The sequence below is a fragment of the Argopecten irradians genome, chromosome 6 (genome assembly GCF_041381155.1).
Source record: "Argopecten irradians isolate NY chromosome 6, Ai_NY, whole genome shotgun sequence".
Lineage (NCBI taxonomy): Eukaryota > Metazoa > Mollusca > Bivalvia > Pectinida > Pectinidae > Argopecten > Argopecten irradians.
The window spans coordinates 46,017,766-46,146,675 of NC_091139.1; the positions used below are offsets into that span (position 1 = coordinate 46,017,766).

Sequence of the window (128,910 nt, forward strand, 5' to 3'; positions counted from 1 at the left end):
GTCCTAAGGGAAATAATGTTCCTATCTGCCAATTATTGTGCTACAGATGGAAATTAATATAATTATATGTACAGTATTTGACTTAATAACGAAGCACACGTACCACTCTATATTAAACATTGATAAAATCACCTCTCCTGTTGCATAAATACTGATTTAAATTCAAAGCACCAAGGTCAATGAAGGCATTTCTAGGGATATGGGCTCTTATTGGGTTAAATTTGGTACCAGCTGATCATGTGAACAAAGTGTGCAATTCATTTTATATGGGGCCAATTTTTTTCTGGATTTAACTTACCATATTTGACCCAATAACTGCCCATATCCCTATAAGCTTCCCTCCACTTTTTACGGCCTCATTTTCACTTATACATTTTACTTCTAATTAAATGTGGTATGAAAACTGTGTATTTTTTTTTGTTTGTTTGTTCTTTTTGCAATTTGATCCATGGCTTACTTTCTGCAATAATTTCATGAAAGGATTATTCAAATTTAGTTCTTTTATTATTTCAATCTTTTAAGCACCTTGGACACTTATTGGGTCGAATACACTATACTCTTTTACACTTTTCATTTTAGAGATAAATTTTCAACATTGTAAAGTCTGTGACTTGTTAATAAAGAGGAATATAAATTCATCTCTTGTTTCAAGTAGGCTATATATTACCTGTGTAACACCTTTAAGGGTATTCTAAATATTTTCCACATTCAGAACATTTTGTTATCATAATAATCTGCTTCTTTGAAGTCTTTTTAAACAAAAAACAAAATTGTCAATCTTAATTTTGTATCATTTTATTTCTGTACAAAAATATTCTGTAGTCGAAATAGAAGCTTTGAGTCAGTGAATCTAATGATATTGTCAATAAATATAATTAATCAAAAGCACTTTATAATCCTTACAGCAACAAAATGTATGTTGAAAATACAAATTGTGCATAGGTGATGGTCATTCTGATGATAAAGATTACGTACAACAATTAAAAAATATATATCATTTTACATCCATAATCACAACAGATGTCAGTTTAAATATAAAAACTAGATACATTTGCTTTGTTATATTTGACACTAGGTGTAAAATTAAAATATAAGAAAACATCAGAAAATAACATGATATATAGGTGAACATTAACATGTGTACATAACAACAAACATCATTGTGTATTCACACGGGGAATCTAATTATATATACAGGACACTACAACTTCTAGTTTGGATATTCTCGTTACCGTTTTACCATAATATGGCACTTTTCTCTATCATTTGATCAGTATTGGATCCTTTGCTCAATTAATCATCCTATTGATAAAAACAAAGTGCAATAACTCTCCTAATACCATATATACATATTGGTATCACAACGTGAAAATGGAATGTTTAAGGATGATACATTTGGAGATATCTTGATATAATGCAAGAGTTAATTCCCCTTGTGAGTAGATATAAAATATAACATTATTGATTTATGAGCAATTACCGGTACATTGTTTCCTCTGAAAAATATGATGTAACAATTACAAATAGACTACGAAATAATAAAAAATTAATACCTACTGACAAGGGTAGATAACTCTGTTAAGTACAAACATAGAATTACAACTCTCATTTGCAGATTTATGCAATGTCAAAAGACAATTGCATGAGTGTGCAATATGATGTTTTGTCACTTCTCCAGGTACAATATTAAAACAACAGTTAATCAGATGTATACCAATCAATATATGACATTGATAATGTGATAAAACAAATTCTTAAGAAATCATTTATGATTGCTATAATGCTCAAATGCATAGTTCATCTCTTCAAAAGCAGGATATACAAAATAAATAATATATGTAATACCTCCTAATTAATGTGACTAAGATACATGTGTATCACATCATTGGTAACAGTACAGTACATTTATCATTGATCTTATAAAAACGGAAATATAAATGATATTGTCAGTAAGTTACCAGGATAATAATTATTTAAATCAAGTACTAAATCTAAACAGTAAGAAAAACTATGATAATAATAATGTCCCAATTTATTGATTACTAGCACACACAAAAATGATTGATCAATAATTTTTTTTAAAAATATTTTAAGTTTCAGTTTCAATCCCCTAGGGATATTACCTTACTAAATTACTCTCTGATTTCTACCTTCCCCAGGCACTTATGGGTTCAAATATAGATTTACTTCAGTCTTCACCTACTAATACTGTCTGACCATGGCAAATCATTAAATACTTCTCTAACAGTAAAATCTAGTTAAAAAATTAACAAAACAATCACAGATGTTGGCAAACTTAATCTACAACTAAAACCAAAGCACTTAACATCTTAATGAGATTATTTTTCCTCTTGCATTCATTATCATTATAAGAATGGTGATATATCATAACTAAATAAAACCATAGTGTACAAGATTTAGTTTTTATACATTGTATGATATTAGTCATTAATTACAGTTTCACCATGTTAAATTTTTTATAAAATTTTTACAACCACATGAGTGACCCTCAAAATTGTGAAAATACTGTACATGTATATGGTTGTCTATACAGTTCCTATGTTGATATTTTACACACAAAAATGCAAAAGTCAGATTGAAAATGCTCCACCACTCACAATGGTATTTTTTCTCTATCAAAAACAGGAGCAGACGAATTAGTATTTTTCTTCAGTTACAAAAGTCACTTACATTACACCATTACCACCATTGAAAAGTTTGATCTTCTAATTTTAAGTCAAGATAAAAATGTTAAAAATAATCAATTGTGTCCTGAAAAAAATCCATGTCGCTTTGTCCATTATGTAATGAGTACTGATTGTACAAAAGCAAAATAAATTATTTTATGTTTTTTTTGTGTACTAATTTGATACATATACATATACAGTGGAACTTGGTTGATACAACAAACTCGGATAATTCGACAACCCGGTTTAATACGAAGTGCTGTGACGGTCCAGGCCAAATTCCCTCTTTATCTTTGTTTAAAGAACTCGGATAATTCCAATTCGGAAAACTCGAAGAACTTGGATAATACGAAATAAATTTTGGTCCGAATGACAATAATCATACATAAAATGTTCTTCTAACTCGAAATGAGATTTTTTGGATAACGAGATCTCCGAAAATGCTAATAGCTTTTTTATAAATCTGCTGTAGAGAGGCATTTCAAAATATATATATATAGGTTTTCTTGTTATAAAATTTGCAACTACCATCGGCTATTTTGACACCTGCCTTATTCACATCGTTTTACGACATGGAACAAGTCTATTTTACCAAGTAAAGAGATTGTCAGTAGACATGAGAACTCGCTTATTTCGAACACTCGGATAACTCGAAGTTTGATCTCGGTCCCTTCGAGTTCGTATTAACCGAGTTCCATTTATATTATTATTAAAATTAAACATCAGTTATTGTTCAAATGATAACATTGTTTATGCTCTATCAGCAGTGGAACACCTTTAAAAAATCAAGCAGAAAAAATTATTAAATATAATAATTAACAAAGTTATAATATGATTTCAATTATTCTTTTAAAGGCAATTAATGCCATTTTAAATTCCAACATTAATCTACATGTATATTATCATACATGGTAAAGTCAAGCCCTCAGCATGACACATTAATGGTAACATCATTTATTCTTGGTTTCATTCTGACATTTTACATAGAACCATTACAAAAATTAAAAGTCAACAAAAAATTCATCAGGTTATAATCAGTATAATATACGTATTGAAATATAAAAATTTGATTTTATCTTGCATAGTTTAATCAAAGGCCTTTAAAGTTTGGGAATTCCTCCAAATCAACATAAAAAATAATAAAATCAATATAAAGATGCTTAAAGGCCCACTACCTTATTGAAACGGCTTTTCATTTTCAAAATGGAAAGGTTAAACGAGATTGATGATCTTGTAGAGTCGCAAAAGTTATTAACTTACCGTTAATACTACACGTATCATCACCTTTGAATAATTTGATTAAAATAAATAAAATGTCAATTTTCATAACACCTAAGTCTTACGTTTCCCGCTGTTGTCCTAAATACTGCGTGGAAGTTGACTATAACTACATCAGATGGCAAAATATTGAAATGACTCCACTGTTATCATATATTAAGGAGGAAATCTTGCATATGTTTGGTGTTATAACCTCATCTTAGGCCTTCCTTATATATTTTCTGATGTTACTAATGTTTCTTAAGAAATCTTTATGTTTTGCTCCATAAAGGTAGTGGGCCTTTAATTAACAAATGGTAAATTGATTTTGTGGTTCCTCGGTTCTCACACAGACAACCAATATTTCTGAAAGATTTTCTGTACCTACAATATATATGTCTGTCAAAATGGCAATATCTGGTAAAAGGGCCAGAGTTTCTCTGACTTAGAATTGATTGTTATGTAATAAGTCTGTGATGTAACAATCAATGCCTCAGTTAAAAAAAAGACACCTCTGTTTTAGAAAAAAAAAATGAAAGCGATACTATACACAAAACTGATTTGGTTAGATATACTAGGCCAGTATAATACACCAATCAAACCACTGTACAGTGATGGCCATGAAACCATTCATACAAAAATAACAAGGATTCATCTCCATTTTAGAATAACAAACATTTCTGTGAATATGATGCAAGTGCAGTCAAACCTCGTTATCAGTTGACAGGACTATGGATGGAATAGAGTGGAATCTGCTGAGAGTGATTTCATGTTACATTTATCAGATGAATATGTGATATAAAGTGGAACATGATATAAAGTGGAATGTGATATTAAGTGGAATCTGATATAATGTGATATAAAGTGGAATGTGATGTAAAGTGGAATGTGATATTAAGTGGAATGTGATATAATGCGGAACATGATATAAAGCGGAATATGATATTAAGTGGCATGTGATATAAAGTGGAACATGATATAAAGTGGAATGTGATATTAAGTGGAAATAAACAGTTGAACTAAGTTTACTTTACTTTATAGTGAATATTGTAGTAGACATTAACAAAATACTTATAAAAGGGTCTTTGAGATTTATGAGTTTGAGTAAATGATGTTTGACTGTTTTCGAAGACGAAAAGTTGCATCAGACTAGATACTCTGTGGTAAGTACATAGTGGCTGTCTCACTAATTCTACAATTAGACAAATGATAAACATTTATTAAATGTTTGTCTGGAAAATCAACATATATCAATAAACATTAAAAAGAAAAAGTTGTGAAACAAAAAATTAATCCTTTAAAAGCAAATTAAAGTGAAGCTGTCCATGACCTACATCACGATTAATTTACGTTTTATACAGAATATTTAAGAAAGAGATTGTTAGCTACCTTCCTGAAATTTAACTGATTTTTCAACATATGTACTACTTTTGTCAGTAGGAACAACAATGGCTCCCTTTAAAAGGGAGGTAATCTGATCGATCTGTGAGTCCCTATAGGCAGTCTCTCGTTTCGTGGCACCACGATGGCCGTTTTCTGTTACAATCCCATTCTCTCTCTGACTAGTCCAGGGAGAATTCACAGTCGAGTCCATATCGCGGTCAGCCTCCGCTGTGGGAATACTGATAGCCAAACCTGTACTTCCTGGGCTGGTGGTGCGCAGGTCCGGTTGTGGGGTTGGGGGAGGTGGTTCCATTTCCTCCTCCTGTTTAGGTAGATCTGGAATATCCGGAGTAGATGCTGGGGCTGGCTGCTGGTTTTCCTCGGTCACAGGTATGTTTTGTTGTACGACCTGCCTAATGGCATCGTCGGTATAGGACTGAGCTAAATAGGATTCCTTCAGTGGACTCGAGTGAGGCACTGGTGGAGGGGGGTTAGGGTTACGGATCTGAGATGTAATCTGAATAAACTCCGTCTCCCCACGAGTGCCGTATACATTAAACGAGGATGGTGAATTAAATGTGTGGAGAGGTTTTGGCGGGGTCGGCCTACTATGGTATTTAGCACTGCCTCGTTCACTCCCTGCTCGACTTGATCTACTAGTAGAGGACGCAGATTTTACACGTCCTGCTAAATTTCCTGATGATGGCCCTACCACTAAATCTGATGGTACATTCTTAGAGACGTATGGAGGTGACAGTGGCTTAGATTTGGGTGTAGTGATCCTCAGAGGCTCAGAATTTAAGGTCGATTGGGACATGTTACTTTTGGCTGTATTGCGTGCCATATCCTCCGACGGTGTACGACCCCCTGTCCTCGGGCTGTCCTGTAATGTACTGATATCCATATCACTTACACTGTCAGTAGGGGCCTTGCTACCGTTCAGTTTGTTTTTGAGCACATCATCAACAGAAAGTCCTTGAAGTTTATTTTCGTCCAGTGAAGTTTTCTGATCAATCGTGATCACCATGATCTTTTCGTCCTCCTGCCCCTCAATGTTCTGTCGCGCCTTCTTTCTGTGCTTGATCTTGAATCCCTCTGGAGGCTTTGGAGGGCCTTGTTTTGGAGATTTTTTGGTCAGATTGGGGCGTCGCAATTCATTTTTCTCATGTGTATAAAACACAGGATGAGTTTCACTTATCACCTACAAAACAGAATTGTCTTATTTACAGATTTGGTAGATACACGGCAGTAATAATTAACAAATATCTTATTGTGATTCACAAGGAAACAACAAAACCCTGTCTAAATATATGTATATAATATGTCTAAATACAGATTATTCAATGCAATATGCTTATGTAAGCTATGTTAAAAGCAGTGTACTAGTAAACAACAAAAAAGAACAATTATTGCAATTAAATAAAGTCCAGTAAAATATATGCAACAGACTGATTTAGAAGGAAACCATTGATGGGGTAAAATGGATAATCGGGTGGTAAAGTGGTTAAGCCACTTGCCTTTCACGTAGCCGGCTAGGGTTAGATCCAAGGCACGGACGTGAAAAGGTTAGGGGTCACCTGCCCGATCATGTGGATTTTCTCTGGACACTCCGGATTCCTCCCACACTAAGATCCCTCACACACTTACATCCAGGTCATAGAGAGTGATTTGCAAAAGTTGAATAACTTGTTTCGTAAAGTTTATATTACGGTAAATAACACCTCACGTCTACTTACAGGTTTAGGACCATCATCCTTTTGTTCGCGGGGAGATATCACTTTCGATGTTGTCAGCTCATCCTCCCAACAAAGGGGGATAACTGTCTTTTCCATGTTTTCTTTATCAGCTTTCTCAAATTCAGTTGACCTGTCAACACCACATCTTTTATTAGATTTGTCAAACACAAAAACATACTGTATGATGACTTCTAAATATGGAAGTATTAATTTCCTATAATGTTTATTGACGTAGCATTATAGCACTTTATGGTCGTTATTCACCTGTTTGCTATGTAAATGGCTACTTACTGCCTACTGAGACAACTCTCTTGCCGTTTTACTTTCAGATCTTCAGATTGGATGCGACCATTTATGCCAACTCGAATTTTGTCTCCTTTTTGTAACTGTTGTGCAACACGACTTCCAACTTTCCCTTCAATATTGTAGTATTCTTCATCATCTCTTAATTCTGAAATCAGAACAGACAGTGTGAAATACAATAGCTTTTGATTTCATTAGTTTTGGCTTTATTGTGTTTTCCATCTTGTTAACAGGATGTGGGTTTTTTTCTTTAATATTAAATATCATGAAAAGTTTACTAATATCTTTTTAAAAGTTACAGTATTGAGACTAATGATATTTCATTTAAAGTGTGTACTAGTATTGACATATGTTTGTTTATTACACTATTTTCTTTAGGATGCATGCCTGGTAAAACAAAAGTTCACCACACAAACAGGTCATAGTGCATGTAGCAGGCTACACAAGTGATATAATTATTCAAATATTCATTTGCTAGCGTATATTGTCACACTTTTGGGAAACAACAGTAACTAGTGAGTACAAAACAAAAAATTTTGAAATGGGTTTTTGAACATATCGTTTTTAATCATATTAACATTCATTTTCCAAGTCCCTGGACCAATTGTTATCTTATCTATATTGATTTTTAATGTAATCATATTGTGGTCACTACAGGATGTGTTTTTTGGTTATGAAGGAAATCAAGACTTCTCAGTCAAAAAATCACAAACCTCCAACCAATACATGTTGCCTGCTACAAGGACATTGAGAGTGCAGTCATGAAGTAGAGAATTATAAGTAAGAGAAAACACACTCTGCTTCAGCAGCCCCCTTACATATAGAAATCAAATCTCTGACTGACTCAAAGGTATCAAGGTTATCTCCATGTAATCTTAAGCTTCTAAGATCATTTGATGCTCTTTAAAAAAATTGCTGAACTCTGACAAAACTTACGAGCAAAAGCATCTATAACCCCGGAGGTCTCTTCGCTGTTCACACCTCCGAATGTGAGCCAGCCAGCTTCAAGACTAGGGGGAGCGTCTGGCTTCTGTTGTCCTCGTACAAATGTTCCAGTGTTTAGATCGTGGTTCCCAGGCTCCCAATGTTCATGGATCTTTTCCGTCAACTTCTTGTGTTCACGACTTGTCTCCAAATACTCAGCATTTGTGTTTCTCTTGATACTTAAATCTTGAGAGAGGAAGGAGACTTTCTTATGACTTCCTGAAAAGGGAAAATAATTTAGAGTAAATATTTACATATTTGACAAGTAATGTTTTCTGTTTTTTGCTGAGGATGCAGAAAGCTAAAATAGATTATAAAATTAAGTGACAATACAAAACGTCATTTATCCTAGTACCTGATGTATGTATAACAGGCAAAGTCAAGATAGAACATAACATTTCACTATAAATGAACTCAAATCTGCCACAACGCTCTTATCTTATCAAGGGTTGTCAAATGCAGGATTACATAACATCAAGTCAATGTTATTTATGTAGATATCTATAAAGGTATTGACAGGTGTGCCAAAACCTACCTGTAGTTTTAGGGCGACGTGTTGAGGAATGGGCCCGATTTATATGTTGTAACGAAGATTGAGACTGTGAGGTCAAAGGTCGACCATGAACCTCAACTGCAGGAGAGAAAATAAATCAAATAGGAAATACAATCAGTTAAATCAGATTATAAAATTTCTCATTTATGTTCCTGGTATAATCTATGGTACTATTTTTAAATCAGGTTTTTTAACTGAATCACACATATAACAGAATGATATTATTTCTCTTTATCCTTAAAATAGTTCAGATCAAACTAATTCAGAAAATGGTCACTCAAAGTTGTACGTACCATATCAGTAAAAAAACAAAACAAAGCAAAACTTTTCAAGTTATTTTGAAATATTTTGAAGAAGTAATCACCAATTCACAAAAAGAAATTTATCCAAACATCATTTTTTCTGAGGGCTACAATAATGGAATGTCAAGGGCAGATGTGACAGACTTACTGTTAATTTTCTGTCGTCTAGCAAAATCATCATCTGTCCTTGAGTTTCCAGTACTTCTCCTGTTAGGGGCTGATGTTATATTCCGACTGAAATCATAGATCAAGAATACTGATTTTTCAACAAGATTGTTTGTATATTTGCTCTCTCAAAACTACATAAATAATCTACTTTGCTATTCTGTCTTTGTCTTTCTTACTAGCTTCAAACTATCCTTGTCTTCCTTTGCCAATCTCTAATTCTCTCTGTCAGTGCAATCTGGCATTTTTCTTCATATTGCAAAATCATTTATAATACCAATGTAACTTTCACCAGTGCAAATACTAAATTTGCACAATGTATCATATTTTTCTCTTTATTCAAATAGTCTATCCTACGACTTCAACTGTATATATATATTTGTGTCTATTGTGTATTATCATTGGATTATGTGTAATTTTACCTCTCACTTGCAAATAAACAATCGTATCATATACTGTGTGTTAATTGTGCCCAGCTAATTTCTTCTATCATCACTCACTCACTCATTCCATCTCTATTCATCCCTATCTTTCCATCATCACTCCTTCATTCCATCTTTATTAATCCTTATCTTTCTTTCATCACTCACTCATTCCATCTCCATTCATCCTTATCTTTCTATCATCATCACTCATTCACTCATTATCATCTCTATTTTCCATTATCTTTCTATCTCTCACTCTCATTCCATCTCTATTCATCCTTATCTTTCTATCATCACTCACTCATTCCATCTCTATTTATCATTATCTTTCTATCATCACTCACTCATTCCATCTCTATCCATCCTTATCTTTCTCATCACTCACTCATTCCATCTCTATTTATCCTTATATTTCTATCATCACTCACTAATTCCATCTCTATTTATCCTTATCTTTCTATCATCACTCACTCATTCCATCTCTATTTATCCTTATATTTCTATCATCACTCACTCATTCCATCTCTTATCCTCAATTTCTATATCCTTATCTTTCATCCTTATCTTTCTTTCTCTTTCTATCATCATCTTCTACTCATCACTCACTCATTCCATCTTTATTAATCCTTATCTTTCTATCATCACTCACTCATTCCATCTCTATTTATCCTTATCTTTCCATCATCACTCACTCATTCCATCTCTATTTATCCTTATCTTTCCATCATCACTCACTCATTCCACATTTATTTATCCTTCTCTTTTTATTATCACCCAATCCTATCATCCCCTCTCGATTTCTACTCTTAAATGAATATAGATACATAAGTGGAAACCTCTAAAAAATGTTGATGTTGTCATTTTTGTGGGAAAAAATTGTCAACAACATGTAAAATATTGGCCTGATGTTTCAAATACTATCCCTATATTTCCTTTTTATTACAGAGGTCAACATTAATAAAGAACAGTTTCCTAAGACTACATGTATACCAGCAAATTAAATGTATTTGTTGATCACAACACCAAGCTAAAGATTCATTTATTGCCCATTTTATATCTTGTTATCTTGTGAATGTAACGGAAAACTATTTCAATACAAATTGAAATTCTACTTTTAAGTGGTTCCAGATATTAAATACAAACTTATTCTGGAGTATGACACCTGAAGTAACTATAAATATCTGTACAATAACTGTCCTCACCTCACTATGGGACAGGATGGGATAGGCAGGTGATGGCTAGGTTCAATAAATCATTTAAACTTAACCTTAACTTCACAAATGCAACAAAGTGTCCCATATACTGACCTGGTCCTAGTGTACAGGTTGTGGATAAGTTTATGCTGCTCTGTGATGATATCTGTCGTGGATCTTGACCGATATGTCCGAGTTCCGCTCACATCAATATCCACGGTACGGCATGACAACACGGGTTGAGCAGGCGTGTACCTCAATCTGCTCTCAAGTTCCCCGAGGGGGCGTTTCTGTAAAAACAGTCATATAGGGTTTAAACACCTGTTGAAACATATGTGTAAATAACTTTATTAAATCCCAAACATAATATAAAATACACGCTTCAATAACTTAATGTCCTCATATATTAATTTCCTTCGCAAACATCACAGAAAAAAGTATGCTGTCAAGATGATTCGTCCATATGACTGACTACTGTTATCTTGGCCTTAAGATAAAATGGTTAAATGTTGATGATCTTTTAAGGCCTGTTCAGTATCTTAACGTAGCTGATCTATAGTTTAATATGTAGGAAGGGTTGGCAACTTTATTAAATTTTCCCCAATAAGATATTAGATTTCATCAACTCACTGTAGGATACACATGGAGACCTCATCTATCGGTATATCAGTAGAAATACTGTGAGAAAAACATTATTAGATATTCACTTTGGTATTAGCCCTGCTCAATTTCAATGGCTGGTCTCCATGAAAGCAGACCTTATCATTTTTTGAAACTGAAGTTGTTTTAGGTTGCTTCAAGGTCATACAGTAGTAGCTTGTAGCTAGTGTCAATCTGTCAATTGATCTAAGATACAGTTTTGTGTGTGATGAACACATAGAGTTTAGTATTGAGAACAAACAAACGATGTTAGGGTTAATCAGGTTAACTGTTTTACTTAATTTCCCAATTGTCATATAATTGACCGGTTATACTACATTTTCAGAGTGAAATACATGTATAAGGTTTTATGGTGAAAATATATTTGGTATTTATCTTCACCCGAACGAAAATATCAGTTTCTATGTTTTCACTTGATATTGACCAAACAGAACACAGCATTTACAGTGAAAATTCTGTTTTGGCAGAATACCTTTGGGAAAACTAAAAATATAATATAACGTTCATATTTCATTTTTAATTGTTGGATGGGAGGGATGGGACAGGATGGGATGGGACAGGATGGGATGGGATGGGACAGGATGGGATGGGACAGGATGGAATGGGACAGGATGGGATGGGACAGGATGGGATGGGGCAGGATGGGATGGGACAGGATGGGATGGGGACAGGATGGGGGGATGGGGGACAGGATGGGATGGGACAGGATGGGATGGGACAGGATGGGATGGGACAGGATGGGATGGGACAGGATGGGATGGGACAGGATGGGAGGATGGGATGGGACAGGATGGGATGGGACAGGATGGGATGGGATGGGGGACAGGACTTGGGATGGGACAGGATGGGGACAGGATGGGATGGGGCAGGATGGGATGGGACAGGATGGGAATGGGACACAGGATGGGATGGGACAGGATGGGATGGGACAGGATGGGATGGGACAGGATGGAATGGGACAGGAGGATGGGACAGGATGGGATGGGACAGGATGGGATGGGACAGGATGGATGGGACAGGATGGGATGGGACAGGATGGGATGGGACAGGATGGGAAGGGACGGGGACAGGATGGGATGGGACAGGATGGGATGGGACAGGGATGGGATGGGACAGGATGGGATGGGACAGGATGGGATGGGACAGGATGGGATGGGACAGGATGGGATGGGACAGGATGGGATGGGACAGGATGGAATGGGACAGGATGGAGGAAGGAGGGGACAGGATGGGATGGGACAGGATGGGATGGGACAGGATGGGATGGGACAGGATGGATGGGACAGGATGGGATGGGGACAGGGATGGGGGGGATGGGACAGGATGGGATGGGACAGGATGGGATGGGACAGGATGGGAATGGGACAGGATGGGATGGGACAGGATGGAATGGGACAGGATGGGATGGGACAGGATGGGATGGGACAGGATGGATGGGACAGGATGGATGGGACAGGATGGGAATGGGACAGGATGGGATGGGACAGGATGGGATGGGACAGGATGGATGGGACAGGATGGGATGGGACAGGATGGGATGGGACAGGATGGGATGGGACAGGATGGGATGGGGCAGGATGGGATGGGACAGGATGGATGGGACAGGATGGGATGGGACAGGATGGGATGGGACAGGATGGGATGGGACAGGATGGGATGGGACAGGATGGGATGGGACAGGATGGGATGGGACAGGATGGGATGGGACAGGATGGGATGGGACAGGATGGGATGGGACAGGATGGGATGGGACAGGATGGAATGGGACAGGATGGGATGGGACAGGATGGGATGGGACAGGATGGAATGGGACAGGATGGGATGGGACAGGATGGGATGGGACAGGATGGGATGGGACAGGATGGGATGGGACAGGATGGGATGGGACAGGATGGAAAGGACAGGATGGGACAGGATGGGATGGGACAGGATGGGATGGGACAGGATGGGATGGGACAGGATGGGATGGGACAGGATGGGATGGGACAGGATGGGGATGGGACAGGATGGGATGGGACAGGATGGGATGGGACAGGATGGGATGGGACAGGATGGATGGGACAGGATGGGATGGGACAGGATGGGATGGGACAGGATGGAATGGGACAGGATGGGAGGATGGATGGGACAGGATGGGATGGGACAGGATGGGATGGGGACAGGATGGGATGGGACAGGATGGGATGGGACAGGATGGGATGGGACAGGATGGGATGGGACAGGATGGAATGGGACAGGATGGATGGGACAGGATGGGACAGGATGGGATGGGACAGGATGGGATGGGACAGGATGGGATGGGACAGGATGGGATGGGACAGGATGGGATGGGACAGGATGGGATGGGACAGGATGGGATGGGACAGGATGGGATGGGACAGGATGGGATGGGACAGGATGGGATGGGGCAGGATGGATGGGACAGGATGGGACAGGATGGGATGGACAGGATGGGATGGGACAGGATGGGATGGGACAGGATGGGATGGGACAGGATGGGATGGGACAGGATGGGATGGGGCAGGATGGAGGGACAGGATGGGATGGGGCAGGATGGGATGGGACAGGATGGGATGGGACAGGATGGGATGGGACAGGAGGATGGGACAGGATGGAATGGGACAGGATGGGATGGGACAGGATGGAATGGGACAGGAGGATGGGGATGGAATGGGACAGGATGGGATGGGGCAGTGATGGCTAGGTTCAATAAATCATTTAAACTTAACCTTAACTTCACAAATGCAACAAAGTGTCCCATATACTGACCTGGTCCTAGTGTACAGGTTGTGGATAAGTTTATGCTGCTCTGTGATGATATCTGTCGTGGATCTTGACCGATATGTCCGAGTTCCGCTCACATCAATATCCACGGTACGGCATGACAACACGGGTTGAGCAGGCGTGTACCTCAATCTGCTCTCAAGTTCCCCGAGGGGGCGTTTCTGTAAAAACAGTCATATAGGGTTTAAACACCTGTTGAACATATGTGTAAATAACTTTATTAAATCCCAAACATAATATAAAATACACGCTTCAATAACTTAATGTCCTCATATATTAATTTCCTTCGCAAACATCACAGAAAAAAGTATGCTGTCAAGATGATTCGTCCATATGACTGACTACTGTTATCTTGGCCTTAAGATAAAATGGTTAAATGTTGATGATCTTTTAAGGCCCGTTCAGTATCTTAACGTAGCTGATCTATAGTTTTATATGTAGGAAGGGTTGGCAACTTTATTAAATTTTCCCCAATAAGATATTAGATTTCATCAACTCACTGTAGGATACACATGGAGACCTCATCTATCGGTATATCAGTAGAAATACTGTGAGAAAAACATTATTAGATATTCACTTTGGTATTAGCCCTGCTCAATTTCAATGGCTGGTCTCCATGAAGCAGACCTTATCATTTTTTGAAACTGAAGTTGTTTTAGGTTGCTTCAAGGTCATACAGTAGTAGCTTTTAGGTTGCTTCAAGGTCATACAGTAGTAGCTTGTAGCTAGTGTCAATCTGTCAATTGATCTAAGATACAGTTTTGTGTGTGATGAACACATAGAGTTTAGTATTGAGAACAAACAAACGATGTTAGGGTTAATCAGGTTAACTGTTTTACTTAATTTCCCAATTGTCATATAATTGACCGGTTATACTACATTTTCAGAGTGAAATACATGTATAAGGTTTTATGGTGAAAATATATTTGGTATTTATCACCCGAACGAAAATATCAGTTTCTATGTTTTCACTTGATATTGACCAAACAGAACACAGCATTTACAGTGAAAATTCTGTTTTGGCAGAATACCTTTGGGAAAACTAAAAATATAATATAACGTTCATATTTCATTTTTAATTGTTGGAGCATAAATGTGTTGCATTAGATTATCTTATGTTATTTCTCCTCAAAAGTGCCCCATGTGTGGAACTTAATTAGTAAGCGGGAAAATCAGGGCTGATTAAAATACAAATGTACTGGTATCAGTTGGTCAAAAAAAGGTCACCATAAACAGAGCAGTACCTCAACATTCATAGATCGTCAGCCCTCAGAATGGACAGGTTTTTCCCTGTAAAATTTTTTAAATCTTTGGATCCTCTATCAATGTAATTTGTGCACCCCCAACTTCAAATTTTATTTTTGCACAGAAAAAGTGTGCAAATTACACAAGTTATTACGGTAGTTTAGACCTAGAATAGAGATGTAAAAAATGTAACAATTCGCACTCATGAAAAATATCAAAGTTTCCACCTCATTCAATTAAGTATAACTGTTTATTAATGGATATCCTCTATTTCTTACTGAACACCATATTTGGAATTTCAAAACATTCATCTTTCAAACCTGGCTAACCATTCCTGTTGCCTTTTACCATGCCTTTTACTGTACTTGAAAGTTTTGTATGATATTTCATGAAAATTCAATAAATATTTTATTCCTTTGACCAGCTTAGATGTGTAAAAAAACAATAGTTCACAGAGAATCAATAAATATCCTACATTTTAACATGTTTGATCTCTGTAACCAAAGCCACATATTTTATCTGTAGTAAGGAATTTACCTGTAAATGTTTTATGTTGAATTCAGTCAGATGTTGACAATAAATCACATGATCAATCACAAAACTACAATGGCTGCCAGACAAAAAATGTCATCAAACTGATTGCTCAAATTGAATCAGTTTAAACCACATTGGGATCAATGTCAAAACTGTCTATAACTAGGTTTACTACCACCTAAACAAGTACCTGTTGAAATTGACCATCTGGGACACCAAGAAAGTGGTTTTATTAGCAGATGGTCTTTATATAGCTGGTTTCCATGTTAACTGTACATAATATGATATGAAGCTAACACATTGATATGTTTACAAATATCTTTTTTGATAATATAAAATTATAAAAAGGGCATAAAAACAACTGTAGTGACAATGAGAGCATAAAAACAACTGTAGTAGCAATTACAGCAGTGGAAAAACAACTGTAGTGGCAATTACAGTGGAAAAACAACTGTAGTGGCAATTACAGTGGAAAAACAACTGTAGTAGCAATTTAGAGCATTTCATTTTAGTAGATTTTTCAAATATATAAAAACACCATCATAAAGTGATCAAAAGTAGAAAATGAATCAATATATTTAAACTAAGAATTAATGTCTGTCATTACCTGTCCAAAGTTGATATGTACATCCAATTAATAACTCAATTATCTAACAATGAGGGACAACAATGTCTTTAGGCCACACCTATACAGCTATGTAGGATTTCACTCAGCACTAACTGTTATGTACATAGGTACAAAGACCATTCCCATGTTTTCATGCAGGTCTGGTAGCATGTCCAAAACAAGTTGTTTTGAGGAAAACAAACACACTATTTGTTTACTACATAGAATACTTTCCTCAGCTCCTACACATTACAGTCGAACAAATCCCTCCGTTCACACTAGCTTCAATAAAGAAAGTGGTAGACTATCAGAATGGTTTAGGGTAAATATCTATTAAGAATCACATACCTGTAACAAATTAAAATATTTGTTTGACTTCCAAAGCCATTGATGAAACATTATGAAGGTTTTTGATATAGGGGCTAGTGTCTGTTGTTATAACTTGATATAGGGGGCTAGTGTCTGTTGTTATAACTTTAATGGACCTGGATTATCCTCTATAGTACTTGCTGTAATAACTTCTTCAGCGATAAACATAAATAACGAGCCCCGAGAAATCCCTAAATACATCAAAATCTTTGTCCACCGTGAATGGAAGTACCTGTATACGACTCTTTTTGCCTGTTCCAATTGATCAACAATCTACTTAAATGAAAACTGCTTTAATGCCTTCTGAAATGAAATTTAATTAAAATCAATTAGTTCTGCTTTTTTCATATGCCTTTAGATCATGTCTCAACAACTCTACTTCTGATCAATTAACGACCTTTGATTTGAGTCTTTGGATGAAAGCTTTTAGGTGTGATCTGTTTTACAGAGTTTTGAAATAGTCATTAAATACTATCTCAGGTGCTATAAAATGTACGTAATAGTCCATAACTACCATAGGGTACTAGGAACACAGAACATCCTTAATAGGGCTAGTTTTACAATACACTATCAGCTTACAAAATGTCATTCTATTCAAAATTTTATGATTTTAACACTTTAAGAATACCATCCAAAAGTGACAAATATTGTCATCTTCAATATAATTGCTCTTGCCTTTTTATATCAAATCAGCTTATATACCAACTTTACTAGTTTTCCACATGTCTCCATGCTTTTTCAAAGCACAACCTGAAGATCTGAAAACGTCACATAAAGTTGACTATACATAGAGTGACTTGTCTCCCAAATCGTTATGTAATTACTCTCTGGCTCACTACGATTGGAAATACATTACACTGTCAGCTATAGGTTAATGTAGAATTGTATGTGAGTTTCTGACAATGTTAAGCCCCATTACTCTAATAAGCTTACACGACTCCCGTCAGTAATAATCCCATACATTGATCACTTTAAATGCCAATTAAGCTTTGACCTACATTCAGTCAGCATAATTTACCTAATAACTTCCATTCAAGCTAGATTTATACTATTTCAATCTAATTCCTTATATATCATACATTAAACATTCAAACCAGTGTCACTAAAGCTAAAAATTAAATTTGGGGAGATTGAAATCGTCTCTTCCTAATACACATCAGTCTATATTATACATTTGCATTTCCTTTTGCATTACACAGACTTCAAAGATTTGTAATAACAAACTTATTTAAGGATTAACTTGAATAGATTTTTTATGTTAAAATCAATTCAAATTAATCCTTATAATTCAATTTAATAAAGATAATCTCTTCAATGTTTAAAATTCATTTTGGGACTCTTTTGCCTATGAAATTATTACGCCGTCATCTTAGCCAATCAGAAGCGACGTTACAAACGGCGACGCCATTTTTCCTTTATGACTAATAAAGTAAATTTTTAAGCCAATGGAAATGCTCGTAACAAGCAAAATTGAATTATAACAGAAAACAGCAAAAAAAAACCCGCTATATTTGTAATAATGAATACCAATCACCTGAGCTACTTTTCTGATGCTGAAGATATTAAAACAACATTTAAAATACACATATTTGAATAAAGTTTTCAAAGAAGTGGCAGTGATTCACTTTTCACTTAAGTAATGAAGGTATTATGATATTCTAAATATAATTTTCAATTACTGATACCCCAGTAAAAATGACTTGTTCATCCAACTTGACAAAACTACCAAAGCAGTCCATTCAGTTCCTATCAGTCTATTTGAAAACAAAGACTTTTCAACAAAGGAGACATTATATGTTTCAGAGAAAACAACATAATTTTGTAATGACGAAACAATAAATGCCTACCACATGAGCAGATAACTCTGTCATACGATGGAATATCTATACAAGGTGGATATATTGGATAACAATGTAAGCTCTATGGTAGAGGACATGAATGTATATTGGATGACAATGTAAGCTCTATGGTAGAGGACATGAATGTATATTGGATGACAATGTAAGCTCTATAGTAGAGGACATGAATGTATATTGGATGACAATGCAAGCTCTATGGTGGAGGACATGAATGTATGTTGGATGACAATGTAAGCTCTATGGTGGAGGACATGAATGCATATTGGATGACAATGTAAGCTCTATGGTGGAGGACATGAATGTATATTGGATGACAATGTAAGCTCTATGGTGGAGGACATGAATGTATATTGGATGACAATGTAAGCTCTATAGTAGAGGACATGAATGTATATTAGATGACAATGTAAGCTCTATGGTGGAGGACATGAATGTATATTGGATGACAATGTAAGCTCTATGGTGGAGGACATGAATGTATATTGGATGACAATGTAAGCTCTATGGTGGAGGACATGAATGTATATTGGATGACAATGTAAGCTCTATGGTGGAGGACATGAATGTATATTGGATGACAATGTAAGCTCTATGGTAGAGGACATGAATGTATATTGGATGACAATGTAAGCTCTATGGTGGAGGACATGAATGTATATTGGATGACAATGTAAGCTCTATGGTGGAGGACATGAATGTATATTGGATGACAATGTAAGCTCTATGGTGGAGGACATGAATGTATATTGGATGACAATGTAAGCTCTATGGTGGAGGACATGAATGTATATTGGATGACAATGTAAGCTCTATGGTGGAGGACATGAATGTATATTGGATGACAATGTAAGCTCTATGGTGGAGGACATGAATGTATATTGGATGACAATGTAAGCTCTATGGTGGAGGACATGAATGTATATTGGATGACAATGTAAGCTCTATGGTAGAGGACATGAATGTATATTGGATGACAATGTAAGCTCTATGGTGGAGGACATGAATGTATATTGGATGACAATGTAAGCTCTATGGTGGAGGACATGAATGTATATTGGATGACAATGTAAGCTCTATGGTAGAGGACATGAATGTATATTGGATGACAATGTAAGCTCTATGGTGGAGGACATGAATGTATATATTGGATGACAATGTAAGCTCTATGGTAGAGGACATGAATGTATATTGGATGACAATGTAAGCTCTATGGTGGAGGACATGAATGTATATTGGATGACAATGTAAGCTCTATGGTGGAGGACATGATGGTATATTGGATGACAATGTAAGCTCTATGGTAGAGGGCCTGACTCTATATTGGATGACAAGGTAAGCTCTATGGTAGAGGACCTGACTCTATATTGGATGACAATGAAAGCTCTATGGTGGAGGACATGATGGTATATTGGATGACAATGTAAGCTCTATGGTAGAGGGCCTGACTCTATATTGGATGACAATGTAAGCTCTATGGTAGAGGACCTGACTGTATATTGGATGACAATGTAAGCTCTATGGTAGAGGACCTGACTGTATATTGGATGACAATGAAAGCTCTATGGTAGAGGACCTGACTCTATATTGGATGACAATGTTAGCTCTATGGTAGAGCACCTGACTGTATATTGGATGACAATATTAGCTCTATGGTAGAGGACCTGACTGTATATTGGATGACAATGTTAGCTCTATGGTAGAGGACCTGACTGTATATTGGATGACAATATTAGCTCTATGGTAGAGGACCTGACTGTATATTGGATGACAATGTTAGCTCTATGGTAGAGGACCTGACTGTATATTGGATGACAATATTAGCTCTATGGTAGAGGACCTGACTGTATATTGGATGACAATGTTAGCTCTATGGTAGAGGGCCTGACTGTATATTGGATGACAATGTTAGCTCTATGTTGAGGACCTGAATGTATATTGAATGACAATGTTAGCTCTATGTTGAGGACCTGAATGTATATTGAATGACAATGTAAGCTCTATGGTAGAGGACATGAATGTATATTGAATGACAATGTAAGCTCTATGGTAGAGGACCTGACTGTATATTGGATGACAATATTAGCTCTATGGTAGAGGACCTGACTGTATATTGGATGACAATGTAAGCTCTATGGTGGAGGACATGAATGTATATTGGATGACAATGTAAGCTCTATGGTAGAGGACCTGACTGTATATTGGATGACAATGTTAGCTCTATGGTAGAGGACCTGACTGTATATTGGATGACAATGTTAGCTCTATGGTAGAGGACATGAATGTATATTGGATGACAATGTTAGCTCTATGGTAGAGGGCCTGACTGTATATTGGATGACAATGTAAGCTCTATGGTAGAGGACATGAATGTATATTGAATGACAATGTAAGCTCTATGGTGGAGGACATGACTGTATATTGGATGACAATGTTAGCTCTATGGTAGAGGACCTGACTGTATATTGGATGACAATGTTAGCTCTATGGTAGAGGACCTGACTGTATATTGGATGACAATGTAAGCTCTATGGTAGAGGACCTGACTGTATATTGGATGACAATATTAGCTCTATGGTAGAGGACCTGACTGTATATTGGATGACAATATTAGCTCTATGGTAGAGGACCTGACTGTATATTGGATGACAATATTAGCTCTATGGTAGAGGGCCTGACTGTATATTGGATGACAATATTAGCTCTATGGTAGAGGACCTGACTGTATATTGGATGACAATGTTAGCTCTATGGTAGAGGGCCTGACTGTATATTGGATGACAATATTAGCTCTATGGTAGAGGACCTGACTGTATATTGGATGACAATATTAGCTCTATGGTAGAGGACCTGACTGTATATTGGATGACAATGTTAGCTCTATGGTAGAGGGCCTGACTGTATATTGGATGACACTGTAAGCTCTATGGTGGAGGACATGAATGTATATTGGATGACAATGTAAGCTCTATGGTAGAGGACATGAATGTATATTGGATGACAATGTTAGCTCTATGGTAGAGGACCTGACTGTATATTGGATGACAATGTTAGCTCTATGGTAGAGGGCCTGACTGTATATTGGATGACAATGTAAGCTCTATGGTGGAGGACATGAATGTATATTGGATGACAATGTAAGCTCTATGGTGGAGGACATGAATGTATATTGGATGACAATGTAAGCTCTATGGTGGAGGACATGAATGTATATTGGATGACAATGTAAGCTCTATGGTAGAGGACATGAATGTATATTGGATGACAATGTAAGCTCTATGGTGGAGGACATGAATGTATTTTGGATGACAATGTAAGCTCTATGGTGGAGGACATGAATGTATATTAGATGACAATGTAAGCTCTATGGTAGAGGACATGAATGTATATTAGATGACAATGTAAGCTCTATGGTGGAGGACACAACTTTTTATTTGATGACAATGTAAGCTATATGGTGGAGGACATGAATGTATATTTGATGACAATGTAAGCTCTATGGTGAAGGACATGAATGTATATTGGATGACAATGTAAGCTCTATGGTGGAGGACATGAATGTATATTGGATGACAATGTAAGCTCTATGGTGGAGGACATGAATGTATATTGGATGACAATGTAAGCTCTATGGTGGAGGACATGAATGTATATTGGATGACAATGTAAGCTCTATGGTGGAGGACATGAATGTATATTGGATGACAATGTAAGCTCTATGGTAGAGGGCCTGACTGTATATTGGATGACAATGTAAGCTCTATGGTAGAGGACATGAATGTATATTGGATGACAATGTAAGCTCTATGGTGGAGGACATGAATGTATATTGGATGACAATGTAAGCTCTATGGTGGAGGACATGAATGTATATTGGATGACAATGTAAGCTCTATGGTAGAGGGCCTGACTGTATATTGGATGACAATGTAAGCTCTATGGTGGAGGACATGAATGTATATTGGATGACAATGTAAGCTCTATGGTGGAGGACATTAATGTATATTGGATGACAATGTAAGCTCTATGGTGGAGGACATCAATGTATATTGGATGACAATGTAAGCTCTATGGTAGAGGGCCTGACTGTATATTGGATGACAATGTAAGCTCTATGGTGGAGGACATGAATGTATATTGGATGACAATGTAAGCTCTATGGTGGAGGACATGAATGTATATTGGATGACAATGTAAGCTCTATGGTAGAGGGCCTGACTGTATATTGGATGACAATGTAAGCTCTATGGTAGAGGACATGAATGTATATTGGATGACAATGTAAGCTCTATGGTGGAGGACATGAATGTATATTGGATGACAATGTAAGCTCTATGGTGGAGGACATGAATGTATATTGGATGACAATGTAAGCTCTATGGTGGAGGACATGAATGTATATTGGATGACAATGTAAGCTCTATGGTAGAGGACATGAATGTATATTGGATGACAATGTAAGCTCTATGGTGGAGGACATGAATGTATATTGGATAACAATTTAAGCTCTATGGTGGAGGACATGAATGTATATTGGATGACAATGTAAGCTCTATGGTAGAGGGCCTGACTGTATATTGGATGACAATGTAAGCTCTATGGTGGAGGACATGAATGTATATTGGATGACAATGTAAGCTCTATGGTGGAGGACATGAATGTATATTGGATGACAATGTAAGCTCTATGGTGGAGGACATGACTGTATATTGGATGACAATGTAAGCTCTATGGTGGAGGACATGAATGTATATTGGATGACAATGTAAGCTCTATGGTGGAGGACATGAATGTATATTGGATGACAATGTAAGCTCTATGGTAGAGGACATGAATGTATATTGGATGACAATGTAAGCTCTATGGTGGAGGACATGAATGTATATTGGATGACAATGTAAGCTCTATGGTGGAGGACATGAATGTATATTGGATGACAATGTAAGCTCTATGGTGGAGGACATGAATGTATATTGGATGACAATGTAAGCTCTATGGTGGAGGACATGAATGTATATTGGATGACAATGTAAGCTCTATGGTGGAGGACATGAATGTATATTGGATGACAATGTAAGCTCTATGGTGGAGGACATGAATGTATATTGGATGACAATGTAAGCTCTATGGTGGACATGATGTATATTGGATGACATGTAAGCTCTATGGTGAGGCATACTGTATATTGGATGACAATGTAAGCTCTATGGTAGAGGACATGAATGTATATTGGATGACAATGTAAGCTCTATGGTGGAGGACATGAATGTATATTGATGACAATGTAAGCTCTATGGTGGAGGACATGAATGTATATTGGATGACAATGTAAGCTCTATGGTGGAGGGACTGACTGTATATTGGATGACAATGTAAGCTCTATGGTAGAGGACCTGAATGTATATTGGATGACAATGTAAGCTCTATGGTGAGGACATGAATGTATATTGGATGACAATGTAAGCTCTATGGTGAGGACATGAATGTATATTGGATGACAATGTAAGCTCTATGGTAGAGGACATGAATGTATATTGGATGACAATGTAAGCTCTATGGTAGAGAGGACATGAATGTATATTGGATGACAATGTAAGCTCTATGGTGGAGGACATGAATGTATATTGGATGACAATGTAAGCTCTATGGTGGAGGACATGAATGTATATTGGATGACAATGTAAGCTCTATGGTGGAGGACATGAATGTATATTGGATGACAATTAAGCTCTATGGTAGAGGACATGAATGTATATTGGATGACAATGTAAGCTCTATGGTGGAGGACATGAATGTATATTGGATGACAATGTAAGCTCTATGGTAGAGGACATGAATGTATATTGGATGACAATGTAAGCTCTATGGTGGAGGACATGAATGTATATTGGATGACAATGTAAGCTCTATGGTAGAGGACATGAATGTATATTGGATGACAATGTAAGCTCTATGGTGGAGGACATGAATGTATATTGGATGACAATGTAAGCTCTATGGTGGAGGACATGAATGTATATTGATGACAATGTAAGCTCTATGGTGAGGACATGAATGTATATTGGATGACAATGTAAGCTCTATGGTAGAGGACATGAATGTATATTGGATGACAATGTAAGCTCTATGGTGGAGGACATGAATGTATATTGGATGACAATGTAAGCTCTATGGTAGAGGACATGAATGTATATTGGATGACAATGTAAGCTCTATGGTGAGGATGGACATGAATGTATATATTGGATGACAATGTAAGCTCTATGGTGAGGCATGAATGGATGACAAGTAGCTCTATGGTGAGGCTGACTGTATATTGGATGACAATGTAAGCTCTATGGTAGAGGACATGAATGTATATTAGATGACAATGTAAGCTCTATGGTGGAGGACATGAATGTATATTGGATGACAATGTAAGCTCTATGGTAGAGGACATGAATGTATATTGGATGACAATGTAAGCTCTATGGTGGAGGACATGAATGTATATTGGATGACAATGTAAGCTCTATGGTGGAGGACATGAATGTATATTTGATGACAATGTAAGCTCTATGGTAGAGGACATGACTGTATATTGGATGACAATGTAAGCTCTATGGTAGAGGACATGAATGTATATTAGATGACAATGTAAGCTCTATGGTAGAGGACATGAATGTATATTGGATGACAATGTAAGCTCTATGGTAGAGGACATGAATGTATATTGGATGACAATGTAAGCTCTATGGTAGAGGACATGAATGTATATTGGATGACAATGTAAGCTCTATGGTGGAGGACATGAATGTATATTGGATGACAATGTAAGCTCTATGGTGGAGGACATGAATGTATATTGGATGACAATGTAAGCTCTATGGTAGAGGACATGAATGTATATTGGATGACAATGTAAGCTCTATGGTGGAGGACATGAATGTATATTGGATGACAATGTAAGCTCTATGGTAGAGGACATGAATGTATATTGGATGACAATGTAAGCTCTATGGTAGAGGACATGAATGTATATTGGATGACAATGTAAGCTCTATGGTAGAGGACATGAATGTATATTGGATGACAATGTAAGCTCTATGGTAGAGGACATGAATGTATATTGGATGACAATGTAAGCTCTATGGTAGAGGACATGAATGTATATTGGATGACAATGTAAGCTCTATGGTAGAGGACATGAATGTATATTGGATGACAATGTTAGCTCTATGGTGGAGGACATGAATGTATATTTGATGACAATGTAAGCTCTATGGAAGAGGGCCTGACTGTTTATTGGATGACAATGTAAGCTCTATGGTAGAGGACATGAATGTATATTGGATGACAATGTAAGCTCTATGGTGGAGGACATGAATGTATATTGGATGACAATGTAAGCTCTATGGTGGAGGACATGAATGTATATTGGATGACAATTTAGAGCTCTTATGTGGAGGACATGAATGTATATTGGATGACAATGTAAGCTCTATGGTGGAGGACATGATGTATATTGGATGACAATGTAAGCTCTATGGTGGAGGACATGAATGTATATTGGATGACAATGTAAGCTCTATGGTGGAGGACATGAATGTATATTGGATGACAATGTAAGCTCTATGGTGGAGGACATGAATGTATATTGGATGACAATGTAAGCTCTATGGTGGAGGACATGAATGTATATTGGATGACAATGTAAGCTCTATGGTAGAGGACATGAATGTATATTGGATGACAATGTAAGCTCTATGGTGGAGGACATGAATGTATATTGGATGACAATGTAAGCTCTATGGTGGAGGACATGAATGTATATTGGATGACAATGTAAGCTCTATGGTAGAGGACATGAATGTATATTGGATGACAATGTAAGCTCTATGGTAGAGGACATGAATGTATATTGGATGACAATGTAAGCTCTATGGTGGAGGACATGAATGTATATTGGATGACAATGTAAGCTCTATGGTGGAGGACATGAATGTATATTGGATGACAATGTAAGCTCTATGGTAGAGGACATGAATGTATATTGGATGACAATGTAAGCTCTATGGTAGAGGACATGAATGTATATTGGATGACAATGTAAGCTCTATGGTAGAGGACATGAATGTATATTGGATGACAATGTAAGCTCTATGGTGGAGGACATGAATGTATATTGGATGACAATGTAAGCTCTATGGTGGAGGACATGAATGTATATTAGATGACAATGTAAGCTCTATGGTGGAGGACATGACTGTATATTGGATGACAATGTAAGCTCTATGGTGGAGGACATGAATGTATATTGGATGACAATGTAAGCTCTATGGTAGAGGACATGAATGTATATTGGATGACAATGTAAGCTCTATGGTGGAGGACATGAATGTATATTAGTTGACAATGTAAGCTCTATGGTGGAGCTCATGACTGTATATTGGATGACAATGTAAGCTCTATAGTAGAGGACCTGAATGTATATTGGATGACAATGTAAGCTCTATGGTAGAGGGCCTGACTGTATATTGGATGACAATGTAAGCTCTATGGTGGAGGACATGAATGTATATTAGATGACAATGTAAGCTCTATAGTGGAGGACATGAATGTATATTGGATGACAATGTAAGCTCTATGGTAGAGGACATGACTGTATATTGGATGACAATGTAAGCTCTATGGTGGAGGACATGAATGTATATTGGATGACAATGTAAGCTCTATGGTGGAGGACATGAATGTATATTGGATGACAATGTAAGCTCTATGGAAGAGGACCTGACTGTATATTGGATGACAATGTAAGCTCTATGGTGTAGGACATGACTGGGAAGAGAGAGCTAGCAGGTGGACATCTGATGTACAGCACATTTACCAAAAAGAAACATTCCGAAGTCAACTGAAGCTACCAATCACAACAAAGATTATTGTCAAAAACCAATGTAGTTATCGGCCAATCAGCTCAGGCATGAGCAAGTCCTTGTGGTTATCAGCCAATCAGGTTTGGCGCGAGCCAGAGTTTCCAAACATTCATGACAGTGTTGATTGACGTCGCTCTATCAGGTTTTTTTTTTAACAGGTAACCCTAGGCAAAGTGAATGAGACAAATGAGCATTACATTAGACTAAAGACAAACAGATAAAGGTAACAAACCACTAGGCAAAGTGAATGAGACAAATGAGCATTACATTAGACTAAAGACAAACAGATAAGTGTTATTATTGAACCTATTATTGATACATTAGGACCTTTATTGTCCACAATAGGCAAACCATTAGTGTGTACTGGGCAAGGCAGCAATAACATAATTTTGTCATTATCAGCCAATTCTCTGTATTCAAAATATGTTATTTAGATGGAGAAGTTTCAAAGTAAATGCTTTTTAAGACTGATTGATTTAACATCCTATTACCAGCCAAGGTCACTTATGATGTGTCAGGTTAAGGAGGTAGAGGAAAGCCAGAGTACCCAGAGAAAAACCACCTGCTTATGGTCAGTACCAGGTAATTAACTGCCCACCATGGGATTTGAACTCGCATCCCAGGAGTGGAGGGCTTGTAATAAAAACTTGAGGCATCTTAACCACTCTACCACTATTCTGAAAGAAAGTTTTCTGATGGGTTCTTGAAAAGATGGTGTCAATGAAATAGGGATTGAATCAATTCTTTGATGGAGTTTTTTGGGTGAAGGGTTTTCAAATCAAATTTTTAAGGGTTTTGGATGAAAAAAATACAATAGAACATTTTGAAGAATATTTTTAAGCTAAACATTATTCTGAGAAAATGCTTTATAAGGAATTTTGCAAAAGAAATCTTTGAATGAGGCTTATCTATGAAGGCAGTTTCTAAAATCTAGACCTAAACAAAGGATACTTGGAAGGACATTGTACGAAGTCTTGTGGTACACAATATTTCAGACATGGCTCTCTTGTATACAGGGGTATTGGCAAAACTCTTGAAATAAAGAACTAAAGTCTCTTGAAAAGGAATAAAGAACTAAAGTTGCTAGAAAATATACAGGTGTTGGCAAAACTTTAGGAATAAAGAACAAAAGTCCTTAGGAGGAATATTTTAAATAGCAATTCTTTGGAGAAAGATTAGTAAAAAAATAATCCCTGTGAGAAAATCATTGTTTTGGAAGGAAGATGAAAACAAAACATAATAATGTACTGGTTTAATAAATGTATGATGGGAGAAAATTTTAACAACGCTTTGGAAGACTGGTAAGTTCTAGTTGCATGGAATGGGATTTCTTTTGCAAAAATCTAAAAAAAATAAACGTTTTCAAAAAAGCTATGAGAATTCAGTATAAAGAAGAAAACTTGTTGAACAAATAATATTACCATAAAGAATCACTAGTATTGACTAACATAACATTTAAACACTTTAATAAAAGTTATCAATAAATCATTTCCTTATTACCATCTCCTTACCATCTCCTTATCATCTCCTTATCATCTCCTTACCATCTCCTTATCATCTCCTTACCATCTCCTTACCATCTCCTTACCATCTCCTTACCATCTCCTTACCATCTCCTTATCATCTCCTTACCATCTCCTTACCATCTCCTTACCATCTCCTTATCATCTCCTTATCATCTCCTTACCATCTCCTTACCATCTCCTTACCATCTCCTTATCATCTCCTTATCATCTCCTTACCATCTCCTTACCATCTCCTTACCATCTCCTTACCATCTCCTTATCATCTCCTTACCATCTCCTTACCATCTCCTTATCATCTCCTTACCATCTCCTTACCATCTTCATCTCCTTATCATCTCCTTACCATCTCTACCATCTCTTCATCTCCTTACCATCTCCTTATCATCTCCTTACCATCTCCTTACCATCTCCTTACCATCTCCTTATCATCTCCTTACCATCTCCTTACCATCTCCTTACCATCTCCTTATCATCTCCTTACCATCTCCTTATCATCTCCTTACCATCTCCTTATCATCTCCTTACCATCTCCTTAACATCTCCTTACCATCTCCTTATCATCTCCTTATCATCTCCTTACCATCTCCTTACCATCTCCTTACCATCTCCTTACCATCTCCTTATCATCTCCTTACCATCTCCTTACCATCTCCTTACCATCTCCTTACCATCTCCTTATCATCTCCTTACCATCTCCTTACCATCTCCTTACAGTCTAGTGAGGAACACTTACCTTGATATAAGCAATTTTGCTTTAGTTGTGCAGCACACTTCAATATACCAGATATCTTAACTCCAAAATGTTGTTAACTCTCACCACACACATGTGTGTCATTATATCTCCACACAAACAAAAAATGATAACTAGAAATGGCCAAGGTAAATCCTACGTAGGAATTCGTAAAACTGCAGCCTGTTTTCTTTTCTTTATCCGGTAGCACTAAAACTACTCTGACTATGAGAGGTAAATCCTACGTAGGAATTCGTAAAACTGCAGCCTGTTTTCTTTTCTTTATCCGGTAGCATTAAAACTACTCTGACTAAAAAGCCTTTGAGATTTTTTTGTGGTTGGAAATATTCATGAAAAGTTTAGCAAACATAAGTAATCCTGATAAGTTGGATCGTGAAGATTTAAAGTGTCCCATCCACACTAATGACCATTGTTGGGTACAGACAGATTGTATATTGTGGTGTGTACATACCTGTCCTAATCTCGTTTAACATCGTAATGGTATAATGGTACCTAGGTGTTGTGAATACACACAATGCCAAGTGTTAAATGTTATCTGTAGACCCAACCCCAACACCCATACACTAAAGTCTGTGAAACAATACCTAATTATTTTAGATGCCAACTGACATACGATTGCTTATCTACGTTTCTGGTTTTCAGTAGAACAAAGCATTACCATTGGGTTTGGTTTACATTGTTTGACTTAGTACTGTAAATAAACTTATTTTGGTGTACGATTTATTTTCCTATATATTTCATGAACGATAAGAAATCATGAAAACCAATCACTGCCAAATTGTTCTCATTTTAGGTAAAGTAGAATCAAATTACTCTAAATTGCCGAAATTAAATCATTGTGAAAAAGTTGTTGGGCATAAAAACACTAATTAAGTTGCAGGGAAATTGAGTTGGTTAACAGTAAGACCCAGGGTATTTAAAACAGTGCCAGTCATAGAAGATAGAGGAATTAACATATTATAAATTAGCATGGTCTACCTTTCCTACAATTTAAATAAAGAAATGCATAAGAAAACATTTTAACCATTTTACGATTACTACTACAGTGTATTTTGTACGTTTTAACCATTTAACGTTTACTATTACAGTGTATTTTGTATGTTTTAACCATTTTACTATTACTACTACAGTGTATTTTGTATGTTTTAACCATTTTACTATTACTACTACAGTGTATTTTGTACGTTTTAACCATTTTACGATTACTATTACAGTGTATTTTGTATGTTTTAACCATTTTACTTTTACTACTACAGTGTATTTTGTACGTTTTAACCATTTTACTATTACTATTACAGTGTATTTTGTACGTTTTAACCATTTTACTATTACTACTACAGTGTATTTGGTATGTTTTAACCATTTTACAATTATTACTACAGTGTATTTGGTATGTTTTAACCATTTTACTATTACTACTACAGTGTATTTTGTACGTTTTAACTATTTTACAATTACTACTACAGTGTATTTTGTACGTTTTAACCATTTTACTATTACTACTACAGTGTATTTTGTACGTTTTAACCATTTTACAATTACTACTACAGTGTATTTTGTACGTTTTAACCATTTTACTATTACTACTACAGTGTATTTTGTATGTTTTAACCATTTTACTATTACTACTACAGTGTATTTTGTTTGTTTTAATCATTTTACTATTACAACTACAGTGTATTTTGTACGTTTTAACCATTTTACTATTACTACTACAGTGTATTTTGTACGTTTTAACCATTTTACTATTACTACTACAGTGTATTTTGTATGTTTTAACCATTTTACTATTACTACTACAGTGTATTTTGTACGTTTTAACCATTTTACTATTACTACTACAGTGTATTTTGTATGTTTTAACCATTTTACTTTTACTACTACAGTGTATTTTGTACGTTTTAACCATTTTACTATTACTACTACAGTGTATTTTGTACGTTTTAACCATTTTACTATTACTATTACAGTGTATTTTGTTTGTTTTAACCATTTTACTATTACTATTACAGTGTATTTTGTACGTTTTAACCATTTTACGATTACTATTACAGTGTATTTTGTACGTTTTAACCATTTTACAATTACTACTACAGTGTATTTTGTATGTTTTAACCATTTTACTATTACTACTACAGTGTATTTTGTTTTTTTAGTGTATTTTGTTTGTTTTAACCATTTTACTATTACTACTACAGTGTATTTTGTACGTTTTAACCATTTTACGATTACTACTACAGTGTATTTTGTATGTTTTAACCATTTTACTATTACTACTACAGTGTATTTTGTACGTTTTAACCATTTTACTATTACTACTACAGTGTATTTTGTATGTTTTAACCATTTTACTTTTACTACTACAGTGTATTTTGTACGTTTTAACCATTTTACTATTACTACTACAGTGTATTTTGTACGTTTTAACCATTTTACTATTACTATTACAGTGTATTTTGTTTGTTTTAACCATTTTACTATTACTATTACAGTGTATTTTGTACGTTTTAACCATTTTACGATTACTATTACAGTGTATTTTGTACGTTTTAACCATTTTACAATTACTATTACAGTGTATTTTGTACGTTTTAACCATTTTACGATTACTATTACAGTGTATTTTGTACGTTTTAACCATTATACGATTACTATTACAGTGCATTTTGTACGTTTTAACTATTTTACGATTACTATTACAGTTTATTTTGTATGTTTTAACCATTTTACGATTACTACTACAGTGTATTTTGTACGTTTTAACTATTTTAAGATTACTACTACAGTGTATTTTGTACGTTTTAACTATTTTACGATTACTATTACAGTGTATTTTGTATGTTTTAACCATTTTATGATTACTATTACAGTGTATTTTGTACGTTTTAACCATTTTACGATTACTATTACAGTGTATTTTGTAGGTTTTAACCATTTTACTATTACTACTACAGTGTATTTTGTACGTTTAAACCATTTAACGATTACTATTACAGTGTATTTTGTACGTTTTAACCATTTTACAATTACTATTACAGTGTATTTTGTACGTTTTAACTATCTTACTATTACTATTACAGTGTATTTTGTACGTTTTAACCATTTTACAATTACTATTACAGTGTATGTTGTACGTTTTAACCATTTTACGATTACTACTACAGTGTATTTTGTACGTTGTAACCATTTTACGATTACTATTACAGTGTAGTTTGTACGTTTTAACCATTTTAAGATTTCTATTACAGTGTATTTTGTACGTTTTAACCATTTTACAATTACTATTACAGTGTATTTTGTACGTTTTAACCAATTTACGATTACTATACTGCAGTGTATTTTGTACGTTTTAACCATTTTACCATTACTATTACAGTGTATTTTGTATGATTTAACCATTTTACCATTACTACTACAGTGTATTTTGTACATTTTAACCATTTTACGATTACTATACTGCAGTGTATTTTGTACGTTTTAACCATTTTACCATTACTACTACAGTTGTAGTAACCATTTTACGATTACTTACAGTGTATTTTGTTTTAACCTATTTACTACTACTTTTAACATTTTACTACAGTGTATTTTGTACGTTTTAAACCATTTAACGATTACTATTACAGTGTATTTTGTACGTTTAAACCATTTTTAACGATTACTATTTACAGTGTATTTTGTAACGTTTTAACAGTGTATTGTAGTTTTTTACGATTACTATTACAGTGTATTTTGTACGTTTTAACCATTTTACTATTACAACTACAGTGTATTTTGTACGTTTTAACCATTTTACTATTACTACTACAGTGTATTTTGTACGTTTTAATCATTTTACTATTACAACTACAGTGTATTTTGTACGTTTTAACCATTTTACTATTACTACTACAGTGTATTTTGTACTACCGATATGCTCTTATATATGCTCTTATGTTAGGTAGAATAAAGCATGGTTTTCTTTTTTTTACAATAAAATAAGACAAGCAACTGTATAAAAAAGACATGGCAGTAAAAACCAATAAATTTTGTGACAGTAACACATTGGTATTAGTCACTTTCTCTCGTATCACATGACTGTGGGGTGATGACAATTTCAACAGACAGATGCAAAGTTATTCCTAATGCATTAAAATTGAGCTAAATTGAATTATTGACAAATTCTGGATGATACAGCGAGGCTTCAAAGGAAACAGGTCACAGTAGCAGCCAAGAACATGGGTGTGAGACATCCCATTTGACAGATATTTTGGTACAACAACACGCTGACTCAAATGTATGACACAGATCTGGATACTGGTACCCCTAAGGCCATGACGAATAACCAAAAAGTGTGAAAAATGCAGAGACACTAATCTAAGACCAATATTGGTGTTTGATATTGAGGATATTTATGGCAGACAACCATTAATGGTTAGTAACCATGACAATCTTAAATTGTTTTGTCATGCAGATCTCCAATGCAAAGCAGTAGGTCGTGTTTAACCAAATCCTCTTGCTATCTGTCAGCATTGTAGGAAATTGTTCTTCACATTACACAACATCTAAACATCTTTTATCTGACAAAATTCCACATTAAGTACAAAGTAAAGAAAGAAATACCTTTAAACTAACATAAAATTTCCCCTTGTCCATTTACAAAGTATTTACATATAAATGTTTATGTGACTAAAAATCGCTACATTGTCCTTTTGGAGCAAAATGCTTTTGATGAAAAATAGATAACTGCAGGGAGCATTAAAATTTACTATAGGAAATTTCAATGTGTTTTTAAAAACATGCAGAGAGCCTTCATTAGTATGATTTATAAGTCTGTTCTATGTTTGCTAACTTTCAGAAAGCTTAAAGTATACGCTTTAGAAATAGAAATGTGAATTTCAATCGACTGAAATAGATTCCCAGGTAAACACTGCCAGAATGTATCAGGCTAACCTAACCGAGAACATTCCAAACTACTGAGATTAGCTCTACACAGACATAACAAGAGGTCCAATTGGTCGTTATAGTCACCAACATTATAAAACATATATTATGGTATTATGACAATTCTAACCTATTCTTACAATCCTTCTTGTAATAGACAATCAGCTGATTAGAATTTCTGAAGTATTTAAGTCAAGAAAATTTGCCAATGTAACTCATTTCAATAAAATTTTCATCCACTTCGGCATGTTGCTGGCCCAATAATGACGATTCTGAGCCTCACAGTTATTGAGAATAGGTTTAAAAATGTAAATTGCTTACAAAAAGAAAATGTAATGATACAGAAAATCAACAATTGGGAAAGAGGACAATAGGTATACTAAGAAATACCATATATGGATAACCTAAGAAATGGAATACATCAGAATAATTATCTGAATTTGGTCTCATTAATAATTAAGCACCTATCAAATTTCTCAATTTTATTAGTGCCCAGATGGTTATTGGGTCTCATATGGTATATGTAGGTGAGGACCATATTTCACATATAATTTGATATTGGCATACCTTGGCATGCTTCTTTAAGATTCGTTTGGCGTTTATATCAGCATAGTCAAGAGCGTTGATGTATCTGGACGTCATGTTGCCCCTGCCCTGTGATACAAACAAAGGTCCCTAGGGATCTCTGCCCTGTGATCTCAAATTCCTAGGGAGTTACACCCAGCTTCATCTGTAAACAATAAACATCATTATAATACACATGACATATACCATTTAAAACTGAGATAGCATTACAAACCACCTCTATATAAAGACCACCTGTTTAATAAGACCATTGCCTTAGGATCTAAAATGGCTAACATTAACAATTAATATGCCATTGTATAAATACCAGCAGACTATATATAAGTTATAGACAGGTTTGACTGTAAATATGTATGTACTCATACCTACACAATAATTCATACAAAATAAAGTAAATGTTTTTAACAAGAAGCCAATAGAGTTGTGTGATCTGTGTCATGGTAGAAGTTGGATATAGATCCAGTAACGCAAGGGATTTATGTGTTCAACAGTAAGCCATTCATAAGAAATGGAATTTCTGACATGAAATATGATTGCTTATAGGTAAATTTTCATTTGGAAAAACTGGATTTTCTCAACAGAAATTTGGTACTCGTGCATTAAATTGTTTAGTAAATTCGTATAATTCTGTTCACGTTGATTACACACAAAGCATACATAAGTTTTAATGCTCAGAAAGTATTTGGCAGAAATGGAATCCAATCTTTTTTTTTCAAAATAAATATTCCTACACATCTACCAAACTTCTATTTAACATATACGTGTATTATAGTTATTTGATATTCCAGTTGGTAAAACAGGACTGGTACATGTATTTACAACAGGTGGATGGGAGATAACTCTTGCATAGCTATATCCTGATTAGCAGCTAAAAAGAGGAGGTCCAAAGGACCTGTATCTCTGGGCCATGTATTAAGTAAATACATGATAACATCATCTGCCTCCATTCATTAACTTTATATGATAGCACTTATGCATGCAATTAGCATGATACAGATAATAATGTCTCATTCAAAAGAAAATCTAAAACAAATCCAAAGTTAACAGAAACTATAAATCAATAGATCAAAGTTGAATCACTTTGACCCAGTCCCATAGACGTTGAAATAAGAGCAATGTTTATGTCTTGATAATAAAGATGAATTTGTATAAATATCCATTAGGCTGATTTGACCACTTAAGGTCCCATTTTCTGTCCCCTGGTAGGTCAGCCCTATGATGTGTTCAATTAGAATACCACCCTTTAGGGCTACTACTACAAGTCAGATATGAATAATATGATTATCCGTTCATTAGTTTCAGAGAAGAAGTTGTTTGTATGGATATACAGTCATATTGATCCCATTTGACCCAGCTCTTTAGGCGTTATGGGGTAGTAAAACCATTTGTACATTTTTTAACCCTTGCCCAATAGGTATGCTGCTAGTCTGATTTTGATAACTAGTGATTAACAGTTATGATAAGGAAGTCCATTTTGTCAGTTGTTGACACACATGGACAGGTGCTTTACTAATGCGTAAGCTCACCCGGGAGCGACGTGAGCTAATCATTCGGATCAGAATAAATATCATTTTCCAACTTTTTTTATACAGTCTTTTACAGTGGTACCATCAAATTAATTACTGATGCATATTAACAAAAGAGACAAAAAAAAAATTATATTTTCAGAACTTAACATAATGTTATCTAAACTCATTTACTATAAAGGTGTATTGGCAACTCATTTACTGTAAAGGTGTATTGGCTAGCTGCTAGAACGTTGGAATCAGAATCCCCATATACAATTCACCATTGATTCAAACAATAATCAATTAGGGCTTTGGTTATTTGGACTTGTAACAAATCATACTTGAACACATGACAATGACATAAAACCCAGTTAAGAGAAAATCAATGTTAGTTCTCAGGCAACACAGCTGAATATTGATATATATTTACCACACTAGAATTACAAAGATCAAAGTTTAAGGGGATTTTACAGATATCACTTTTCATTAGATACATGAGCATTCAGCTGACATGAGGCATTATAACTCATCAAGGACAACTCCAAACAATAGATGTTCAGTATGGTAGAGTCACAGGAGCATTGGTTCACTGGTTCATTATGGTAAGGTCACAGGACCATTGGTTACTGGTTCATTATGGTAAAGTCACAGGACCATTGGTTAACTGGTTCATTATGGTAAGGTCACAGGACCATTGGTTAACTTGTTCATTATGTGGTCACAGGACCAGTTACTGGTCATTAAGGTCACAGGACCATTGGTTCACTGGTTCATTATGGTAAGGTCACAGGACCATTGGTTCACTGGTTCATTATAGTAAGGTCACAGGACCATTGGTTCACTGGTTCATTATGGTAAGGTCACAGGACCATTGGTTAACTGGTTCATTATGGTAAGGTCACAGGACCATTGGTTAACTTGTTCATTATGGTAAGGTCACAGGACCATTGGTTAACTTGTTCATTATAGTAAGGTCACAGGACCATTGGTTAACTGGTTCATTATGGTAAGGTCACAGGACCATTGGTTAACTGTTCATTATGGTAAGGTCACAGGACCATTGGTTAACTTGTTCATTATAGTAAGGTCATAGGACCATTGGTTAACTGGTTCATTATAGTAAGGTCACAGGACCATTGGTTCACTGGTTCATTATGGTAAGGTCACAGGACCATTGGTTAACATGTAAGGTCACAGGACCATTGGTTAACTTGTTCATTATGGTAAAGTCATAGGACCATTGGTTAACTGGTTCATTATAGTAAGGTCACAGGACCATTGGTTAACTTGTTCATTATGGTAAAGTCACAGGACCATTGGTTAACTTGTTCATTATGGTAAGGTCATAGGACCATTGGTTTACTGGTTCATTATAGTAAGGTCATAGGACCATTGGTTCACTAGTTCATTATGGTAAGGTCACAGGACCATTGGTTAACTGGTTCATTATGGTAAGGTCACAGGACCATTGGTTAACTGGTTCATTTATGGTAGTCAAGGACATTGGTTACATGGTCAGGACCATTGGTTAACTGGTTCATTATGGTAAGGTCATAGGACCATTGGTTCACTGGTTCATTATGGTAAAGTCAAGGACATTGGTTACTGTTCATTATGTAAGGACCATTGGTTCACTGGTTCATTATGGTAAGGTCACAGGACCATTGGTTAACATGTTCATTATGTAAGGTCACAGGACCATTGGTTAACTTGGTTCATTATGGTAAGGTCATAGGACCATTGGTTACTGGTTCATTATGGTAAGGTCACAGGACCATTGGTTAACTGGTTCATTATGGTAAGGTCATTGGTTAACTTAAGGTCACAGGACCATTGGTTAACTGGTTCATTATGGTAAGGTCACAGGACCATTGGTTAACTTGTTCATTATGGTAAGGTCACAGGACCATTGGTTAACTTGTTCATTATGGTAAGGTCACAGGACCATTGGTTAACTGGTTCATTATAGTAAGGTCACAGGACCATTGGTTCACTGGTTCATTATAGTAAGGTCACAGGACCATTGGTTCACTGGTTCATTATGGTAAGGTCACAGGACCATTGGTTAACTGGTTCATTATGGTAAGGTCACAGGACCATTGGTTAACTGGTTCATTATGGTAAGGTCACAGGACCATTGGTTAACTGGTTCATTATGGTAAGGTCACAGGACCATTGGTTCACTGGTTCATTATAGTAAGGTCACAGGACCATTGGTTAACTTGTTCTTTATAGTAAGGTCACAGGACCATTGGTTAACTGGTTCATTATGGTAAGGTCACAGGACCATTGGTTCACTGGTTCATTATAGTAAGGTCACAGGACCATTGGTTAACTGGTTCATTATGGTAAGGTCACAGGACCATTGGTTAACTGGTTCATTATAGTAAGGTCACAGGACCATTGGTTAACTGGTTCATTATAGTAAGGTCACAGGACCATTGGTTAACTGGTTCATTATGGTAAGGTCACAGGACCATTGGTTAATGCTATGTAAGGTCACAGGACCATTGGTTCACTGGTTCATTATAGTAAGGTCACAGGACCATTGGTTAACTGGTTCATTATAGTAAGGTCACAGGACCATTGGTTAACTTGTTCATTATGGTAAGGTCACAGGACCATTGGTTCACTGGTTCATTATAGTAAGGTCACAGGACCATTGGTTAACTGTTCATTATGTAAGGTCAAGACCATGGTTAAGGTCACAGGACCATTGGTTAACTTGTTCATTATAGTAAGGTCACAGGACCATTGGTTAACTTGTTCATTATAGTAAGGTCATAGGACCATTGGTTAACTTGTTCATTATAGTAAGGTCACAGGACCATTGGTTAACTGGTTCATTATAGTAAGGTCACAGGACCATTGGTTAACTGGTTCATTATGGTAAGGTCACAGGACCATTGGTTCACTGGTTCATTATGGTAAGGTCACAGGACCATTGGTTAACTTGTTCATTATGGTAAGGTCACAGGACCATTGGTTAACTTGTTCATTATGGTAAGGTCACAGGACCATTGGTTAACTTGTTCATTATAGTAAGGTCACAGGACCATTGGTTAACTTGTTCATTATAGTAAGGTCACAGGACCATTGGTTAACTTGTTCATTATAGTAAGGTCACAGGACCATTGGTTAACTGGTTCATTATGGTAAGGTCACAGGACCATTGGTTAACTTGTTCATTATAGTAAGGTCACAGGACCATTGGTTAACTGGTTCATTATAGTAAGGTCACAGGACCATTGGTTAACTGGTTCATTATGGTAAGGTCATAGGACCATTGGTTAACTTGTTCATTATAGTAAGGTCACAGGACCATTGGTTCACTGGTTCATTATGGTAAGGTCACAGGACCATTGGTTAACTTGTAAGGTCACAGGACCATTGGTTAACTTGTTCATTATAGTAAGGTCACAGGACCATTGGTTCACTGGTTCATTATAGTAAGGTCACAGGACCATTGGTTCACTGGTTCATTATGGTAAGGTCACAGGACCATTGGTTAACTGGTTCATTATAGTAAGGTCACAGGACCATTGGTTCACTGGTTCATTATGGTAAGGTCACAGGACCATTGGTTAACTGGTTCATTATAGTAAGGTCACAGGACCATTGGTTCACTGGTTCATTATGGTAAGGTCACAGGACCATTGGTTCACTGGTTCATTATAGTAAGGTCACAGGACCATTGGTTAACTTGTTCATTATGGTAAGGTCACAGGACCATTGGTTAACTTGTTCATTTATAGTAAGGGTCAAGGACCATTGGTTAACTTGTTCAATTATGGTAAGGTCACAGGACCATTGGTTAACTTGTTCATTATAGTAAGGTCACAGGACCATTGGTTAACTTGTTCATTATAGTAAGGTCACAGGACCATTGGTTCACTGGTTCATTATAGTAAGGTCACAGGACCATTGGTTCACTGGTTCATTATAGTAAGGTCACAGGACCATTGGTTAACTGGTTCATTATAGTAAGGTCACAGGACCATTGGTTAACTTGTTCATTATGGTAAGGTCACAGGACCATTGGTTAACTTGTTCATTATGGTAAGGTCACAGGACCATTGGTTAACTTGTTCATTATAGTAAGGTCACAGGACCATTGGTTAACTTGTTCATTATAGTAAGGTCACAGGACCATTGGTTCACTGGTTCATTATAGAGTAAGGTCACAGGACCATTGGTTAACTTGTTCATTATAGTAAGGTCACAGGACCATTGGTTCACTGGTTCATTATAGTTCTTATGTTAAGGTCACAGGACCATTGGTTAACTTGTTCATTATAGTAAGGTCACAGGACCATTGGTTAACTTGTTCATTATGGTAAGGTCACAGGACCATTGGTTAACTGGTTCATTATAGTAAGGTCACAGGACCATTGGTTAACTTGTTCATTATGTAAGGTCATAGGACCATTGGTTAACTGTTCATTATGGTAAGGTCACAGGACCATTGGTTAACTTGGTTCATTATAGTAAGGTCACAGGACCATTGGTTAACTTGTTCATTATAGTAAGGTCACAGGACCATTGGTTAACTGGTTCATTATGGTAAGGTCACAGGACCATTGGTTCACTGGTTCATTATAGTAAGGTCACAGGACCATTGGTTAACATTGTTCATTATGGTAAGGTCACAGGACCATTGGTTAACTTGTTCATTATAGTAAGGTCACAGGACCATTGGTTAACTTGTTCATTATAGTAAGGTCACAGGACCATTGGTTAACTGGTTCATTATGGTAAGGTCACAGGACCATTGGTTAACTTGTTCATTATAGTAAGGTCACAGGACCATTGGTTTAACTTGTTCATTATAGTAAGGTCACAGGACCATTGGTTAACTTGTTCATTATAGTAAGGTCACAGGACCATTGGTTAACTTGTTCATTATAGTAAGGTCACAGGACCATTGGTTAACTTGTTCATTATGGTAAGGTCACAGGACCATTGGTTAACTTGTTCATTATAGTAAGGTCACAGGACCATTGGTTAACTTGTTCATTATGGTAAGGTCACAGGACCATTGGTTAACTTGTTCATTATGGTAAGGTCACAGGACCATTGGTTAACTTGTTCATTTATAGTAAGGTCACAGGACCATTGGTTAACATTGGTTCATTATGGTAAGGTCACAGGACCATTGGTTAACTTGTTCATTATAGTAAGGTCACAGGACCATTGGTTAACTTGTTCATTATGGTAAGGTCACAGGACCATTGGTTCACTGGTTCATTATAGTAAGGTCACAGGACCATTGGTTAACTTGGTTCATTATAGTAAGGTCACAGGACCATTGGTTAACTCTGGTTATTATGGTAAGGTCACAGGACCATTGGTTAACTTGTTCATTATATGTAAGGTCACAGGACCATTGGTTAACTTGTTCATTATGGTAAGGTCACAGGACCATTGGTTAACTTGTTCATTATAGTAAGGTCACAGGACCATTGGTTAACTGGTTCATTATAGTAAGGTCACAGGACCATTGGTTAACTGGTTCATTATAGTAAGGTCACAGGACCATTGGTTAACTTGTTCATTATAGTAAGGTCACAGGACCATTGGTTAACTTGTTCATTATAGTAAGGTCACAGGACCATTGGTTAACTTGTTCATTATAGTAAGGTCACAGGACCATTGGTTAACTTGTTCATTATAGTAAGGTCACAGGACCATTGGTTAACTGGTTCATTATGGTAAGGTCCACAGGGACCATTGGTTAACTGGTTCATTTGTAAGGTCATAGGACCATTGGTTTAACTGGTTCATTATGGTAAGGTCACAGGACCATTGGTTAACTTGTTCATTATGGTAAGGTCACAGGACCATTGGTTAACTGGTTCATTATAGTAAGGTCACAGGACCATTGGTTAACTTGTTCATTATGGTAAGGTCACAGGACCATTGGTTAACATGTAAGGTCACAGGACCATTGGTTAACTTGTTCATTATGGTAAAGTCATAGGACCATTGGTTACTGGTTCATTATGGTAAGGTCACAGGACCATTGGTTCACTGGTTCATTATGGTAAGGTCATAGGACCATTGGTTAACTTGTTCATTATAGTAAGGTCACAGGACCATTGGTTAACTTGTTCATTATGGTAAGGTCATAGGACCATTGGTTACTGGTTCATTATGGTAAGGTCACAGGACCATTGGTTAACTGGTTCATTATGGTAAGGTCATAGGACCATTGGTTAACTGGTTCATTATGGTAAGGTCCAGGACCATGGTTAAACTGGGTTCATTATAGTAAGGTCATAGGACCATTGGTTAACTGGTTCATTATGGTAAGGTCACAGGACCATTGGTTCACTGGTTCATTATAGTAAGGTCACAGGACCATTGGTTCACTGGTTCATTATGGTAAGGTCATAGGACCATTGGTTAACTGGTTCATTATGGTAAGGTCACACAGGACCATTGGTTAACTTGTTCATTATAGTAAGGTCACAGGACCATTGGTTCACTGGTTCATTATAGTAAGGTCACAGGACCATTGGTTAAACTTGGTTCATTATGGTAAGGTCACAGGACCATTGGTTAACTTGTTCATTATAGTAAGGTCACAGGACCATTGGTTAACTTGTTCATTATAGTAAGGTCACAGGACCATTGGTTAACTTGTTCATTATAGTAAGGTCACAGGACCATTGGTTAACTGGTTCATTATAGTAAGGTCACAGGACCATTGGTTAACTGGTTCATTATGGTAAGGTCACAGGACCATTGGTTAACTGTTCATTATAGTAAGGTCACAGGACCATTGGTTTACACTGGTTCATTATATGTAAGGTCACAGGACCATTGGTTCACTTGTTCATTATAGTAAGGTCACAGGACCATTGGTTCACTGGTTCATTATGGTAAGGTCACAGGACCATTGGTTAACTGGTTCATTATAGTAAGGTCACAGGACCATTGGTTCACTGGTTCATTATGGTAAGGTCACAGGACCATTGGTTAACTTGTTCATTATAGTAAGGTCACAGGACCATTGGTTAACTTGTTCATTATAGTAAGGTCACAGGACCATTGGTTAACTTGTTCATTATGGTAAGGTCACAGGACCATTGGTTAACTTGTTCATTATGGTAAGGTCACAGGACCATTTGGTTAACTTGTTCATTATAGTAAGGTCACAGGACCATTGGTTAACATGTTCATTATGGTAAGGTCACAGGACCATTGGTTAACTTGTTCATTATAGTAAGGTCACAGGACCATTGGTTAACTTGTTCATTATAGTAAGGTCACAGGACCATTGGTTAACTGGTTCATTATGGTAAGGTACTGTTCATTATGGTAAGGTTAGGACCATTGGTTCACTGGTTCATTATGGTAAGGTCACAGGACCATTGGTTAACTTGTTCATTATGGTAAGGTCATAGGACCATTGGTTACTGGTTCATTATGGTAAGGTCACAGGACCATTGGTTAACTGGTTCATTATAGTAAGGTCACAGGACCATTGGTTAACTGGTTCATTATGGTAAGGTCACAGGACCATTGGTTAACTGGTTCATTATGGTAAGGTCACAGGACCATTGGTTAACTTGTTCATTATGGTAAGGTCACAGGACCATTGGTTAACTTGTTCATTATGGTAAGGTCACAGGACCATTGGTTAACTGGTTCATTATGGTAAGGTCACAGGACCATTGGTTAACTGGTTCATTATGGTAAGGTCACAGGACCATTGGTTAACTTGTAAGGTCACAGGACCATTGGTTCACTTGTTCATTATAGTAAGGTCACAGGACCATTGGTTAACTGGTTCATTATGGTAAGGTCACAGGACCATTGGTTAACTGGTTCATTATGGTAAGGTCATAGGACCATTGGTTAACTGGTTCATTATGGTAAGGTCATAGGACCATTGGTTACTGGTTCATTATGGTAAGGTCACAGGACCATTGGTTACTGGTTCATTATGGTAAGGTCACAGGACCATTGGTTAACTTGTTCATTATGGTAAGGTCACAGGACCATTGGTTAACTTGTTCTTTATGGTAAGGTCACAGGACCATTGGTTCACTTGGTTCATTTATGGTAAGGTCACAGGACCATTGGTTCACTGGTTCATTATGGTAAGGTCACAGACCATTGGTCACATGTAAGGTCACAGGACCATTGGTTCACTTGTTCATTATGGTAAGGTCACAGGACCATTGGTTTACTGGTTCATTATAGTAAGGTCACAGGACCATTGGTTCACTGGTTCATTATGGTAAGGTCATAGGACCATTGGTTCACTGGTTCATTATGGTAAGGTCACAGGACCATTGGTTAACATGTAAGGTAAGGTCACAGGACCATTGGTTAACTGGTTCATTATGGTAAGGTCATAGGACCATTGGTTCACTGGTTCATTATGGTAAGGTCACAGGACCATTTGGGTAAGGTCACAGGACCATTGGTTAACTGGTTCATTATGGTAAGGTCATAGGACCATTGGTTTACTGGTTCATTATGGTAAGGTCATAGGACCATTGGTTCACTGGTACATTATGGTAAGGTCACAGGACCATTGGTTCACTGGTTCATTATGGTAAGGTCACAGGACCATTGGTTCACTGGTTCATTATAGTAAGGTCATAGGACCATTGGTTCACTGGTTCATTATGGTAAGGTCACAGGACCATTGGTTCACTGGTTCATTATGGTAAGGTCACAGGACCATTGGTTCACTGGTTCATTATGGTAAGGTCACATGACCATTGGTTCACTTGTTCATTATGGTAAGGTCACATGACCATTGGTTAACTGGTTCATTATGGTAAGGTCACAGGCACATTGATTAACTTGTTCATTATAGAGAAATGCTTCCTTGGTTTAGCTAGAAGGTTTTCTACCTATATGACAGTTTATTGCCAATATTCTGTACAAATCTTGTGGAATCAGCTCATATCCATGACCAATATATTTTGTGTCAGCCATGCTTTTTTTAAGTTTCATATCACTAACTCTCTTCCTTTGGGCTTCATGGTTAAGTTGTCAGACATTCTGTATTACCTATTTCTGTGCCATTTATACGTTTTCACTACATCGTAATTAACTGAAGTTTGATCCTTACCTTGGCAACAATACCCATGTAATATACTAATCCACACTTGTTCTAAAGCTGAATAGTTACCAATTTTTCACTGTCATACACTTAATTTAAACGGCAAGTTGATGAAGTCTATTGACAAGTTATGTAAACAAAAGCAAACACCAGACTGAAACAAACTGATAACAAAAGTACAACTCTTGATATTTTACACTAGATGTGGTATTCATTAGCCATTTCTATCCCGTTTCCGTGGGCCACGTGAGCGCTCTGTTACGTCGATCAGAGTATACAAGGATTGTCGGCCATATAACAAATCACTATCATTGATCACTAAGTTTCTAAACAAACCACTGTGTGGTATAGGTACTGTCCTCATTCTGTCAGTTACAGCTTCAGTGTGGATCACTTATACCAAGAGGTTGGTCGAATAATGACTGAAACCTTAACTATGCACTTAGAGCAGAAATTGAGGCAAACTGGTAAAACTGGAGGGTTGGGTGGTAGAATGTCAGACACATTTACCATGCACTTAGAGCAGAAATTGAGGCAGACTGGTCAAACTGGAGGGTTGATGGTAGAATGTCATACACATTAACCATGCACTTAGAGCAGAAATGGAGGGTTGGTGGTAGAATGTCAGACACATTTACCATGCACTTAGAGCAGAAATTGAGGCAGACTGGTCAAACTGGAGGGTTGATGGTAGAATGTCATACACATTAACCATGCACTTAGAGCAGAAATGGAGACAGACTGGTCAAACTGGAAAATTGGTGGTAGAATGTCAGAATGTCGACACATTTAACCATGCACTTAGAGCAGAAATGAGGCAGATGGTCAAACTGGAGGTTGGTGGTAGAATGTCAGACATGCACTTAGAGCAGAAATAGAGGCAGATGTCAAACTGGAGGTTGGTGGTAGAAGTCAGACACATTACCATGCACTTAGAGCAGAAATAGAGGCAGACTGGTCAAACTGGAGGGTTGGTGGTAGAATGTCAGACACATTTACCATGCACTTAGAGCAGAAATAGAGGCAGACTGGTCAAACTGGAGGGTTGGTGGTAGAATGTCAGACACATTAACCATGCACTTAGAGCAGAAATGAAGGCAGACTGGTCAAACTGGAAGAACGGTTGTGGTAGAATGTCAGACACATTTACCATGCACTTAGAGCAGAAATGAGAGGCAGACTGGTCAAACTGGAGGGTTGGTGGTAGAATGTCAGACACATTAACCATGCACTTAGAGCAGAAATAGAGGCAGACTGGTCAAACTGGAGGGTTGGTGGTAGAATGTCAGACACATTAACCATGCACTTAGAGCAGAAATAGAGGCAGACTGGTCAAACTGGAGGGTTGGTGGTAGAATGTCAGACACATTAACCATGCACTTAGAGCAGAAATGAGGCAGATGGTCAAACTGGAGGGTTGGTGGTAGAATGTCAGACACATTAACCATGCACTTAGAGCAGAAAATACGCAGACTGGTCAAACTGGAGGGTTGGTGGTAGAATGTCAGACACATTAACCATGCACTTAGAGCAGAAATGGAGGCAGACTGGTCAAACTGGAGGGTTGGTGGTAGAATGTCAGACACATTAACCATGCACTTAGAGCAGAAATAGAGGCAGACTGGTCAAACTGGAGGGTTGGTGGTAGAATGTCAGACACATTTAACCATGCACTTAGAGCAGAAATAGAGGCAGACTGGTCAAAATGGAGGGTTGATGGTAGAATGTCAGACACATTTACCATGCACTTAGAGCAGAAATGAGGCAGACTGGTCAAACTGGAGGGTTGGTGGTAGAATGTCAGACACATTAACCATGCACTTAGAGCAGAAATGGAGGCAGACTGGTCAAACTGGAGGGTTGGTGGTAGAATGTCAGACACATTAACCATGCACTTAGAGCAGAAATAGAGGCAGACTGGTCAAACTGGAAGATTGGTGGTAGAATGTCAGACACATTTACCATGCACTTAGAGCAGAAATGAAGGCAGACTGGTCAAACTGGAAATGTGGTGGTAGAATGTCAGACACATTAACCATGCACTTAGAGCAGAAATAGAGGCAGACTGGTCAAACTGGAGGGTTGGTGGTAGAATGTCAGACACATTTACCATGCACTTAGAGCAGAAATAGAGGCAGACTGGTCAAACTGGAGGGTTGGTGGTAGAATGTCAGACACATTAACCATGCACTTAGAGCAGAAATGGAGGCAGACTGGTCAAACTGGAGGGTTGGTGGTAGAATGTCAGACACCTTAACCATGCACTTAGAGCAGAAATAGAGGCAGACTGGTCAAACTGGAGGGTTGGTGGTAGAATGTCAGACACATTAACCATGCACTTAGAGCAGAAATAGAGGCAGACTGGTCAAACTGGAGGGTTGGTGGTAGAATGTCAGACACATTAACCATGCACTTAGAGCAGAAATAGAGGCAGACTGGTCAAACTGGAGGGTTGGTGGTAGAATGTCAGACACATTAACCATGCACTTAGAGCAGAAATGGAGGCAGACTGGTCAAAGGGTTGGTGGTAGAATGTCAGACACATTAACCATGCACTTAGAGCAGAAATAGAGGCAGACTGGTCAAACTGGAGGGTTGGTGGTAGAATGTCAGACACATTAACCATGCACTTAGAGCAGAAATAGAGGCAGACTGGTCAAACTGAATGGTGGTAGAATGTCAGACACATTAACCATGCACTTAGAGCAGAAAATGAGGCAGACTGGTCAAACTGGAGGGTTGGTGGTAGAATGTCAGACACATTAACCATGCACTTAGAGCAGAAATAGAGGCAGACTGGTCAAACTGGAGGGTTGGTGGTAGAATGTCAGACACATTTACCATGCACTTAGACAGATGTCAAATTGAGAATGCACACTTACCATGCACTTAGAAATAAGAGGGCAGACTGGTCAAAGTGGAGGGTTGGTGGTAGAATGTCAGACATATTAATAATGCACTTAGAGCAGAAATGGAGGCAGACTGGTCAAACTGGAAAATTGGTGGTAGAATGTCAGACACATTAACCATGCACTTAGAGCAGAAATAGAGGCAGGCTGGTCAAGCTGGAAGATTGGTGGTAGAATGTCAGACACATTAACCATGCACTTAGAGCAGAAATTGAGGCAGACTGGTCAAACTGGAGGGTCGGTGGTAGAATTGGTTTGTTTATTTTTACGTCCTATTAACAGCCAGGGTCATGTAAGGACGTGCCAGGTTTGTTGGTGGAGGAAAGCCGGAGTACCCGGAGAAAAACCACCGACCAGCGGTCAGTTCCTGGCAACTGCCCCACATGGGATTCGAACCCTCATCCCAGAGGTGGAGGGCTTGTGGTAATATGTCGGGACATCTTAACCACTCGGCCACCGCGGCCCGGTGGTAGAATGTCAGACACATTAACAATGCACTTTGAGCAGAAATAGGTTACGGGGGTTACACATGATCGGCTTACACTGATACTAGGGTTGACACTGTTGTTTCCGAGGGTAGTAAGATGTAAGACAAAACCAAACAATACGTAGAGTAATGTAGGCACTAAACGTCTCACAAATACAAATAGGTAGAGTTATGTAGATACTAAACCAGTCACAAAAACAAATAGGTAGAGTTATGTAGATACTAAACCAGTCACAAATACAAATAGGTAGAGTCATGTAGATACTAAACCAGTCACAAATACAAATAGGTAGATTTATGTAGGCACTAAACCAGTCACAAATACAAATAGGTAGAGTTATGTAGACACTAAACCAGTCACAAATACAAATAGGTAGAGAGTTATGTAGATACTAAACCAGTCACAAATACAAATAGGTAGAGTCATGTAGATACTAAACCAGTCACAAATACAAATAGGTAGAGTCATGTAGATACTAAACCAGTCACAAATACAAATAGGTAGAGTCATGTAGTAGATACTAAACCAGTCACAAATACAAATAGGTAGAGTTATGTAGATACTAAACCAGTCACAAATACAAATAGGTAGAGTCATGTAGATACTAAACCAGTCACAACTCCAAATAGGTAGAGTTATGTAGATACTAAACCAGTCACAAATACAAATAGGTAGATTTATGTAGACACTAAACCAGTCACAAATACAAATAGGTAGAGTTATGTAGATACTAAACCAGTCACAAATACAAATAGGTAGAGTTATGTAGATACTAAACCAGTCACAAATACAAATAGGTAGAGTTATGTAGATACTAAACCAGTCACAAATACAAATAGGTAGAGTCATGTAGATACTAAACCAGTCACAAATACAAATAGGTAGAGTTATGTAGATACTAAACCAGTCACAAATACAAATAGGTAGAGTTATGTAGATACTAAACCAGTCACAAATACAAATAGGTAGAGTTATGTAGATACTAAACCAGTCACAAATACAAATAGGTAGAGTTATGTAGATACTAAACCAGTCACAAATACAAATAGGTAGAGTTATGTAGGCACTCAAACCAGTCACAAATCACAACTCCAAATAGGTAGAGTTATGTAGACACTAAACCAGTCACAAATACAAAAAGGTAGAGTTATGTAGATACTAAACCAGTCACAACTCCAAATAGGTAGAGTTATGTAGATACTAAACCAGTCACAAATACAAATAGGTAGATTTATGTAGGCACTAAACCAGTCACAAATACAAATAGGTAGAGTCATATAGATACTAAACCAGTCACAAATACAAATAGGTAGAGTTATGTAGATGCTAAACCAGTCACAAATACAAATAGGTAGAGTTATGTAGATACTAAACCAGTCACAACTCCAAATAGGTAGAGTTATGTAGACACTAAACCAGTCACAAATACAAATAGGTAGAGTTATGTAGATACTAAATCAGTCACAAATACAAATAGGTAGAGTAATGTAGGCACTAAACCAGTCACAAATACAAATAGGTACATTTATGTAGACACTAAACCAGTCACAAATACAAATAGGTAGAGTTATGTAGATACTAAACCAGTCACAAATACAAATAGGTAGAGTTATGTAGATACTAAACCAGTCACAAATACAAAAAGAATTATCTAAACATGAACAGTAGATACTTTTTATAAACTCAATATTTACATTCTAATTTACCAGTTCAACTACAAATCCCCATCACTATACTTGTATTGGATTCAAGAATATGATAATTTTCCTGGTAAAGAATTATACATACAGATAGGTAAGAATTAATATCAATCATGGAAACACAACATTGAAAATTAATACCAATAAATTGTTAAACTAAACCTAATGGTGTTATATAGGAGGCTGAGGACCACCCTTGGTCGGTATTACACCATATGCCAGTCTACCTGGCCATAGGTCGACTTTGATCAATGTATCATTACCTACTGTCACTACCTCTCCTATTTACCTTTCCTATGACAACAAATAGAAGGTGTTTCTTCTCACAACAAAATACCAATATTGTAGAGCCATTGTTTGGGAGAACTGTGGAGGCCACATTTACACAAGCTTGTCCAGGATTTGTACAGTACTCAGCCCAATGTTTGTCTGTAGGCACACGCTTTGTTCATTAGGTAGATTCCACAAAACTCATTCACTTTCCATGGATTTTTACCTCTAATCAGGTGAAACATTTCCAAAGAATAAATTATTAGCTGCCGGAATTCGGCAAACCTTGGACATACAAAGCTTGAACTATATACATTAATTGTATATATGTATACATAGATTGTACCCCTGCACCGTTACAATCATGTACAGTTACAGTAGATTTTAGATTTTTGAATGATGAAAAAAATAAAGATTCATTTTATTTTATTTCTGAATTATTAACAAATAAACACATCTAAACTCGAGCTCTTCTTCTTTAAGGCTGAAAAATTTTGTTACAAATTTCAGGGTTTTACAGCTTTTGGAACATAAAGTTCTCCCAAGTTACTATGTTTTTTTTCTCATCATGTATTACACAAAATCTCATTGATAAGACATTTGCTTACCTTTTGTCATTATGTTCTTCAGTTTAATCATTCTAATGAAATCTTCAGGACATTTACCGTACAACAGACCAAGGATTGAAATGTCTAACCAACGCCATGACCTTACCAAATTTTTTATCTCTAGTGATTCATGGGTTACCAAATTTTTTATCTCTATTGATTCATGGGTTACTAAATTTTTTATCTCTATTGATTCGTGGGTTACTAAATTTTGTATCTCTATTGATTCGTGGGTTACTAAATTTTTTATCTCTATTGATTCATGGGTTACTAAATTTTTTATCTCTATTGATTCGTGGGTTACTAAATTTTGTATCTATTGATTCATGGGTTACCAAATTTTTTATCTCTATTGATTCGTGGGTTACCAAATTTTGTATCTCTAGTGATTCATGGGTTACAAATTTTTTATCTCTATTGATTCGTGGGTTACTAAATTTTTATCTATGATTCATGGGTTACCAAATTTTTTATCACTATTGATTCATGGGTTACTAAATTTTTTATCTCTATTGATTCGTGGGTTACTAAATTTTGTATCTATTGATTCATGGGTTACCAAATTTTTTATCTCTATTGATTCGTGGGTTACCAAATTTTGTATCTCTAGTGATTCATGGGTTACCAAATTTTTTATCTCTATTGATTCATGGGTTACTAAATTTTTTATCACTATTGATTCATGGGTTACTAAATTTTTTATCTCTATTGATTCGTGGGTTACTAAATTTTGTATCTCTATTGATTCATGGGTTACCAAATTTTTTATCTCTATTGATTCGTGGGTTACCAAATTTTGTATCTCTAGTGATTCATGGGTTACCAAATTTTTTATCTCTATTGATTCATGGGTTACTAAATTTTTTATCTCTATTGACTCATGGGTTACTAAATTTTGTATCTCTAGTGATTCATGGGTTACCAAATATTTTATCTCTAGTGATTCATGGGTTACTAAATTTTTTATCACTATTGATTCATGGGTTACTAAATTTTTTATCACTATTGATTCATGGGTTACTAAATTTTTTATCTCTATTGATTCATGGGTTACCAAATTTTTTATCACTAGTGATTCATGGGTTACTAAATTTTTTATCTCTATTGACTCATGGGTTACTAAATTTTGTATCTCTATTGATTCGTGGGTTACTAAATTTTTTATCTCTATTGACTCATGGGTTACTAAATTTTGTATCTCTATTGACTCATGGGTTACTAAATTTTGTATCTCTATTGATTCGTGGGTTACTAAATTTTGTATCTCTATTGATTCGTGGGAGGAATCTCATGTAGTAAGGAAAAAGTAAATAATGGAAAACATTAATCTAACATATACAGATACAAAGACACCACACCACGGTCTAATCCATACTGTACATTCAGTTAGGAATAGGGATCAAAAGTCAAAACATACCCAGGTGAAATGTCTGTTATTATACCCTCTGATATTCCTTTGTCCAACAATCCAATCTTCTTACGATTTTCCCCTGACGGAGAAATCCGAAGAGATCTGGCAATGGCTAAGAGATTGGAGTAGGAATGAGTTGTAACAAAATACCGTATGGAATACGACACACTTACACAGCGCTTTCTATTCACAAAGTGTATTGTATAATTGATTGATTTGATGAAGGTAGTTGAGTGTATGGGTATTATATAACCTATAATAGAGCATTACCACACCATACTAATGTGACAATTGTAAAGTAAATCACTTGGCATTCCCACAAGAAAAGTTGACTGACCACCAGGTTCATATTGACAATATAATGTCTATATTAATAACCTGAAGTTATTTATATTCTCTATTCATTGTTTATCTCCACTTAATTATATATTTACAAAATATTTCAAAAATGCTTGCTTGTGGTGATCTACCAGGTATTTGTTCCTACAATTTTTTAACATGCACTGGTCATTTCCTTCTGAATCAAGAGTTTGATGCCCACATGTATGGGCACAGAGCAGTTGTTGGGGACTTTATTCTGTGAACTCTGACTATCAACTCCTAAAACCTAGCCTTCAATTCTGAAATAGCCATATATATGTCCATAGAAGATGGAACAAGAAATACTTGTCAGATATAAGTCCACTGCTCTGTAGGAATGGGTACTGGAGGACAAAATATGGACATGGGTAATACTATGTGCCCCCCCCCCCCCCCACACACACATATATTTTATGGTAAGGGTATAACTAAGTCCATAACATATTAATATATATCAAAAATAAGAACAACAATTAGTTTTTATTAGTTTAATGTCCTATTAACAGCCAGGGTCATGTTAGGATGTGCCAGGTTTATTGGTGGAGGAAAGCTGGATTACCCAAAGAAAAACCAACAACCAGCGGAGAGTACCTGGCAACCATGCCATATGGGATTCAAACTCGCAACCCAGAGGTGGAGGGCTTGTAGTAATATGCCGAGACATCTTAACGACTTGGCCACCGCGGCCCAGAGGTGGAGGTCTTGTAGCAATATGTCGAGACATCTTAACCACTCGGCCACCACGGCCCAGAACAACAATTACACCTTACAGACCTCTAAAACGTTTTTAAAATGACATAATAATGAACAAAGATTTGTACTTTTATGGTTTGAGTTTCCTTAATTAATAGATTTATTCGTGCAATGGTATGTTAGTAGTCATACAATTACCAAGTTAACGATAAATGTACTAATCACACAGAATTTAATTGAATTAGATTGAATTTAAAGAGAACTTTACTTCATTTATTAAACCTATCAGTTAAAAAAGACTTTTAGCTTTTAATATTATACTAAAACTGATGTTTTTCGCACAGACATTTAACAGATTATTCTCTAATTACATCTATATATACATTAGGAAGAATTAAAACGTCTTAAAGTATACTATTTATACTGAGAATTTAAGACCAGAAAGCACCAATAAAATCTAGCATGAATTTGTAATACAATCATATTTTGTACAATAAGTAATTTACTTTTTGGCAATTTGTATTTACTCATGAGATATAACCTTTTACATGTGTTTGGTTTTGTTTTAGGTTAAACTTGCTATTTATTATCAGAAAAAAAAAATAAAAAGAGTTAGATAGGTTGTTACAACTTGTAAAACATTCTTTTCTATTTTGTACCTGGTGCATCTAATTCAAATTCACTGTCTAATATTGGTAGAATGTTAGACACCTTACCACTTATAGCCACCAGAGGGTATTCTGTGTGATATACATGTACCCAGGTATATGTTACATGCATGTACCCGGGTATATGGTACATGAGATTATACCATATACATGTATATGTTAACACATTTCTCTGTACGGTTCATGACATTATTCATCTGAATGATTTATGACATGACATATATATATATATATGATGTATCTGTAAAAGATGACAATGACATTACAGAAGTAAGATGTAGTTATAATGTACATGCATGTAAACATACAATTAGTGAATATTTCATTATATATCTAACAAAATTTACAGTACCTGTCCATTGAGTGGGCACACAGATATCCAAAGCACCAGACTTTAAAAACAGCAATTCTAACAACTGACGGTGTAGTTAGACATTAGCCAGCCTTGCAGGTGTACACATTTCTGATTGGATTAAACTGCAATCGCAAACATATAATTCCGACTTCTTTGTGTACAAGTAGGCTTAATTTGGGTGTGATTGGTTGATTGAAAGTCCACAAAGCCAGTTATAATATGTATATTATGTGTCAATGTAATGGGTGCTCAAGTAAGAAACTGACCTCTTTTCAAGCTTCCGAAGGTGTGAAGTAAAGATATTGAAAATGTGGAGTATTCAATCCTAACGCTAATCATTAATCCTTGATGAAATTGAAATAGTTTATCAAAATTCCATCTACAAGATGAATGTATATAGGGTCATTGATATGAAATACTGTATGTAAAACTCAATTATGAAATGTGAACATCTATATGTACATGTTATATACACTAGGTATTACAATAGAGGTACATCAGCTGTCGGTACTTTAGTCTGTATATATAGTGAATATAAGCACCCTGGGAGAAATCCGTTCTGACAGTATACACAAACATTATGGCATTATATTCCATTGTAAAGGGAATAACATACCCTAGATCAATCAAAATATCGATGGCTACATACAGCAATGGTTAAACGCTATACTGTATACATCGCCGACTTGTAAACAAAAATTATATAAGAAGATTAGATATCTTTGTACATTTATCATATTGGAAAGATTACATTGGAAATTGGAGGACAAGCATCACAGAATACAGAGCACAAACACAGGTACTCAATGTAGTTTGAGTTTGATATTGGACAGAAACAGGTTTTCTATCTATACCATATTTTCCGGAGTACAAGCCGCGACTTTTTTCCCTGAAAATCGGGAGTGCGGCTTATACACCAGTGCGGCTTATCCGTGGACGAAAACCAAAATCTGACAATGTTTTTGCATTATTACGTCGTGATTCACATGTGAAAATCGTAAGTTTTACTCCCCAGTTTTGTTAAGTTATACATCAAAAAAGTAACTGTAAAAGTGTTTAAAAGATAAAATTTGCAATGGAAATATATTTAAGATGAAAATAATTACGTATCTGATGCATGTTCATTCGTAAAAATGTGGTAACACTGCCTTACCATCTGAAGAGCACTACCAATGGTCCACCCAAGGGAACTAAAGCTTTTCTTATTTTGGCGACCTTGTTATTGATCTTTACTTTAGTTTAGGCCTTACAATTAAGCTTTTATCAGGCATCAAACACAAATAAAAGTGAACCCACACAATACAGGTACTAGAGATATGATAGTGTCATCAAGGTGGCTATCACTGAACATGGAAGTCAATATCTCTCTCTATAGAATGTACAGTAATAGATTTGTGTAAATATACCAATGCTGTAAGATGACATTAGACCTGTATAAGGAACACACCAGCACGTGATTGATCGTCACAATAACCTTGACAAGATCTCCGATCACATTACATCATTATCTCACCTTGGTCCTTGGACTCCTTTTTGCAAAGGTTTTGTTTAATGGAAGTATACACTATATAAAGACACTCTTCAAATATTGATGTCCATTTTTTTAAAGTTAAAGGTAGGTTTCACCCAATGAAATATGAAGTTTACGAAATTGAAATTCATCCTGTTCATATATATAATCTTCAGCTCATTTTTGATGCATACAGCGAACAATATGGGTGGTCAGTTGCTTAGCTTGACCAGGAAAATACTCCTCTAAAATTAGATCGAAGTCAAGCTTTACATAGAACATGACTTTTTTTTTTTCCAAAAGAGGCCGCATCATCAAACGGAAGCATGCAACAAGCATGCTGCAGCACTGTCAGATAGAAGTGACAGTCTTGCCAAGGCATGTTTAGTTAAAAATCAACGACAACAAATCGAAGTACGATGGATTGTTTATACCCTACATGTCATATAATCACTTCAAATTACTGACATACGCTCACTAGCTTAGTACACCAAACATATATGTAGTTAGTCTGCTGCTTTATATGCGCTGGCATATGTGTTGAAATTTAACTCACTACGTGCAACACGACCCAACAGAATACGGACGAGTTCAGCTTGAGATGTGGCTTCTGTTTCTTAACTATTGCTACATGCCATCTCTGAGTTTCATTCCATAGAGATATCCTAGGGTGCTACCGATTCCATTCTAATTTCCTACTCTTTGATGCCGATTCTGATACATGTTTTTTTTCTCACATGCTTTCGTTCAGCCATTTTGTTTACTTTTAGTGCGTAACAATGTGCATGCGCGAAATTTCGACAACACAATCCATCGCAGCTTCATTTGCATAAAATCCTGTCAGCCTGATGATCGTAATAAATCAAGGATTTCCTTTAATTTTGTATTCAAGACACATTTGTTTAATCTCATATACATTAAGAAATTAAATTGAGGTATTTTTAATAGGGTTTTTCCACCTTTTCTTCCGTTTATCGGATTTTACAAAATAAAAATTTATTTGGTTGGGCGAAACCTACCTTTAAGATATTCTGAAGGTTTATACAACATATATTATAAACATTTACAAGCAACATAAGATAGAGCTTGAATGAGGACTTACAGTTTGAACAGTAGCAGGTCATTTACATTAAACAACTCCCCCACAACAAAGAAAATGATAAAATCAGACTTAAAAGTTTAACAAACAAGATTATACAAAACTAATGATAAAAACACATGGAGCCTTCCTATAAGATTCCACGATGAAACATATGCAAAACTTTGACAATAAATGAAATGGTCAATGGAACTGCAGACGTACCTGTTATAGCTGTTGATATGTGGCGGCGTGTAATGTCTATAACTTAATCTCAAGGTTTGGACAAGTTTATAAATGATCTCTCACAAGCTGAGTTTAATTAAGAAGTGTAGTACCCAGTACACTGTGGGCACAGATAGCATTATATCCCCTGTGTAGATCTGATAGACTCCACGACTCGACACATCTATCATAACTTGGTCGGAAACTCAAATGCAACACTGACAGACCACCAATCAAATTAACCTAACATTATTTAATATGTTGACACAAGTATCAAAAGAAAAAATTTAATTGGCCTTTAAATCTAATATGATCTACAAGTCAATATGGTACATGAAATGTTTGTCGGAATGTGTTACAGTCGACTAAGGTCTGGTTGTGTTTACAATGGTCTCTCAGCAGAACTCTTATCAACTTCTCTATACAATCAGAATTAAATCTCATATCAGTAATGTGGAGATAAAAGACTTGAGTAAATATGGTTCCAGCAATCCTGACGGCTGTAGTGTGCACAGAGTAGCCAATGTGGGGAGTATTGTACACACCTTTTGTTACATAGATACGTCTAAACCCTACTTACCTGTATAATCATCTCTCCACCAATCCACTCCCCATATGATTGCTCCGTTGGGGATCATGACAACTCAATATGATTTACAAATCAAGATCTATTATGTGAATCACACACAAGCTATATTTATTCTTGTCTTTCCCAGTTTAAGTAGTTGAATAGAGGGACTAGGAGATTTCATAACTTTTGATCATTTAAAAAAATAGAATTCTAAAACACACGTTATACCAATTCTTTTTCATTCTTCTTAGCTTATTTCTAGCTAACTTATGTACAAGGTCCTTTTTAAAGTGAGCAGAGGAGTTTAATTTGTATACAGAAGCCACCACCTTCCTTACAACAAAATAAATGTGAAACAACCACCTTCTTTACAAACTAACTGTGAAACATTCACCTTCCTAACAAACTCCCTGTGAAACAACCACCTTCTTTACAAACTAACTGTGAAACATTCACCTACCCAACAAACTCCCTGTGAAACAACCACCTTCTTTACAAACTAACTGTGAAACATTCACCTTCCTAACAAACTAACTGTGAAACATTCACCTACCCAACAAACTCCCTGTGAAACAACCACTTCTTACAAACTCCTGTGAAACACACCTTCCTTTACAAACTAACTTAAACTCACCTTCCTAACAAACTAACTGTGAAACAACCACCTTCTTTACAAACTAACTGTGAAACAACCACCTTCCTAACAAACTCCCTGTGAAACAACCACCTTCCTAACAAACTAACTGTGAAACATTCACCTACCCAACAAACTCCCTGTGAAACAACCACCTTCCTTACAAACTAACTATGAAACAACCACCTCCCTTACAAACTAACTGTGAAACATTCACCTTCATTACAAACTAACTGTGAAACAACCACCTTCCTTACAAACTAACTGTGAAACAACCACCTTCCTCCACCTTCCTCAGGGATTATTTTGGCTGAAAAAATGCATGGGTCAACATTATTTTCAAGAATTTGACCATTTTTAAGAGGCGTTTAACAAAGAAATATACAGAAATTAACCCAAACAAAGGCCAGAGGGGTCATCTTCAAAATTTAGAGACCAAAGTAACCACCACTTTCCTGTCAAACTGACAGTAAAGAAACAATTTTCCTTCGAAAAGAAATAATTATATTAATTATACCAACTGAAATAAGTATATGAATTATACCAACTGAAATAATTATATGAATTATACCAACTGAAATAATTATATGAATTATACCAACTGAAATAATTATATGAATTATACCAACTGACATAATTATATAAATTATACCAACTGAAATAATTATATGAATTATACCAACTGACATAATTATATAAATTATACCACCTGAAATAATTATAAGAATTATACCAACTGAAATAATTATATGAATTATACCAACTGACATAAATATACCACCTGAACTAATTATAAGAATTATACCAACTGAAATAATTATATGAATTATACCAACTGAAATAATTATATAAATTATACCAACTGAAATAATTATATGAATTGTACCAACTGAAATAATTATATGAATTATACCAACTGAAATAATTATATGAATTATACCAACTGAAATAAGTATATGAATTATACCAACTGAAATAATTATAAGAATTATACCAACTGAAATAATTTAGAGTTACCTAGAACTTGTAGTAAGTTGTACAGGAAATTGAATATAACCAATTACTAAATGACTAATATTCATACAAAAGTAAAGGTAGCTTTAAATCAGATTAGACATTATTTTAAGTTAAGCATACATTTTTAATTATTTAGTACTTGTTAGTATGCAGAAAATCACCAAGATTACTTACAAGCAGTATATTCTTAATCTTCTTAAAGACTTTAAAATCCTTTGTATGGTATTTCCTTGTTCTAGTATCACAGGTGAATGTATTGTGTAATTAGCTAGTTTGGTACTATCTATCCTTTAATTATCTTATTTACCTTATTGCCTTAGCCACACACACAGCTTTTATTTTGATGCTCATTAAATTTGCATGGAGACTAGCTGTACACTGGAAGGCATGCATATACTTTTGTTATTTGTGTTAAAGTGTTTTCTGGATGATGCTGGCCCGGTCAGTCAGACATATTAATAAATATCTTACCCTGCAATTTATTAATTTTTTCTATCTCTATCAAAATTATACTCTTGAACTCAAATCATGAAAAGCCATTTTTTTTCATAATGATTATCCTAAATATCCCACATAAGTCATCAGAAAGTTGTCACCCTTCCACTAATTTACTTTAGCATAAGAAGCAGCTAGTCATGTGAACCATTTTTCCAGAGCTCTTCAATAGAATGGATTTGACTACTATTAATATGAGGACCTACAACACACATATACCCTACATTCCACCAAAGCCAAGGTCAACATTTCACAAACACTGGAACTTCCACAGACAAAGCTGTCTCTAATCCCATGTAATTTGGCACTCAAACAATCACTATTAATATGCGCATGCAAAATAGAGAACTACAGTGGAACTTCCCAAAACCGAACCTTCTCAAAACCGATGACCTCGAGAAACCGAACATGGATGTCATGTACGGAATGAATTCCTCTTTATTAATAGTATATAAAACTTCCCAAAACCGATCCCTCCCAATTCCAAATACCGGACCGATTTTGAGATCGGAATAGTCAAATGTAACTAAAATACACTTATGAAAACCGGCCTTACCTGAGCGACACCGATAGATTGCATTGAGGTCTGATCAACCGACTGTGAAATACACACGTACCTGTACCATAGTTGTCCCATGCTATGTCCTGGGGCATTTATACAGATGTGAAGGTTATAGGTACACGGTAATTATACCCGAGATGGTGGTGTAATTATTTAATCATGTCTATTGTTTAGATATTTAACAAAGGTCTACCACGTGCACGCCGTTTGTTTACTGTAGGAAAACAAGCAGAGCTAGTAATAAAGAGAAGTTTCGTATTCAAATCACACGGATTTTTTATTTACATATGTAGTTGTCGGATAATGTAAATTATCTGTATGAAGAAGCCGAAGCCACGTATAGTTTTAGAAAATGACTATGTCATATAATGACCGGCATCGACTGATCATCGTGTAATTAGACCATATAATTTGATTCTTGACGTAACCGAAAGCGATCGTAGTGTAGGTTAGTGCAGACGAAAACATCCTCAAGAACATTCATACAACTGACTAACTAAACTATGTTTATAAGCGGTAACAAAGTCAAGATTGTTGTAAAACGTTCCTTTTTAAACGTATGATTCTCTCTTTTGTGATAACATTCACATTAACAATCAATATCAGCCGGTTTTAACGAACACTAGCCATACATGCGGTACACTAGTGTAAAAAAAGACTTCCGATCGATTAAATCCGGATCGTAATGATTGGTATTCGGTTCACTTCTACAAACTGAACCCTCTCTAAACCGGCCGAAATTATGTGCACCGACCATGGTCGGTTTCGGGAGGTTCCACTGTATTATCTATATAAAAAAAAAACCTAAAATTATTGAACAATTAATTATCAACGTTAAATGAAGAGATGTGAAATATAATATCTGTATACTTTAATTTATAGTCAATATACTGTCCTTGAATTTTTTTTAATATACATTTGTATATGATATTAGTAATCATTTGCAACAAAATATCATATTTTCATTTGTGGTGCTAGACAACTTTTGTTGAAAAAAAAAACCCATCACGTTTTTTAATTTCAAGGAAAAACATGTTAGCATATGAAAATGTAATTCTAGATAGTGTACTATTTTTCTATATTTTCTATTGTGTTTTTCTATATTCTGTAGTATTTGTCTATACATCATTATTTAGTGCTTTTCTATAGCGCATTTATCTGTTGACAGCTGGTAATTAGATGAGGGGACAGGCTGGACCCTTAACCTGTGAAGTAATTAATTATCTACGGCCGTGGCACTTATCGTCTGCGGGGCTCCCTCAATTTTATTGCCCCCCTATTTGAGAGGTATTAATCGCCTCCCATCCCCATTATCTATAACAAATGGCTACATCGGTCTGGAAAATCTGCCAGTGTCCACATCTATATTACACACGGTCAACATTTACTTGTGGCTAATCGTTTTTCTAAGTGTTATGTTTTAGTGTTATTGTCAATTTTGGTAACCAGCGCCCACCGCTCCTGCAAAGGAGCGGGGTGCTCCTGCAGCGCTCCTGCGCTCCTGCAGGGCTCCTGCAGCGCTCCTGCATGTTTGGTATAAAAGGGGCACGAAACTGAAGCTCGGGGAGTTCAGGTGTTAGCTGGTTTGAATAACGGAGTTCAGGTGTTAGCTGGGTTAAATAACGGAGTTCAAGTGTTAGCTAGTTTGGATTATTGTTGAAGTGCACGTTTCTATGCTAGAGAGAGCGGAGTGGTTATCCTGTGAACTGTAACTGTAAATGCTATTGTTGCTGAATACACGTGGAACTTTATTACGGCGTTGAATTGTGTTTTACTCGACGACCCACTCTATCTTAATCAAAACTCGGGTATTGTGGCGGGTGCCTGACGTTACCCTAGAAGGCATCTACCGAGGGCTGCGGGCTTGGAATACGTAATTATATAACTCCCGCAGTTTTTCGCTACAATTGGTGGCAGCGGTGGGATCAGCTCGCAGTTTTTCGCTACAATTGGTGGCAGCGGTGGGATCAGCTCGCAGTTTTTCGCTACAATTGGTGGCAGCGGTGGGATTAGTCTGAGATTATTCGCGTCAATTTGTTATGGAACAGGATAAATCACCTCTAGTGGATTCAGGACTCGACGTATCGCCGTTAAGTCCGCGTGAAACCAGCACACCCAGATGTATGATGGCGGCTAGAACTCCCCTAAACAGGAGCCGTCAAGATGAAAGCTTCAACGTCCTTCACAGATCCGATCCAGAAAACGCGACAAGATTGTGCTGTTCGCTGTTGATGTGCACATTGTCCTTAATGATTGTGCAATCTGGATTAGCTATTTGGTTGATGTACTGGAGCCATGATAACGTTCCCAGTTACATGCAACAATATACAAAGCTAGGAATGCCCTGTGGACTCTTTGTTTTATTCCTACTCATCATGACAGTGTGGAATACTTTTAAATTCAACAGGAGTAAGGACCATGCCAATGCAAGTGAGGCAAATGTGTGCCGAAATTGCAATAACTTTCCGTTCCAAAAACCATGTCAGTTTGAATACAAAGTACAAAGAACTTTCAGTGGAAAACGCACAGATATATGGCCAGAGTTCATCGATTATTTTGAAAACATTGCCGACCTTAATTTGTGGAACGAGGAAAAGAAAAGACGAGTGCTATTAACCACTCTACGCGGTCAGGCTTCAACATATGTATATGGTCTACAACCGTCATACAAAGGCAGCTATAATCATTTGCTGCGGAAAATGGACGAACGATTTGGATTCAAAGCCATGAAAGAAACCTATGTAAAAGAAGCCAGATTACGACGACGGAACAAAGGAGAGCCACTTAGAGATTTTGCCCAAGCCTTGGATGATTTGTACAGGCGTGCCTATCAGGACAAACCTGATTTAGCAAGAGAACATTCCCTTCAGGCATTTCTAAATAAGTGTGGTGATACTGAGGATTTTCGTCTCGCGGTAAAGAGAACGAAACCGAGGAACATTTCAGAGGCAGTGTCCAATGCTATTCATGAGGAATATTTACGCATTGGAGAACGAGAACTACAGAGAGAAAACATGTCAAATATGAGACGGGGTTTTCGAAGTTTTGATGAAGAGACGAGATATATGAACAATGTTCAAAGAAGAAACCGTATGTGTAAGGGAAACACACATGATGGCATGTCTCATCAGAGTAATTGGAGCTCTGAAAAGAACCCGACAAGAGGCTATGATCGCCCAGGTCATGTAAGTGGACTAACTCAACATGACAATCGGGCAAACACGACTAAGGGGATAGGGGATAAACGGGTAACCGATTGTACCAGGGAAAATCTCCGAGCCTCTTGTCGGGAAACGGGATATAAACTCAGGTACAAAAGGTCGACCAGAACACCCCATAAACACCCAAGTCGTGAAAAACTCGTAGTCAATGACAGGTCCGGATCCACTTCTTCCGACGAACGGAACCTGTGTCAGAAGCCATATAAGGCTCGGAACAACATTGGAAGAGGTGAACCAGAAGTGTCAACTACAGCCGATAGTGAGCAAGAGTATCGAAAGTCAATAGAAGAATTCACTTCAAATGGTTTGAAGTCATACAAAGGAGTTGACGAAGAAACTTATTCCGTGGGGATAAATGTAAAACCTATATCGGAGGATCCAGAGTCAGGAAGTGAAAGTGGCTATGAAACACTGACAAGCGTGAAACGAGAAATGAGGAAGAAACCATACAAATGTAAATTTACCCACGCGATTAAAAGCGAAAAGGGACTGAAACGATAAATTCACTTTCACAATTTAAGAAACGCAGAAGACGCAGAGCAGTTATAACGACTTTAAAAAAATGTATTATTACTGAAGCTGAACTGTGACATTCCTGTGGATTATTACTAAAGCTGAACTGTGACATTCCTGTGGATTATTACTAAAGCTGAACTGTGACATTCCTGTGGATTATTACTAAAGCTGAACTGTGACATTCTTTTGGATTATTACTAAAGCTGAACTGTGAAATTCCTATGAATTATTACTGAAGCTGAACTGTGACATTCTTTTGGATTAATCGAAAGATAGAATTGTGACATTCATTTTGGATTACATATTAACGCGGAACTGTAAATTCTATTTGGATTATTATAATAGTAAGGCAGTGACATTTATTTGATCAATTTTAATACTACACGTTTTGAACGTACTCGTCAGATTACGTTGCCTCCATTATAATTATGCATGTATGATATATAATTATGTGACTGAAAGTGTGTGAGTATCGTTATGTCATCATTCGAGATTTTGTTCTAGGAATTTCTTAGAATTTAAGCTTTGGATTGATTATGTAAAATTGAACTTCCGGTCGACGAGCTACTATTTGTTTCACGAGTTACTATTTGTTTCATGAGTTACTATTTGTTTCATGAGTTACTATTTGTTTCACGAGTTTGTTTTATGAGTTGTTACAAGTTAAGTTGATAACTCCCGATTATTCAGGCCGATTAATTAGATGATCATGAGTTAACATTGTTAACGTAGACGGGTAATTCCAGTATAGTATTGGTATTGCTACAGTAGTGTACATGGAACAAATGATTGTAGTTAACATTTGATTTTACTGGTATACATAAAAAGTGTAATGTTAGTTTAGTAGGGACGAGGTAATGTCTCAGTAGTTTTTGGACATCGATGATTATCATGCCTAATAGGCGTGAGATGTTGTTAGATGCTATTTAGTTTTGGTATGTGTTGTAAATAATGATTTTTTTGTATTCATATTCATAATCTTTATAAGGATAAGGAGTGTTAAGACGGCAAGCGTTTAGCTGAACAGTGGAAGTTCAGTGTTTCAAAGGAGGGGGAAGTGTACTATTTTTCTATATTTTCTATTGTGTTTTTCTATATTCTGTAGTATTTGTCTATACATCATTATTTAGTGCTTTTCTATAGCGCATTTATCTGTTGACAGCTGGTAATTAGATGAGGGGACAGGCTGGACCCTTAACCTGTGAAGTAATTAATTATCTACGGCCGTGGCACTTATCGTCTGCGGGGCTCCCTCAATTTTATTGCCCCCCTATTTGAGAGGTATTAATCGCCTCCCATCCCCATTATCTATAACAAATGGCTACATCGGTCTGGAAAATCTGCCAGTGTCCACATCTATATTACACACGGTCAACATTTACTTGTGGCTAATCGTTTTTCTAAGTGTTATGTTTTAGTGTTATTGTCAATTTTGGTAACCAGCGCCCACCGCTCCTGCAAAGGAGCGGGGTGCTCCTGCAGCGCTCCTGCGCTCCTGCAGGGCTCCTGCAGCGCTCCTGCATGTTTGGTATAAAAGGGGCACGAAACTGAAGCTCGGGGAGTTCAGGTGTTAGCTGGTTTGAATAACGGAGTTCAGGTGTTAGCTGGGTTAAATAACGGAGTTCAAGTGTTAGCTAGTTTGGATTATTGTTGAAGTGCACGTTTCTATGCTAGAGAGAGCGGAGTGGTTATCCTGTGAACTGTAACTGTAAATGCTATTGTTGCTGAATACACGTGGAACTTTATTACGGCGTTGAATTGTGTTTTACTCGACGACCCACTCTATCTTAATCAAAACTCGGGTATTGTGGCGGGTGCCTGACGTTACCCTAGAAGGCATCTACCGAGGGCTGCGGGCTTGGAATACGTAATTATATAACTCCCGCAGTTTTTCGCTACAATTGGTGGCAGCGGTGGGATCAGCTCGCAGTTTTTCGCTACAATTGGTGGCAGCGGTGGGATCAGCTCGCAGTTTTTCGCTACAATACAATATATCTTCTCTTTCTCTCGGTCAGTTGAGTGTTTGACTTGTAAACCAGAGTTTGATCCTTAACAGAGTCAGTGATTAAATTTTTGTAAAATCATTCAGTGTCACATACATTTTTTAAAGTCACTAAAATGGTAAAATTCTGTAAATATGAAAAAAGGTATCAGTCAATTTACTCTCAGTACTAACAAATGATTTGTCTCACAATATATTAAATAAAAAGAGAAAATTTCATTCTTATAAGACAATATCAGATACATAAACAAATAGCTTTACAGTATATATCTGTATAAGTGTATTCTTTGTAATCTGAGGCTCGTAATCAACATGTCAGCATGTAGCCCTACTGTCCAGTAGCTGTGTTACACTGTTTAGTAGGTAAGAATTTCCAACTATTTTTTTCCTCTGTGACTTTTTAGAAAGCGTTATTACATAAGCATTTTGAAGAGAACTGATGAATATACGGATGGATTGTCAAGTGAAGTAAAGATAATGTTTTACATACCTGTAGGCAGTGTGGTCACAACTCACACGTGTAGACACTTTCCTACCCGCCGCTGTGTTGTCAACAACAACTATTCCTGGTTGGTAAATATAATTATACAAAAGAAAACAAACGAAATAAAATGACTTGATTTTGTTTTTAAATGGGCATTAGTATCTCACGTGAAGATGTATAGAACAAAATTTGTAAAAAAATAAAAATACTGAGCAAAAACAAGAATCAAAGAAAAACTTAAGAAAAACTTAAGCAGGTTTCATTAGGATACGGTTTCATATATTAGTTCCATATTTTTTCGCAGTTAATTGTAAATTTTTAACGACCACGCACTTGTTTTATTCCGTGTTAATAAAATGCTTGTAATATACTTGCCACACAAACGTTCCTTTAACCTTTAATTTGGTCTTTAAAACGTTTTACTTCAATGCATCTGTAGTACAGAAACTTAACACACAAAGACGAACCAGGAAAACATTCTGCGCAAATGACATCAGAAGCAATTTTGGGTTTAAAACAACTGTCGCGGGAATATATGGGTTTTCCTTACCGGAAACTGCGTCTAACAACAATTACTCCAAACAAACTGTAAGCAAATACCACAGGAGATAAAATGGCCACTGCGAAGAGAAGGAGTCTAAACATGGACCCGATTCGTTTTGATGTGCACAAAATTCGCAAGGTAAACAAACGATGAGTGAGAGCATGACGACAGTTAGGCATCGTGCATTTTGACATAACTGATGAAACCAATGATTGATAAAAAGGATCCAAATACTGATGAATGTGAGAATCTTCTGGAAGTGCCAGTTCCATCGTCAGATGGAAAAGATGTAGAGCTACAGCTACCAACTATAAGGAGAGGTCCAAGTGTTGAGACTAATCAAAACTTCCTTGGACCTCATAAATGGCGAGAAAAGCTGAAGCCAGTGCAATCGCCAATTCGCAAGGACGGTAATTCTGACGATGGGGATAAAACGTCAAGTTCCAGGTAGGTACACATGTACATGGTGCTATTAGAATTTTGAGTTTGAAAAAAAAGTTTTGCTATGCACAGATTTGGTCATTAACAGTTAGCCTACAATACTACACACTATCATCACCCGTTCAATTTCTTTACATTTGCGAACTTTGCACGCATTGGCAAAATTTGAAGAAAAAAAAAACATTTTTGAAATTAATTTTTTAACACATTTGTCTTTGAATTTGATAACAAACTTCTTTTAATGGGAGGTAAAGATTTTTAATGAAACGCCTTACAATATTATAATTCTACCTATTAGGCCAGAAGACAAAACCACAATGTGTTATATAATATATATGCTAATGCAAATGCATGCATATGGATAATGCATAAAGTGCATGTCATACAAACTTTGCATTTAATATCAGGTTTTCACACATTGAGTTTTAACTTTAATAAAAAGTAACAAGGTACCTGATGCCCATAATAGATGGATATTAATTTGAAAACAATATACAAATTAATGCAAACCTGCATGAATTCTGAATTATCTTACTCTAACATCAGAAAGGTTTTTTAAATCATCATAATGAAAGTTTGTGGACTGTGTGATCAGCTAACAGTATAACTTATATACCATATTCATCATAATGAAAGTTTGTGGACTCAACTAACAGTATAATTTATATACCATATTCATCATAATGAAAGTTTGTGGACTGTGTGATCAGCTAACAGTATAATTTATATACCATATTCATCATAATGAAAGTTTGTGGACTGTGTGATCAGCTAACAGTATAATTTATATACCATATTCATCATAATGAAAGTTTGTGGACTGTGTGATCAGCTAACAGTATAATTTATATACCATATTCATCATAATGAAAGTTTGTGGACTGTGTGATCAGCTAACAGTATAATTTATATACCATATTCATCATAATGAAAGTTTGTGGACTGTGTGATCAGCTAACAGTATAATTTATATACCATATTCATCATAATGAAAGTTTGTGGACTCAACTAACAGTATAATTTATATACCATATTCATCATAATGAAAGTTTGTGGACTGTGTGATCAGCTAACAGTATAATTTATATACCATATTCATCATAATGAAAGTTTGTGGACTGTGTGATCAGCTAACAGTATAATTTATATACCATATTCATCATAATGAAAGTTTGTGGACTGTGGTGATCAGCTAACAGTATAATTTTATACCATATTCATCATAATGAAAGTTTGTGGACTGTGTGATCAGCTAACAGTATAATTTATATACCATATTCAACCAATAAGTTTGTGGACTGTGTGATCAGCTAACAGTATAATTTATATACCATATTCACCATAATGAAAGTTTGTGGACTGTGTGATCAGCTAACAGTATAATTTATATACCATATTCACCCAATGAAAGTTTGTGGACTGTGTGATCAGCTAACAGTATAATTTATATACCATATTCACCATAAGTTTGTGGACTGTGTGATCAGCTAACAGTATAATTTTACCATATTCATCATAATGAAAGTTTGTGGACTGTGTGATCAGCTAACAGTATAATTTATATACCATATTCATCATAATGAAAGTTTGTGGACTGTGTGATCAGCTAACAGTATAATTTATATACCATATTCAACCCAATAAGTTTGTGGACTGTGTGATCAGCTAACAGTATAATTTATATACCATATTCGACCCAATAAGTTTGTGGACTGTGTGATCAGCTAACAGTATAATTTACCATATTCAACCCAATAAGTTTGTGGACTGTGTGATCAGCTAACAGTATAATTTTATATACCATATTCGACCCAATAAGTTTGTGGACTGTGTGATCAGCTAACAGTATAATTTATATACCATATTCAACCCAATAAGTTTGTGGACTGTGTGATCAGCTAACAGTATAATTTATATACCATATTCGACCCAATGAGTTTGTGGACTGTGTGATCAGCTAACAGTATAATTTTACCATATTCAACCCAATAAGTTTGTGGACTGTGTGATCAGCTAACAGTATAATTTATATACCATATTCGACCCAATAAGTTTGTGGACTGTGTGATCAGCTAACAGTATAATTTATATACCATATTCAACCAATAAGTTTGTGGACTGTGTGATCAGCTAACAGTATAATTTATATACCATATTCGACCCAATAAGTTTGTGGACTGTGTGATCAGCTAACAGTATAATTTACCATATTCAACCCAATAAGTTTGTGGACTGTGTGATCAGCTAACAGTATAATTTATATACCATATTCAACCCAATAAGTTTGTGGACTGTGTGATCAGCTAACAGTATAATTTATATACCATATTCGACCCAATAAGTTTGTGGACTGTGTGATCAGCTAACAGTATAATTTACCATATTCAACCCAATAAGTTTGTGGACTGTGTGATCAGCTAACAGTATAATTTATATACCATATTCGACCCAATAAGTTTGTGGACTGTGTGATCAGCTAACAGTATAATTTACCATATTCAACCCAATAAGCACCCATGGGATTTTAGAAAAATCATTAATAGAGCAATTTAACTTAATTCATACAAAATTATTTCTGAAAGTAAACCAGAAATCAATTTACAAAACAAAAATGCCTGAATTGTGTTCATATTGTTATTCTGCATTTTAAAAAAAATCTTTAAGATACTGTTAGTGAATTTGAGGTCTTGAGCACTATTTGCGTTGGATATTGCACTTGCCTTTTACCAAGACTGCTATCTAGGTGGACTGATTCACCATTCAGATATAAATGTAATCATTTGTTTTAAATTAGTTGTGTATCTTTCAGTCAATTTATAATTATTCATATTTACAATAAAATAATGATTATTTATAATTTTAATTAACTGTTGTAAAATTTTTAATCATGAAGCAAAACTGATTAATTATACATAAAAAAATACAAAGCGTTAAGTTATTTTCTTTCTTATTGAAACCACCATTAATAATTGACAATAATGGCACTGGATCCAAATCTGAATCTGAAAACAAATATGGTTGTCTATCATTGCACAATAAAAAAAATGCATAAATATTTGATACTGCTACATTATAATATAATTGATCAATTTGTATTCAAACTTCAATCAAGGTAACTTAAGTAACCGAGAGAGATTTAGTGTAGTACAAATGTACACAGCTAGAGGTTATTGTCAGCCTAAATGAGCTGTCCAGTAAATTGGTCCCGATGTTTGTTGTCTTCTTCTTTATGTAAAAGTCTGTTTATATATTATCATGTGGATTTTGTACCAGAACGGTTATCACCATGAATCTATAACACCAAAAGTTTGGGATTATAATGAGCCATACATTTCATACTTTAATTTTGCATTCCATTATGCTTTCTATAGTTAAAGAGTCCAATAATTAAGATATTTACGCCCGTGAAATGTTGACTGCTGAGGTCATGATTACGTCACAATATGGCACTGCTTGGCAATTCCTAATGTGTGTAAACCACTCGTCACTTCTCGGCATCTGTGCCTGAATGTGGAGAGACACAGATAGATCACTTTGTTTTATATATCAATACTTTATAGTTCTGTGTACTTTCAAGTGAAGTACCATTGATAGTTCACAAATTTATGAATCTATCCTTTGTAAATTTTAATTTCAGAACTAAAATGACTGCATGCATTCATTTCATTTGCTACCATACATTAAAAGCCATACTTCATACATGTGTAATGGTATTTATGTAATGATATAACAAAACAGTTGTAGAGTGAATTTTCGGTCAACATGTGTTATGTTGAACTCTCGGTCCGAACTAGTTTGGTCCTCTAGTTCCACATAACATATGTTGACCTCAAATAACAAAATATTAACAAATAACATAACTGTAACAATATTTTTAGAATTTTGAAACAGAGTTTTATAATATGCTTTGATTTAAGCTTCTTTCTATTGGGTGCTTTTAAATCCTTTTCATACATGACAGTACCTAGTTATATACCGGTAGTGACCTATATTTTGTGCCCATAATTTCTACTCAATATTTTATTACATCAGATTGTTTAATATATTATGGGATACCGCAGCGTCCGGCGTTCGTTGTCCGTCGTCCGTCGTCCGTCAACAATCGACCTCTTCTCCATAAACGCTGGTCAGATTTCAACAAAATTTGACTGGTAGCATCCTTATGGGCTACTAACTGAAAATTGTACAAATGATGGGGCTGACCCCCCAGGGGCCTGAGGGGCGGGGTCAAAAGGGGTCAATTTGGCTATTTCCATATAAACGACGACTTCTCTGAAACTAAGCATGAGACAGCACTCATAATTCAATGGTAGTATCGTTATAGGGTGGGGATTCAAAATTGTACAAATGATAGGGCTGACCCCCGGGAGGCCTGAGGGACTGGGTCAAAAGGGGTCAATTTGGCTATTTCCATATAAACGACTTCTTCTCTGAAACCAAGCATGGGATAGCACCCATAATGTAATGGTAGCATCCTTATAGGGTGGGGATTCAAAATTGTACAAATGATGGGGCTGACTCCCCGGGGGCCTGGGGGGCAGGGTCAAAAGGGGTCCCCTCGGGGGGCTATTTCCATATTAACGACTTCTTCTCTGAAACCAAGCATGGGATAGCACCCATAATGCAATGGTAGCATCCTTATAGGGTGGGGATTCAAAATTGTACAAATGATGGGGCTGACCCCCGGTGAACTGAAGGGTGGGGTCAAAAGTGTCAATTTGGCTATTTCCATATAAATGACTTCTCTGCAACTAAGCATGGGATAGCACCCATAATGCAATGGTAGCATCCTTATAGGGTGGGGATTCCAAATTGTGCAAATGATAGGGCTGACCCCCGGGGGCCTGAGGGGCGGGGTCAAAAGTGGTCAATTTCCATATAAACGACTTCTTCTCTGCCACTTAACATGGGATTACGCTTATAATGCAATGGTTACATCCTTATAGGGTTTGGATTAAAAATTTTGCAAATGATGGGGCTGACCCTCCGGGGGCCTGAAGGGTGGGGTCAAAAGGGGTCACTTTAGCTATTTCAATATAAACGACTTCTTCTCTGCAACTAAGCATGGAAGAGCACTCATAATGCAATGGTAGCATCCTTATAGGGTTGGGATTTGAAATTGTACAAATGATAGGGCTGACCCCTGGGGCCTTAGACGGCCATAAACGCAGGGTCAAAAAGGTCAGATAGGCTACTATTTTCATATAAATTACTTTGTCTCTGAACCTATGTATTGGATAGCATATTTGTATGATATCGATAGCAACATTGTATGGTTGTGATTCAAAATTTAACTTTGGGAGTCAATTTTGCTAATTTTTCTACCCGTTGGTAATTGTCATTGTAATAATTACTAAAAAAAAAACAGGTGAGCGGTACAGGCCCTCTGGGCCTCTTGTAAAAATGTGACATACACTGATACATGTGTGGTTTTTCCTTCAGCAGAGTTGTCAATGACAGCAGAAAAGTGAAAGACATATTGGAAGGAGTTCGTGGTCAAGACATACCAAAACGGATTCCTTCGTGGAAGCGGTGTCTTATTGAAAAGAAGAAAGGAAAAGCAGCAAAGGTAACAGACCACACATTCCTGTTAAGACAGAATCTGGGCACAGAACTGTCTGTTAAACAAATCTTTCCATCATATAATCAATCACAAAATTATTAATTAGAATGTGTATGAATATTTTTAGAAATGGGAATTTGAAAATTCTAGAAGTAAGGATATTGAATCTTAACTTCATAAAAATGTGGCCTGGTATGCTAAAAAAACAATGCTAATGTTGATAAATAGTTATGTAAATGTCTTAAATATTTTACCCATTAAGAGATTTGCTTGACTGATTGTCACCATATATGTGTACAGTATTACTACCGAGCTAGATATAAGGAAAGGTGTGCTGATATACCTGATTTAGGTTTCATAGCAACCGGATGTCAATTATCCAACTGTAACTGATAACTGGGTACTTATACGTGTCAAGGTCTTCTGTGGTTAGGAAAATCTTTAAAAAATGACTCATCTTTAGATTTCGCAATGGCTTTCACACAAAAGTTGTTAAATTCTTGTTCAGCAAGAATTTTGTAGAGCACCATGAGGCGTAAGGTTAACAAATTTCAGGAGCTAGTGCAAATATGGGTCAGTATTTGAGTACTTAGTTTTCACTGTGACAACTCACATGGTTTCACATGTCATATTCATGTATGTAGGTATGGTTTATATTAGGTCACAATTGTTTGTTGTTATTTTCAGTTCCCTTGTAACTGATAGATTCAAAGATAAATCGGCTTTGTTATCAATATGCTTGCTCTGGCTGCATATAGGACCTATGTATATATATGTAATGTGTGTAATTTGATAAGCTAAAAGATGAATTTAGTTGACTGTTGTCTCCTGTACTATGTACTCTGGGTATCCGACTAGAGTTCTAGTACATATCGTGTATCTGAATGTTACTGAGACCTATGGCCAGGAAGTGTTTTGGTTCATACTTCCTTCAGTACGTTGCCTAATGCATCACTTTGTGAGTATCTTGTATTTCATAAGATATAGACAGTCTTGCTGCAGTGACATAATATACATATTTTCTGATTGTAACCTTGGAAAACACTAACCATAATTTACCTCTATGTTAGTGAGAACTTCCCTTTACTCCGACTTTAGCTTGATTGGTTGAGCGCAGGTCTCATAAGGAAGAGGTCCTGAGTTTGATCCCTGGTGGAGTAATTGATTATATTTATATGAAATTCTCTGCTCTGTTACAATAACATAGTTGTTAAATATGAATAAAGCAAAACAAACATGTACAATGTTTATACCATCTTGAAAGGTTGGTGCTGAGTGGATGTAGATTTGCCAGTTTATTGGAAGTCTTTCTCCTGTATATTATATTTGATAGTTGCCAGCTGGTGCTGGTTGTAGGTTGACGAAGGACCACTGTTTGAGTTATGTTATATTGTGTAAGCAACCAATGGGAATCTCTGGTTGGATATAACTTTCTCTATTGTCTAGATCTGTTGAAGACTTTTTTGAGGTAATTAATGGGGCCATTCCAAATTGAAAGTATTTCATCTAACTTTACAGTTTTCTCCTTAAAAAAGGTCAATTTTCTAAGAAGATTGACAATACTTCTCTAGATTAAAAAGAAAAAAAATTGAAACAGAAGAATAGAAAATAAAAACAATACACATTTGTAGCTCTGAAGGTCAAGGCCATTATCAGTACAGAGCCCTGATGGAGAGGTGACATTTGTAGCTCTGAAGGTCAAGGCCATTGTCAGTACAAAGCTCTGTTGGATAGGTGACACTTGTAGCTCTGAAGGTCAAGGCCATTATCAGTACAAAGCCCTGATGGATAGGGGACATTTGCTAGACATCAAAACGCTTTTACAAATTCGAAAGCAAATGACATTTTGTGTGAACAGCAAATAACTTTGTGAGCTGACAATTAAATTGTTAAACCTTTAAAGTTCTAAATTAACATTAAATATCAATTCAGATTTTAATAAGTGTGTGGTGATCTACATATCTGATTGATTAGGCTTGTCATCATTGTGCACATCTTACATATGATTTGCATTTTTGTGACACTAATTTCATTTTCTGCCTGAGAATAAAATGTTTGCAAATCTGATATTTTATTTTGTAAATATGTTCTGCATGGTTAAAGATGGATTGCCTTGTAAATGTGCTCCAATTTCATTCTCTGCAAATATATTTCAACTTGAACTTGAGATAGACAATAAATTTGATAATTAATGCAAAGTTCATAATTTAAAAAGTGGCAGTAGCTGAAGAAAGATTTAGGTGTCCAATCAGCCCTCCATCTCAGTGGCTCGAGTTTGAATCACACATGTGGCAGTTGCCTGAGGTTGGTGGTTTTTCTCAGGATACTCTAACTCCAGCTTTCCTCCCTCCCCTTAACCTCCTGGCGCATTCTTCAATGACCCCCAGGGCTGTTTATAGGACATAAACAAAAACAAGCAAACAAATAAAACATCCATATGGAGCATTCAAAACAGATAATAACTTCCCTATTGTTTGAGAGGTTGACTTTTCCCTTGATTTACCTATACCATTTAGCCATTTAGACAAATAAAAACCTCAATATTACTCTTATGTAGAATAACTTTGAGAAATCCTTTTGTTTATGATCCGAAATTGTGAATATCCAATTTGGTACTTGTAAAACAATAAAAATTTTAGCAGTTTGTTACAGTATGTTAAAGATTCTGTTGTGAGAAATTTCTTAAGTCTAATTTAGTTATTTACTCCCTATGAAAAGAAACAGTCTTAGATATGTCAGTTTTTGTATGAGCTGTAAGCACATTAAGACTGTATCTATATAGTATACATATCACTGTACTATAGTGTCAGTAGGTACACCTGGAGCTCATTGTTCCTATTGTTTCCCCATGTCAGGCCCAATTACTGCTGTTATACACAGAGACCACATAGGCAGCCACAAGCCCGTAATTTATTGTTTTACAATATTCCAATACCAATATAGTTTACTTGGTACACATTCTGAGTTGCCTATGTTCTTACTCAAATTTTATTTTTGTTTACCTGGTAACATGACACATTCACATGATACTCAATAGATGTGAGCATTAAAACTTGTCAGGTAAGATCAGTTTTGGATGATTACAGGAACCTACTGGACCCCCGTGTGTAATGAAGCAGGTCATGCTGTTTCACATACAGAATGCTGGCTGTGGAAGCTTGTTTAGTTATCGGTACATACTGATATGATTCACCATATTTCAAACTTCAGTACCCATGAATGAAAAAGATGTATCTTTTTATTTTATGAGTCATGTTTTTAAAATGTGATTAAAGGTGAATATTCTGGGGATTTGAGGGACTATATCCTTAAGCCATAAGTACTGTACACCTGTGGTTCTCGTCATCAGACAATATAGAATTTTTTTTATGTTTGATTTTAAAGATGCTCCACCGCTGACAAATGGTATTTTTTCACTATCAAAAACAGGAGCAGACGATTTGGTATTTTTCTTCAGTTACAAAAGTTACTTACTTCACACCATTACCACCATTGAAAAGTTTGAGCTTCTAATTTTACTTAAAGTTTAAAAAATAAAAATTAATTAATTGCATCACGGAAAAATTCTCTGGCACTATATCCTATATGGAATGAATTACTGATTGCGCATGCACCAAAAGCAAAACAAATTATGTTATATTGTGTTTTATATTAATTAGACATACATATACACGATTAAACACCAATTATTGTTCAAATGATGAGTATCATTTATGCTCTGTTGGCGGTGGAGCATCTTTAAGTGTATAGATATAACCTTTACCTGTGCTATCAGAGAATCATGATCAGCCAAGACTTACATAACCCATAGATATAACCTTTACCTGAGCTATCAGAGAATCATGATCAGCCAAGACTTACATAACCCATAGATATAACCTTTACCTGTGCTATCAGAGAATCATGATCAGCCAAGACTTACATAACCCATAGATATAACCTTTACCTGAGCTATCAGAGAATCATGATCAGCCAAGACTTACATAACCCATAGATATAACCTTTACCTGAGCTATCAGAGAATCATGATCAGCCAAGACTTACATAACCCATAGATATAACCTTTACCTGTGCTATCAGAGAATCATGATCAGCCAAGACTTACATAACCCATAGATATAACCTTTACCTGAGCTATCAGAGAATCATGATCAGCCAAGACTTACATAACCCATAGATATAACCTTTACCTGTGCTATCAGAGAATCATGATCAGCCAAGACTTACATAACCCATAGATATAACCTTTACCTGTGCTATCAGAGAATCATGATCAGCCAAGACTTACATAACCCATAGATATAACCTTTACCTGTGCTATCAGAGAATCATGATCAGCCAAGACTTACATAACCCATAGATATAACCTTTACCTGAGCTATCAGAGAATCATGATCAGCCAAGACTTACATAACCCATAGATATAACCTTTACCTGTGCTATCAGAGAATCATGATCAGCCAAGACTTACATAACCCATAGATATAACCTTTACCTGAGCTATCAGAGAATCATGATCAGCCAAGACTTACATAACCCATATAACTTTACCTGTGCTATCAGAGAATCATGATCAGAAGACTTACACCTGATAACCTTTAGCTATCAGAGAATCATGATCAGCCAAGACTTACATAACCCATAGATATAACCTTTACCTGAGCTATCAGAGAATCATGATCAGCCAAGACTTACATAACCCATAGATATAACCTTTACCTGAGCTATCAGAGAATCATGATCAGCCAAGACTTACATAACCCATAGATATAACCTTTACCTGTGCTATCAGAGAATCATGATCAGCCAAGACTTACATAACCCATAGATATAACCTTTACCTGTTGCTATCAGAGAATCATGATCAGCCAAGACTTACATAACCCATAGATATAACCTTTACCTGAGCTATCAGAGAATCATGATCAGCCAAGACTTACATAACCCATAGATATAACCTTTACCTGAGCTATCAGAGAATCATGATCAGCCAAGACTTACATAACCCATAGATATAACCTTTACCTGAGCTATCAGAGAATCATGATCAGCCAAGACTTACATAACCCATAGATATAACCTTTACCTGAGCTATCAGAGAATCATGATCAGCCAAGACTTACATAACCCATAGATATAACCTTTACCTGTGCTATCAGAGAATCATGATCAGCCAAGACTTACATAACCCATAGATATAACCTTTACCTGAGCTATCAGAGAATCATGATCAGCCAAGACTTACATAACCCATAGATATAACCTTTACCTGAGCTATCAGAGAATCATGATCAGCCAAGACTTACATAACCCATAGATATAACCTTTACCTGAGCTATCAGAGAATCATGATCAGCCAAGACTTACATAACCATAGATATAACCTTTACCTGAGCTATCAGAGAATCATGATCAGCCAAGACTTACATAACCCATAGATATAACCTTTACCTGAGCTATCAGAGAATCATGATCAGCCAAGACTTACATAACCCATAGATATAACCTTTACCTGAGCTATCAGAGAATCATGATCAGCCAAGACTTACATAACCCATAGATATAACTTTACCTGGCTATCAGAGAATCATATCAGCCAAGACTTACATAACCTGATAACCTTTACCTGAGCTATCAGAGAATCATGATCAGCCAAGACTTACATAACCCATAGATATAACCTTTACCTGAGCTATCAGAGAATCATGATCAGCCAAGACTTACATAACCCATAGATATAACCTTTACCTGAGCTATCAGAGAATCATGATCAGCCAAGACTTACATAACCCATAGATATAACCTTTACCTGGCTATCAGAGAATCATGATCAGCCAAGACTTACATAACCCATAGATATAACCTTTACCTGAGCTATCAGAGAATCATGATCAGCCAAGACTTACATAACCCATAGATATAACCTTTACCTGTGCTATCAGAGAATCATGATCAGCCAAGACTTACATAACCCATAGATATAACCTTTACCTGGCTATCAGAGAATCATGATCAGCCAAGACTTACATAACCCATAGATATAACCTTTACCTGAGCTATCAGAGAATCATGATCAGCCAAGACTTACATAACCCATAGATATAACCTTTACCTGGCTATCAGCCAGAAATCAGATCATGATCAGCAAGACTTACATAACCCATAGATATAACCTTTACCTGTGCTATCAGAGAATCATGATCAGCCAAGACTTACATAACCCATAGATATAACCTTTACCTGAGCTATCAGAGAATCATGATCAGCCAAGACTTACATAACCCATAGATATAACCTTTACCTGAGCTATCAGAGAATCATGATCAGCCAAGACTTACATAACCCATAGATATAACCTTTACCTGTGCTATCAGAGAATCATGATCAGCCAAGACTTACATAACCCATAGATATAACCTTTACCTGAGCTATCAGAGAATCATGATCAGCCAAGACTTACATAACCCATAGATATAACCTTTACCTGAGCTATCAGAGAATCATGATCAGCCAAGACTTACATAACCCATAGATATAACCTTTACCTGTGCTATCAGAGAATCATGATCAGCCAAGACTTACATAACCCATAGATATAACCTTTACCTGTGCTATCAGAGAATCATGATCAGCCAAGACTTACATAACCCATAGATATAACCTTTACCTGAGCTATCAGAGAATCATGATCAGCCAAGACTTACATAACCCATAGATATAACCTTTACCTGAGCTATCAGAGAATCATGATCAGCCAAGACTTACATAACCCATAGATATAACCTTTACCTGTGCTATCAGAGAATCATGATCAGCCAAGACTTACATAACCCATAGATATAACCTTTACCTGAGCTATCAGAGAATCATGATCAGCCAAGACTTACATAACCCATAGATATAACCTTTACCTGAGCTATCAGAGAATCATGATCAGCCAAGACTTACATAACCATAGATATAATACCAGCACAGCAGCAGATTATAACCATAATAAACCTTTACTGCTATCAGAGAATCATGATCAGCCAAGACTTACATAACCCATAGATATAACCTTTACCTGTGCTATCAGAGAATCATGATCAGCCAAGACTTACATAACCCATAGATATAACCTTTACCTGAGCTATCAGAGAATCATGATCAGCCAAGACTTACATAACCCATAGATATAACCTTTACCTGAGCTATCAGAGAATCATGATCAGCCAAGACTTACATAACCCATAGATATAACCTTTACCTGTGCTATCAGAGAATCATGATCAGCCAAGACTTACATAACCCATAGATATAACCTTTACCTGAGCTATCAGAGAATCATGATCAGCCAAGACTTACATAACCCATAGATATAACCTTTACCTGTGCTATCAGAGAATCATGATCAGCCAAGACTTACATAACCCATAGATATAGCCTTTACCTGAGCTATCAGAGAATCATGATCAGCCAAGACTTACATAACCCATAGATATAGCCAGTTATTAACATACTTATGTCGGTCAAAATTTAGAATTTTTAAGTAAAAAGGAAAAAATTGCATTTAAATGGTTTTAAAATTGTGTGATTTGGTCTAATAGTATAATTTTCAACATTTTACAAATCAAATTTAATTTCTATATCATAGTAATATCTCTTGAAAGCGCAAAAATTTCCTTTAATACAAGGATATACAGCATCAATACCACTGGAACTGCAGTCTCCCAAAACACATTCACTTACCACTGGCATTAAATCACCTGAAATGATATACATTCATTGTTGAAAAGTTTGTCACTTGTAAAATAAATAAATGTTGTTATAAAGAAATAAAAATAAATAAATAAATGAATAAATAAATACATTAATAAATAGATAAATAAACAAATAAATAAATAAAGAACATCGAAATCATTTCACTTCAATTTTTTAATCCTCTGTTACTATAACAGAATAAACACGAGGTGTATTCAGTGATAATTTGATATATCAATTACAACAGATGTTAGGTGATATAGCTTCCCTGATGGGTGGTGGCTGTGGAGCATGTAATCCCAGTCATTATTTGGTATTTAAACTTTTGTTGTATGTAGTAACATGAACAAGCCATTGCTTCTGTGGATTCTTCAGTTAATCTAACCGATAATACCCTACAGGTAGGTTAATCTAACGAGTATACCCATCAGAGACAGGTGCAAAACTGATAGCATTACTTCATGAAACAAAGATAAGGATATTTTATTTTTTGATATTTGTAAGAATGGTTGACATTTAGCTGGCTAGTCTTATTGATCTCAAATAGAGTTGAACTTATATGGGTGACCCCAAGTGTATGTTGACCCCAGCATAGTACCCTAGCATATGCTTCCATCATATTTTGCTTATGGCAGCGTAATTACCCCGATATACTATGCTACCCCAGCTTGGTGACCCCAGTATATGTTGACCCCAGTATTTGCTGACCTCATTGTGATGACCCCAGTATATATTGACCTTAGACTGGTGACCCCAGTCTCGTAACCCCAGTCTCGTGACCCGAGTATCTGGTGACCTCAGCCTGGTGACTCCAATATATGTTGACCCATGGCTGGTGACTCCAGTATATGCTGATCGCAGGCTGGTGACCTAGTGTTGTATAATCAGCTAAAAATGATAATCGATCATTGGTTGGAATCGGAAGACTCATCCGATCCGATAATCGCACAAAATGATCGGTTCAATTTTCTATTCAAATTGCCTATAATCTATATATTAAAAGCTTGTTTTGCCCTCTCTGTTATGAGCAGTGGATAGAATGTTGAAAACTAAAATTTCTGGCCTGTTTTTGACTGTATTTGGTGAAAATTATTGACATGGAGGAATGTTAGGGAGTTTTCAGTGTATTTTAGATTTTTAATAGAAAAATATTTGATTCCCAATGAGTTTAATTTTTTTCCCGATGATCGATTATGACATTTTCAATCAATCATTGGATCGGTTGAGGGTCATCTAGCCAGTTAATCGATTATTGCCGATCATCAATACAACACTATAGTGACCCCAGTATATGTTGACCCTATAGGCTGGCGACCCCAGTGTATGCTGACCCCAGGCTGGTAACCCTAGAAACCCTGGGTACTTACACACATGATGTGGGGCCAGTGATTTATAACATGAATTTCCTGTTCAAAGTCACTGACTATATAAACACACTGACAATTCTCTATCTATACTGTAATCTGATTGTGTTAACATGGCTAGGATCACTTACAAGTTATTGTCTCTAGATACAAACAGGATGTTCTCAGTTTCATAACTAGGTTTAACACCTGAATAACTTTCTGGTAGAAGTCATAGAACAATCGCTATTGTAATTTATTGTTTTACTAAGATACTTACACATCATATTGAGATATACTTTTAAAGTTGTGACATTGATATTCTTTCCTTTCTTTTACCTCCTCCAAGCCTCATACTGTAATACTCATGGCCTGGCCAGTCTTAGCTTGTATGTGACATAGTTCAAATTAGACTCCATGTATCAAAAGGCACTTTCAAAATTCATTATTGCAATCAAGATTTTTTTCTTCCAAATTATTACTACAGTACAATGTAATTGAACTTTTTTTTATTCAAAACATTTTATTGAATCCCCAGCGATAGATCCTGGAAGTGTAAACCCATACCTAATCTGTTTGCCAGTATTTGCTCTTTATAGTATAGTTTTTCCTTGGTTTACCAATCATTTATACAGTGAAGATCAATCTTGGGTTCTCCACCCCCCCCCCCCTCCCACTATAGCCATGTAGTACACCCTTCCTATGCAGAGTTCACTATGAATCATTACTGTTACTTTTTCATTGAATCTTACCAAGTGTAGTACCACAGACCACATACCGGGTAACTACAGAAATGGTATTGATGTCTGTAAGTTTGGAATAGATTAAAACCAAATCAAGTCTTTTTCAACATTACACAAAGAATCTGTAAATCATCACAATGTCCTATAATATATAACATGGACAATTGTGAGTTTATTTACTGTTCCATGGGTGGTGTATGCTAATCAAGATTAAAGGAATATTAGTTTTTATATATAAAAGTCTGATGAAGTTTAGAGTGTATTAAGGTCCACATCTTTGTGAATTTCCTTATCCTAAACCCATCAGTAAAATTATTTGATATTAAGGTCCACATCTTTGTGAATTTCCTTATCCTTAACCCATCAGTAAAATTATTTGATATTAAGGTCCACATCTTTGTGAATTTCCTTATCCTTAACACATCAGTAAAATTGTTTGATATTAAGGTCCACATCTTTGTGAATTTCCTTATCCTAAACCCATCAGTAAAATTATTTGATATTAAGGTCCACATCTTTGTGAATTTCCTTATCCTAAACCCATCAGTAAAATTGTTTGATATTAAGGTCCACATCTTTGTGAATTTCCTTATCCTTAACCCATCAGTAAAATTGTTTGATATTAAGGTCCACATCTTTGTGAATTTCCTTATCCTAAACCCATCAGTAAAATTGTTTGATATTAAGGTCCACATCTTTGTGAATTTCCTTATCCTAAACCCATCAGTAAAATTGTTTGATATTAAGGTCCACATCTTTGTGAATTTCCTTATCCTAAACCCATCAGTAAAATTGTTTGATATTAAGGTCCACATCTTTGTGAATTTCCTTATCCTTAACACATCAGTAAAATTGTTTGATATTAAGGTCCACATCTTTGTGAATTTCCTTATCCTTAACCCATCAGTAAAATTGTTTGATATTAAGGTCCACATCTTTGTGAATTTCCTTATTCTAAACCCATCAGTAAAATTGTTTGATATTAAGGTCCACATCTTTGTGAATTATCTTATCCTTAACACATCAATAAAAAAGTTTGATATTAAGGTCCACATCTTTGTGAATTTCCTTATCCTAAACACACCAGTAAAATAGTTTGATATTAAGGTCCACATCTTTGTGAATTATCTTATCCTTAACACATCAGTAAAGTTGTTAAATAAAAAACCCTGTGGAGCAATGCTCCATCAATGAGTAAATGTCAATAATTAGAAATAATATGGAGGGAAGAGAGAAGTTGGTGAAGATGAGTCAGAGTGCTATCCTTTGTTCTATTAGAGGGGGGAGACATTGTCACAAGACAATGGGACAGTGGTACTACAGAGGAAGTAAGGGAGACTGATGACAGTAGGTGATGGGCAGTAACCATGGGCAGGAACGGCTCGGTACATATCACTTAGATGTTGTGTGTAGTGAACACTTTTTTTTTCTATTATCATTCATCTCCTGTTGTGTGTGGGTTTTTTTTGTAATGTACAAGCGATGTTAGTCTTAACATCAAGGCAGTATTTACCACAGGGCCTCTGTGGTCTTCTAACTTCAGTTGTTAATTCAGGCATTTAGAACGGTGGCATTTAGCTTTTACTGTCTCTTCACAGAAGTAAATGTAAATACACGTCAGATTATTGTTTATCCTGATACAATAGATGTTGTTTGTACATTGGGTAATGTAGCCTCTAGCTATATGTTTTTGTGTTATAGATACATGTAGTTTAAATGTCAATTTTCTATTAAATATATTTTTTTTTAATTTGAGAAACTTTTATATTGATGCTTCAGAATCAGCGTAGAAGAGATTTTTAAGTGGATTTATTTATTAGAATTTTAAATTGATACGAGAATTGCAGGATTTAATTGTGTATTAGGAGAAGATGTTAATTACATCTAGTTTTACATGAATTTTATGTGATTTCAGAGTTGCACATCTAATATATCAAAAGTTATCTTTGATATTTTGATACAGTACCTGAACCGTTTAACGTTCCCAGCCTAACGCAAACGCAACGCAAAAAAAATTGTCCGTTAGCTAACGCTAACGATTGCTAACGATTAACGATTAACGATAAACGATTAACGCAATACCGGCTAACGATTAACGCAAAACGCAAAACGATCGGCTATGATAAACCGGAAATACCATTGTTATAATCACGGACACGGCTTGACGGTAAATAAATTACGGATCTTGACGTTCTGAAATACAAACGAAAGTACAAGAAAAACTGGAGTACGTTCGGGATTAAAGTTTCTGTATATCATATAAACATTTGCCTATGAAAACTATATGGACACGATGAAGTCAAAGACGATAGTACTCAATGCAAAGTTTCCAGTTTACATGTACAAAATGTACGTTTACAAAATGAATTACATGTGCAACTGTGTGTATGGAGAAAGAATGGTATTATTCTAAAGTGTCATTTTACCCGATATTTTAAGAAATAACAAATTGTTACAACATCTCTTTACTGATAATAACACAATGAAGTCAAACACGACTGTACTCGATACGAAGTTTCCACTTCACACGTACGTTTACAAATTACGTGTACAGCCGTATGTATTAAGAGAGAATTGTATTATTCTAAGTGTCATATTTGTCCGACATTTTAAGAAATAATAAACAAATTGTTACAACAACACTTTATTGATAATATTACCGTCACGATGTCATAACTTTAGTGAAGTGATCAGGCGTATACTGGTACTTTAAATAGTATCATGGTATTGAAATGACGAATAAAACATTTTCACACAAACACATTTAAAATGCAGTAAATCAAATTTCCATCTATATGTTTGATTTCTATTATCGATGTTTCATAACTCAACAATTGTAATAATTAACATCTTATAGTGTTTCCCGCATCAATCACAAGTTTCAGGGTTTTTGTAGATTGTCGAATGGCTCTTCCGCTTACCATGGAAAATTGTATTCTCGGAATATTTGTTTCATAACGGATTACACGCTGTATATTACTAGGGTGTGCATTCATAAAAGCTCATTGCTTACAATTGACTAGGCATCGATTTTAGGGTCGTACATGTACATTTACAAATGCACGTACATACGCCACAGCTACTGTAATAAAGATTGAACATTTGAATTCGTGTTTCACCATTTGCAGTTCTCTCATTTTATAGTTCATGCATATAATAAAGATATAAAGAATGAAAATATTTCACTTCCAGTTATTTATATTCAAATTAAGTCAATTATGCATAATCATTGATAACAACGACGATGAAGATAGTGATGCACATGCATACATGTATGTACACTGAAGATAACTGTAAAATTGCATTGCGACAATTTTCTACGTATATTTGTAGCTGGTGTAAGAAATATAGTTATTTGATCACATTTCACATCAAGCAACTCTTCAATTTACAGTTTGAACAAATTAATTATTCATACAATGTATAAATGTAAGCTAATTCTTTCCAACGTAATCTATACTATAGGAAAGCATATTGCACACATCAAAACTTTTAAATACGACAGTACATATATGGACGTGAAATGTACTGTCACAGTGTACGGGGCACAGGTAAGTTGGGTATAAAGTTGTAATGTCCCTCCCAAGAAGGTGTTAATTACAGGTGAACTCCGCCCCTGGCCAGCTACAGGGGGTCGACACAAGGTAACACCAGTCGTGACCTATATACCTGTACAGGTAAAATACCCGTGCGCGTCACGCTGGGAATTGAAGAGATTCCAGTTACAAATAACAACGAACACGTGTGAGAAGGTGCCCGTGACTGTCCAGTTTTTATTGATATGAGCTGATTTGACACGCGTAGAGTACGTGTGAAGGCTTACAATGTAGCGTACCCCTGCACAGTTCGAATTATCTACACATGTTCTACATGTATAGTTGTAGGATTGCAAACATTTACATCATTTTATTCCATTTTCATATAAATAAAAGTACTAATAAATTGCGTTTAAAAATATGTACATGTAAATGCCAAATCTCACCTATTCCTCGTGTTCAAACTCGTCATATTAATGATTTTTAAATTTCACGAATTTATTTACAAATCTTCCGAGTCTTTTTTTTGCGTTCTTCGTACATTGATAATATTTAACATAACAAGAAGAATATTATGCAGCGTGTCTGTAATAACATTTTTATATTTTCATTATCTGTTTTAGCTATTTTCTTCAAGTTGTGTAATCTATCAGTCATCGTGGATACACGAAGCAGTAAACGTAATATCTTAGTAGATAAAAATGAACATTATATCCGGATCATCAAAGCATATCACCGGCATTTGGTTCTATTTTTAGTGGTTAACGTTAGCGGAAGTGGGTCCTGCTAACGATTAACGCAAACGATTTCTAACGCAAACAATTGTAAAAGCAACTAACGATTAACGATTGCTAACGCAAACGATAACGATTAACGATAAACGATTGCTAACGCTAACGATTGCTAACGGAAATAACGCAAACGCAAACAAAACGCAAATTTGGGAACGTTAAACGGTTCAGGTACTGTATCTGAACTTATAAGAACAAGTTTTTATGTTTCTTAGGGTAGGTAAACAAAGAAAGATTGATCATATAAGCCTTTAAAGTAGTTTTGTAAAGATGTGATCGGGGTGGCGATGGTCGCTATTAGCTAGCTTTAGTGTATGTAGAGTGATGCCTCTTTTGTAGGAACTCTGGTTTTCCTTCACCTAAGTAATTGATTCAAAGATGATGATTTTTGTTACCGAAATAAAACAAATCAGACAAAACCGTGGATACAGCAGCAGTAATAAGCATCATGTGAATCATTTACCATCATCATTAACACAACTCTACACAACAAGATTTAAGTTCCGGGAGAATCAGGTGTCTATATGTAACTAACACAATGAGATCCGGAGAATCAGGTGTCTATATGTAACTAACACAATGAGATCCGGAGAATCAGGTGTCTATATGTAACTAACACAATGAGATCGTGACCGGGAGAATCAGGTGTCTATATGTAACTAACACAATTAGATCGTGACCGGGAGAATCAGGTGTCTATATGTAACTAACACAATGAGATCGTGACCGGGAGAATCAGGTGTCTATATGTAACTAACACATCGGAATGTCTATATGTAACTAACACAATGAGATCGTGACCGGAGAATCAGGTGTCTATATGTAACTAACAAATGAGATCGTGACCGGGAGAATCAGGTGTCTATATGTAACTAACACAATGAGATCGTGACCGGGAGAATCAGGTGTCTATATGTAACTAACACAATGAATGACCGGGAGAATCAGGTGTCTATATGTAACTAACACAATAGATCGTGACCGGGAGAATCAGGTGTCTATATGTAACTAACACAATGAGATCGTGACCGGGAGAATCAGGTGTCTATATGTAACTAACACAATGAGATCGTGACCGGGAGAATCAGGTGTCTATATGTAACTAACACAATTAGATCGTGACCGGGAGAATCAGGTGTCTATATGTAACTAACACAATGAGATCGTGACCGGGAGAATCAGGTGTCCATATGTAACTAACACAATGAGATCGTGACCGGGAGAATCAGGTGTCTATATGTAACTAACACAATGAGATCCGGAGAATCAGGTGTCTATATGTAACTAACACAATGAGATCGTGACCGGGAGAATCAGGTGTCTATATGTAACTAACACAATGAGATCGTGACCGGGAGAATCAGGTGTCTATATGTAACTAACACAATGAGATCGTGACCGGGAGAATCAGGTGTCTATATGTAACTAACACAATGAGATCCGGAGAATCAGGTGTCTATATGTAACTAACACAATGAGATCGTGACCGGGAGAATCAGGTGTCTATATGTAACTAACACAATGAGATCGTGACCGGGAGAATCAGGTGTCTATATGTAACTAACACAATTAGATCGTGACCGGGAGAATCAGGTGTCTATATGTAACTAACACAATTAGATCGTGACCGGGAGAATCAGGTGTCTATATGTAACTAACACAATGAGATCGTGACCGGGAGAATCAGGTGTCTATATGTAACTAACACAATGAGATCCGGAGAATCAGGTGTCTATATGTAACTAACACAATTAGATCGTGACCGGGAGAATCAGATGTCTATATGTAACTAACACAATGAGATCGTGACCGGGAGAATCAGGTGTCTATATGTAACTAACACAATTAGATCGTGACCGGGAGAATCAGGTGTCTATATGTAACTAACACAATGAGATCCGGAGAATCAGGTGTCTATATGTAACTAACACAATTAGATCGTGACCGGGAGAATCAGGTGTCTATATGTAACTAACACAATGAGATCCGGAGAATCAGGTGTCTATATGTAACTAACACAATTAGATCGTGACCGGGAGAATCAGGTGTCTATATGTAACTAACACAATGAGATCGTGACCGGGAGAATCAGGTGTCTATATGTAACTAACACAATGAGATCGTGACATCTTACTTCTCAAACTGTAACCGACCCAGTGAGATTTCTGTGGAGAATCAAGTACAAATCAGTGGGGAAGTCCATTGATACCTCTATATAGGCCGACAAGTATTATCTCTGTGTATTTCCTGTGTTGTAGCTAATGACTGGCCACAGCAGAGCAAGCTTGTTATATATACTGTCACTACATATAACACATTAGATATATAACACTGAAAGTCATTCAAGGTTTCACAGTTCTGGGAGGTGTTAACATCCTATTGTGGTCTTACCTATTTTCCTAATCGTTTTAAATCACATAATTTCAGTTTGTTACCAGTAAATAAACAGATGTTTGTTTAATGACTGATAGTGGTTTAGTGAAGGAAGGCAGCTAGTGCCTTTCTAAAAAAAAAGATGTTTGTCAGGTGGGCTCACAGGTGTGAAGGTTATCTAGCTACAGGCCAACCTGATCATGGGACGTCCAACCAAAGGTGTGCTACGTCAGTAATAGTGTTGGCGGGGAGAAATAAGATTGTATTTTACTGCCAAAATGTCTAATCTAAGTTTAGTCTAATCTTTAGCTTAAAATATTAATTTTGAAAATAAAAACTTCTAAGCCTGCATGAATTTATTTCATATCATGTCTGATTAAACTGATTTATATGTTTACAATCAAATTTTTTTAATTACAAACATTTGAAATCATATTTTATTTTTAATATGCAGTTACAGTTATGTTTTGTAACCAGGCATCTTAATTAACATCAGTAAGGTAGGATTAAAAATGACAGGCAAAATATATCATAGTCTCCCAAAACACCTGGGCCGTTTACATTTATTCGGAACAACCGTTTCGACCGTTTGTAAAAGTCATTATTTCAAGTATAAATCCTGACGGACCTGCAGCTTATGATACAGGCCTGTGGGGGCTTTATCAAGGCTCGTCTGGAAACAATATAAAATCACCAGATCCGTCTTTAATTCATAAACGAACAACTAGGTTCAACCCGTCAAACCGCATAATCAAAAACGGTCCTGGCACTTGTATACAATACAGGGGAGATAATCCTAGGTGAGGATGATAATTTTTATACAGTAGAATGGTATGAAATAGTGTGAAACGGTAAACACCTTTTTAGATTTTAAAGCTAATACTAAGGTAATAATCATAGATATATAGGTTACTACTCTACATGTTCTGGTGGAAATCATATCTTGTGACAGTGACCGATAGTGTCTTAGGAAAAACATAAGAATATCCACTTTATTTAGTTTGTGAGGAAGTGCAAAATGTCAGACACTTTAAACTTTCGACCAACTTAACCCCAGATGGGATCTCTAAAAATGTTTGAATGGTGCTATGAATAATTCCTAAGGCTTTATACAGGTTTATTGTTTTAATACAATACAAAACTTGAGTACTTCCCTGTGCCTTGTTGTAGGTAGGTGCTTGAGTAAACAATAGAAATGTGAGCAGCTGTGAACTAATTATTAAAATATCAAAGATATAGATGTACACAAATTAGATGAGTTGTTTTCCACGGACATTTGGAGCTAACATAATAGGATATGACAAAGATACAGATGTACACAAATTAGATCAGTTGTTTTCCATGGACATTTCAAGCTAACATAATAAGATATGACAAATATACAGATGTACACAAATTAGATCAGTTGTTTTATACGGACATTTCAAGCTAACATAATAAGATAAGACAAAGATACAGATGTACACAAATTAGATCAGTTGTTTTTCACAGACATTTCAAGCTAACATAATAAGAGATGACAAATATACAGATGTACACAAATTAGATCAGTTGTTTTCCATGGACATTTCAAGCTAACATAATAAGATATGACAAAGATACAGATGTACACAAATTAGATCAGTTGTTTTCCACAGACATTTCAAGCTTACATAATAAGATATGACAAAGATATAGATGTACACAAATTAGATCAGTTGTTTTCCATGGACATTTCAAGCTTACATAATAAGATATGACAAAGATATAGATGTACACAAATTAAATCAGTTGTTTTCCATGGACATTTTGAGCTAACATAATAAAATATGACAAAGATATAGATGTACACAAATTAGATCAGTTGTTTTCCACGGACATTTTGAGCTAACATAATAAGATATGACAAAGATATAGATGTACACAAATTAGATCAGTTGTTTTCCACGGACATTTTGAGCTAACATAATAAGATATGACAAAGATATAGATGTACACAAATTAGATCAGTTGTTTTCCACGGACATTTCGAGCTAACATAATAAGATATGACAAAGATACAGATGTACACAAATTAGATCAATTGTTTTCCACAGACATTTCAAGCTAACATAATAAGATATGACAAAGATATAGATGTACACAAATTAGATCAGTTGTTTTTCACAGACATTTCAAGCTAACATAATAAGATATGACAAAGATATAGATGTACACAAATTAGATCAGTTGTTTTCCAAGGACATTTCGAGCTAACATAATAAGATATGACAAAGATATAGATGTACACAAATTAGATCAATTGTTTTCCACAGACATTTCAAGCTAACATAATAAGATATGACAAAGATATAGATGTACACAAATTAGATCAGTTGTTTTCCACAGACATTTCGAGCTAACATAATAAGATATGACAAAGATATAGATGTACACAAATTAAATCAGTTGTTTTCCACAGACATTTCGAGCTAACATAATAAGATATGACAAAGATATAGATGTACACAAATTAGATCAGTTGTTTTCCACAGACATTTCGAGCTAACATAATAAGATATGACAAAGATATAGATGTACACAAATTAGATCAGTTGTTTTATACGGACATTTCAAGCTAACATAATAAGATATGACAAAGATACAGATGTACACAAATTAGATCAATTGTTTTCCACAGACATTTCAAGCTAACATAATGAGATATGACAAAGATATAGATGTACACAAATTAGATCAGTTGTTTTCCACGGACATTTCGAGCTAACATAATAAGATATGACAAAGATATAGATGTACACAAATTAGATCAGTTGTTTTATACGGACATTTCAAGCTAACATAATAAGATATGACAAAGATACAGATGTACACAAATTAGATCAATTGTTTTCCACAGACATTTCAAGCTAACATAATAAGATATGACAAAGATATAGATGTACACAAATTAGATCAGTTGTTTTCCACGGACATTTCAAGCTAACATAATAAGATATGACAAAGATACAGATGTACACAAATTAGATCAATTGTTTTCCACAGACATTTCAAGCTAACATAATAAGATATGACAAAGATATAGATGTACACAAATTAGATCAGTTGTTTTCCACGGACATTTGGAGCTAACATAATAAGATATGACAAAGATATAGATGTACACAAATTAGATCAGTTGTTTTACACGGACATTTCAAGCACAAATATAAGATCAAATAAATATACAAAGACATAGATGTACACAATAAATCAGTTGTTTTACACGGACATTTCAAGCATACATAATAAGATATGTCAATATATGCACAGACATCTTACATCTGTAGTCAGTTGGAATTAAGATGGAGATATGGCAGAGTGTACTTAGGTCTTGGATGTAAAGCTAATTAAAAGTCAACACTTAAACAAGTTTGTGTCTGATTTACATAGAATATTACGAGGGCATATAGTGCTGAGATGAGCTACGAAATATACACAGAAATGTACATAGATACGCTACAGATATATGAACACAGTTTGTAGGCAGATCCTCGGTTAAAATTTACAGAGATATTATGAATAGAAATATAGGATTTTTACGAAATTGCAATAAGCCAAGAGATGTAGTAAAACAGAGCATAAAGCCATGTGTTATCTTTACAATAAGATTGGGATATTTATTGTTTTAAAGGGGTAACAAAGATGATATTCTACCTGTAGTCCTTTGAGTTCAAGTATAACAAGTAACAGTATTGGCTTTTTATGTTGGAGGTTTTTCTTAGAGTACTCTGTCTTTCCTTCACCTCACTCTGGTTGTGAGTTAAAGTCCTACATATGAAAAGTTGGGTTTTTGCTCACAGTACTCGCAGAGCCTTTCTTCTAGCTTTAGCACCTTCTGAAATGACATTAACTGCAATAAAGATCTAACTCCAAATTTTAATTTGATGAGAATGTTTATAAGCTCTGTGAAATACAATTTTATTTAGTAATTATTGCTTTTGTATGCTAATTATTGACACAATTGTCTGAAATGGATTTTTTTTTTCTTTCAGACATCACCTGCAGTTCATAGAAAGAATTCCCTTAATCGTAATGGCTCAGTCAATCGCAATGGATCAATCAACCGCAGCAATTCAATCAATCGTAACGGGTCAATCAACCGAGGAAATGGGTCATTCAACCGTGGTGAATCAGCCTTCACCAAACAGGTTGTCAACCTCACTCCCAATTCAAGTTTCCAGAGGAAGAGGGTCTCTCCCAACAACTCGGTAATAGGCTTGAGCAAGAGAGAAAATATAAAGCAATACTACATGTATACCCTGTCTCTCCCAACAACTCGGTAATAGGCTTGGCCAAGAGAGAAAATACAAAACAATATTACATGTATACCCTGTCTCTCCCAACAACTCGGTAATAGGCTTGAGTAAGAGAGAAAATATAAAACGATACTACATGTGTGCCCTGTCTCTCCCAACAACTCGGTAATAGGCTTGAGCAAGAGAGAAAATATAAAAAGATACTACATGTATACCCTGTCTCTCCCAATAACTCGGTAATAGGCTTGAGCAAGAGAGAAAATATAAAACGATACTACATGTGTGCCCTGTCTCTCCCAACAACTCGATAATAGAGCAAGAGAGAAAATATAAAACGATACTACATGTATACCCTGTCTCTCCCAAAACTCTGTAATAGGCTTGAGCAAGAGAGAAAATATAAAAAATACTACATGTATACCCTGTCTCTCCCAACAACTCGGTAATAGGCTTGAGCAAGAGAGAAAATATAAAACGATACTACATGTGTCCCTGTCTCTCCCAAAAACTCTGTAATAGGTTTGAGCAAGAGAGAAAATATAAAACGATACTACATGTATACCCTGTCTCTCCCAACAACTCGGTAATAGGCTTGAGCAAGAGAGAAAATATAAAACGATACTACATGTATACCCTGTCTCTCCCAACAACTCGGTAATAGGTTTGAGCAAGAGAGAAAATATAAAACGATACTACATGTATACCCTGTCTCTCCCAACAACTCGGTAATAGGCTTGAGCAAGAGAGAAAATATAAAACGATACTACATGTATACCCTGTCTCTCCCAACAACTCGGTAATAGGCTTGAGCAAGAGAGAAAATATAAAAAGATACTACATGTATACCCTGTCTCTCCCAACAACTCGGTATTAGGCTTGAGCAAGAGAGAAAATATAAAACGATATTACATGTATACCCTGTTATCTCCCAACAACTCGGTAATAGGCTTTGAGCAATAGAGAAAATATAAAACGATACAAATGTATACCCTGTCTCTCCCAACAACTCGGTAATAGGCTTGAGCAAGAGAGAAAATATAAAACGATACTACATGTATACCCTGTCTCTCCCAAAAACTCTGTAATAGGTTTGAGCAAGAGAGAAAATATAAAACGATACTACATGTATACCCTGTCTCTCCCAAAAACTCTGTAATAGGTTTGAGCAAGAGAGAAAATATAAAACGATACTACATGTATACCCTGTCTCTCCCAATAACTCGGTAATAGGCTTGAGCAAGAGAGAAAATATAAAACGATACTACATGTATACCCTGTCTCTCCCAACAACTCGGTAATAGGCTTGAGCAAGAGAGAAAATATAAAACGATACTACATGTGTGCCCTGTCTCTCCCAAAAACTCTGTAATAGGTTTGAGCAAGAGAGAAAATATAAAACGATACTACATGTATACCCTGTCCTCTCCCAAAAACTCGGTAATAGGCTTGAGCAAGAGAGAAAATATAAAACGATACTACATGATACTACTACCCTGTCTCTCCCAACAACTCGGTAATAGGCTTGAGCAAGAGAGAAAATATAAAACGATACTACATGTATACCCTGTCTCTCCCAAAAACTCGGTAATAGGCTTGAGCAATAGAGAAAATATAAAACGATACTACACAACAACTCGGTAATAGGCTTGAGCAAGAGAGAAAATATAAAACAATACTACATGTATACCCTGTCTCTCCCAACAACTCGGTATTAGGCTTGAGCAAGAGAGAAAATATAAAACAATACTACATGTATACTCTGTCTCTCCCAAAAACTCGGTAATAGGCTTGAGCAAGAGAGAAAATATAAAACGATACTACACTACAACTCGGTATTAGGCTTGAGCAAGAGAGAAAATATAAAACGATACTACATGTATACCCTGTCTCTCCCAAAAACTCGGTAATAGGCTTGAGCAAGAAAGAAAATATAAAACGATAGTACATGTATACCCTGTCTCTCCCAATAACTCGGTATTAGGCTTGAGCAAGAAAGAAAATATAAAACGATACTACATGTTACCCCGTCTCTCCCAAAAGCTTTAATCAAAATAATATAAAAAAAAAATATGCTGTATTCCCCGCTATTTTCACAGGTTGATCTTTCACGATATTGCTGTAAAATTATATTTAATTCACTAAAAACTTATTTCATGGATCAAATATCCACTATTATAACTTTGTCTTGCAAAAATAAAAATAAAAAAATAAAATCCCTGTTCAAATTGGCTGCTATACAGTACAAAAATTAGTCACTCTTTCTGATCATTTACATACCTGTACATAAGAAAACAAAAGTTTGTTTTCTGATTGAGAAAAAGTATACAGAAAAAACCTCTGTATCAAGTAAAGATTGAGACTGATCATCACTATAAATACAGTTTGTGCTGTTTCATTGTTAGTTGGTCTTTTACATGTATATCAAGTAAAGCTAATGTAATATTTATCTGTTGAAACATCATTTACATCGTTGTCTATTGCAGTATATGTGTCTTTTATGTTTACAGTTTAATAAGTCGACTCCCGGCGGAGGACAGCTGACGAAGAGCCGTATCGCTAAGGTGCTTCGTCTACGCCTCTATCTCCTACAGCAGATGGGACCAAACTCCTTCCTCATCGGGGGCGACTCGCCAGACCACAAGTTCAGGGTGATCATAGGGCCTCAGGTAAACCCAGGGATCTAATTGGGATAATTTAAAGGTTTTGTAAGGAACTCATATAGGGAAAAAGAATTATAGATAAATCAAGATCACGGAATATTTGAGAAAACTTGAAAATGTGATAACCATGTTTTGTCTGTCACAAATGTGGGTGCTTGGCTTGCATTATGATTGGGATGTATGAATGTCAAACATGGGAAAGAATTGATTGTGATGTCATCATGCTATAATGATGTATCAACGCATTACTTTGGCCAATCTAATGTATTAGATCTGTTTTAACATTTACTAGACACCCTAATAGAAGATGTAGTATTAAATCATAATCAACCGACATCGCGATATTCACCGGTCCGACGGACATGTCCGGCAAAATTTGACTTGGACCGCCTATTTTGAAATCAAGTCACGACCGACCGTCCAGCAATTATAGAGTAAGGGAAGTCAGTAGAAATGGCGTCTCTGAAGTATTACGCAAGTGCCGAATCTGGCAAAAATGTTAATTCCATAAGATAATCATGAAACCAGTTGCCTGGATGCTAATAGCAGGAAGTTTTGTTTACTTCAAAAATTAACATTAATGTTCGATCTGGCAAAATTTTGTTCAGTCCGGCTTACTCACAGTCCTTGCCGGTCGCGATGTCTGATCAAGTTGCATTCATTAGACCTAAATTTCAGTGATATTGATTGTTTTACAGTCGTGTAGCTGTGGCAAGGGTCCCCACTGTGTCCATGTCCTTTTCGTCATGTTAAGGGTTTTCCAAGTGAGTGAAGGAGACCCATTACTAGGCAGCAAAACACTCAAGAACTATGAGGTAAGTATAGAACACTATCATTGAGTTAGAATAAAAAAAAAACTTAATTCAGCTCTGAATCCATACTGATGAAAACATTATTTATCCCACAAGTTAAGTTATCATCCCAAGGTAAGGGGAACTAACTCCTGAGCCATTTAGCCACCTTAGTCTCAGACCAGACCACATTCCTAGATCAGCTCAGAGATATCTTGAAAAAAAAAATTAGATTCTAGAAGTTGCCTCGCCATTTTGATGTGTATATATTTTGTATTGATGAGATCTATATTTCCCTATCTCCAATAGGTTGAGTCTCTATTCAGAGATTACCATGAAAAGATCTCGTCACGTATACAGAATAGGAAAGAGGAAAGACAGAAACAACTAAAAAAGATAGAAGAACAATCAGGCACCCCTTCGTCTGATTCCACCCCAGCTCCCTCGGAGGCTGATGTGGGGTCGGTATACGTTGTAATGTGACATACACTTGGCAGCTTATAAACAATATAAACTATGTATCTGTTAACATGGTCACTTTTAATGTTTTCAAATTTTGGCACATTTTGAAACAAGTTAAAACTGGTTTGGTTTGCTCCTTAATGAATTAGTAGACACACTAAACTTGACGAAGCAATCCTAAATTTCTTAATGAATTAGTAGACACAATAAACTTGACAAAGTAATTATAAATTAAAAGAAATATGTAAATGCAAAATAAAATAAACTTTATTGCTTACAAAAATGTTCACCTTAAACCAAAAATCATATTTAGGGGAATTTTCCAATAGTTTGAATCATTTAGAAGCCTACATTGTAATGTAAACCATTGTTGAATTGACTTTGTAGAAGTCAGAAAGAGGAGGACGACACATGTCCAATATGCCTTTTGGAAATGTTGGAAGGAGAAAGTTTGTTGAAGTGTGAGGATGGCTGTCAGAACCGTCTTCATCATCATTGTATCGCCGTGTGTAAGTATAATGGTTCAAATGTCTACATAGTATCATGAATTGGTATAATTCAATTCATTTTTGTGTCGCCTGCAACGCAAGGGCGACACTTAGGTATCACTATGTCGGAGTCGGCGTCGGCAGTGTCGTTGTTGTCGGCGTCCGGGAAACGGTTTCCGTGCGATAACTGAAGTATTTATTGTCCGATTTCAACCAAATTTGGTGTATAGCGCTATATCAATGAGATCTCAGATGAGTTCGATAATAGTCAATATCCGTCAATATTTACAAGAGTTACGGGACTTTAAAATCGTCAAAACAGAAAAATCCATGGTTTCCGCTCGATAACTTAAATATTTATCATCCAATTTCAACCAAATTTCATAAATTGTTTTATATCAATGAGTTCTCGGATGAGTTCGATAATGGTCGAAATACGTCAATATTTGCAAGAGTTACGGAACTTTAAAATCGTCAAAACAGAAAAATCCATGGTTTCCGCTCGATAACTTAAATATTTATCGTCCAATTTCAACCAAATTTCATAAATTGTTTATATCAAAGAGACCTTGGATGAGTTCAATAATGGTCAAATTCCGTCAATATTTTCAAGAGTTACGGGACTTTAAAATCATCAAAACAGAAAAATCCATGGTTTCCGCTCGATAACTTAAATATTTATAGTCCGATTTCAACCAAATTTGGTATATGTTGCTTTATATTAATGAGATCTTAAATGGGTTCGATACTGGTCAAAATTTGTCAATATTTGCAAGAGTTACGGGACCTTAGAATAGTCGAAACATGGCTTCCGCTTGAAAACATTAGTATTTATTGTCCGATTCCAACCAATTTGGTATATTGCTTTATATCAATGAGATCTTAGATGGGTTCGATACTTATCAAAATCCATCAATATTTGCAAGAGTTATGGAACTTGATTTCTTCACCTAAATTATAATCAATATTTTCAACTGTAAATAACTATTTTTTGTGATGCTGTGCAGGCGACACATCCACTTCCGTGGAATTCTTGTTAGGATTTGAATTGTGTCGGCGACAAACGACTTATTTATTTGTAAATTATTTTCAGGGTTTGAACTGTGTCGGCGACAAAGTGATCCATTAATTTGTCCACTTTGTCGGACGAAGTGGAAAGCAAACAACTTAGAAGTACGAAGGTAAGCTAGTTCTGTCTATATCATACCATTAAAAGTTTGAGATGATATTAATTGCCTGGTGCTCTATATCTTTATCAATCATTTCTCATCAAGTTAACGAGGGAAAAATAATTAGAAAATTTTTGTTTTGAGAGCTAAAAATTTCAAAATTATTTTGATCAAATGTATATGAATACACTGAGTCACTAAAATGTTTTGATCAGTAATTAGTTTGTTGATGAACTTTGTAGTGATGGTACATCTGCCGGTAGTGACTCCCCCTCGGTACCGCCGAACACAAGGGCATCGTCTCCCCTCCCCACAGAAGGAGAAGAACGTCTGCCATATGCTGAGCCTATCCCCCCAGAGCATGAGTCATCAGCCGCTCCTTGGGTGGAGGTAAGTAAAAGACCAGGCATTGTCAACATGAAGACTTGATGCAGATATGTGCTGACAAACATCTTTTAGACATTACAATAGAATGAATGAATAGCACTCAATAGTTGTTTTATTTTCACTGCTTCAGTTTTTGCCACACTTCGGTCAATGTGTGGAAATTGTAGCTTTGATGATGACCATTTGTATAACAAGGATGAAGACAGAAAGTTTCTTGAAAAGAAATTAAAGAATCAATTGAACGGCCATCTAAAGATAAAACATCCTTCCTAGTGATTTGTTTGTGTTTACAGTTACTTGTTTGTCTTTACAGTTACTTGGGGAGGATTTAGTGTCCTGTTTCTTCAGTAAAAGTTGGTCAATCCGTGAATCTGGATTAAAACACCTCGGCAAGGAGACGAGGGCCGTGTTGATGAGGAATATGTCCGAGGGTCGGCGGAACTCTATTACCTCCCCTGTCAGACAAGACGCCACACACAAGATGTTGGAGTGTTGCTGTCAGATCCTCAGTTTTATGTGTCTAGACCCTGTGTACAAGGTGTATGTAGCCAGTCTGGTAAGTGTTGTTGTCAGATCCTCAGTTTTATGTGTCTAGACCTTGTGTACAAGGTGTATGTAGCCATTCTGGTAAGTGTTGTTGTCAGATCCTCAGTTATATGTGTCTAGACCCTGTGTACAAGGTGTATGTAGCCAGTCTGGTAAGTGTTGTTGTCAGATCCTCAGTTATATGTGTCTAGACCCTGGGTACAAGGTGTATGTGGCCAGTCTGGTAAGTGTTGTTGTCAGATCCTCAGTTATATGTGTCTAGACCCTGTGTACAAGGTGTATGTAGCCAGTCTGGTAAGTGTTGTTGTCAGATCCTCAGTTTTATGTGTCTAGACCCTGTGTACAAGGTATATGTAGCCAGTCTGGTAAGTGTTGTTGTCAGATCCTCAATTTTATGTGTCTAGACCCTGTGTACAAGGTGTATGTAGCCAGTCTGGTAAGTGTTGTTGTCAGATCCTCAATTTTATGTGTCTAGACCCTGTGTACAAGGTGTATGTAGCCAGTCTGGTAAGTGTTGTTGTCAGATCCTCAGTTTTATGTGTCTAGACCCTGTGTACAAGGTGTATGTAGCCAGTCTGGTAAGTGTTGTTGTCAGATCCTCAATTTTATGTGTCTAGACCCTGTGTACAAGGTGTATGTAGCCAGTCTGGTAAGTGTTGTTGTCAGATCCTCAATTTTATGTGTCTAGACCCTGTGTACAAGGTGTATGTAGCCAGTCTGGTAAGTGTTTTGTTGATTTTAATGAAATTCACAATTCGTGCTGCCAGGAAATGGATGAGGGGGTGTTCATATAGTGATTTGCATCACTCCAAGAAAGGAATTGTAGTTCTGATGATGAACATTTGTCAGATCTCACATATAGTATTACCCCCATGTCCAGCTGGTTACAGTTCCTGGTGTCCTTTCTGTCTTTGATGTCTGGAGTCAATAATATTTATATCTTAGAGACATTTTAAGTTAAATTATAAATTAACATGTAATTGTATTCTAAAGAATTTCATTTAAAACATATTTTGAACTTGCATACCGTAATGTATATACTATATACTCTAGTGTCTATTAATTTCATATTTCTCATGTTTTTCTTGCAAATTGCTTTAAAAATTTGTACCTTATATATAGCTAGTTTAAAATTAGTCTATTACCACATTGTGTGCTGATTTTGTATTCCAGAGAACACTTAGAACATTCCTGTCTTACACGCCGTGTCGGGATCAGCTACAGCGTCGACGACTACAACATCTCCTCAAATCTGTTCTCCATGCCATCATCATTAAGTGTACAGACGGCAACAGGTAGGAAGATGGCAGCTATTGGAAATAAAACCATAAAAACAACAAATACATGGAAAAGATGGTTTTTACATCTTGTCTGGTTTATATGTAATTTGGAACCTTTGGGTGAATTTGTAAATGTTTTTTATGAAAATTTGTGATTCATTGACCTGGCATAATTCCGAAGACTTATGTCAATGGATTCAGAATAAAAAGAATTTTTCAAAAAATGCAAAAGGAAAAGCAACATATTATTTCAATACAATATAATTATGAAATATCTGATACAAGAGATCGTATGTATGTGATTGCAGGCGGACAAGTCAGCTGTCACTATCAACAGCCATAGAACTGGCTAAGGGTCAGGAGGGAGAGTTAGCAGTCGGCAAGGATATACACAATGGAGGTAAGGCTGACACTTTTGACAAATCTTTTGGAGGAATAAAGGTGTTTCTATTTATTTTGATAAGTTCCAGAGGAGAGGTGTTCATCAAACAATTAACATTATCTAAAATTTATAAAAAATAAAACTTTAAGTACAAAGGTTATGATGGGGAATTAATAAAATTACAATAATTGCTAAAAGTACATGTGTTGTATGTGTGAAATGGCCTGATATCTGTCCTAGGTACATATGGCATGGACAGTCTGGATTACATTGTGAGTGTCGCCACGGAGGATTACGATTCTGAAACTGTGTCCTGGCAGTGGCTACTGGGTAGACTTTATGTATTAGAACGAATGTTTGAAGAATTTCAAAATGAACTTTTACCTCGTCATCCACCAGATGGAACGTCTGCTGATGACGAGGCAGCCTCCAGAATCGAGGGTGCTACTGCAGCAACTCCTTCTAGATCTTCAAACTACGAAAGACTTTTATCCTGTGCCAGATTTGCTGTAAAAGCAGTTGGAAATTCTCATATGAGAGTCAGTCGCATGGCCAGGCGAGTGTTTTTCCTTGTTGCCAAATTTTCTGCTCACATGGACAATATAATAGAGGACCTGGATGAGTTACTTATAGGACTTGATTCCAATGTCGCTACATCTATGAAGAAAAGACTTTTTCGCATTGTGGAGGATTTTCAATTATCTGAAAAAATTGTGAATGAATTACATCAAGGTACTTTGAAATATCGAAGGAATTTTGATAACTCTCCTGTAGATTCCCCTTTCGACACACCTGTCTCAAGTCCTCGCTGTGTATCTCCAGCCACAGTCTCCTCTTCTCACTCGGACTGCCAAAGTGAGGCCAGCACCTCAAGTAAACACGCCCCACTTGTGCCTCCAAACACACCTATTCGTGGTCGTAAGAAACAGCGCGGAAGAGCAGACAAAACAGACGACACTGCATCCTTGCCTGTCCCATTACTGGAGAAGGACGAAACCTTAGTCAGTGAAATACATACTCTCCCACTGGTCAGGGAGAAAGTGAGATCTCCAACCCCCAGTAATGTGTTACCTTGTAGTCCAGATCAGTCTCTGGGGAAACAGTCTCCACCCCCGATACCACCGAGACCGCTTAGTAGGACAAAAAGTTACGAGATCATGAACGATCGATATTCTCTGTCCCCTCCTCCTGCAGTACAGCGGGTTAACTCGAGTGACATCAGGAATAACAATGTGGACAATGATGGAAACATTGAGAACATGTTAAAGGACCTAAGTTTGAGTGACACTAAGGCCAAGGGTAAAAATGCGTACGTTAATCAACAGCTCAGTGACTGTTTTATAATCTGTGATAAAGAATCAGACTTAGCAGGAAGTTCTGTAAAACATAAACCACTAGTCTCCCAGAGACTTTCGTTTGAATGTGAAGAGGAGGCGATTAAACCAGTGAACATCAGTGGGGTCATGTCAATATCATCTGACGAAAAGACAATCTCCTCCGACGATTCTCTCGACCGACCACAACGGCGATCTCTCGCTAATTCGAAGTCGTGTCTCAGCACGCCCCAGAATAAGTGTCTTTCTAGTGATGAACTTTTGGAGCAAAGTTTTTGTAGAAGTACTCCATCCTGTACCCCCGACAGGGACAACCGTGTAACCTTTAAAACAGAGGTCACGGCCCTTACTCCAAAACAGTCGCCAAGTCACACTGTGGACACATGTAAGTAAAATATTCTTATCAAGTGTCTAATCTTTTAACCAAATGTGATTTTACTTATACAAAATCACATTATTTTAAAGGAAAATCAATCTAATGTTGTTATATTTCTTTTTTTCTCAACTAGAAAGTTATTTTCTAAAAACAATTAACTGTATATGAAGTGAAAAGTGATTTCTCATTTTTTTTTTTATTTTTTCCGGTTTTGTGAGCATGAAATAGCTATTGTATTCCATTGTTTATTTACATAATGTATCATTATTGTTTTGCTCTGTACTAGATGGTAATGACAAAGCTTGTGCCTGTAAGGAGGAGGTTGAGCGTGAGGAGGCGATCGCTCTGTCTGAGGCCATGAAGGTGTCGTGGTTAGAGCCTCCAAAACCAGTCGTACCAGGTCTTACTCCAACAGATAAGGAACAGGTTATCACGATTCGTGTACAACCAGATGTAAGTTATCATTTATAAACACACAGTAACACTTGAATGTACCCTGTTTTACAATCTTCTCTGTGTGTTGTAGTCGGTAAATATGAAGAAACACGGTATGATATTATCGTTGTTTGTATGAATATAGGACTAGATGTAAGTAATTGATAAAGTCACAGTAACACTTTTTCTATTAATTACTCTATGTTATTGTCTGTAAATATGAAGAAACACGGTATGATATAATCGTTGTTTGTATGAATATAAGACTAGATGTAGGTAATTGATAAAGTCACAGTAACACTTTTTCTATTAATTACTCTATGTTATTGTCGGTAAATATGAAGAAACACGGTATGATATTATCGTTGTTTGTATGAATATAGGACTAGATGTAAGTAATTGATAAAGTCACAGTAACACTTTTTCTATTAATTACTCTATGTTATTGTCTGTAAATATGAAGAAACACGGTATGATATTATCGTTGTTTGTATGAATATAGGACTAGATGTAAGTAATTGATAAAGTCACAGTAACACTTTTTCTATTAATTACTCTATGTTATTGTCGGTAAATATGAAGAAACACGGTATGATATTATCGTTGTTTGTATGAATATAGGACTAGATGTAAGTATTTGATAAAGTCACAGTAACACTTTTTCTATTAATTACTCTATGTTATTGTCTGTAAATATGAAGAAACACGGTATGATATTATCGTTGTTTGTATGAATATAGGACTAGATGTAAGTAATTGATAAAGTCACAGTAACACTTTTTCTATTAATTACTCTATGTTATTGTCGGTAAATATGAAGAAACACGGTATGATATTATCGTTGTTTGTATGAATATAGGACTAGATGTAAGTAATTGATAAAGTCACAGTAACACTTTTTCTATTAATTACTCTATGTTATTGTCTGTAAATATGAAGAAACACGGTATGATATTATCGTTGTTTGTATGAATATAGGACTAGATGTAAGTAATTGATAAAGTCACAGTAACACTTTTTCTATTAATTACTCTATGTTATTGTCGGTAAATATGAAGAAACACGGTATGATATTATCGTTGTTTGTATGAATATAGGACTAGATGTAAGTAATTGATAAAGTCACAGTAACACTTTTTCTATTAATTACTCTATGTTATTGTCGGTAAATATGAAGAAACACGGTATGATATTATCGTTGTTTGTATGAATATAGGACTAGATGTAAGTAATTGATAAAGTCACAGTAACCCGGTGACAATTTCTAGTTACTCTATGTTATTGTCTGTAAATATGAAGAAACACGGTATGATATTATCGTTGTTTGTATGAATATATAGGACTAGATGTAAGTAATTGATAAAGTCACAGTAACACTTTTTCTATTAATTACTCTATGTTATTGTCGGTAAATATGAAGAAACACGGTATGATATTATCGTTGTTTGTATGAATATAGGACTAGATGTAAGTAATTGATAAAGTCACAGTAACACTTTTTCTATTAATTACTCTATGTTATTGTCGGTAAATATGAAGAAACACGGTATGATATTATCGTTGTTTGTATGAATATAGGACTAGATGTAAGTAATTGATAAAGTCACAGTAACACTTTTTCTATTAATTACTCTATGTTATTGTCTGTAAATATGAAGAAACACGGTATGATATTATCGTTGTTTGTATGAATATAGGACTAGATGTAAGTAATTGATAAAGTCACAGTAACACTTTTTCTATTAATTACTCTATGTTATTGTCGGTAAATATGAAGAAACACGGTATGATATTATCGTTGTTTGTATGAATATAGGACTAGATGTAAGTAATTGATAAAGTCACAGTAACACTTTTTCTATTAATTACTCTATGTTATTGTCGGTAAATATGAAGAAACACGGTATGATATTATCGTTGTTTGTATGAATATAGGACTAGATGTAAGTAATTGATAAAGTCACAGTAACACTTTTTCTATTAATTACTCTATGTTATTGTCGGTAAATATGAAGAAACACGGTATGATATTATCGTTGTTTGTATGAATATAGGACTAGATGTAAGTAATTGATAAAGTCACAGTAACACTTTTTCTATTAATTACTCTATGTTATTGTCGGTAAATATGAAGAAACACGGTATGATATTATCGTTGTTTGTATGAATATAGGACTAGATGTAAGTAATTGATAAAGTCACAGTAACACTTTTTCTATTAATTACTCTATGTTATTGTCGGTAAATATGAAGAAACACGGTATGATATTATCGTTGTTTGTATGAATATAGGACTAGATGTAAGTAATTGATAAAGTCACAGTAACACTTTTTCTATTAATTACTCTATGTTATTGTCGGTAAATATGAAGAAAAACGGTATGATATTATCGTTGTTTGTATGAATATAGGACTAGATGTAAGTAATTGATAAAGTCACAGTAACACTTTTTCTATTAATTACTCTATGTTATTGTCGGTAAATATGAAGAAACACGGTATGATATTATCGTTGTTTGTATGAATATAGGACTAGATGTAAGTAATTGATAAAGTCACAGTAACACTTTTTCTATTAATTACTCTATGTTATTGTCGGTAAATATGAAGAAACACGGTATGATATTATCGTTGTTTGTATGAATATAGGACTAGATGTAAGTAATTGATAAAGTCACAGTAACACTTTTTCTATTAATTACTCTATGTTATTGTCGGTAAATATGAAGAAACACGGTATGATATTATCGTTGTTTGTATGAATATAGGACTAGATGTAAGTAATTGATAAAGTCACAGTAACACTTTTTCTATTAATTACTCTATGTTATTGTCGGTAAATATGAAGAAACACGGTATGATATTATCGTTGTTTGTATGAATATAGGACTAGATGTAAGTAATTGATAAAGTCACAGTAACACTTTTTCTATTAATTACTCTATGTTATTGTCGGTAAATATGAAGAAACACGGTATGATATTATCGTTGTTTGTATGAATATAGGACTAGATGTAAGTAATTGATAAAGTCACAGTAACACTTTTTCTATTAATTACTCTATGTTATTGTCGGTAAATATGAAGAAACACGGTATGATATTATCGTTGTTTGTATGAATATAGGACTAGATGTAAGTAATTGATAAAGTCACAGTAACACTTTTTCTATTAATTACTCTATGTTATTGTCGGTAAAATATGAAGAAACACGGTATGATATTATCGTTGTTTGTATGAATATAGGACTAGATGTAAGTAATTGATAAAGTCACAGTAACACTTTTTCTATTAATTACTCTATGTTATTGTCGGTAAATATGAAGAAACACGGTATGATATTATCGTTGTTTGTATGAATATAGGACTAGATGTAAGTAATTGATAAAGTCACAGTAACACTTTTTCTATTAATTACTCTATGTTATTGTCGGTAAATATGAAGAAACACGGTATGATATTATCGTTGTTTGTATGAATATAGGACTAGATGTAAGTAATTGATAAAGTCACAGTAACACTTTTTCTATTAATTACTCTATGTTATTGTCGGTAAATATGAAGAAACACGGTATGATATTATCGTTGTTTGTATGAATATAGGACTAGATGTAAGTAATTGATAAAGTCACAGTAACACTTTTTCTATTAATTACTCTATGTTATTGTCGGTAAATATGAAGAAACACGGTATGATATTATCGTTGTTTGTATGAATATAGGACTAGATGTAAGTAATTGATAAAGTCACAGTAACACTTTTTCTATTAATTACTCTATGTTATTGTCGGTAAATATGAAGAAACACGGTATGATATTATCGTTGTTTGTATGAATATAGGACTAGATGTAAGTAATTGATAAAGTCACAGTAACACTTTTTCTATTAATTACTCTATGTTATTGTCGGTAAATATGAAGAAACACGGTATGATATTATCGTTGTTTGTATGAATATAGGACTAGATGTAAGTAATTGATAAAGTCACAGTAACACTTTTTCTATTAATTACTCTATGTTATTGTCGGTAAATATGAAGAAACACGGTATGATATTATCGTTGTTTGTATGAATATAGGACTAGATGTAAGTAATTGATAAAGTCACAGTAACACTTTTTCTATTAATTACTCTATGTTATTGTCGGTAAATATGAAGAAACACGGTATGATATTATCGTTGTTTGTATGAATATAGGACTAGATGTAAGTAATTGATAAAGTCACAGTAACACTTTTTCTATTAATTACTCTATGTTATTGTCGGTAAATATGATGAAGAAACACGGTATGATATTATCGTTGTTTGTATGAATATAGGACTAGATGTAAGTAATTGATAAAGTCACAGTAACACTTTTTCTATTAATTACTCTATGTTATTGTCGGTAAATATGAAGAAACACGGTATGATATTATCGTTGTTTGTATGAATATAGGACTAGATGTAAGTAATTGATAAAGTCACAGTAACACTTTTTCTATTAATTACTCTATGTTATTGTCGGTAAATATGAAGAAACACGGTATGATATTATCGTTGTTTGTATGAATATAGGACTAGATGTAAGTAATTGATAAAGTCACAGTAACACTTTTTCTATTAATTACTCTATGTTATTGTCGGTAAATATGAAGAAACACGGTATGATATTATCGTTGTTTGTATGAATATAGGACTAGATGTAAGTAATTGATAAAGTCACAGTAACACTTTTTCTATTAATTACTCTATGTTATTGTCGGTAAATATGAAGAAACACGGTATGATATTATCGTTGTTTGTATGAATATAGGACTAGATGTAAGTAATTGATAAAGTCACAGTAACACTTTTTCTATTAATTACTCTATGTTATTGTCGGTAAATATGAAGAAACACGGTATGATATTATCGTTGTTTGTATGAATATAGGACTAGATGTAAGTAATTGATAAAGTCACAGTAACACTTTTTCTATTAATTACTCTATGTTATTGTCGGTAAATATGAAGAAACACGGTATGATATTATCGTTGTTTGTATGAATATAGGACTAGATGTAAGTAATTGATAAAGTAAGTCACAGTAACACTTTTTCTATTAATTACTCTATGTTATTGTCGGTAAATATGAAGAAACACGGTATGATATTATCGTTGTTTGTATGAATATAGGACTAGATGTAAGTAATTGATAAAGTCACAGTAACACTTTTTCTATTAATTACTCTATGTTATTGTCGGTAAATATGAAGAAACAGGTATGATATTATTGTTTGTATTATACTAGATTAAAATTGATAAGTCACAGGTATTCGTAACTACTATAACATTATTGTTTTGTTTATATGATTATAGGACTAGATGTAAGTTATTGATAAAGTCACATTAACACTTTTTCTATTAATTACTCTTTGTTGTCGTGTTTGTAGTGAAAAAAAATAGTATATAACATTATTTTGTTTGTATGATTATAGGACTATGGTAAGAATGTATCTGACAATGTGGACGGTGACCAGCCTACACTATTCCTGGAGAACGTCCACTGGGTGAAGGGCCCTCTACTGGGGACCGGGGCCTACAGTACATGTTACCAGGCCAGGGATGTGAAGAGTGGTGTCATCATGGCTGTCAAACAGGTATGAACTAAAGGTCAAGAGGAGACAACTCATCTCGGGGACACTTTGGCCCTATAATTTGTGCTCTGCTTTATGAAGTTTGATTGGGATATATTTCATAGGGAATTAGTCTGTTTGTCAGAGTTCCAACATAGTTGGCCTTCTACCCCGATTAGCCTGTGTGTGGCTGTATGAACAATGGTCTTATTTTTGAAAATGGCAAACATAACTTGGTTGCTAAGGTCTCAAATGAGGACTAGCCGGGGGTATTAGTTAGCTATTGACAGTTTCTATGCTAGTTTGATATAACGGTAGGTAGACCAATATTTGCTGTTTTGTGGCATGTCTTGTACTATATACCAACTTTTTCAAGCGATTAGAAAACACGAGAATTGAGTGCCACAAAAAAGTGATTCTTAATCCCATAATTTATTCTCTGTGGAAAGGTTTTTCGGCAGTGAAGTTTGTTTACATTAGCTTTCACAGGTTATGTGAAGCCTGTCACTTTCTGAATACTTCCTACATTTGTTTTGTTTCTAAATATCCTTTATAAAGCCTATTATTTGTTTTTTGTAGCTTTCGTTTTGCCGTAACACTGCGTCTGAGCAGGAGAAGGTTGTGGAAACTATCACAGAGGAAATACACATGATGACCAAACTGAACCACCCCAACATCGTGAGGATATTGGGGGCCACACGGCAGGGCTGTCACTTTAATATGTTCGTGGAATGGATGCCAGGTACTTACTGTCAAATTATTGACTTTTAGCCCCTAAAATATACATTAGTAAGTCTAGCATATTCTGTCCAGTAAGCTTATGTGTTAATTGATACATCAAGGATTAGCTGCAAGAAAATAACTGAAAAGGCAGATTATAAGTTCATTATACATGAAGAACTTATCATCAGATACTATAAGGTCATTATACATGAAGAACTTATCATCAGATACTATAATGTCATTATACATGAAGAACTTATCATCAGATACTATAAGGTCATTATACATGAAGAACTTATCATCAGATACTATAAGGTCATTATACATGAAGAACTTATCATCAGATACTATAAGGTCATTATACATGAAGAACTTATCATCAGATACTATAAGGTCATTATACATGAAGAACTTATCATCAGATACTATAAGGTCATTATACATGAAGAACTTATCATCAGATACTATAAGGTCATTATACATGAAGAACTTATCATCAGATACTATAAGGTCATTATACATGAAGAACTTATCATCAGATACTATAAGGTCATTATACATGAAGGACTTATCATCAGATACTATAAGGTCATAATACATGAAGAACTTATCATCAGATACTATAAGGTCATTATACATGAAGAACTTATCATCAGATACTATAAGGTCATTATACATGAAGAACTTATCATCAGATACTATAAGGTCATTATACATGAAGAACTTATCATCAGATACTATAAGGTCATTATACATGAAGAACTTATCATCAGATACTATAAGGTCATTATACATGAAGAACTTATCATCAGATACTATAAGGTCATTATACATGAAGAACTTATCATCAGATACTATAAGGTCATTATACATGAAGAACTTATCATCAGATACTATAAGGTCATTATACATGAAGGACTTATCATCAGATACTATAAGGTCATTATACATGAAGGACTTATCATCAGATACTATAAGGTCATTATACATGAAGGACTTATCATCAGATACTATAAGGTCATTATACATGAAGAACTTATCATCAGATACTATAAGGTCATTATACATGAAGAACTTATCATCAGATACTATAAGGTCATTATACATGAAGAACTTATCATCAGATACTATAAGGTCATTATACATGAAGAACTTATCATCAGATACTATAAGGTCATTATACATGAAGAACTTATCATCAGATACTATAAGGTCATTATACATGAAGAACTTATCATCAGATACTATAAGGTCATTATACATGAAGGACTTATCATCAGATACTATAAGGTCATTATACACTTATCATCAGATACTATAAGGTCATTATACATGAAGAACTTATCATCAGATACTATAAGGTCATTATACATGAAGAACTTATCATCAGATACTATAAGGTCATTATACATGAAGAACTTATCATCAGATACTATAAGGTCATTATACATGAAGAACTTATCATCAGATACTATAAGGTCATTATACATGAAGAGACTTATCATCAGATACATACTATAAGGTCATTATACATGAAGGACTTATCATCAGATACTATAAGGTCATTATACATGAAGGAACTTATCATCAGATACTATAAGGTCATTATACATGAAGAACTTATCATCAGATACTATAAGGTCATTATACATGAAGGACTTATCATCAGATACTATAAGGTCATTATACATGAAGGACTTATCATCAGATACTATAAGGTCATTATACATGAAGGACTTATCATCAGATACTATAAGGTCATTATACATGAAGGACTTATCATCAGATACTATAAGGTCATTATACATGAAGAACTTATCATCAGATACTATAAGGTCATTATACATGAAGACTTATCATCAGATACTATAAGGTCATTATACATGAAGAACTTATCATCAGATACTATAAGGTCATTATACATGAAGAACTTATCATCAGATACTATAAGGTCATTATACATGAAGAACTTATCATCAGATACTATAAGGTCATTATACATGAAGAACTTATCATCAGATACTATAAGGTCATTATACATGAAGGACTTATCATCAGATACTATAAGGTCATTATACATGAAGGACTTATCATCAGATACTATAAGGTCATTATACATGAAGGACTTATCATCAGATACTATAAGGTCATTATACATGAAGGACTTATCATCAGATACTATAAGGTCATTATACATGAAGGACTTATCATCAGATACTATAAGGTCATTATACATGAAGGACTTATCATCAGATACTATAAGGTCATTATACATGAAGGACTTATCATCAGATACTATAAGGTCATTATACATGAAGAACTTATCATCAGATACTATAAGGTCATTATACATGAAGAACTTATCATCAGATACTATAAGGTCATTATACATGAAGAACTTATCATCAGATACTATAAGGTCATTATACATGAAGAACTTATCATCAGATACTATAAGGTCATTATACATGAAGAACTATCATCTCATCATACGTTACCTCATGAGAACCATAACATTATAGTGTATATGCCTTATGACTATTAGTGGTATACATGAAGAACTTTGTGGTAATGACAACCATGTCCTGACACAGGGATGATATATGTTATGACTTTACAGATACAGGTGTGGTCCTATGGCAGGGGCCTGTGATATATGTTAACATTTATGTTACTGTTACGGGGTGAGAAACCATGGCATGATATAGTATTATGACTTTTACATGATACACCATGTACATGTGAGAACTACACAGTGACCTCATGTCAGGGTTACAGGTGTGTATGTAGAACCATGGCAAGGCCTTGTATATATTATTGACAGGTGTTACTTAGAAAATGCAGGGCAGGTGTTATGACTTTATACAGGTGTTACGGGGTGAGAACCATGGCAGGGCCTGTATATATGTTATTTTTTATTATACAGGTGTTAGTGAAACCATGGCATGTCATAACCATGTTATACACATGCAGGACCTCAAGGGTTAGACTTTTACAGTACGTGACAAACCTGTCTATTCTAAATGACATGGCAGGGCCTGTAAATATATTATGACAAGGGTTATATAGTTTATGTACATGTACAAATTACGGGGTGAAACATATGGCAGCCATGTTATGACCAAAATATAGGGTTACGAATCATGGACGTTTCTGCTTAGAAGGATCAGGTTAGTTCATTCTAAATACACTGAGATATACTATGGCAGGTCAAACCTGTCTATAAAGACCAAACAATGTCTTTATTACCACTATTGTGTTGAAACGGGGCCTCCCAAGTGTACAGGTGTTACGGGTTGAGATGTGGTCGCATGGCAGGTTGTCACCATTTTCGGGATGAGAACTATGGCAGGGCCTGTGATATATGTTATGACTTTATCATGTACAGGTGTTACGGGGTGAGAACTATGGCAGGGCCTGTGATATATGTTATGACTTTTATCATGTACAGGTGTTACGGGGTGAGAACTATGGCAGGGCCTGTGATATATGTTATGACTTTATCATGTACAGGTGTTACGGGGTGAGAACTATGGCAGGGCCTGTGATATATGTTATGTCTTTTATCATGTACAGGTGTTACGGGGTGAGAACTATGGCAGGGCCTGTGATATATGTTATGACTTTTATCGTGTACAGGTGTTACGGGGTGAGAACCATGGCAGGGCCTGTGATATATGTTATGACTTTTATCGTGTACAGGTGTTACGGGGTGAGAACCATGGCAGGGCCTGTGATATATGTTATGACTTTTATCGTGTACAGGTGTTACGGGGTGAGAACCATGGCAGGGCCTGTGATATATGTTATGACTTTTATCGTGTACAGGTGTTACGGGGTGAGAACCATGGCAGGGCCTGTGATATATGTTATGACTTTTATCTTGTACAGGTGTTACGGGGTGAGAACCATGGCAGGGCCTGTGATATATGTTATGACTTTTATCATGTACAGGTGTTACGGGGTGAGAACCATGGCAGGGCCTGTGATATATGTTATGACTTTTATCTTGTACAGGTGTTACGGGGTGAGAACCATGGCAGGGCCTGTGATATATGTTATGACTTTTATCGTGTACAGGTGTTACGGGGTGAGAACCATGGCAGGGCCTGTGATATATGTTATGACTTTTATCATGTACAGGTGTTACGGGGTGAGAACTATGGCAGGGCCTGTGATATATGTTATGACTTTTATCTGTACAGGTGTTACGGGGTGAGAACATGGCAGGGCCTGTGATATATGTTATGACTTTTATCATGTACAGGTGTTACGGGGTGAGAACCATGGCAGGGCCTGTGATATATGTTATGACTTTTATCATGTACAGGTGTTACGGGGTGAGAACTATGGCAGGGCCTGTGATATATGTTATGACTTTTATCGTGTACAGGTGTTACGGGGTGAGAACTATGGCAGGGCCTGTGATATATGTTATGACTTTTATCGTGTACAGGTGTTACGGGGTGAGAACTATGGCAGGGCCTGTGATATATGTTATGACTTTTATCATGTACAGGTGTTACGGGGTGAGAACTATGGCAGGGCCTGTGGTATATGTTATGACTTTTATCATGTACAGGTGTTACGGGGTGAGAACCATGGCAGGGCCTGTGATATATGTTATGACTTTTATCGTGTACAGGTGTTACGGGGTGAGAACCATGGCAGGGCCTGTGATATATGTTATGACTTTTATCATGTACAGGTGTTACGGGGTGAGAACCATGGCAGGGCCTGTGATATATGTTATGACTTTTATCGTGTACAGGTGTTACGGGGTGAGAACTATGGCAGGGCCTGTGGTATATGTTATGACTTTTATCGTGTACAGGTGTTACGGGGTGAGAACTATGGCAGGGCCTGTGATATATGGAGTATAGGATGCTGTATGATCGAGATGGCTACAGCTAAACCTCCCTGGGGTGCTAAAGATATCTCCAATCATCTGGCTCTTATATTCAAGGTAAGTCTGGGATTGGCAAAAGAGAATAAACCTGTATGCCAACAAAAAATTGTAAGTGTTTAATTACTCACACATCATACATTCCCTAAGTTTCTCCCATTTCCTTTGTTAAACCCAATTTGGTAATCTAATGTTTATGATTTAATCATATAGTCCAGGAGACTGTCATTACCTTCCTGATCTTTCTAATAGTAAAATTATACATCTATATTTTCAATTAAAGTTTTTTCCTCTAAACATTCCTTGGATTGTCTCCCTTGTAGATCGCTACGTCACAAGAGCCGCCCCCGATCCCAGAAAACCTTTCGCCCCCGGTTCGAGACTTGATGCTCAGGTGTTTAGAACAGAAGAAAGAGGAGCGGCCGTCAGCCAAAGACTTGCTCATCCACCCACTGTTTACACAATACATGTCACAGAAAACGTTACATGTGTCTAACTTGTAGGATTCATCTGGAACCACCATTTCCCTGACATCTCATTTTCGGAACCAAGCTTTATTTCCTGATTGCATGAGAAAGTGCTTCTTTGAACTAGAGAGAAAAATGGCTTGTGATCAGTGAAAAGAAGAAAACGAGAAGAAAACAATGATCTGTGATTTAACTTCACACCAATGACTGACTGTCTTAAAGATCTGTGATTTAATATCGTAAAACAGCTCAAGGAGGAGAGATCTGTATGGATTTTATATTGACTTTTGATACTACATAGCAGGTCAAAGTCTGTGTTTCTCAATGAAAATATGAACGAGATTCTCAGACTTATTAATTGATATTGTAATTATTTTTATCAATGATTATCACGATCAGGGACTATGGTATAATAGGGCTTAGCTAATGTTCAATAAACTTTCACATACTGTACATAGGGGAAATACTACTAATGCCTACATGTACATAGGAGAAGTACAGTGCACTACTGATGACCACCGCATTCATTCAATTATTGAATATATTTTATAGATTTTTTTTAAGAATTCTCGACTATTTCTCCAAAGAAAAACATTCAACTAAAAGATGGTGCTTTTATTTGTTAAAAATTGTTATTTGTTATTAAATGATTTGAATTGTTGAAAAAGGCATAATGAATTACAAATTTTCTTATTTAAAAGACATATACTTTATATGAACATATTTATGATGTATTAATTGAGTATGTGTGTATGTTAAAATGTTTGTGTCTTACTAGTAGTGTAACATGCATGTTCTACAAAACTTTATTACAATTATATCCTGATTATGGATCAACTTGAATTTAATTTTTCTTTCATCAATTTCTATCTGGTCAGGAACACAAAGTAACAAATATAATCCTGTTCAGAATGTTTTCATCAAAAGTGCTTTTCTCTTTATAGATGAATTTGGAATCCACTCTTATGTATTGTAACTAGAAATTTTGACACTTAAAGATTGTATTTATTTTCATATCCAATTGTGTGTATATGTTAAATAGCTGTCGGAACCTTCGCTAAAAGTTGTCCTTTTTATACAAGATATTTTCCTTTTTTAAGCAAACAATTTATACATATACTTAGCATATCAAAATACAAATTCACATCTTTAAAGCATGTTCCTAAGCTGTTAGACAAATTTGTCATAACTGCTAATCTAAGGAACAGATTCATATCATATCGCTTATATCAGCTGGTCTACAAATTTTAAATTCGCTGTACTTAATAGTCAAAATGGTTAGATATATTAGATATTTAGAAAAAAATACAATATAATACAGGTGTAGCTTGTACTTTATGGTAAATATCACATCAATTACACATAGCTATTGTCAGGTATTGTGAGAGTAAAATTTAATTTGATAACCATCGTGAATAAAGTATATTACATGTACATGTATTTAGTTTACATACATATTGATATAGCAACATCAAAAGTATAAATCATCTAGAATGGTAGTACATTTATGTTAATACCTTTATAACGTCCATTAATTTTTTATTGCACTCTAAACATATTCTGTATGTTATCGGTACTAAATTATTGTTATAGATATAACAGGTACCATGTTCATGAGATGATCAACCCATCGTTGGATCTGTTTCCTCGTGTTTTTTATGTCAAAATATTTTCTTATTCTGATATCAGTTACAGTCTTAAAGAAGAGAAAGTGCTTTAATTAATTTAATCAAATAATTGATTGCTTTTCCTCGTAAATTTCAATGTTGTATAGATTTTAGAATAATGAATTACTTGAGATATCCTGCTAACTTTTGTCGTTCTTTCTACACATAAAAAATGGTGAAAATGGTGTAGAAAATCATGAATGATTAGAAAGAAATCACCCAAATAATGCTCAAAACCAAAGTCATATCATACAGTTGTTAACAAATTTTACATTTGATATAGAATTTTACCTTAAGTTATTACATGTTACCAAGGGACACATCTACAGTATGTAACTTGAAGGGACCCAATTAAGTTTTATATTGTACAAGCCTTAGCTATGATAAACTTCCTGTACACACAGTTTTATCAGATAAGTACTGATCCTGCATGGTATGATAACGTCACATGATGTCTAGAGTTATAGACTGAGGTATATATAGATGTAAATTAGTCTGGTTGTGAAGACTGATCACCATCAATTAATTTTATTTTATATATATGTAAGTGCTGGTCATTCCTATAACACACTTTCTATAAGGTTGTGACAATTACATTAATCTGTGATAGGTCAACTGTCTATTTTACAGGAATGAAGAAAAGTCAAAATTTATACAAAACTTAAAATTTCAACAAAATATAACTTATAATTAATTTTTAAAATCTAGCTCAAAAAAACTCTTATCCTAAATGTATTCCCTTAACAAGCATGCTGGATTTTCCTATCATAACTTAATAAGTAATTAATGGAAAGTTTTGCAAAAGGTGACAAGTTGCAATACCATTAGCTAGAGGTATCTCCTTCTACCAATGGATATTTTGAATTGTCACAACCGTTTGTAAAACTTTCATCAGGTGAATGTATATTTTAATTAGTGTGTGTGTGTGTGTTGTCCTTTTGTTTTTAAGTTGTTTTGTATATAAGTCAGTATTTAAATGGTTTTATTTGTGCTGTAAAATATCTATTTCCATAGTGTCAGTATACTCTACAAGGCTAACAGAATTATTGTGTTAACCTAAAACTTTAATACACAAAGGATCAAAATTCAATTCCCAGTACCTTATTCACCATAATTAGCACCCCTCCCCCTAAAAGCGAACCTCCGCTTTTCTAGAGAAAAGTTGAAGTTTTTTAAATGCCCCAATTCCATAGATTTAACAATATTTTACATCATGCGATGCCTCTAACATCAGCATAGTATCCCATATTACATGAACTTGCAAATCCTTTACATGTGAATCACAAAATGATAATGTGTCTTAAACAATAAAAGGTATATGCATGTTTACTGTCACAGATTAATATACCATGAGTAAAGATTTAAAATATGGCCCACAACTAACATTTTGGTTCATTGATAATTGCCCCCCTTTGTTATAATTATTTAAGCGGCCTCGGCGCTAATTACGGTGAATACGGTAAGTTTAAACGCTATAAAATCATAATATTTTAGAAATTTGATAGCATTTCTGCTGACATTTAAAACCATTTATGAATTAATTCACACAAGTCTGTTGTTCCTTGCGACCAAGTCAATGTGGGTTTGTCGTGAGTTGGTGTTGTAAAATGATTTGTTTTTGTTGTGTTACGATGATGAGGTAGTCAGTGGAGATCTCTAGTCATTGGGTCATTCTGGGTTGTCCTGGAGATAATGTTTCTGTGTGTATACGCTAGTCACAAGTTGATAAAGGGAGACTATCAGATTTACAAAGTCAACAGACCTTACAATTTATAGGTAGATCTGATATTCACATTGAAGCTAAAATCTGATATGAGATATAAACCGATTGATTACATGTTCTGGTTATTGACAGATTCATTTAGACACTGATGTCTGATGGGTCATACCTGTGAAAGTATTGTAACAATATTTGAGGTCTGTTGGTCTTAACTTAACAAATTTTTGACAAAAATAAAACAAGCAGCTGATATTTTTACAATAGAATCTGTTTAGTTTTCCTTACATAGAAAAAAAATGGCTTTAATATTGAAATTTCAAAGTCATCAGTATACCCCAGTGTTAGAATATTTACCACTTTGATTTTGGTGTGGATTTGAGTTTGTAGGAATTGTTTGAGTCAACCTACTCAAAGTCTATCGATATTTTAAACAAAAATCTGTATCAGGATTTGCTTTTAACTTTTTACTGCACACTTTCCTTACACATACGACTGATCTTGGTTCTGAACAGCTAAGTGGTTATCTCCCCTGGTATTAATTGTCTACCTCAGGTTAGATTATAGGGGCCTTACCTCATCAGTCATAGGTCATAGGTCATAGGTCAAATGTATTTACCACATATATATATATACCCATATATCAGCACGAGATCTTACATTGTCTTATAACATCGTCATTAACAATTTACCATTCAATTAATCAGATTGTCAAATGAAGATATTTTTTATAGAAATATATATTTGCGTATCATTGATAAACAGTATGTATATATCATCTAGAATCTGGCAGTATATAATGTATTACTAGATACTTTGATATGAAATATATGCAATGAAAGTGATCAAGATTATGAGTGTCAAATTTGTGGGAAATTTCCAGGTTATTTTCTTGAATTTTGTATTGATATTTTGGATAAATGAGGAAATTTATAAGATTTTATAACAATAAATTTGGTTCTCTTTGTATAATAAGATAAGTTATTGGGTATACACTATATAAAGGATTAAAATACAACTTTTTGTAATGATCATGTTGATAACCTCAGAATTTAAAGTTGCCAAAACATTTTAATTGTATAATGTTGATATTGCTTGTGTCTTACAATTTTGTATCCATATTACAGTTATTTTGTGTAGAGGTATTGGTTCTAATGTCACCTGTTGGTGAGGACAATGTAATATGTTTCTGAGAAAACTTTGTAATGTTCTCACACACCCAAAAGACATTATAATTATTACCAAGCATTAAGGGCAGATAACTCTGTAATTTATGGAATACTTATTTATCTACTACTTAATTCTATATACTGAGCCTAACTCGATTTGCCCTCTTCTACATCTAGACTTACATAACTTCTGACCACTCGATTTGCCCTCTTCTACATCTAGACTTACATAACTTCTGACCACTCGATTTGCCCTCTTCTACATCTAGACTTACATAACTTCTGACCACTCGATTTGCCCTCTTCTACATCTAGACTTATATAACTTCTGACCACTCGATTTGCAGCTCTTCTGCTTCTGAAAATTCTTCAAAGTTTGAAGGCCTTCTTCAAAGACTTTGCGCCTTAGAAGAGTGCAAATCGAGTTGCCCTCAGCTGTTGAAATCTCCTCCTTTGACGTTTAAGCTGTTGATTAGTTAATTATGTCTTCCATAAGAATTTAAGTATTGTTAATATACATGAATTATCATGGACTTCATTTGTTTCTTAATAACTTAATATAACAAATGTTTTACCAAAGATATTTTTAATCACTGCAAGAAAATTCCTTGAGGCATAAATTAATTCACATTATATTATTTCAAAGGAATGTCTGCAGACATAGAGTTGGTATATGATTGTATAAGAAGTCATAACTTTATATGTTAGATTTAGTAATACATTCCCATATACTAGATTTTAATATAAGGATTGTGTATAGATATAATTTTTATTCATATGAAATGAAAAATGATTTTTTTCATTTTTCACATATCAATATATTTTCCTTTTTGAATTAGCATATACATGTAGTGTATGTAAAAAATGTCAGCTATTTTCTAATGAATTATCAAAGAATTATATCAAATCAGACCTGTTACTATTTACAAATCTGTAATGATCCATACATATTGTGTCATTGTCATGCTCAAATGATTATGTTGAAAATGAAAATTATAAAACATTTTGCGACAATTTTCATTCCTGAGAACTGAGAACATTCTTGATCTTCTCCAGGGATTCACAACTGTTACCCTGCCCAGTAGTGTGATGTAAATGATACTGTAACTGGTCCTAATAAAGAATCAAAAGATTTCTTGTTTCTTTGATGTTTTACTAACGTGAAGTCTGTCATGAATTCACAGGTTCTTATTTATGAAAAGTCAAGAAATAGATATATTCTACAAAATCAGGAAATAGTTCTGTCATTGTTTTCAAAGATCAGGATCATGCGATGATGTCATCAAAGAAGTAGAGTTGTCAAGTGACTATCGGGAGTATACTTGTCTATCTACCTTCGTACTTGCAGTTTTTCCTTTGAAGCGTTACCTGACTTATTACCTGTACTGTAAACCAATTTTCTTTTGTGACTACTAAAATCCAAGATTTCCATTTCAAAACATTTTTGTGAATTTATGGAGATACATTTGAATTTAATTGTGCAAGAATTGTCTAAGATATTAATTCGTGAAGATTAACTGTCGCGAGTTTGCCTTGATCCTGAAAGAACGAATAAAATTACACACGAAAGGAAATTTGTATACAATATGTGGAAACAATAAAATACCAAACATGTCTTGTTTTGTTCTCCACAGTCACAAATTGGAATAAACACTATGAAAGATCATGAGGACCGAGGCAACATAGAAAGAGGCCCAACATAACAAAAGAAGATGCCCTACATAACATAGAAAGAGGCCCTGCATAACATAGAAAGAGTCCCTACATAACATAGAAAGAGGCCCTACATAACATAGAAAGAGGCCCTACATAACATAGAAAGAGGTCCTACATAACATAGAAAGAGGCCCTACATAACATAGAAAGAGGCCCTACATAACATAGAAAGAGGCCCTACATAACATAGAAAGAGGCCCTACATAACATAGAAAGAGGTCCTACATAAGAAAGAGGCCCTACATAACATAGAAAGAGGCCCTACATAACATAGAAAGAGGCCCTACATAACATAGAAAGAGGCCCTACATAACATAGAAAGAGGCCCTACATAACATAGAAAGAGCCCTACATAACATAGAAAGAGGCCCTACATAACATAGAAAGAGGCCCTACATAACATAGAAAGAGGCCCTACATAACATAGAAAGAGGCCCTACATAACATAGAAAGAGGCCTACATAACATAGAAAGAGGCCCTACATAACATAGAAAGAGGCCCTACATAACATAGAAAGAGCCTACATAACATAGAAAGAGGCCCTACATAACATAGAAAGAGGCCCTACATAACATAGAAAGAGCCCTACATAACATAGAAAGAGGCCCTACATAACATAGAAAGAGGCCCTACATAACATAGAAAGAGGCCCTACATAACATAGAAAGAGGCCCTACATAACATAGAAAGAGGCCCTACATAACATAGAAAGAGGCCCTACATAACATAGAAAGAGGCCCTACATAACATAGAAAGAGGCCCTACATAACATAGAAAGAGGCCCTACATAACATAGAAAGAGGCCCTACATAACATAGAAAGAGGCCCTACATAACATAGAAAGAGGCCCTACATAACATAGAAAGAGGCCCTACATAACATAGAAAGAGGCCCTACATAACATAGAAAGAGGTCCTACATAACATAGAAAGAGGCCCTACATAACATAGAAAGAGGCCCTACATAACATAGAAAGAGGCCCTACATAACATAGAAAGAGGCCCTACATAACATAGAAAGAGGTCCTACATAACATAGAAAGAGGCCCTACATAACATAGAAAGAGGTCCTACATAACATAGAAAGAGGCCCTACATAACATAGAAAGAGGTCCTACATAACATAGAAAGAGGCCCTACATAACATAGAAAGAGGTCCTACATAACATAGAAAGAGGCCCTACATAACATAGAAAGAGGCCCTACATAACATAGAAAGAGGCCCTACATAACATAGAAAGAGGCCCTACATAACATAGAAAGAGGCCCTACATAACATAGAAAGAGGCCCTACATAACATAGAAAGAGGCCCTACATAACATAGAAAGAGGCCCTACATAACATAGAAAGAGGCCCTACATAACATAGAAAGAGGCCCTACATAACATAGAAAGAGGCCCTACATAACATAGAAAGAGGCCCTACATAACATAGAAAGAGGCCCTACATAACATAGAAAGAGGCCCTACATAACATAGAAAGAGGCCCAACATAACATAGAAAGAGGCCCTACATAACATAGAAAGAGGCCCTACATAACATAGAAAGAGGCCCTACATAACATAGAAAGAGGCCCTACATAACATAGAAAGAGGCCCTACATAACATAGAAAGAGGCCCTACATAACATAGAAAGAGGCCCTACATAACATAGAAAGAGGCCCTACATAACATAGAAAGAGGCCCTACATAACATAGAAAGAGGCCCTACATAACATAGAAAGAGGCCCTACATAACATAGAAAGAGGCCCTACATAACATAGAAAGAGGCCCTACATAACATAGAAAGAGGCCCTACATAACATAGAAAGAGGCCCTACATAACATAGAAAGAGGTCCTACATAACATAGAAAGAGGTCCTACATAACATAGAAAGAGGACCTACATAACATAGAAAGAGGTCCTACATAACATAGAAAGAGGCCCTACATAACATAGAAAGAGGCCCTACATAACATAGAAAGAGGTCCTACATAACATAGAAAGAGGCCCTACATAACATAGAAAGAGGCCCTACATAACATAGAAAGAGGCCCTACATAACATAGAAAGAGGCCCTACATAACATAGAAAGAGGCCCTACATAACATAGAAAGAGGCCCTACATAACATAGAAAGAGGCCCTACATAACATAGAAAGAGGCCCTACATAACATAGAAAGAGGCCCTACATAACATAGAAAGAGGCCCTACATAACATAGAAAGAGGCCCTACATAACATAGAAAGAGGCCCTACATAACATAGAAAGAGGCCCTACATAACATAGAAAGAGGCCCTACATAACATAGAAAGAGGCCCTACATAACATAGAAAGAGGCCCTACATAACATAGAAAGAGGCCCTACATAACATAGAAAAGAGGCCCTACATAACATAGAAAGAGGTCCTACATAACATAGAAAGAGGTCCTACATAACATAGAAAGAGGCCTACATAACATAGAAAGAGGCCCTACATAACATAGAAAGAGGCCCTACATAACATAGAAAGAGGCCCTACATAACATAGAAAGAGGCCCTACATAACATAGAAAGAGGCCCTACATAACATAGAAAGAGGCCCTACATAACATAGAAAGAGGCCCTACATAACATAGAAAGAGGCCCTACATAACATAGAAAGAGGCCCTACATAACATAGAAAGAGGCCCTACATAACATAGAAAGAGGCCCTACATAACATAGAAAGAGGCCCTACATAACATAGAAAGAGGCCCTTTACATAACATAGAAAGAGGCCCTACATAACATAGAAAGAGGCCCTACATAACATAGAAAGAGGCCCTACATAACATAGAAAGAGGCCCTACATAACATAGAAAGAGGCCCTACATAACATAGAAAGAGGCCCCTACATAACATAGAAAGAGGCCCTACATAACATAGAAAGAGGCCCTACATAACATAGAAAGAGGTCCTACATAACATAGAAAGAGGCCCTACATAACATAGAAAGAGGCCCTACATAACATAGAAAGAGGCCCTTTACATAACATAGAAAGAGGCCCTACATAACATAGAAAGAGGCCCTACATAACATAGAAAGAGGCCCTACATAACATAGAAAGAGGCCCTACATAACATAGAAAGAGGTCCTACATAACATAGAAAGAGGCCCTACATAACATAGAAAGAGGTCCTACATAACATAGAAAGAGGCCCTACATAACATAGAAAGAGGCCCTACATAACATAGAAAGAGGTCCTACATAACATAGAAAGAGGCCCTACATAACATAGAAAGAGGCCCTACATAACATAGAAAGAGGCCCTACATAACATAGAAAGAGGCCCTACATAACATAGAAAGAGGCCCTACATAACATAGAAAGAGGCCCTACATAACATAGAAAGAGGCCCTACATAACATAGAAAGAGGCCCTACATAACATAGAAAGAGGCCCTACATAACATAGAAAGAGGCCCTACATAACATAGAAAGAGGCCCTACATAACATAGAAAGAGGCCCTACATAACATAGAAAGAGGCCCTACATAACATAGAAAGAGGCCCTACATAACATAGAAAGAGGCCCTACATAACATAGAAAGAGGCCCTACATAACATAGAAAGAGGCCCTACATAACATAGAAAGAGGCCCTACATAACATAGAAAGAGGTCCTACATAACATAGAAAGAGGCCCTACATAACATAGAAAGAGGTCCTACATAACATAGAAAGAGGCCCTACATAACATAGAAAGAGGCCCTACATAACATAGAAAGAGGCCCTACATAACATAGAAAGAGGCCCTACATAACATAGAAAGAGGCCCTACATAACATAGAAAGAGGCCCTACATAACATAGAAAGAGGCCCTACATAACATAGAAAGAGGCCCTACATAACATAGAAAGAGGCCCTACATAACATAGAAAGAGGCCCTACATAACATAGAAAGATGCCCTACATAACATAGAAAGAGGTCCTACATAACATAGAAAGAGGCCCTACATAACATAGAAAGAGGTCCTACATAACATAGAAAGAGGCCCTACATAACATAGAAAGAGGCCCTACATAACATAGAAAGAGGCCCTACATAACATAGAAAGAGGCCCTACATAACATAGAAAGAGGCCCTACATAACATAGAAAGAGGCCCTACATAACATAGAAAGAACATAACATAGAAAGAGGCCCTACATAACATAGAAAGAGCCCTACATAACATAGAAAGAGGCCTACATAACATAGAAAGAGGCCCTACATAACATAGAAAGAGGCCCTACATAACATAGAAAGAGGCCCTACATAACATAGAAAGAGGCCCTTTACATAACATAGAAAGAGGCCCTACATAACATAGAAAGAGGCCCTACATAACATAGAAAGAGGCCCTACATAACATAGAAAGAGGCCCTACATAACATAGAAAGAGGCCCTACATAACATAGAAAGAGGCCCTACATAACATAGAAAGAGGTCCTACATAACATAGAAAGAGGCCCTACATAACATAGAAAGGGCCCTACATAACATAGAAAGAGGCCTACATAACATAGAAAGAGGCCCTACATAACATAGAAAGAGGCCCTACATAACATAGAAAGAGGCCCATAACATGAAAGAGGCCTACATAACATAGAAAGAGGCCCTACATAACATAGAAAGAGGCCCTACATAACATAGAAAGAGGCCCTACATAACATAGAAAGAGGCCCTACATAACATAGAAAGAGGCCCTACATAACATAGAAAGAGGCCCTACATAACATAGAAAGAGGCCCTACATAACATAGAAAGAGGCCCTACATAACATAGAAAGAGCCTACATAACATAGAAAGAGGCCCTACATAACATAGAAAGAGGCCCTACATAACATAGAAAGAGGCCCTACATAACATAGAAAGAGGCCCTACATAACATAGAAAGAGGCCCTACATAACATAGAAAGAGGCCCTACATAACATAGAAAGAGGCCCTACATAACATAGAAAGAGGCCCTTTACATAACATAGAAAGAGGCCCTTTACATAACATAATAACATAGAAAGAGGCCCTACATAACATAGAAAGAGGCCCTACATAACATAGAAAGAGGCCCTACATAACATAGAAAGAGGCCCTACATAACATAGAAAGAGGCCCTACATAACATAGAAAGAGGTCCTACATAACATAGAAAGAGGCCCTACATAACATAGAAAGAGGCCCTACATAACATAGA

The 128,910-nt window shown here is 35.7% G+C and overlaps 2 protein-coding genes across 2 annotated transcripts; one reads left to right on the top strand and one right to left on the bottom strand.

Annotated features, from left to right (window-relative positions):
* Window positions 1–779: 779 nt before the first annotated feature.
* On the bottom strand, window positions 780–68,195 carry LOC138326070 (uncharacterized). Its single transcript, XM_069272196.1, has 9 exons — window positions 68,117–68,195; window positions 35,723–35,885; window positions 14,418–14,593; window positions 9,354–9,439; window positions 8,886–8,981; window positions 8,303–8,569; window positions 7,355–7,514; window positions 7,064–7,193; window positions 780–6,528 (listed from the first exon to the last, which is right to left on the bottom strand). Exons 2-9 carry the CDS (start codon window positions 35,795–35,797, stop codon window positions 5,326–5,328), a joined length of 2,193 nt encoding a protein of 730 aa, XP_069128297.1. The 5' UTR covers window positions 35,798–35,885; window positions 68,117–68,195; the 3' UTR covers window positions 780–5,325.
* A 337-nt stretch (window positions 68,196–68,532) lies between these two features.
* On the top strand, window positions 68,533–112,138 carry LOC138326561 (mitogen-activated protein kinase kinase kinase 1-like). Its single transcript, XM_069272657.1, has 16 exons — window positions 68,533–69,101; window positions 74,538–74,664; window positions 95,198–95,413; window positions 97,969–98,127; window positions 98,820–98,936; window positions 99,222–99,373; window positions 99,762–99,883; window positions 100,956–101,043; window positions 101,274–101,421; window positions 101,732–101,974; window positions 103,138–103,259; window positions 103,553–103,644; window positions 103,867–105,345; window positions 105,623–105,789; window positions 111,230–111,391; window positions 111,947–112,138. Exons 1-16 carry the CDS (start codon window positions 68,854–68,856, stop codon window positions 112,136–112,138), a joined length of 3,834 nt encoding a protein of 1,277 aa, XP_069128758.1. The 5' UTR covers window positions 68,533–68,853.
* The last annotated feature ends 16,772 nt before the right edge of the window (window positions 112,139–128,910 follow it).

Coding starts and splice junctions, on each gene's coding strand:
- LOC138326561 (XM_069272657.1), top strand. CDS start 68,854: ATGAAACCAATGATTGATAAAAAGGATCCAAATACTGATGAATGTGAG. Junction 101,044..101,273: donor AACAACTTAGAAGTACGAAG/GTAAGCTAGTTC, acceptor TGAACTTTGTAG/TGATGGTACATCTGCCGGTA. Junction 101,975..103,137: donor AGGTGTATGTAGCCAGTCTG/GTAAGTGTTGTT, acceptor TTTGTATTCCAG/AGAACACTTAGAACATTCCT.
- LOC138326070 (XM_069272196.1), bottom strand. CDS start 35,797: ATGACGTCCAGATACATCAACGCTCTTGACTATGCTGATATAAACGCC. Junction 14,594..35,722: donor TCTTAAAGAAGCATGCCAAG/GTATGCCAATAT, acceptor CTGTTTTTACAG/AAACGCCCCCTCGGGGAACT. Junction 8,570..8,885: donor ACGTCGCCCTAAAACTACAG/GTAGGTTTTGGC, acceptor TTCCCTTTTCAG/GAAGTCATAAGAAAGTCTCC.